The sequence below is a fragment of the Canis lupus genome, chromosome 32, assembly GCF_011100685.1.
Source record: "Canis lupus familiaris isolate Mischka breed German Shepherd chromosome 32, alternate assembly UU_Cfam_GSD_1.0, whole genome shotgun sequence".
NCBI classification, from domain to species: Eukaryota; Metazoa; Chordata; class Mammalia; order Carnivora; family Canidae; genus Canis; species Canis lupus.
Window position 1 is genome coordinate 9,236,131 of NC_049253.1, and position 144,179 is coordinate 9,380,309.

At 37.4% G+C, this 144,179-nt stretch overlaps 1 protein-coding gene, 2 long non-coding RNA genes and 1 pseudogene across 6 annotated transcripts; 3 read left to right on the forward strand and 1 right to left on the reverse strand.

The window, feature by feature from the left end:
* Positions 1 to 20,660: 20,660 nt before the first annotated feature.
* ENPEP (glutamyl aminopeptidase) lies at positions 20,661 to 107,369 on the reverse strand. The gene is made up of 20 exons (XM_038581899.1): positions 106,600 to 107,369; positions 95,485 to 95,626; positions 93,272 to 93,403; positions 77,915 to 78,035; positions 74,827 to 74,981; positions 74,263 to 74,376; positions 71,212 to 71,346; positions 69,354 to 69,419; positions 64,395 to 64,460; positions 64,117 to 64,268; positions 54,208 to 54,287; positions 44,429 to 44,565; positions 44,238 to 44,293; positions 35,347 to 35,497; positions 34,280 to 34,353; positions 34,068 to 34,172; positions 33,809 to 33,979; positions 31,851 to 31,991; positions 23,424 to 23,502; positions 20,661 to 22,442 (listed from the first exon to the last, which is right to left on the reverse strand). The coding sequence occupies exons 1-20, from the start codon at positions 107,232 to 107,234 to the stop codon at positions 22,290 to 22,292; spliced, it is 2,865 nt and encodes a 954-aa protein (XP_038437827.1). The 5' UTR covers positions 107,235 to 107,369; the 3' UTR covers positions 20,661 to 22,289.
* LOC111093578 lies at positions 22,222 to 66,093 on the forward strand. Of its 4 annotated transcripts, none has more exons than XR_005382645.1 (5): positions 22,222 to 23,609; positions 24,502 to 24,671; positions 47,442 to 47,645; positions 64,899 to 64,955; positions 65,940 to 66,093. It is a non-coding gene; the product is annotated as an uncharacterized LOC111093578 (long non-coding RNA). The 4 variants fall into 4 exon arrangements; XR_005382643.1 differs by lacking the exon at positions 22,222 to 23,609 and adding an exon at positions 23,719 to 24,022; XR_005382642.1 differs by lacking the exon at positions 22,222 to 23,609 and having other exon boundaries at positions 23,719 to 24,671.
* Positions 66,364 to 77,368, forward strand: LOC119867204. Its single transcript, XR_005382641.1, has 4 exons — positions 66,364 to 66,459; positions 67,823 to 67,901; positions 71,222 to 71,315; positions 77,067 to 77,368. It is a non-coding gene; the product is annotated as an uncharacterized LOC119867204 (long non-coding RNA).
* On the forward strand, positions 78,098 to 81,162 carry LOC119877794 (annotated as a pseudogene).
* Positions 107,370 to 144,179: the final 36,810 nt, after the last annotated feature.

Sequence of the window (144,179 nt, forward strand, 5' to 3'; positions counted from 1 at the left end):
AGAAATAAAAGGCATCCAAATTGTTGAGGAAGAAATCAAACTTTCATTATTTGCATATGATATGATACTCTGTGTAGAAAAAGTATGTAGCAAAAAATTGCTAGAACTCATCCATAAATTCAGCAAAGTTGCAGGATACAAAATCAATGTGCAGAAATCTGTTGCATTTCTTTTTTTTCTTAAGATTTTATTTTCGGGAGAGGCAGAGTGCATGCACATGAGTGGGGTTGGAGCAGAGGAAGAGAGAGAGGAAATCCTTAAGCCGACTCCCCACTGAACTCTGAGCCCAATGCAGAGCTGAATCCCAAGACCCTGAGATCATGACCTGAGCCAAAAACTGAGAGTAGGCCACCTAGGTGCCTCAAATCTGCTTCATTGGGGCATCAGAAAAAGAAATAAAGGAATTGGTCCCATTTGCAATTGTGCCAAAACCAGTAAGGTATCTGTGAATAAACCGAACCTTTAGAGGTAAAAGATCTGTACTCTGAAAACTATAGACACTCATGAAAGAAATTAAAGAGGACGCAAAGAAATGGAAAAGTATTACATACTTATGGATTGAGGAATAAACATTGTTAAAATGTCTGTACTACCCAAAGCAACCTACACATTTAATGCAATCTCTGTCAATATACCACCAGCACTTTTCACAGAGCTAGAACAAATTGTCCTAAAATTTGTATGACTCCACAAAAGATCCCAAGTAGTCAAATCAATTCTGAAAAATAAAAATAAAACTGGAGGCACCATGGTTCCAGACTTCAAGCTATATTACAAAGCTGTAGTCATCAAGACAGTATGGTACTGCATAAAAACAAACACATAAATCAATGGAACAGAATAGAGAACCGAAAAATGGACCCACAACCATATAGCCAACTAATCTATGAAAAGCAGAAAAGAATATCCAATGGGAAAAAGATAGCCTCTTCAACAAATGGTGTTGGGAAAACTGGACATCAACATGCAAAAGAATGAAGCTGGGCCACTTTCTTACATCCTACACAAAAATAAATTCAAAATAGATGAAAGATCTAAATGTGGGACAGGAAACTATCAAAATCCTAGAGGAAAACAGAGGCAGAAACCTCTGACCTCAGCTATAGCAACTTCTTATTAGACACGTGGCTAGAGGCAAGGGAAACAAAAGCAAAAATGAACTGGTGGGACTTCATCAAGATAAAAAGCTTCTGTACAATGAAGGAAACAATTAACCAAACTAAAAGGAAGCCTACCGAATGAGAGAAGATATTTGCAAATGACATAACTGATAAAGGGCTCGTATCCAGAATCTATAAAGAATTTATAAACTCAACACCCAAAAAACAGATAATCCTGTTAAGAAATTGGAAGAAGACATGAATAGACACTTTTTCCAAAGATGACATCCAGTTGTCTAACAAACACATGAAAAGATGCTCAACATCACTCATCATCAGGGAAATGCAAATCAAAACCATGATGAGATACCACCTCACACCTGTCAGAATGGCTAAAATTAACAACACAGGAGAAAACAGGTGTTGGTGAGGATGTGAAGAAACAGGAATCCTCTTGCACCGTTGGTGGGAATGCAAACTGGTGCAGCCACTCTGGAGAACAGTTTGGAGGTTCTTCAGGATGTTAAAAATAGAACTATCCTATGATCCAACAATTGCACTACTAGATATTTACCCAAAGAATACAAACATACAGATTCAAAGGGATACATACACCCTGACATTTATAGCATCATTATCCTCAATAGCCAAACTATAGAGAGAGTCCAAATGTCCATCCAACTGCTGAATGGATAAAGATGTGGTATATGTATACAACGGAATGCTACTCAGTCATCAAAAAGAATGAAATATTGTCATTTGCAATGACATGGATGGAACTAGAGGTATTATGATAAATGAAATAAGTCAGTCAGAGAAAGATAAATACCATATGATATCACTCATATGTAGAATTTAATAAAACAGACGAACATATGGGAAGGGGGAAAAGGAAAAACGGAGAGAAGGAAACAAGCCATAAGTGACTCTTAATGATAGAGAACAAACTGAGGGCTGATGGAGGGAAGTAGATGGCTAGATGGGTATTATAGAGGGCACTTGTCATGATGAGTACTTGGTGCTGTATGTAAGTGATGAGTCACTGAACTCTACTCTAGAAACCAATATTACACTGTATGTTAACAAAAAAAGTTGAAAGAAAAGTAAGCAAGAGAGAGAGAGGGAGAACTTCATTTCTTTTCAGTAATATTCCACTATGCAGATATACCATATTTATATTTTTTTTGGCTTATTTTTTGAGGTTTTTATTTTAATTACAGTTAGTTAATATATAGTGTTACAGGTATAGTATTAGTTTCAGGTTTATAATATAGTGATTCAGCACTTCCATATCACACTTGGTGCTCCTCACAAGCCCATTCCTTAATCCCCATCAACTACTTAACCCACAGATATACTATGTTTTAAATCCATTCATCATTTGGGTGTTTTCCACTTTTTTAGCATTATGAATAATACTGCTATCAACATTTGTATACAAGTTTTTGTGTGGGCACATGTTTTCTCTTGGATCTATACCTAGGAGTAAAATTGCTGGGTCATATAATAACTCTATGTTTAATATTTTGAAGAACTGCCAAACTGCTTTCCAAAGCAGCTGCAACATTTTACATTCTCACTAGCAATGTATGAAGGTTCCAATTTCCCCGTATACTTGCCAACAGTTGTTATTGTCTGTCTTTTTTATTATTGCCATTCTAGTGGGTGTGAAGTGGCATCTCCTTGTGGTTTTAAATTGCATTTCACTTTATCTTTTCATGTGCTTATTGGATATTTGTATATCTTTAGAGAAACATCTGTTCAAATCTTTTTCCCATTTTTATTGAGTTATTTGTCTTATTATTGAGTTGTAAGAATTCTTTATATATTCTGTATGCCTGTCCACAATCAGATGTATAATTTGCAGATATTTTCTTCTATATTTTAGGTTGTTTTTTTCACTTTCTTGATAGTATCATTTGCAGCAGAAAATTTTTGAATTTTGATATAGTCTATTTATTTTGTTGCTTGTGCTTTTAATGTCACATCTAACAAAACATTGTCTAACCCCAAATCACAATGATTTACTCTTGTGTTCTCTAGCAATTTTGTAGTTTCAGTGCTTAGATCTGTGATGCTTTTTGGGCTCGTTTTTGTGTATGGTGGAAGAAGTCCAACTTCTTTTTTTTTTTTTTACATATGTATATTCAGTTATCCCAATACTATTTATTTAGAAGACTATTTTTCCTCATTGAGGTGTCTTGACACCCTTGTCAAAAATCAAATGACTGTAAATGATTTATTTCTGAACTGTCGATTCTATTCTGTTGATGTATTTCTATCCTTATGGAAGTACCACATTGTATTGATACTGTAGCTGTGTTGTAAGTTTTAAAATTGAGAAATAAGTTCTTCAACTTTGTTCTTATTTTTGAAGATTCTTTTGGTTATTTTGTGTCCTTTGCATTTCCATATGAAATTTATGATCATATTGTCAATTTCTACAATAAAGTAAGCTGGGATTTCATAGAGATCATATTGAATCTGTAGATCGATTAGGAGAGTATTGCCATTTTAACAATTAAGTCTTCCAGTTTATGAGCCTGAGGTATCTTACAATTTATTTAAATCTTTAATTTTTTCAACAATGTTTTATAGTTTTAGGTGTATAAGTCTTAGACTTGTTATTAAATTTATTCCTAAGTATTTTATTCTTTTAGATGATCTTAGATTGAAATTGATTTTAATTTCATTTTCAGACTTTTTTTAAAGATTTAATTTATTTATTCTTGAGAGACACACACACACAGAGACATAAGCAGAGGGAAAAGCAGGCTCCATGCAGAGAACCCAATGTGGGACTGGATCCCGGGACTCCAGGATCACGCCCCAGGCCAAAGGCAGGCGCCAAACTGCTGAGCCACCCAGGGATCCCCATTTTCAGACTTTTAAAAAAATATTTTATTTATTCATGAAAGAGAGACAGGCAGAGAGGTAGACAGAGGGAGAAGCAGGCTCCTCACTGAAGCCCAATGCAGGACTTGATCCCCAGACCAGGATCATGCCCTGAGCTAAAGGCAGATAAATGCTCAACCACTGAGCCACCCAGGGGTCCCTCATTTTCAGATTTTTATTGCTAGTATATAAAAATACAGTTAACTTTTATATATTGACCTTGTATCCTGCAATCTTCCTGAACTCATTTAGTAGCACTTGTATGTTTATGTTCTGTATGTGTGTGTTACAAGTTTCTACATATAAGATCATGTGATGTGCTAATGGACATCATTTTACTTTTTCAATATGGATGCTTTCCTTTTTCTTTCATAATTATCTCTGCTAGAACCTCCACTACAATGTTAAGTGATAAGAGAGAACATTCTGGTCCTTTTAATGACCTTCGGGAAAAACATTCAGTTCTTTTATTATAAGTGTGATGTTAGCTGTTGGTGTTTCATAGATGCCCTTTATCAGGTTGAGGAAGTTCCTTTTAATTCCTAATTTGTTGAATATTTTATCATGAAGCGTGCTGCATTTTGTCAAATGTTTCGTCTGCATTTATGTGGATGATCACGTGTATTTTGTCTCTTCTGTCAACATGGTATATTACATTGATTGGTTTTCATAATTCAGAACAACTTTATTTTCCTGGAAAAACTCCAATTGTCATGGACATGGTCAGGGTCTTTAATTTTTTTTTTATGTTGCTAGATTTGGTTCACTTGTAGTTAGTCAAGGATTTTTTGTGTCTGGATTCAAAAGTGATATTGGTCTGTAGTTTTATTCTTCTGAGTTCTTTGCCTGGTTTTAGTATCAGAGTAATAATGATCTCAAAGAATGAGTTGAGAAGTGTTCCCTCCTGTTCTATATTTTTGCAAGAGTTTGTGAAGGATTGGTACTAATCTTTCTTTAAGTGTTTTGTAGAATTCACTGGGAAGCCATCTTATCCTAGGCTTTTGTATATGTATATGTGGAAAGTGGTTTTTCCCCTTCGATACAGATTCTCAGGCCCCACTCCAGACCCATAGAATCAGAATCTGCATTTCTTTTAATTTATTTATTTGAGAGACAGAGAGAAAAAAAGCATGAGAAAGGGGAGGGGCAGAGGACAAAGGAGAGAGGATCTCAAGCAGATTCTGCACTGAGCAGAGCCCTCATGGTGTTGATCTCACAACTCTGAGATCATGACATCATCTGAAACCTCTGGATTTCAAGGCTCAACCCACTGTGCCACACAGGTGGAAAGTGTTTTCTTATTACTAAATCAATCTCTTTACCTGTTATAGGTCTATTCAGGTTATCTATTTCTTCTTGACTCAGTTTCATAGTTTGTTCTTTTCTGGGAATTTGCTCATTTCACCTAATTTATCTAATATGTTGACAAACAATTGTGTATAGTGTTCTCTTTAATCCTTTTTATCTCTCTAAAGTTGGTAGTGGTGGTCCCTCTTTCATTCCTGATTTTGGTAATATGAATGTTCTTACTTTTTTCTTGGTTGGTCTAGCTAAAGGTTTGTCAATTTTGTTGCTTTTTTCAAATAACCAACTCTTTGTTTCATTGATTCCTTCTATTATTTTCTTTGTTTTGTCACAAGTTCATAAATAGCTGAAGTAAAACAGGTGAATCACCAAAGTACTAATTAATTAAAATTTATTATGCCCCCACCAAAAAACAATTTGCAAACTGGGAGCACTCAAACCAAAGCATGGAATGAGGCTCAGGGGTATATTATCATAAAGCAGCTTATATAGTGAGACAAAAGTAACTGTTTATTATTCACAGTGATTTGGTTATAATATAAGATTTTTTTTCAAATGATAGGGAGTTGTTTAGTTATTACTTCATATCAGCCTTGGGAAACAGTTTATAAACTTTTTTAAAAAAGATTTTATTTATTTTTTCATGAGAGACAGAGACAGAGGCAGAGACACAGGCAGAGGGAGAAGCAGGCTCCATGCAGGGAGCCCAGCGTGGGACTTGATCCTGGATCCCCAGGATCACGCCCTGGGCTGAAGGCGGCACTAAACTGCTGAGCCACCCAGGCTGCCCTATAAACCTTTTTTAAAGATTTTATTTATTTATTTGAGAGAGAGAGACACACACACAGCATGAGCTGGGGGTAGATGCAGACAGAGAAGGAGAAGTAGACTCCCTACCAAACAGGGACCCCAATGTGGGGCTTGATCTCACAACCCAGAGATTATGACCTGAGCTGAAGGCAGACACTCGACCAACCTAGGTGCCCCAGAAAATAGTTTAAATTTTGCTTATGATTTTCAGAGGCATAGGCAAGAAATAGCGCAGGTCAAGGTAGTCTTTTAAAATAAGCTAAATTAATCTTTGTTTGTACAACTTAACTGGTTTTGTCTGCTCAGGGTATATTCTTTTGGTCATTTCTTTTTTTAAGGTTGTATTTATTTATTCATAGAGACACAGAGAGAGAGAGAGGCAGAGACACAGGCAGAGGGAGAAGCAGGCTCCATGCAGGGAGCCCGACGTGGGACTCGATCCTGGGTCTCCAGGATCACGCCCTGGGCTGCAGGTGGCGCTAAACCGCTGCGCCACCGGGGCTGCCCTCTTTTGGTCATTCTATCAGCAAGTTAAGAGTATGACCAAGCAGTATAGTGTTATTCTCAGTTACTACTGTTGATGTCGTCAGGTCGAAGAATCACATATCCACTGTTTCAATTAGTTGAGTCGTTAGACTAGAGGGTCATGTGATGATTTTTTATGTGTTTGCTGTTGATTTCATCCAGTTGTTTGATTCTAATGGATACCATTTGGCAAGTGAGGGGCCACTGACAGACTTTTTAAACCCTCAAAAGTATAGAACACACTACAGAAGTCAATATGATGAGTACACAGAGAACAGTAGCCAAGGATTGAAAATTTTCCTGGAGCATAGATTCCCAGGAGCCAAGATTTAACCAATGAAATAACTGAAATGTGTTATAATTTTTTAAAGTTGGCATTTCTGTGGAAACAAAAGAAAAAGTTAATAGTTTGAGCAAATTATAAATTCATAGTTTCTAAGTTTAGAGAGCAGTCAATTGAGAAAATCTCTAGGTGTCAGTTTCTCCAAGCTTCTTCAGATGGAGTAAGGTGGCAATCTGACAGATTTTCCTGGTTTTCAGCTTGAAACCCTGGTGATCCTTCTGAATGCTATTAGCAACAGGCATGAAGTTTGTCCACACATGAGCTATTGTGATTATTTCTCTGAAGGTTGTATCAAGTTGTCCAGCATTGGCTTGCATGGCTTTGAGAAAGAGCAGTTTCAGTTTCCTGGTGATTCCAAGTGGAAAGAGTGGGAGAAAGTTGGAAATGTTAGTTTGGAGATGGCCAACGTAATATTGGGGGGAACCAGAAGAATTCAGGATCCAGTCCAGCCTTCCATGTAGAAAACAAACCCTCAAAGATAATTAACAGCCCTAGAATCTGATATCAACAAAGGTATATGACTAAAACATAATTTTTCTATAATAATTCCCATTTCTGTCAAAAACAGAATATTTTGTGCTTAAAGTACAGGTCAAACTATAGTAAGATTGATCTGTTTGCAAATTAAGCCTGGTTTCAATAAACTTGCTCTTATTATTTACATAGTTTCAGCAAGAAGAGTGATAGACTATATAGCTCTTTTAAATCTGCATTGCTGGAATTTCAGATTCAACTTTCAAAAGCCTTCTGACGCTAGGAAGTCAAGCCAAGGGCCTGTCCAATTGTGTCCAGTTACAAGGAGAGCAAATTTCTATTGAACTTATACAAATACATGTATTGTCATGAAAAATAAGAATATTTAATAAGAGTTTCTTAATACTGGAGGGATTGGGTAGGGAGAAAAGGATAAATATTTCAACCTTTGTTGCAAAGATCCACTTTACCAAATGGCTGTAAGTTATGTATAGCTTGAAAGAGAGGAGAAAGGGAATCCTTTAAATCAGGAAAACAAAACATTAAAGAATTAGTAATGTTTTAAATATTGTAATAAAAATTAAAATTATCAGTTCATTCAGTCGTATTGTTTTGCTTGATCTTGGGTTAGCAGTTTTATGAATCAATTAATTTTCCATTAAAGTTTTAGAAATTCTTACCCAGTTTCAGTGTTACAATCTTAAAGCTTTTTTTTTTAAGTGTATATATATATATATATATATATATATATATTTTTTTTTTTTTTTTTTTTTTTAAGATTTTATTTATTCTTGAGAGACACAGAGAGAGAAGCAGAGACATAGGCAGAAGGAGAAGCAGGCTCCTGCCAGGGAGCCTGATGGGGGACTGGATCCTCAGACCCTCCCCAGCCCCGGGATCATGCCCTGAGCCGAAAGGAGATGCTCAACCACTGAGCCACCCAGGCGTCCCTACAGTCTTAAAGTTATCAGAAAACTGCTTTAGAGTACCTGTCAGGGTTTTTTCCATGAATCTCTTTGAAGATAAAGCACTTTTTCAGGAACACTTTCGCATAAACAGTGCAAAACAATAGCTACCTGTAAATGACAAAAGACTTAAAAATGGCCACAGTTAAAGATCTGGTAAGAGTTCACATACACATACACACAAAAAAATGATGCAATTGATAAATGTGGTTATTTTTGTGACATACAATGCTTTATTAATTAGAATTATGACTGATAACATTATACCAAGTGGGTAAGGAAGCTACTAGAAATAATAAAGGTGAAAGAAAGTAAGTATATAAGAAAAGTGGGTAGGCAGCTGTGAACTGGCAAATTTATATATACATTTCATAATTTCTAAATGTATAGTCTTCCTCATAGTATAGTTTTCAGTGTGGTACAAAATATATTTATAGACCTGAATATCTTTTGTCTCCCTGAAAAATTTAAAAGCCAGAAGTAGATAAACTTATATTTGACATTTAATGTTTAGCTTATTTGGAGATGATTTGGATATGCAATAAATATCCATTATTTAGTTTACCTTAAAAAACTTTTATCATATTTATATTTATTTAAATTACTTGCTTTTAACAATTATGCTTGGATTAGACATAAAACAGCTAATTATTATCTTAAGTTATTTTTCTTGTTGACAAATTTTGAAGGTATAGAAATAGGATGATTTGATTCATAAACCCAGGCAGAAAAAGTTGTGTGTTTGCATTACATTTTAATATTGACAATGCTGAACACATGCCTTTTTTATTAAACCGACAAACTTAAACTAGCTTTTATTTATCAAAGATTATCCCAGATCATGTGAACTTGAAAAACATTTGGGTTAGTTTCTATGTTTCTGAGAATATATTTGATTTATATAAAGGCTTAATTTTCTTTAAGCCAATTAAATAGAGCTCTTTACAAATTAATTTTGGCTGCCTATGTCTCTGCCTTTCTCTCTCATGAATAAATAAATAAAATCTTTTAAAAAACATTAATTTTGGCAATACTATTCAGAAGTAGAAAAATATCACATATCTGTAACATACATACATAGACATATATAAACATAGAGGTGGACAAAGATACCTTATAGCTTTGGTTTGAAAAATTTTAGCCATGTCTCACATACAAAACTCAATTGGATCCAAATTGTCCATCTGGCAAATGGACTAAATTAAAGTTATGCTCCTATGGCCAAAGAGTTTTTACTAAAGATTTTTTATTTGTATGCTATAAAGATCCTTTTAGAGCTGTTTTTTGGAATCACTTTGTTTTCAACTCTTTGAGGAACCTCCACACAGTTTTCCAGAGTGGCTGTACCAGTTCACATTCCCACCAACAGTGCAAGAGGGTTCCCCTTCTCCACATCCTCTCCAACATTTGTTGTTTCCTGTCTTGTTAATTTTCACCATTCTTATTGGTGTGAGGTGGTATCTCATTGTAGTTTTGATTTGTATTTCTCTGATGGCCAATGATGCAGAGTATTTTCTCATGTGCTTGTTGGCCATGTCTATGTCTTCTTTAGTGAAATTTCTGTTCATGTCTTCTGCCCATTTCATGATTGCATTGTTTGTTTCTTTGCTGTTGAGTTTAGTAAGTTCTTTATAGATCTTGGATATTAGCCCTTTATCTGATAGGTCATTTGCAAATATCTTCTCCCATTCTGTAGGTTGTCTTTTAGTTTTGTTGACTGTTTTGCTGTGCAGAAGCTTTTTATCTTGATTAAGTCCCAGTAGTTCATTTTTGCTTTTGTTTCCCTTGCCTTCATGGATGTATCTTGCAAGAAGTTACTGTGGCCAAGTTCAAAAAGGGTGTTGTCCTCTAGGATTTTGATGGATTCTTGTCTCACATTTAGATCTTTTATCCATTTTGAGTTTATCTTTGAGTTTATCTTACCCTACGACCCAGCAATTGCAGGGGTTTTGCCCCAAAGATACAGATGCAATGAAACGCTGGGACACCTGCACCCCAATATTTATAGCAGCAATGTCCACAATAGCCAAACTGTGGAAGAAGCCTCAGTGTCCAGCAAAAGATGAATGGATAAAGAAGATGTGGTCTATGTGTACAATGGAATATTACTCAGCCATTAGAAATGACAAATACCCACCATTTGCTTCGACATGGATGGAACTGGAGGTTATTATGCTGAGTGAAGTAAGTCAATCGGAGAAGGACAAACATTATATGGTCTCATTCATTTGGGGAATATAAAAAATAGTGAAAGGGATTAAAGGGAAAGGAGAGAAAATGAGTGGGAAATATCAGTGAGGGTGACAGAACATGAGAGACTCCTAACTCTGGGAAATGACAAGGAGTAGTGGAAGGGGAGGCGGGTGGGGGTTTGGGGAGACTGGGTGACAGGCACTGAGGGGGGCACTTGACAAGATGAGCACTGGGTGTTATGCTATACGTTAGCAGATCGAACTCCAATAAAAAAAATATACCAAAAAAATCACTTTGTTTTTGAGAAGTTTTTGCATACCAATCAAAGACAATCATTTCATTGTCTCTGAGAGGTTTGGAATCCTCCCTTTTAAGACTGTCCCTTAAGGTGGACTTACATAAGTTAAAGATTCCCCAAAGTGGCCCCTACAATTCCAAAAGTTCACCCAAAGATCCTGGTCTTTAAACTAGGTGGAACCGAACTTTGCCTTTGAATTCCCTAAGACCTTTTAACTAAGAGTGGCTTTGTTTTCCACAAACTGCTCTAAAACACATGGAATCACATGTTTCAAACACTCTTTTAAACAAAATAGTTGGTCTAAATCAATACTCATGTCAACGACGTTAGATAACCTTTCAAAAGTCATTAATGGCTGAGTGAAGTAAGTCAGTCGGAGAAGGACAAACATTATATGTTCTCATTCATTTGGGGAATATAAATAATAGTGAAAAGGAATATAAGGGAAGGGAGAAGAAATGTGTGGGAAATATCAGAAAGGGAGACAGAACGTAAAGACTGCTAACTCTGGGAAACGAACTAGGGGTGGTAGAAGGGGAGGAGGGCGGGGGGTGGGAGTGAATGGGTGACGGGAACTGGGGGTTATTCTGTATGTTAGTAAATTGAACACCAATAAAAAATAAATTAAAAAAAAAACAAAAGTCATTAATGAAATTGCAGTGGAAACTAACTCAGAATCAATTTATTTAATTACAAAAGAACCCTTTCTACAATAAATAAAATAAATTCTAACTCTGCCACGGGTGGCATACCAAGAAGCTTCAACAAACAAAATAAAGGTATGCACAATAAAGTTAGAAAGCTCAAAATGCAGAGATAACAGAGCTCAGAACCAAGAGAGATCCTCAAATCCCAGGGTTGGTGAGAAAGCATCAAAGCTCAGTGGGCTCTGTGGATACCAGCTTCTGTTTGCTTACTGCCCTTGGAGTCATTTAAGATCTCCTTTGGATCCCACTCCTGATGCCATGAAATGTCCAAAATTCATAAATAGCAGAAATAAAACCAATGAATTACCAAAGTAATCATTAGTAAAAGTTTAGTGTGGACACGTCTAAAAGACAGTTTGCAAACCAGAAACACTCAAACCAAAACATGGGATGAGATTCAGTATAGTGTTATAAAGCAGTGACTGTTGATTGAGTCTTTATTGTCGTTGATTATATTAGAATTTTCTTAAGTGATAGGGAATTGGTCAGTGGTTACCTCATATCAACTTTGAGAAGTAACTGAAATTTTGCTTTTCATGATTTTCAGAGGCATAGGTAAGAAATGACAGGTCAAGTTAGTCTGGCAAAATAAACTAACCTAAGCTTTGCAAAACTGGTTTTGTTTGCTCAGGGAATTTTTTTTTTTAAAAATTTCTGTATGCTTGTGAATTTTCCAAATTTCCTTTTGTTTTTGATTTCCTGTTGGAAAACACACTTTATATGATTTCGGGGTTTTTTTTTTTTTTTAGGGTTTTATTTATTTACGTGACACAGAGAGAAAGTATACAAGCGGAGTAGAGGAGTGGCAGTGAGAAACAGAGGGAGAATCAGGCTCCCCACTGAGCAAGGAGCCCAACAAATGGTTCTTTTTTTTAATTATTTTTTATTTATTTATGATAGTCACACAGAGGAGAGAGAGAGAGGCAGAAGCAGGCTCCATGCACCGGGAGCACAATGTGGGATTCGATCCCGGGTCTCCAGGATCGTGCCCTGGGCCAAAGGCAGACGCTAAACCGCTGTGCCACCCAGGGATCCCCCCAACAAAAAGTTCTATCTCAGAACCCTGAGATCAAGTTGCAAAGGCAGCTGCTCAACTGACTGAGCCACCCAGGTACCCAGGTACCCTTTATTTCAATTCTTTTAAATTTACTGAAGCTTGTTTTCTGTCCTAACACATGGTCAGTCTTGGAGAATGTTGCCTGTGCACTTATGAAAGATGTGTATTAAATAGTTGTTAGGTACAGCGTTCTAAGCATGTCTGTTAGGGGCATTCTCTTTTAATAATTATCATCTTTGATGTAGAAAAATAAGTTTTAGACTGAGAAAAATAAAGACAGCAGCTCTTTGATTGAGAGGAACACTATGTAAGTTTCATGTATAGAAAAATTCAAAAAAGCATTATGAGTTATTCTCTAAAAATATGTTGCCCTCATTTCCACTTCTGGACTTTATCCCTTCTTAGATTATAAGATCACATTCTTCTAATTAGACAAGTATGTATCATTACAGAAAAAGGCAAAGATTCAAAGATACAGAACAAGGTTTGCAACTGACCACACTTTTACTTATTGCTTAGAAAAGTAACACACTATAAAATTTTAAAAAATAAATTGATATCTGTGATAAAAATTAAAATTCTTCCTAGGCATTTTATTTTTTTATTTTTACTTTTTTATTTTTTTAAATATTTTATTTATTTATTCATGAGAGATACAGCAAGAAAGAGGCAGAGACACAGGCAGAGAGAGAGAAACAGGCTCCATGCAGGGAGCCCGATGTGGGACTCGATGCTATGTCTCCAGGATCACACCCTGGGCCAAAGGCAGGCGCTCAACTCCTGAGCCACCCAGGCGTCCCTTCCTAGGCATTTTAAAACACATAATACAATATGACACATGCTTGAATTAACAAACATATCTTATAGGCTATGTGTTTTATCCTGCTTCATTAAATAATTTTTTTTCTTCTTCATATGGTTTAGCTTCTTCCCTCAGTATCTCTTCTTGGTTTATTTGCAGGGAGGGAAGGTGGTTCTTTTACTTGTTTTTCCTATAGCCTTAGAGATTTAATGATTGATTGCTTTTGTTTTCATGATAATGAATATAACATTGGTCTCACTTACTAGGGTTATTATTTAATTTTTCTACTTCTTATTGTTTTTTGTTTTGTTTTGTTTTAAGATTTTATTTATTCATTCATGAGAGACACGGAGAGAGACAGAGAGGCAGAGACACAGGCAGAGGGAAAAGCAGGCTTCATGCAGGGAGCCTGATGTGGGACTCGATCCCGGGTCTCCAGGATCAGGCCCTGGGCTGAAGGCGGCGCTAAACTGCTGAGCCAACCGGGCTGCCCTACTTCATAGTTTTTAAATGGAGAAAAAAATTGCTATGGTAATATTAGAAAACAAATTAGAAGGGTTCTTCCATTTACATGCTGATATGTGATGATAATTATCACAATTTTCTTATTTTTCCTTCCTTTTCAACTAAAGTGCTCCCTTCCTCTCTCTATCCCTCGCTTCTTCTTTTCTCTTTTCTCCCTCCCTTCTTTCTTTTGTCCCTTGCTTTCACCCAGCAACAATTGTTGACCCTTTCTTTAGTTTTAAAAATGTATTTTCCGTAACATTCTCCTCTAGCTATATAATTTTCCTTGGGAGAATGTGAGGGAACAAAGTATTGAGGTTCTTTTCATTGAAAGTGACAGAAACTCAATTTAAACTAGTTTTTTTTTTTTTAAGATTTTATTTATTTATTCATGAGACACACACACACAGAGAGAGAGAGAGAGAGAGAGAGAGAAAGGCAGAGACACAGGCAGAGGGAGAAGCAGGCTCCACGCAGGGAGCCTGATGTGGAACTCAATCTCGGGACTCCAGGATCACGCCCTGGGCTGAAGGCAGCGCTAAACCACTGAGCCACCTGGGCTGCCCTAAACTAGTTTAAATGTAGAGAAAATATATAGATTTATTTTTTTCCCAAAAGATCTAAGGGATGCCTCCATACAGACAGAATCAGCGGCTCAAATAATGTCAGGATTCTGTGTCTCCTAGTAGCTCTGCTATTTCTGCTTGGCTTCTCTTTATGTGGTAGTAAGATGGCCAAGAATGGCCCAGGAATCTTCTATCTCAGCAACCCCAGCAGAAAGAGGACTTCTCTAATATTCATGTATCATAACCCCAGAACGTGTTAATTTGCTCTGCTTGGGTCAAGTGATCACTCCTGAGCATCATGGGGGTGGGACACCATGGTAGGAAGGGTGGGAGGTACAGGAAATGAGGCACTATGATTTTTAGTTCTGTCAAGATCACATGGAATTCTGATGATGAAAAATGCAACTTACGAAACAATCTTTGAATAAAAATATAAGGATCTCGTGGAATTAATAATGCAAATTATTGAATCTGGAAGTAGAAAAAATTTAAGGAGAACAACTTCTTAAGCACTTAGTGCTTATGCCACTAAATTTCCACTCTCTATTGCAGAGAATATAAGGCTTTCTCATGAACCAGTACTATTCTGTGATTTGGTTTAGTGAGACTCCAAAAAGGAAACACAAATTTTTTGTAATAGGTTTATTGAGATATGTCATAGATCATAAAATTCAACTTTTTAAAGTACTATTACAATTCCGTGGTTTTAAAAAAAAAAAATTCCGTGGTTTTCAGTATATTCAGACTTGTGCGACCATAATCATTATTTTGTTTTGTTTTATTTTATTTTTTCATTTTGAGTAGGAACCACACCCGACATGGGGCTTGAACTCATAACCCTGAAAGTAAGTCACATATGCTCTACTGAATGAGCCAGCTAGGTACCTCAGCATTGTCTAATTTTAGAACATTCTCATCATCTCAAAAGAAAGCATTAGCAAGAAGTCCCCATATCCTCTTCCTGAGCCCCTGGCAACCACTTATCTACTCTCTGTCTCTACAGATTTGCCTAATTAGGACATTTCATGAAAATAGAGTTGTACAATGTGAGGCTTTTTGTGACTAGCTTCTCTCAGCACAGTGTTTTCAAGTCTCATCCATGTTAAGGTACATGTCATATTATTTCATTTCCCTTTAAAGTATGGTTTTGGGATCCCTGGATGGCTCAGTGGTTTAGCACCTGCCTTTGGCCCAGGGCATGATCTTGGAGTCCCGGGATCGGGTCCCCACATCAGGCTCCCTGCATGGAGCCCACTTCTCCCTCTACCTGTGGCTCTGCCTCTCTCTCTCTCTGTGTCTCTCATGAATAAATAAATAAAATTAAAAAAAATAAATGAATAAAAAATAAAGTATGGTTATACTACTTTTTGTTTACCCATTCATCAGTTGATGGACATTTAGATTATTTCCACTTTTTGGTTATTATGAATGATTCTTTGAATATTCATGTATCAGTTTTTGTGTGGACTTATATTTTCAATTCTCTTGGGTATATTGTTGATAGTGGAACTGCTATATCATTTGGTAACTCTTGTTTAACATTTGAGGAATTGAGGAAGTCAAGTTTGATGGTTTATCAGTGATGCATTCTAGTGTGCTTATGTATCCCAACACAAAAGGGAAACACACCACTCCAGCTTTTTTTTCTCCTTTATTACAGATACGAATCTGACTCAAATGCTCCCTATCATGATTTCTCCTATACTGTAAAACTCATAAGGCTGAAAGTAGACTCTCTGAGGGTCAATCCAGTCTGTGCCAAGCAAAGGACCCAGCTTGGAGCTTTTTATGTGCTAAGGACAATGGCAGGAAAAGGAGCAGTGAGTACAATGGAAATATAAACCCAAACAAAATCTGTAGTTACACTTTGTATCACTCAAGGGTCAGTTCAGAAAAGACTAGATATTCCAAGCAGAAAAAATATCAAATACATGAAATTAGGCACTTATACATCATTAAAAGGCGAGGAGGAATAAAGTGAGAGGGTTAGTGCCAGTCTTTTTTTTTTTTTTTTAACTTATTCAGAGGCAGAGAGAGAGAGAGAGGCAGAGACACAGGCAGAGGGAGAAGCAGGCTCCATGCAGGGAGCCTGATGTGGGACTCGATCCCAGGTCTCCAGGATCACGCCCCGGGCTGCCGGCATGCTAAACCACTGTGCCACCGGGGCTGCCTGGTTAGTGCCAGTCTTCTGCAGAAGTTTCAGGTTTGCATGTCATCACCTTTCTGATCCAGAGATCAAAGCTGCTAGTATCACCCAGAAGTGAGGAAACAATGACTGTCTCTTCAGAGCTTCCCTGCACTTCAGAGATGGCAAATACACAGGGACATGAGTTCAGAAACTATCAATTCACATCTACCCCAGAAACTGCTTTCCCCTGTGTTCTCCTGGAAAGGAAGAACAGCCTCTCTTCTCTCTTTTCCTTTCAAGTCTCATAGAAGTGCTTATCATTGGCAGAACTTAAATAATCTGGAAGCCAGGGAAGTGCAATTTTTGGCATCCCAGCTTGGCAATACAGGAGGATGGGGACAGAGAAGATGGAAGAAATGGAGGCACGGTGACAATGGACAACGTCTAGCACATTGTCAAATACAATCTAGATCCGACGATCTAAATTACCATTAGGAAATACATGTTTTATTCATGTAAGTGGAAAATAGTATTTAAATGCTTTCCACTGGAGTATCAGGTCAAAGTATTATCATTTGCTGAAGTTAGTCAGTCACTTCCCACATTCTCCTTGCCCCATGTTTTTCACCCTGCTCTATTATTTCTTCCAGTTGTCTTCTTTTTATTTTTTTTTAAAAAGGATTTTATTTATTTATTCATCAAAGACAGAGAGAGAGAGAGAGGCAGAGACAGAGGGGGAAAAGCAGGCTCCATGCGGGGACCACAGGATCACACCCTGAGCTGAAGGCAGATTCTCAACTGCTGAGCCACTAAGGTGTCCCTGTCTTTTTTTTTTTTTTTTTTTTTAAAGTAGATTCCATGCCCAGCAAGGCACCAAACGTGGGGGGCTTGATTTCACAACCCTGAGATCAAGACCTGAAATTGAGATCAAGGGCCAGTTTATCTGACTGAGCTGCCCAGGTGCCCCTCACCTATGTTCTAAATCCATTCCCAAATCTAGGTCAACAGGTTTGTCATATAATAGATTTCTTTCTTTCCTTTTCTTTTCTTCTTTCTTTCTATCTTTCTTTCTCTCTCTTTCTCTCTCTCTCTCTCTTTCTTTCTTTCTTTCTTCTTTCTCCTTTCTTTCTTTCTTTCTTTCTTTCTTTCTTTCTTTCTTTCTTTCTTTCTTTCTTCTTTCTTTCTTTCTTTTTCTTTTTTTCTTCTTTCTTTTCTTTCCTTCCTTCTTTCCTTCATTTCTTCTCCTTTTTTAGAGAGAAAGAGAGGAGGAGAGAGAGAGAGAGGGGAGGGGCAGAGGAAGAGGGAGAGAGAATCTTAAGCATGTTCCACACCCAGCACAGAGCCCCATGAGGGGCAGAGATCATGACCTGAGCCAAAATCAAGAGTTGGACACTTAACTGAGTAAGCCATCCAGGCAGCCATATAATAGATATTTTTTAAATATTAGTTATCTGAACAAATATATGAATGAATGAGTACTTTGTTCAGCCTTCTTTTCATTATCATTCCTTACCTCAAACTTCTTTTTCCTTTCAAGGGTCTTTGGATTTCTATACTCTCCTCACCTGTCACTTACATTGGCTAAATAATGTCCATGGTATCTCTTCACAAGTTTAATAGGCAGTGATCCTCAACTGGGGAGATTTGGCCTCCTCCAGGACACTTGGCCATGTCTAGAGACATCTGGGGTTGGGGGGAGACACTACTGGCAAGATAAAGAGGATAAAGGATAAAAGATAGAGGATAAAGACCAGGGATGCTGCTAAACATTCTACCGTGTGGAGGATTGCCCTCCACAGCAAAGGATTAACAGACTCCAAAAGTCAAAAAGTGCCGATGTTGAGAAACCTTGGGTTGGAGTATGGAAGAAGGGGGAGGAAGGGGAAAGCATTGAATGAAAAGTGAGGTAAGAAGTAAAGATAAGATCTAGCAGGGGTCTGCAAACTTTTTCTGTAAAGGATCCAAGAGGTAACTATTTTAGGCTTTGAGGACCATAAGATCTCTGCTGGCAACCACTCAGCACAGCCATAATTAATATGTAAATGAGTGCCTGTACTCATGTTTCAATAAAACCTTATTTAAGGGCACTGACTTATTTAAATTCCATATAATTTAAGGCAAGAGAACTGGAAAAATAACTCTGCTAGAGTACCACATTAGTTTGGTACAAGACAGATTAGGCTAGAATATGCTGAGGTACAGACAACCTCAAAATCTCAGTGGTTCACTGTAACAGAGGGTGTTTCTCACTCACAGTGCAGGTGCACTGTGTGCAGGCTACATTCTACTCCATGTTGTTTTCATTCTGGAATTCAGACCCACAGAGCCACCTTTATCTGGAACATTGCTGGATCTAGTGGCAGAAGAAAAACAGAAGGCATGGCAAACATGCTGACTTTGGACATTTCTGACTCAAATCAGCATACATCACTTTTACTCATATTTCACCAGCCAAAGTCAGTCACATGCCCCTGCTACACTTCAGTGGGGCGAGATAATGGGACCCTCCCCAGGGAGGGGCAGGAGCTATTTGTGAACAATACCCTAGTCTGACACATCACCTCCCCTTAGTGCCTTCACTTGCTTAGGTTTGGTTTTTCTTGAACCCACGTTTACAGTGTTGTCCAAACTAATGTAATAGTGGGGACTAGGAGAAACCATAATTATGACAATAAAAGCATCTAATGTTTATTCGATGATTATTATTTCCCATCCATTGAGACTTGACCTGCATTCTTGCATTTCATTTTCACAGCAACCCATTGAGGTAGTTATTATTTTTGTCCCCCCTTTATAGATGAGAAAACTGAGCAACAGAGATTAAAGGTACTTGGCTAACAAGTAGTTGAGATTCAATCCAGATCACTCCAGTCTAATTTTTTAATTTTTAATTTTTTAAATTTATTTAAATTCAATTAATTAACATATGGTGTATTATTTGTTTCAGAGGTAGAGTTCAGTGATTCACCAGATGCATATAACTCCAGTACTCATTATATCACGTGCCCTCCTTACTGCCCATCACCCACTTACTCCATCAGATCAATCACTCCAATTTTAAAGCACGTTTCTATTCTAACACTGTGGTTAAGAACACAGATCTAGTGATAAACTGCCTAGGTTCAAAATCCTGGCTGGTGCCAGACACTACTTTATGGCTTGAGCAAGTTTTGTAACCTCTCTGTTTCAGTTTCTCCATCTGTAAAATAGGATATTAACAGTACCTACCTCATAGGGTTTTTGTAAATGTAAATATAGAAATTAACATATGTGGAGTGCTAGTGTTTAGAACAGTGCTTGGTTAAATAAAAAAGTTTGCTATTATTATTGTTATTATTTGCTAATGTTTCAGAAAGCCCCTGCCGTCTGGTCCCTCCTTATTCTCAATTTCCTTTGAGAATTACTATTCTAAATTTTTGTTCCCACATTATATTTATCTTTTTTTGGACTAATTCTTTACTAACATGGAGGGTAAACTATAGGAATACCAGTGCCTTCAACTCAGTTGTATATCTCTGCTTCCCAGACTTTCCCCACCTGTCACTTTTACGTTCATAGTTTATTATTTGAACTGCTACTTTATATTTATGTGGGTGCATAACAATGATCTGGAATACAGGAGTAGACTTCCTAGGTCCAAGGCAATAACACAGACCCTGCTCCTTGCTACATGACCTTGCTGATCATTTCTTCCAGTTAATTTTTTTAAGTTGATGGTTTACTGCGGTTTAATTTTGGAAACAACATACTAATTTTCCTCCCTTGTGAAAATCAGGACAAACCAAGCAAGCAGAGTAGTAAATTGTTCTTGGCATAGATCTGTCTTTCGGTCTTCAGCCTTTTAAAAACCAGATGCTGTTTGAGAAGGGCCTGATGGGCTACTGAAGTTATTATGACAGAGTGGGCATAGCTCCTTTTCACGTGGAGTAAAGAGAACTAAACAATTCATTCTCCATTTTAGGCTTAAAAGGGAATGAAACAGAATGACTTGTAGGCAAGTTGGAATGGATTTATTCCTTAAACTTATATTTTTCTTTAAAAAAATTATTACATAAAGCAGGAGGATCAACCATGAGGATAGTGGGGCTTTCCTGATGATTTATATTGTTAATGTATTTTTTCTTCCGAAGCAATTTAAAATAATATTTTTAAAGTTCTGGTATGGAAATTCCTTTTTTTTTTTTAAATCTTCTCTACCCCACCCCCCACCTTTGAATTTGTCAGTTTAGCTGTGCAGATTGAGAAGCAATAATTAAGAAATAGCAGTAGTTTAATTAAGGCCCATTATTATGTAAATAAAGTCAAAGCTAAGATTTTGATTGTTTTCGTGTGCTTTAATTATCATTAAATCAATCTTATTTTATACTTCTGAAGATTCTAGATAAATTTAGATTTTCTAGATATAGCAGACTCAAATACAGTCATTTACCTTCTTTTCAATTGGACTTACATTGTGGATCTACTAGGCATCAAGTGCCATAGTAAACATATTCTTGCCGCTGGCTGTTACAAAATTGATACCTTTAATCAAGTCACGAATATGAATTTGATCAGTGCTATTTTGTATGGATTAGGATCTAAGGGTTTGTACATAAAAGTTATCTATGAGAAGATATAGCCTCAGATATGCAGAGTCATGCTGGAGATATACATGGGTTTCCTCATTTTCACACTTAGATTGCTAGGTTAGATCAAAGCTAAATTCTAATTCCATTTAGTTTTATGGAATAATCAGCCTTCTCTCTTTCCTGACCAGTTTCCAATTATTTAGCTTTTTTTCTCTAAAATCCATGGAGCAAAGTTAAGCACCGTCTTCCCTCTAATTTCATAGCATGTTTGAAGGAGCTTTGTAGGGAATGGAGCAGGACGACAGAGTCCCAAGCATGAAAAAAGCTAGGTTCTTGAATTGTATTTGCCTCATGCTAAATTATTTAGGGAATGCTGCAGTCATTATTATTCGAGAGTCAAGTGACACTGGAACACAACATTTTTTTTTTCAAGTTAATCATTCAGATTTATTTTAAAAAGGAGAGGAGAGTTCTCTTGTTGATTTTATAGTGAAGGCAATAGCCATTTCTTTGGCTAATTTATTTGAGTAAAATTTAAACCTGGGTTACTGTGGTAGGATTTAAAGGAATAGGACACATGTGAATACAATGATATTAGGTATGTGTAATTCTGAATAATAAAATAAAGATTAAGATGGTAATTTAGGTCCCTCAAGTACTGGTATTTAAACTTTAAAAATCAATCAAGAGAGAAGATTAAGTAGTGTTTCTTTGGTACTAAAAATGTAAAGCTAAGACCAAATTGTTCTATTTTCACAGATTTAAGATATAAAGAATGATATTTAAAGACATTAAAATGGCTATTAAATTCTCTTCAGTTTGCGAAGAATCTCCAATGAAGTACACTTAGAAAAAAATCCCTGAGTACATTAACTACTCTATTAGTATCTTCCTTCATAAACAAAGAACAATTTAAAAGCTTTGCAAACCATATAAACACACTACTTAGCAAAAGCAGTATCTGTGTATAAGACTCCCTCCATAGTACTTGTAAATTTGGCCACCAAATATAACAGATTCACAAAACCAAAATATGACATTTGGACACATTAGCCATTCTTAGGTAAATCCAAAAACCACTGTCTTATCGTGTTCCTATTTTGTCTTAACCACTCGATATTGTTCTTCACTGTTTCCAGCACTTGTTCCCTGGGTTTTTCTCCTGCTCCAGCATCTGGATATCTTTTGAAAAAGCTCTCCATCTAGAAAAGAGAGGGAAATAATTAAGAAAGTCATTTTAAGCCCCATTAGTTTTCAAGGCTTTTATTTACAGGCTGGATTTGTTTCCTTCTTCCCTGGAAATTCACTATCATTGCACATGTCTTGGTGCATCATTTGGACTGAGCCTGTCTCTTCGATTGGCAATCATTACCCATGGCTTTTGGACTGTTGGCAGCACGTCAGGTCAAAAGAGGCTCTCCCATCCTGGGGAAGGAGAGCAGCACATCGGTGGCTGGTGTGCCCCTCTGTGATTCTGCTGCTTCTCTACTTTGTGCGTTCCCCGGGGTGTTCCCTGGAAAACCCAGTCTGTCAAATGCTGGCTTGGCTTATCTTTCACTTCAGGAGTCCAGAACATTTTAATATACTTTCAGTTCCCTTATTAAGGACTCACAATAACCTCTCTGTTACCTTGGTTCTATCATTTGTCTTCCTTCCAAAATCCTCCCCCAATCATAGTATTGTTTGCTACTTACACAAATAAAAGTTTTTTTTGGTTCTTAACACACAGAATGTTAACATTCCAATATATAATATACAGATATTGAAAATTCATACAATCTCAATTTTCCAACATCCATAAACATTTTCCCCTCTGGGAACTGAGATATTTGAAACTGAAAAGTCTTTAAATTCCAAAACAGTGAATTTTGGAAGGAATCAAATCTTGACCATCCTATTTCAGGTCACATTTACTATCCATGCTTTGGTAAAGTCAAAAGGTCTCATGTAGCCTTCTAAGCCTCTCAAGGCCTCAGCTTTCTCAACTTTTACACTTTGTTTCTTAGTTAATTGAATTTTTTCAGTTTAGAAAAAAATAGGTATACATTTAATTTGATATAAGAATTATTTCTTTCTCCTTGTCTGAGAACTAAATAGAGAAAATGCCATTTCTATTTAAAAAAAGAAAAAAAAATTGTAATCCTGTTCTTCCTAGATGAGTATAGAGGAATTTAACTTCATACCTGCCACAGCTGTAGTTCAGTGTTGAATGGTTCTGCTATTGTGACAATCCTGCCAAGATTTCTGTCATTGATTGTGTATCTGAAGAAAAATTTAAGGAAGTAAAAGGGAATATAAGTGCCTAGAACTTTAAATCTTGGATTTTGTGGATTTTTAATAAAAGTCATTTTCAAAGTAAGCAAAACACAGTAAGTAAACACATTTCATTTAAAATTTCTTTTTTTAGTTTTAAAGATTTTATTTATTTATTCATAAGAGACACAGAGAGAAAGAGAGAGGCAGAGACACAGGCAGAGGGAGAAGCAGGCTCCATGCAGGGAGCCGGATGTGGGCCTCTATGGGCCTCGATCCCAGGACCCCCGGGATCAGGACCTGAGCCAAAGGCTGACGCTCAACCACTGAATCACCCAGATGTCCCCTCATTTAAAATTCCTATTCAAGAACATTTCTTAGCACATCTTTCAGTCTTTTTGTAGACAGGGCCACAACATCATCCCAGATGTGGTCAACTGCTGGTTGGATTCCCATCCAATGATCTGTTCTTTTATCCTGCACATGTGAGAACCCAGACAGAGATAACATCTCTCAGCCTCCCTCACAGGTAAGTGCAGACCGGCAGCTCAGTTCTTATCAGTGGAACAGGAGCAGAAGCTCCACCACGTTCAACCTCTGGCTCCTTGCTTAAGTCAAGGAAAATTGTTTGCCTTGGACTTCTTGGGTTTTTTCCCCCTTCTTCCAAGCTTCAATCACACCGACAAGATAAGGTAGGCCTCCTGGGGCAGAACCTTTTAACAACTTAGAGTGCTCACTTCAGGAGCCTAACATGAGTGAGAAATAATTATGTATGTCCTTTAAGCTGCTGCATTTCTGTGTTTCCCATACAGCTGAGAAGCTCAGTCATATAGGCTGATACAGACTAATAGAATAGGCAAGTAGCTAATAAAGCTTTTTGAAAAAAGAATAAATAGCTTATATGATCTGTATTACTCAGGCTACGCAGACACTTGAAGCTAAGTGCAAATATAGGATTTTAGAGATGATACTCTATTCCTGTCTCTGTTGTACTTTTTTTTCTTAAAGAGCAAGAATCAGAAATTTCCTTACAGACCGTAATACAAAAAATTGTGATACAGATAAACATCTCATCGCAATCAATCACTGTGTGAGAAAAACCACAAGAATTATGTATTAACTTTGAATCAGTGGAATACTGGTGAAGAATAAAAGAAAATGTATCGCTATACAGACAGGTAAGCAAACAATAGAAGAAATTCTACATTTAGTAATTATCACATAACAGGGGGGCCTGGGTGGCTCAGTCCATTAAGCATCTGCCTCTGGTCATGATCTCGGAGTTCCCGGATGGAGCCCCATATTGGGCTGCCTGCTTAGCAGGGAGCCTGTTCCTCCTTCTGCCCCTCACCCTCTCCTGCTCTCTCTCTCAGAGAAATAAAATCTTTAAAAAAAATTATCACGTAACAATCACAGACGCCATGGAGATAAAAGCTAATAAAGTTTGTTGTACATATCTTTACATTTTTTATACTAAAAACTCATAAAATTAAGGCAAAATTTTTTTTTGTTGTGAAAAGAGGAAATATTTTCACTATACAAAGAACACTTACAAATTGGTAAAAGGGAAAAATATGCCAATGTGAAATTATGAAAGAAATGAATCAGCAGTTTGCAGAAGAAACATAAAGAGAAAATATACCAATGGGAACAAAACATGACATGTATCTAATAATTAACACTGATTTTCAGTGGACTAGGTCCAGTGTTCACTCTTATCACAGATACCACTGAATTTTATTCCACTATATCTTTCATCTTTCATGTCACAGAAGTCTAAGGTAAGCAATTTCCCTTAATGTTATCAGTCATCCCAAAATAAGACTGAGCCATCTATTCTCAACATTGTCCCGATAATGTATATGCTGTACTTCCTTGCTCCTGACAGACTCTGAGATTTCCCAATCTCTTGATCCCTTCCACCTAGCCTTCTGGAACTATCCTTTTCCAGGAAATATTACTTCTCATTTGGAGAACGTTTATTTTCCCACATCCTTCATAGAACCAGATCAGAAAAGAAGTTGTATGCTCACGCTCCCCACTGTGGATTCCAGACCTTTATTTCTCCACTTTTTAAAAAGATGTCTGTTCTTTCTAGTTACTCCTTCCCCTCACCTAATTTATGATACACTTTGACACCTGACTTCTAGTCTTCCTCTCTACTCAAGCTGTGATTTCAAGGTCCACATCGATGATAAATATAACATCATAGCTCCTTAGTTTCTTGACATTCTCATTCCCAATGATTTTTCTTTACCTTGGCCAACAATTTTCTATGATCATATCTTGTGGTCATCCATAGGTACACTATTCATTTATGCATCCTCCATGATAAAATTTACCTTTAGTTTTCACTATGACTATTCTCTGACTGGATTACTGGACCATTGACCATGCCTATCTCTACTTTCTCCTGGACCATCAGCTCTTCCTTTTCTTGCACTTATTTCCTTCTGTAATTTATAGTCCATGGTTTACCACTTTCAATAACATTTTTTTCTAGGTCCTAAACTCCCTGATAGTTTAATAGTTTGTTTCTAGCAAAACTCCAGCTTGTGATGAAATCAACTGCCCATTTCCACTATATCTGCCAAGGGAGGTCTCTCAACTTTTTCTAAAATGTTTCACTATAAATTCATGAACATCCGTCTTAAACGTTGACAGTCCTCTTACATTACCCTAGTCTCATTACCCTTCTCTCATTCTTTGAATTACTTTTTTCAAGTGTTTTCACTCTCTTCCAACCTCCAGACATTCTTCTACTTCCCTCCCTCTGCAACAAAGATGACCTTATCTTCTAATTCACAGAGAAAACACATAGTAACTCCTACATCTTTTAGTTTACAAACATACAAAGATGCCTGTTTTTCTTCTATCATCTGTGCATTGCTCCAGTTTCTCCCATTCTTAAAAATTCTACTTTTAAAAGAACCTTTTATGTCTTACGTATTAAATTTCTGGGTCTTTCTCTTCAGCTGTAAAACATATTAAACATATATAAACTATCTTCCACATAAAAGAAGAAAAAAATCTTCCTTGATCTGGCATCTCGATATCCTTTCTTTCACCTTCACAATCATAGTCAAACTTTTCAAGAGATTTCTGTATATTTCATATCTTCTTCATTGATTGATTTATTAATTTGCTTCAATTTAGGTTCGGCCACTTTCACTCCACTGAAAAGCTCTTTCTAGAGTTACCAATAGCTTTTGTGCCGATAAATCTAATGGGCATTTTTCGGTCTTGGATTTACTCAAATCTTAAGTAGCATTTGACAAGGGATAATAACTTCCTTGAAACAATCTCCACTTCAATATCTCAAAAAGAGACTCAAAGGCATCATAAATAGCAAACTAAACCCATTGTTCTTCTTCTCCTTATCTTTTCAGAAATCTAGGCATTATCCTTATTACCTCACCTCTGTCCTATTTCTAATTCACCAAGCTCTAAATGTTGTCCTTATCTCTCTAACATCATTATTCTATCCAGAGTCCAATCTACCACTATCTTCTGCTCAGACTGCTCCAATAGTTCTCTAACTGCTTTTCTCAAATTCACTTTGGCCCCCATCTACATCTATGCTTTACCACCACAGCTTTCTTTTCAAAGTAAAATCAATCATTTTACTTTCTTAATTAAAACCCTTTAGTGACTTAGCATTGCTCTTAATACAATAGCCCAAATCTTAACCTGACCCTGCAGATGTTGGCCCTTACTTTTCTCTTTTCTGATAGAAGGTATCAGGAATGCTTCACCTCCTGTTCACCTAATTCTCTCCTGCTCTTCCTTTAGAATTCAGCTCAACAAGCCCTTAATGTCCAAATTCTCTTGACTTGGTCAGTTTCCCTTTTACACTCTTTCAGTGTGACCAGAACCTCTTCTATTTATAGTTATTACAGTTTTAAGTGTACATGTATTTGTGTGATTCTTTTATTAATATCAGTCTCCATTACCAGACCCTAAGCTCCAAGAGGACAGAGAGCCAGGTCTATTTCTACTATCATATCTTCAATGCCAAGCACAGTGTTTAGCTCATAGTAGATGTTACACAATATTTACTGGATGAAAGGATTATAATTTAAAATGAGATATCAGTTTTTATATACTCAATTACCAAGGAATTTTCTATTTTTCCATAATTTAAATTCTAGTCAATTGACAAAGTTCAGTATTACTTCAGGAAAAGAGTTCAGTGGTTCATCATTTATATATAATATCCAGTGCTCATCATAACAAGTGCTCTCCTTAATACCCATCAACCGTCTATTCCATCCGCCTCCCACCTCCATCAGCCCTTGATTGCTTCTCTATAATTAAGAGTCTCTCATGATTTGTTTCCCTCTCTCTCTTTTTCCCCTCTTGAATGTTCATCCGTCCATCCGTATATACACACACCACCTCTTCTTTATCCATTCATCAGTTGATAGACATTTGGGCTCTCTCCATAGTTTGGTTTTTATTGATAATGCTTCTATACATTGGGGTGCATGTACTCCTTCGAATGTGTATTTTTGTATCCTTTGGGTAAATACCTAGTGATAGAATTCCTGGGTCATAGGGTAGTTCTATTTTTAGCTTTCTGAGGAACTGCCATACTATTCTCCAGATTGGCTGCACCAGTTTGCATTCCTGCCAACAGTGCAAGAGGGTTCCCCTTTCACCGCATCCTCACCAACACCTGTTTTCTCCTGTGTTGTTAATTTTTGCCATTCTGACAGGTGTGAGGTGGTATCTCATCATGGTTTTGATTTGTATTTCCCTGATGTTGAGTAATGCTGATCACCTTTTCATGTGTCTGTTGGCTGTTTGTATGTCTTCTTTGGAAAAATGTCTATTCATGTCTTTTGGCCATTTCTTAACTGGATTATTTGTTTTTTTGGGTGTTGAGTTTGATAAGTTCTTTATAGAATTTGGATACTAGCTCTTTATCAGATATTATTTGAAAATATCCTCTCTCATTCAGTAGGCTGCCTTTTAGTTTTGTTGATTGTTTCCTTCATTGTGCAGAAAAGCTTTTTATCTTGATAAAGTCCCAATAGTTCATTTTTGCTTTTGTTTCCCTTGCCCCTGACGATGTGTCTAGTAAGAAATTGCTGCGACCAAGGTCAAAGAGCTTGCTGCTTGTGTCCTTCCCTAGAATTTTGATAGTTTCCTGTCTCACACACATATAGGTCTTTTGTCAGCAAGAATATTTCTAAGGACAGCCCTAAATATTAGCAAGGATTGGAAAAATGGGCAAAGTTAACAGTAAATCTTTTTCTGGGTGACCATTCTACAACATTCATCAGAAGATCTGGAACAGTTTTATTATCCAACAGATAGAGATTGGCTAAATAAACTAATGTATCTCCACACTGAAATATGATTGAACATTAAAGATAAATTGAAGAAGCATACTTAAAGACTTGAAAAGACATCCACAATAGAGGATGATATAGGGAGAAAATCAGGTTATAAAACCATGTGTATTATATGATTCCATTTCTATAAATAAACAGCCATAGAAAAATGTCTCAAGAAAACAGTAGTATGACAAGGGTTATTTCTAGGTGGTAGAATTACAGGTGATTTTTGTGTCCTTATTTTTGCTTATCTGTATTTTGTGCAAGAAATACTTACCTATTTTATAATATGAAAATAGGGATTTAAAAAAGGAAATCACATTAAGTTGCTATATTGATATTCTGTAGATTCAAAGAAAGTCTGTTAATTAGAGGTAAGAAAACAATTTTTCTCAGTGACCTTCTATAATTATAATATTCCTCTTCTGTTTTGTTCTTAGTGATTACAAATTAAAGGATATTTTGGGGAACTAGCAATGAACAGATTGAATTAAGACTGAAACTACTTGTATAAATACTAAAAATGTAAGAACAAAATATGTTTATCCCAATAAACCAGTATCATATGAAGTATAGCATTTAGAGGGAAACATGCTGTAAATTTATCATATTAATTACTTTTAAAATAAGAATTTATCTTAAGGGATCTCTGGGTGGCTCAGAGGTTTAGTGCTTTCCTTTGGCCCAGGGTGTGATCCTGAAGTCCCTGGATCAAGTCCCACATCAGGCTCCAAAACATGGAACCTGCTTCTCCCTCTGCTTGTGTCTCTGCCTGTCTCTCTCTGTCTCTCTTATGAATAAATAAAATTAAAAAAAATTTATCTTAAATATTTAAAAAATAGCACACAACACAACTGACTTGAGTTCATTTACCTTCACAGTTTCATCTAAGACTTTAGCGGAATAAACAAAAGCAAAGACTAATTGCAGAAGTATCTTTGGAATTTTTTGAGTAAATCTCGAACTAGAAAGGGCAATAGTAGTGTGGCCATCAGTTGTCATAAAAATGACATGACAAAACCCTTTATAAAAAAGCAGCTTACTTATTTTAGGATGACAATAAATTGTTCAGGAACATAGGCAGGAAAATCACTCATTCTGAGTTCTGGGAAATATTCAAGAGTTTGGAAATTTTTGTACAAAGCTTGCTCATTTTTGTTTAATTCATCCTATCCAATTTTAGTGGGGAAATTCTAGTTATTCAAACTAACCATAATTAATATTGAGCATTATTTTTGTGTGCCACATGTGGTTGTAATATAATTTTATGTTTGAGGCTATGTAAAATAATACCTCAAGAGAATTAGGTCATTAGACTATGAAGAAATATTAAAAGCCTTGGGCAAGGGTTTTAGAACTAGCACTGGAAATGGTTTATCAATTTATTATTTTTTTGAAAAAAATTCAGGATTAGGTCTAATAAATTTATTTTAAGGCCAGGTGTTTATGACTTTTATTACAAAGTAACACCTGTTTTTTCGAATTCTTAATTTTTAACAGGTATGATAAATGAACTAATTTTTTAAAATGAAAAATGTATTATTTGAAATAAATCATACCAGAACTATTAAAAAAAGGCCTTGAAAAGTACTTTATTTAATAAACAATAAGGGAATGGCCATTTTATTCTACAAAATGGAACATTATTTACTTATCTTTTTTCAATAATTCAAAAGTAAGCATTCTTCTTCATCTGCATAGGTTCCCTGTAGCATGTACCAAAAAAAAATGAAAGACTTATAGTCTTTTTGATTAAAACAAAATACTCAGTACATGTCACTAGGCATATATTAAGCAAATGAAAGGTACTAGCTTTCATAACATGAAGTGTTACCTCCAGATAACGTGTTTTCAATAAGTAGATTTATAATTCTAATTCTAATAAGTAGATTTATAATTCTAAGTCATGAATTTCACTGAAACAGTTAAAAAGAGATGGACAAAGTATCACATGTGCACACACACACTCACATACACACGTGCCAGTCAATTTTCATAGAGATGGATAAGCAGTTACATTCAATCACTGCAAGAACAGAAAAGGCAAAAATTTATCACAAATAAGCAAAATGTTGGGTATTTTAGTTGAAAGCTACAGATATAATCTGGATATCAGAAGGATGAGAAATGTGAAAGAACCTAATGGCAGCCTGGTGAATTGTGGGGTAGAAAAGAAAACAGAAATAAAAGTTATCTTCATGGTTAGTACTTCTGATAAGGCAGCCATTATCAATGAGGCAGTGCTGATGGGAAAACAGGAGAGATTAGGAAGGGATGACAGGGGCTATTACCCATTGTGGGGATTACAGACAGTAAAGGTCTTTTGGTCAATATTTACACATCTATTTGGGATATATAATCTATATTCTATTTGATATTCTGTCAAAAAATTTTTAATGAGACTAAGCACTAAATTTGGAGGATTGGGACCAAGAATAGCAACATTTCTTCTAAATGAGGGTGAAGAAATAAGGAATTTGGGAAACCATCTGTTTAGTTTGATTTGCTCCTCTCTTGTCTCTATTGCCTGGGAAATATAGGTCCCTATAATACCTAAAGTATAATTATCTGGTCAAGGGAAATAAAAGTTATCATCCATATAAACTCAGTAAGATATAAGGCTCTAGTTTGAACCCAAGTCCAGAAACTTACTTAGTTTTCATTAAATATTGAAATTAAATAAGTGCCTGGCATTATACCAGGTGCTAACACAACAGGAAGAATCATATTAACTTGTTTTAACCAAACTAAAAATAATGCAATTTAGGCATCTTTCCAGATTTCAAGACTCTGTAGATCAGATGGAAACAATAATTTCCAGAGAAGGAATTAGGCCTAAAATTAACTAGTAAATTGCTTCCTGAGCAGTAAAATACCATGATCCTTTACTTCTAATAATATGCCATTCCAGATATTGTATAGATGGCAGAGAAAGTACAGCAGAGAGAAAAAAGAAAGAACCTGTAGATGATATCAAACAAAGAGAACAAAAAAACCATTGTCTAATTATCCTACCTGTTAACTAGATATTCCCAGTTGAGCTGAATCCAATTCCAGGCCATAGTCTTTCCATAGCTGTTATATGAGATATATCGGATGACTGTAAACACATCCTGACTTTTAATAAGGTTTGGGTCCTTGAGCAAATCTAAATATCTAAGAAAAGACAAATAGAAAAACAATTCAAAACGTTAACTATTAACTTTAAAAAATTAATTGAATTTATTGAATAGAAGCACTTCACTCACCTTTATCCCACTTAACTAAAAAAAAAAGATTAAATTAAGGGAAAGTACTTATACTTTTATTTTCTAAAAGATAACAATTACATCTTATTTGTTCTTCCCCCAGATTATAAGAAATAAACTTCTAATGTAAACTATATGGTTAGATTAGTTAGCTATAATTATAGTCTAATACAAAGAAGTCAAAGATAAATTAAGTGACCAAGTCAATAGATTTTTATTAACTCTATGCTGTGTCTGTACCTACAGAAATATCTCAACGTACTCTAGACCATTGAACTTCCAGAAACTGCACTTTAGTGATAGTCCTGAATTTTTGTGTAACTTATCATTCATTCTCTAATTCCCAAGAGTCTTAGTAAGACAAGTAAGCATTTGCTAATTTTCTCATCCGATAATCAGCACGCTGCCATCAAAATAATAGATCAATACGATGTTTTATGGAATGGCAAAATGATCAAGTTCTTGGTAGACTATTTTAAGGCAGAGAGCAGGAGAACTGACATCTACCTTGACGCAAGATGATAAAGGAGTATTGTTGGCTTTGCCGGGTGAATACAAACTGCTTCCAGTAGTCCTTACAAACTGGCTATTGCATTGTAATTTCCTAATTTAAATTCTGCCTCTCATGAGCTCTACATTTCTCAAGGATAGATATCATGACTTATTCAGTTTTATTCTCACAATTTATATACCTACACATAGACAGGACATCATAAGTGTTAGTTAAGGGAATGCAGTAAGTAACTCAGAAACCAGAACTGAATTAAGGCAGATGCTAGTTGATTTGGAGCATCGGTGAAGTGGTTGAGGATTCATAGCTGCACTTCAAGCGACTTTCCAAGTGGAATATAAATGTATTTTGTGTTTTCTGTGCATATTGTGGCACAGACTCTTTCTCCGCTGACAGAAACCAACTTTGTTCTGGGCTTGGATCAATGTATCCCTGATCCTAGGAAAGTAGGTAGGCGCCTACCCTAGCCTCAGACTATGATGATGGCCCAAATCAGTCAAAAGAATTCAAGTTCCTCCTAGCTGGCAAATGATCAAGTGGTAGATCTAGAGTTTAACTCAGAATGATCGGGATCCCTGGGTGGCGCAGCGGTTTGGCGCCTGCCTTTGGCCCAGGGTGCGATCCTGGAGACCCGGGATCGAATCCCACGTCGGGCTCCCGGTGCATGGAGCCTGCTTCTCCCTCTGCCTATGTCTCTGCCTCTCTCTCTCTCTCTCTCTGTGACTATCATAAATTTAAAAAAATAAAAAAAGATTTAACTCAGAATGATCAAGTATGATCCAGTTCTGGTTATGAGGGGAAGCAAAGATAACTCACCTTTAGCATAAAAGACAAAGCCTTGTGAGGAGGAACTCTTTTGCTCTTGTTCTTCTTTCACTGAATGTATTTGTGTGAAGACAAAATATTTGGAGCTCTAGAGGTTATGAGACATCCAGTATGTTGAGGATGGAAGAACAGAAAGAGAAACACCCCAGGCCCTGGATGAAAATGTTGAACCACTGCTCACCACTAGAACCTGCCTACTCCCAGAATGTTTTCATAGGAGATTACATTTCCTTATTACACTCGTACACGGATATTTTGTTTCTTGTCGGGAAAATACATTTTAATAGATTTTCTTGGAAATGTATCATACTTTAATTAGCATCTTAAAGTGACCGTGATGCATAAATCATCAAATGCCATTCATATGAGTGAAAAAAAAAAAAACTTACCTTGACAAGAGAGTAACGTTCTTCACTGATGCTAATCCATACAGCAGTTTTTCTTTTTCCTGAGCTAATGAAGTTTTCTGGTATTGATCAAGAGTGTAGTTCCATGAAGTCTCATTGCCAGAGTTCTGCATTCCATACCGATATACCAGAAGCCTCAGATTTACAGGAAGCCTAGAAGAAGAAATTGTGCTTCAGAGATTTTATTTCTTCATTTCTAAGTTTGAAGTCCTCTAGAAATGAACACACAGTGAACAGTCACCTTACAGTCCCACTTAGCCACTGCTGAAATAATTGTGTAGCATTGTTCAAGGCTTCTTGATCTCCCATTTTGCATGCAAGCCCTAATACGGAGGCACGGAGCAACCTTAAAAAAACAAACACACACAAAGCTGGGCCAATGAGCACTTAACTTTTTTAACATACACAAACAAATATTAAATGAAATTTAATTTTAAAAATGTAAGAAATAACTTTGTAAGGTGGTCTCCGACGTCATTCCATCCTAGAAGATCTGCAATGGGCTTCACTCGACTTTGGAAGTATTCCTGAAATAAAAGAACCATGTACAATGAGTAATAATTTACTATTCAGCAGTTACTCATTTGTTATAATTTACAGTTTCCCCCCATTGTACTCTTCTCTCCTACTAGTTCAGAGAACTTTGGGCCTCTCCTTAGGGAAGGAACATTTTCAGTTCTTATCCCATTGCAAATTTGCTTTAATCCTGAAGAACAGAACATCCTGGATCATTCTATAATGTTTTATAAAACTTTGGGTAAGTCCCTTTTAACCTCTACTTTTTAGTTAACATTTGTAAGAAATAGAGTAACACTGGACATACTGCACTGAAAAGATTAATCAAATATTGATGAAATAAAAATAGTGATAACCAATATACATATATTGCCTTTGGATTTACAAAGGATGTTTATTTTATATGATCTATACCTATCCCATTGCCACAGGCAGGGAGGTGCTGACATTCCTATTGTACAAAGGAAATGAAGACTCATAAATAAAATCATCAGTCCAAGTTAGTAAGTAGAAGAGCTAGAGATTTGAATCCAGAATTTCCTTAAAATTGCAAGTGTCCTACCAATGTGCTGCAGAAAACACAGAGCAAAGTATTTAGAATAACTATCCTATAATAAAATCTCAATGTGGAAATAACAGCAGTAGGGATAAGGAAATATAATGGTATATTTTAGCAAGAATAAATTCATTTTAACATAGATAAATCCATTAAAAATAGGATCTAGTTAGTATCCTGTCTATTGCAACTAAAATATTAATTCTTGTATTCTAACACTAAAATACATTAAGTGGTACGCCAAACCAAAAACACTGATACATCTCAAGTTGAAAAAAAATAGAGATAGCATCTCTTTGGTTTGACTAGTCATGTCATTATACTTTCCTTTAATTTCACTTGGCCGGCGGATGTGCTTTTGTGTCTTTCAGAAGCTCCTTCCCTCAGAAACCTCCCTATTCTGCTCATGCTGCACATTTACTTGCATAAGATATATCATTAACATCACCTCAATCACAGGGTAGAGTTCTGTATCATCTTCGAACATGCTAATGATATAGGTTACAGCTGAAATTACTCTCTGCCATGGTAAAAACTCTTCTTCCATTTTGAGATACTTGGTCAAGTTTAGAGCCATTTTATAATCTAGAAGTTGAGCTCTAAAGAAGAGAAAAAAAAAATGCCCCTTAATTAAAAACCATAGACTACAAACAAAACAAAACAAAAAACCCCAACCATAGACTAGTACACATTTGACTGAAAGTACTCATATGGAAATCACAGAATTTAGTGTTAATGAGAATCCTTCTATTAAGCAATTAAGAAAATGCATTTATTTTGGGGGGTTCAATCAAAGAGGTTTATTCACAATGATGTGTTAACGCTTTCATATATTCGATAGGAAAGAGGAAAATAGAACATTAAAAAGTACATTTGAAAAATCACTGAGGCCAAATTCTGAATACAACAAAAGCCCTTTAGCTATAGTTAATATTGATGAATAGACACAAGCTGATTATAATTTACAGATGCAGGGCACCTGGGTGGCTCAATTAGTTAGGCATCTCTTGATTTCTACTCCGGTTGTGATCTCAGGGTTGAGGTATCAAGCCCCGTGTGTCAGGCTCCATGCTGAGCAAGGAGTCTGCTTGAGATTCTCTCTCTCCCTCTGCTTCTCCTTCTACCCTCTCCTCCTGCACTCTCTCTAAATATATAAATAAATACCTCTTTAAAAATCATCTATAAGAAAATAATATACAAATGACACATATATCTTATTATAATATAATAATAATATAATAATATACCCTGATAAATATATCTTATTGAAATTACATTTGATATGAAGAGGAAACATAACAATACTCATGAATTATGAATGCTTAAAAATTCTAATTGAACTTATTTTTCCCATTAAAATAACTCCTTTTTAAGGGAGACAGAACATGGAAGACTCCTAACTCTGGGAAACGAACTAGGGGTGGTGGAAGGGGAGGAGGGTGGAGGGTGGGGGTGGCTGGGTGGCAGGCACTGAGGTGGGCACTTGACGGGATGAGCACTGGGTGTTACACTGTATGTTGGGAAATTGAACACCAATAAAAAATAAATTTATTATTTAAAAAATCTCCTTTTTTATACATTTTCAACAATATTGATAAATAAAAATGGATTTTGTTTCTCCACTAAATTTGAAGTTTCTATCAACATTTCAAAGTTTAAAGAATCCAATTTCTTCCTCCTTAAAAGGGATTCTAGAACTTTGTGAAATACTTTTCTCAAAAATCTGTTATGCCTCAAATTTTACCCTAGATTTTTAAAACAGCCTTAGATGGGAATTCTGTCTTTTCAAATTATATTTTGAAAGTTTAAACTGAATAATAAATCTTGAATTATTGAATTAGTAGTACTGATGCATTGAATGCTATTAGGTTTGATAGTATTTTGTGAATGAAGAATGTAATTATATCTTGATTTCTCCCCAAGAGTTTGATTAGAGGATGAACTAGTAGTTTTGGACATAAATAAGAATGGAAATCTTGGGCAGCCTGGGTGGCTCAGCAGTTTAGTGCTGCCTTTAGCCCAGGGCGTGATCCTTGAGACGCAGGATCGAGTCCCACGTCGGGCTCCCTGCATGGAGCCTGCTTCTCCCTCTGCCTGTCTCTCTGCCTCTCTCTCTCTCTGTGTCTCTCATGAATAAATAAATAAAATCTTTTAAAAAAAAAGAACGGAAATCTTTGGCATCATTTGATTTGTACTAGTGAGATATGATAGAGTTTTTTTTCAGTTCAGAGTGCTAATTTCCCCTATTTTCTCAGGTCCTGATCTTAGTTAGAAAGAATTACATTTTGGAGCATGCAACCTCCCTTAATAAAAGTTCAAATAATATGAAGAAATGGAGGGACGCCTGGGTGGCCAGCAGTGGGGCATCTGCCTTCCGCTCGGGTCGTGATTCTGGGATCCAGGATCGAGTTCTGCATCGGGCTCCCTGTGGGGAGCTTGCTTCTCCCTCTGCCTGTGTCTCTACCTCTCTTTCTCTCTGTGTCTCTTAGGAATAAATAAATAAATCTTTAAAAAATATTGAGAAATGGAGTGTTTTACTGAGAATATTTTTTTAAGTAAGAAAAATTTTAGAATTTTGTGTTGATATTTGAAACTTGAGAATTTTCTAATTTTGACGATTCTCTATTTTTCCTAGGGGTTACAGCAACAACTATGTTCAGTTGGTAATTTTTAAAGGTGTTCATAAAGAATAGTTGTTGCTCTGAGGATCAATTTAGTGAAGAGAATAATGAAAGGTTAGGAAGAACGACAGTTTGGTCAGAAACCAAGTGGTCACCTACATTTTAGGTAGGTGAAAAAATTAGAAGGAGTGGATTTCAGTTACCAGAGCCAGAAAAATTGGCTAATTAGGTAGCATAAGTAGAAGTAAGAAGGGAATCCAATTATCCAAAGGTTAGAGGTTCTGAGGAAATACTATGTATTCAAATGTTGAAAATCGATATCTTATCCTATTGCCTTATTTTTCCAACATGCTTGATAACTATGCAATAAGTCCATTTTGGTATCACTTGTTTTCTTTTTTTTTTTTTTTTTTAATTTTATTTATTTATGATAGTCACATAGAGAGAGAGAGAGAGAGGCAGAGACATAGGCAGAGGGAGAAGCAGGCTCCATGCACCAGGAGCCTGACGTGGGATTCGATCCGGGGTCTCCAGGATCGCACCCTGGGCCAAAGGCAGGCGCCAAACCGCTGCGCCACCCAGGGATCCCTCACTTGTTTTCTTTAAGTCTTGAGTCATATGGTCAGAACATTGGACTGGGAGTGAATTTTTGCTGGTTATTATAGGCATAACATTTTGAGAATTTAGTTGATGGAATTTTCATTTCCCACAAATTATGTTACTCTGTAGCTTCAAATACAAGTGTATTTGATACTCCTGATGAAGAGCAGTATCATTTAGAACTATGATTCTCAAATTTGAGCATCTATCAGCAACACCTGGAAAGTTCATTATATCACATACTCTTCACTCCCACCGCCCCAGAGTTTCTGATTTAGCAGGTTTGGAGTGGAGCATAAGAATCTGCATTTCTCACAGGCTTCTAGCCAGAGTTGATACTGGTGGGACCACATGAGAAGACCTGGTTCTGAGAACAAAGGCATCTATATGCCCTTCTCAGATCCCCTTACAGTGCTCTGTTGGCTCACAGCTGCCACCTTCTTCAAAGAATAGCGCTTGGCCAAATATATCCATCTTGCCTAAGAGGTTAGGCAATCTCCATCCCTTGCCATTAATTCTCTGATTCAGGAATGCAACAAGCCAGCCTGCTTCCCTCAAGTTGGACCCACTCTACAGCACAATTTATAGCTTCCTAGTAGAATCTGGCAAAGCTAGACTCCATCTGAGACCATATCAGGGCTGAGCTTTTAATCCCTGCCCTAACCTGGTTTTCATACTCCTTATCTCATTAGAGTACTCTCTTAATAAACTAAATGTACATGAACCTGCGTTTCATACTCTGCTTCTAGGGATCTCAACCTAAGGCAGCATTCTTATGCAACTTTGAGTCTCAAACTCCATTTGTAAAATCCATAGGCACATAGTAGTTCTGAAAGTCAGATATGGTTAAGCATTTTATTTAATTTTTTAAAAGATTTTATTTATTTATTTGAGAAAAAGAGCAAAGCAGGGGAGAGGGACAGAAGGAGAGGGAGAAGCAAACTCCCTACTGACTAGGGAACCAGACAGGGGCCTCAATCCCGGGACCCCATGATCATGACCTGAGGCAAAGTCAGATGCTTAACTGACTGAGCCACCCAGGTGTCTCACAAATATTTTTTAAAGATTTTATTTATTTATTCATGAGACACACACACACACACACAGAGAGAGAGAGAGAGAGAGAGAGAGAGAGACACAAGCAGAGGGAGAAGCAGGCTCCATGCAGGGAGCCTGATGTGAGACTTGATCCTGAGTCTCCAGGATCAGGCCCTGGGCTGAAGGTGGCGCTAAACCACTGAGCCACCAGGTCTGCCCTCCCACAATTTTTTTTTTTAATAATAAATTTATTTTTAATGGTGTTCAATTTACCTACATACAGAATAACACCCAGTGCTCATCCCGTCAAGTGCCCCCCTCAGTGCCCGTCACCCATTCCCCCCCACCCCCCGCCCTCCTCCCCTTCCACCACCCCTAGTTCGTTTCCCAGAGTTAGGAGTCTTTATGTTCTGTCTCCCTTTCTGATATTTCCCACACATTTCTTCTCCCTTCCCTTATATTCCCTTTCACTATTATTTATATTCCCCAAATGAATGAGAACATATAATGTTTGTCCTTCTCTGATTGACTTACTTCACCCAGCATAATACCCTCCAGTTCCATCTACGTTGAAGCAAATGGCCTCCCACAAATTTTTAAAAAATCTTCCATCATCTAGAAAAAGCCCAGCCTGATGGACTTAAACTATATAACTATCCTATCACCTGGAGAAGATGGAGGCTATAACTTAAAGTTCCCACCAAATTTGATGGAAAAGAGGACAAATGGGTCCGATGAGAGAAATCTTGCCCTCCTATTTTGGGCTGAGGTACCCAGGAAGTTCGGGGAATCCTATAAAAAAAGGTTTGTTTCTGGGAAACAAACTAGGAGTGTTGGAAGGGGAGGTGGGCAGGGGGTGGAGGTGACTGGGTGATGGGCACTGAGGGGGGCACTTGATGGGATGAGCACTGGGTGTTATTCTATATGTTGGCAAACTGAACACCAATAAAAAATAAATTTATTAAAAAAACAAACAAACAGACAAAAGGGTTTGTTTTTGCTTCACTAGATATGACCTGGAAATACAGTATAGTCCTCAGAGAAGCTGAGTTAAGCAGTGTTTTGTCCAACATCTCTCTTCACTGAGACATTAGAAATGGTCCCGAAAGGTGCCTAGGTAGATGCAACTAATCCCATGTGCTCATGTCCCCCAGCAAAGCCTTTGGTGATGTGGAGAATTTCAACAAATCCCCGTTTGTGTCTGCTCTCCCAGTGTTTACTTGCCAATTAAATTCAGATTTCTGGCTTAACACAGTCTCTTTGCAAACAATTAGGTCTTTTTTGGTATCTTCCTGATTACCCTATTTCTCCTATGTTTAAAAGGCAGCATGAAAGTGTGTGTGTATGGGGGGGCAGGGAGTAGGAGGGTGAAGTTGCTTATCCAGTCCTGCGTTGTGCTCTGGTTACCTCTGCAAACACCTGTAAAATGGTAAGACCCAGTGACCCTAGAGGTCTATAACTTGGTGTGGCTTATGCTCATTTGGTGGTCTTTATTTGGTAATTTGCTCCTCACCTTGGATATCATGAGAGCCACTGCTGTGTGAAGCATGTGTGGCTAAAATTCTGTTTGGATGATTAGCTTAGATGGCCTTTTAAACCATCCTTTGCCATTGTTTCCTCACCTAGAGACTCCTGCTTCCACTCACAGGCTTGTTAGGCAGTGCTCTCTGCTTTCCCTTGTTATTCCTCATCCCTTTCCTGGCTTTAGCAAACAGTGGTTACATAGCACAATAAGCTATTGAAAAAGAAAACCCTAATGTAACAGGTGGACAAAAAAGGATTCTTTCTGCCTCTGTTCTGGCAAGACCCCTTGCCTAACCCCCAAACCAGGCCCTTTGGCCTAAACCCCAAAATAAGATACAGGCCCACCAAGTTGGAACTAACGTGGTGACCCTTTTTGTGACCTTAGCTGATAACCTATCACCAGCTATTAAAAGCACTGGAGAGGCTAGGGGCAGAATGAGACATGTTAAAAGAGGGCTTTGGGGGAGCACTGTCAGGGTATTGTGAATATTCTCCTCCCACAGAGAAGAGGAGGATGCAGGAGGCTTTTCCTCTCACATGAAGCCTAGGAAAAGGGGCTTCAATGAAACCACTTGAAGAGTTGTACCTGCGTATCCTAAAGTTTGAGGGCACAGTGGCCTAGTGTTTGATACTCTGAGAAATCTAATAGATAAGAGACTACGGTTGACTACTGCTCTAATCTCAGAGTGAAGGAGTTAAGACTGTATGAAGTCGCCCATTCTTCCAGACTTTGTTGGGGGAAAAATATATTCATACTTCCTTTGGACCAGATATGGTTCAGAGGTTTTCACTTACCCATCTCAAGGAACTACAAGAGAAAGACTCTTAGCAGTAAAAATGGGTGCAGATGGCAAATACCCCATGAACACAGTACACAAGAAAATGAGCTAGTATTAAACATCTACGAAGTTCACAGAGGACCAAACGTAGATAGCATATGAGGATCTTTCTTCCCTTCACCTGCTCTCCCTCCCTGCTCTCCTCACCTTAGTTCTGGAGGAATCAGAGGCAGTCTAGTGAGTAAGGAGAAGTAGAAGTTCCATGCAGCAAAATGGAGAAGACATTAAGCACCTTGTTCCCACTGTAGGTGGCTGGCCTGAAACCAGCCTGAGTTGGGGGCAGGGAAGAACTTTAAACGAAGTTGGTAACTTTGGTGGTTTTACTGGACTTGACTCAAATTCAAAGACGGGGGGACTTGAAGTAGCTGGGAGAATTTTTATTCCTTGTCTTGAACAAATGTGCCCATCTGGATATTCATCCAGGACAGTAACAGTACTAGCTCCTCTATTTTGGGGATAGGAGAATCAAGAATACATTTATATTTAGATGTGCTCTTTTACCCCTGCTTATGAAACACGATAGTTAACATTTCTTTTTAAACACCCAAGTAGAACTGTATAAATTCTTATCTTATCACAGGTACTAACCTGTTTAACTACATGTTTCTCCTTTTTTTCTCCCTAAAGTTTCAGAGTGAACCACACCTGGCTATAGCCAATATTGATGGACTCTACTTCCCTGAGTCCTGTTTTCCTCATGCATTACAGAAGGAAATTGGATGATAACTAAATAGCTCAGGTTATAGCTCAGGTGATTGCTCAACTATTTTCCAGATCAGTTGCTGTGTGATTTTACGTATTTTTTGGTTTTCAAATTTCTTTTACTTTCTTCCTTTCCGTATCTCTCCAAAATTTTACTGGGCTGTGGCCAAGGAACTGGGCAAATGCAAGAAAGTCTTTCAATTGTGTGAATTAATTGCTTTATACACAGTTCCCCAGAGTGACCTGTTCAAGAAGCTTTTACTTCTTAAAGCAAAAAAGAACTGTCTGCATTGTATTATGATGGGAATTTAACCATAAAGATATTGCAGTTCTGTGTAATCTCTAACAGCCAAGATGCCAAGCTTTGGAAAAGGTCATGATGCATTCCTAGGAGAGTTTCCCCCCAAAAGAATTCTTAATAGTTCTATTGTGTTTTCATATACTGATTATCTTCCTTTACCATTTAATTTCCAAGGCCTATGCAGTGTCTGGTACAGTCAAGTGATACACTTTATTAAGCACTTGCTATGGGCCAGACATTGTTTGGGGTGCTTTATGAGCATTATTTCATTTATTTCTCAAATGAGTCTTATAAGATCATCTCCATTTTACTCATAAGGAAATGAAGTCAGTGAGAAGTTAAGAAATTTACTCAAGGTAGGACGCACAGTTAAGTGTCTGCGTTCATGCTCAGGGTGTGATCCTGGAGACCCGGGATCGATTCCCCCATCGGGCTCCCTGCATGGAGCCTGCTTCTCTCTCTTCCTATGTCTCTGCCTCTCTCTCTCTGTCTTTCTCTCTCTCTCTCTCTGTGTCTCTAATAAATAATAAAATAAAATAAAATCTTAAAAAAAATTTACTCAAGGTAATACAGAATCAAGATTTTAATTGTCCCAGAACCTGTTTTATAACCCTATCCATTTCCTCCTTAAAAGATGTCAAGAAGGTTTTCTGACTTCCAGTGTATCATCTAGGAAGTCTGTGTAAAATAGTTCTCCCATGCCTTTGGTGATGGTATACTATCCTTCAGACATGTGGGGGTCATATTTAATGAGCTTCTGCCATGGGCCAGTCACAGTTAAGAGCCAGGAATAAAATAAACAGGAACATAATCTGGGTGCCTCCCCTCACGTAACTTACAATTTGGTAAGTGAGATGGACAGTTAATAAGAAATGATAGTATAGTATTGTGGTGACACACAGGGCCCATGAAAGGGACACCTAACCCAGACAAAGGGGCTAGTGAAGACTTTTTGAGAAAGTAGCATCTCCTTCTCAGTACACTGCTTGTATCTAGGATGAAGCCACTACAAAGCCAGCAAAACCAGTTGGTTGTGTCCCTGGCTCCTACAGTAATCCCAGAAATTCAACAAACACCTGTTGAAATAGTGGTGTCAGACTACTTGAAAACAAAACAAAACAAAAAATCCCAAAGATACTGTAGTTACTACTCCTGCATTTTCCCAATCTATGCTGATTTTTTTTTTCTAAGTGTAGGTTACCTTCAGGTCATGAAAACAAAAAAAGTCGAATTTCTTAAGCGGTACCTTAATTCTGATCAATCCTAGAGCACCCGGTCTCATTCTTCTTACCCTCATGACCTGAACAAGAGTTGACAACTCTAGCCATAAACTCATACAGTGGGCTTAGGCTCATAGAAGTAAGTTAATGAAACACATTATCATTTTATTAAATCAAATTATGAAGGTGCACTTCTGAGCATTTGCAAATGTCACTCAAATTAGCTCAAAGGCTCTGATATAAATGAACCTTACTCAAAGTCAGTAGGGTAGGTGAGTTTTTCTGTGTCTGTTAAGAGTGAATATGAGTATTTCAGCTATGAGGCTTATATGAGTTTTAAAAAAGAGTTAAGGAAAACAATAATGTTATAAATAGTGACTTTGGATATTTTAAACTACCACTAATACTTAAACTTGGCTGCAATTCATCAAAAAAAGAGATTCATGACAAAATCCACTGTTCTTTAAATAGTCCACTCTCCTTCCAAAACTCACCTTGCCAAGGCAAAAGCATCATCTATAAGACTTGCACGGTCAGCAGAAGAAAAGTTCTGAAAACAAAAAGAAAAAGAGGTAAGTAGCACAATTACTAAAGCAAAGCATGTTGAAAAAATTAATATCATCAAGATGCTGTTCTTAGAGCAATAGTAAAACAATTCACAACCACAACCAATTTTTACTCTTACCTTGTGGTTTAAGAAAAGATTGGTAGCTATCCATTCCCAAGTTGGTATTTCATAATTTACACGATAAAACCCAATATGATCTGGGTTTATTTTGAGAAAAAAATTTCCAGCAGGATTAGAAGAATTCAAAGTGATTCCTGTGGTAGTAAATAAACACTAATGAGAAACATGTTTGCATATGCTGTAAACACAGAGAAATTAGGCCCAGAGGGTCAGAAGAAAAGAAAAGAAAAGAAATATCAGCTCAAGGAGTCAAGTTTGATTGGATTCAAAACCCCAAAGCCTAATTCTTCTTTAGTTGCCTAAGTTTAGAATGTCACTGTAGTGCGTGAGCTGAAAAAGAATAACCAATGTAAATAAGTGTCCTATGGTTTGTGACTTATACTTTTTACTGGTAGAAGCTTGCCAAATGAGTGAAATAATGCTGTGCTTGTCAATCCTCCAATAAAAGAAAACAATGCCAAAAGACAGAAAGGTCCATGCTGTTGGGGGTAGTCCATATATTTTTAATCATGATGGATTAATTACACAAAGAATATTCATTGGGCAGCCTAGGGAGAGGATAAAAATGTAAACATTTAAAAGAATGCTTCATTTTTTAAAATCAACATTTAAATGGATGGAAATGGCTATTGCCTATCAAAATAATGATTTAAGAATCAGTAATGCTTTTAAAATGTCAAGAAGGTTTGCAATAGAACTGAAATCCAAATACAACATTCTTGATTTTGTAATTCATGTCATACTTGCTCTTCTAATTTTATTTATCTTTGTAAAGTCTTCTGTTTCCTTATTTCAATTGATTACATCAATGCTTTTCATCAATGTATTTGCCAAATTAAATCTCTTTCTAAAGTAGCATCCAGTATTTACATAGGGCTCTAGTATATAGATTTTTAGAAATTCAATTAAAGAAACAGAGACTTATGTTTGAGGTAAAAAAATATTCACTTAAAATAATAGCTGTGCTCTGACATGACCAGTATTCATTTGTTGGCATTGCTTTTATATTTTTAATTCATACAGTCTTTTGTCTGCAAGGACAACATACAATTTAAATAATAAGTGAGCAGCAGCATCACTGCAAGAGTGATGGTGGTGGTGCAGGAGGGTGATAATAAAATCCTTTTTTTTTTTTTTTTTTTTTACAAATACAGGCTATATTGGAGGATGCTGGGGGGAGGGGCACAAGGGCCATCAGGGGCCATGTCAGTCCTCTTTCAGGCTCCCGAACAGGGCGGCCAGCACACTCTGCTGCTTCAGCCGCACCTCGTTGGGCTCCAGGTCCATCTCGTCCTCATCCTCATCCTTGCCCAGCTCAATCTCCTCGGGGTTGTCTTGCTGCACCAGCTCAGCCAGCCCCTCCCAGGAGCTGTGGGAATGCTTTGTATTGTTTAGAAATTTCAAATAGTTTAATGTAGTGCAACATAGGATGTGATACTGGAAGATGGAAGATGAGGCTGTAAAGAAAGTCCAGGGCTTTGGAGTGCAAGAGCCACGTGCCATGTAAAGGAATCCATCTTCTGATACATGGTTAAATAGAGAGGATTTTTAAGCAGGGCAATAGCATGCTCAGATCTGCTGTCTAGAAAGACAATTTTGATGGTGGTATGAGAGAGATATTGGAAAGAGGTTTTAGAGTCTCTTATAATAACCTATGGCAAGAGGGAATGAGACCCTACTCTAATGTGGAGGTAATGAAAAAGAAAGAAGGTGATGTTTTCATGACACATCTCAGGTCAAATCAGCAGTCAGTTTTCTTACTAGATGTGGACGGTCAGAGGAGGGGAAATGGCTTGCATGATGGGATGAATAATGATGTTGCCATTGCAGAATAGAGGAAGGTGAGTTAGTTTGGGAGGAAAGAAGATTTAAATTTTGAAAGTGTTCACATGGTTTGGAAGATATCCAGGACACAGTAGTTTTTCATAATATGAGTAAGCTCTTCAACAAGACAATACATTTTTTTTAGGAATGTTCAGAGTAGGTACTTGACAAATTATAAACTTTTACCTCACTCATGTAGTATTTATCTTTCTTTGTCATTTTCCCATGGACAAGTTGTTGAAAGGAAGCTAATCTTTTGGCAACCGTACACTTTGAATGTTTGTATCTGGAGGAGAGCCTCTTGCTAAGCGCAGAGCCATATGTTTTAGGAAAAAGACCATGAACTTTTGAGTCTGACAGATCTAGGATAAAACCGTTGCTCTGTGACTAACAAGCTGTGTGATCTTGGCCAAATCACTTGACCTCTCTGTGTCCCCATTCACCATAGGGAAATCGGGATAAAAATCCCTCACAGGGCTGTTGTGAAGATTAAATAAGATAACATTGGTAAAGTGTTGGTCACACAGTTATTTGTTCAACAGATGGTAGCTATCCTCATTATTATGAAAGGGGATATGCCGCAGTTCTATAAATAGCAAGGCGAATATAAATAACATTGAGAAGTTCCTGGCAATCCATCTAAATACTGCAGTATTTCAGTGTGCTTTATATATACCTAGTTAAGCCTGTCTAGAGTTACTGTGATTTTTCTCACTTTATAGATGAGGAAGCTGAGATCCAGGAAGTCAGTAGTTATGGACTTTCCAAGTTCATGCTACTTTCAAAACAGTTGTCAACAGCAAAATACTGTTGGATTGTTTAGTTACATAGTGAAGTAAGATAGGACTAAAATACTGGTGCCCATTCCTGGCATCACATGGCAGTCGGGGCGTATGTTTCCTCTTGTTTCTCCACTTACTTTTAACTGTTTTTCTGATTGTCACGGTCCTGTGTGTTCCTTACAGTTCCAAATATGTATTTGGAAAATACAAAAAATGTTTAATGAATATAAAAATTACCCACCACTAGTTAACATAATGTTTTTGTCTTCTGCATGTGTTCCCTCCATATATGTGCATAGATGTGCACACAATACACATAATGGGACTTTCCTGTTTTTAAGATTCATAATCCTTTTCATTTGAAAGTACATTGTAAATATCTTGCAACTTTGTCTTCTATACAGAGCGCCCCCCATCTGAAAGTGGAGCATTCCTGTGAAACCTTTCATAACCTGAAATGGCATAAAGAGAGGACTCTCATTTTCTAAAAGTCTGTAATAATTCCACTGTGTTTTCACAAAAGACCTACATTAGTACCTGCTTTTGCTAATGGAAAGAAATCCAAAGAGCATCTTCATTTTTATGGAAAAACCCATTACCATACTAAGGTAGGTCTTTTGTAAAAATGAATGGTAGAACATGAATATTCAGAAAGTGGGGGATATCTGTGTGTGAAAATGTGAATCTAATGGCCACATAACACCCTATCATTCAATTAATAGGTCATCTTGTTCTGTTTCTTGCTATTTTTATGCATAAAAGGGTTGAGTGAATTTTTTGGGGGGTAGGAGTTCTTTCTAGAAAACTTCTTTTTTTCTTTTATTTGTCTAGATGGTGAGGATGGATAATTACCTTTTCAAAATTTCATCCAGGGGCTATTTAAGGTCCACACAGATAGATTTCTGCCATAGAGTTCTCATAACAGTTCTTTAATCCATGCATACCTCACTCTATTATACTTTGCTTATTGCACTTTGTAGATACTGCATTTTTTTACAGATTGAAGGTCTGTGGCAACCCCGTATGGAGCAAGTCCATTAGCATTGTTTTTCCCAACAGCATTTCCTCACTTTGTGTCTCTGTGTCACAATTTGGTAATTCTTACATTTCAAACTTTTTCATTATTATTATATTTGTTATGGTGATCTGTGCTCAGTGATTATGACTCACTGAAAGCTCAGGTGATGGTTAGCATTTTTAGCAATAAAGCATTTTTGAATTAAGTATGTCCATTGTTCTTTAGATATAATGCTATTGCACATTTAACAGATTACAGTATAATGTAAATATAACTTTTATGTTATGCACTAGGAAGCCAAAAAATTCATTTGACATGCTTTATTGCAATATTCGTTCTGTTGTGGTAGTCTAGAACCCAACCTGCAATGTCTCTGAGGTATGCCTGTATACTATTTTATATAAATAATTATAACAAAGTTTAGACAACTAGATAGTTTGTGATAGCTTGATAATTACAAAGAAAGAAACATTTTTCTTTAGTGATGTAAATGCTTTCTTGCATTGATCCTTTAAGCAAATTATTTTTTGGTATAAAATGACAGTTGATATTACATTTTCTGTATCACATATTAGTAAGACAGCTGAAAGATACATGAGTAGTACTTTTTGACTAATGACACACTATTTATACTTAAAATTTTCTACTAGGATGCACTATCAGAATTTAGGGTCAAGGAGGAAAATTTTAATCTCTGAAGCTAAAATTAACATCATCTGTTGTAAAATGGATAGGGTATACATTTGTGGTAATATTTTAACAAATCATTTATTTAAGAAAGTATTAGTGATTATGTTATTAGTAATAATTATAGGGTCCCTCTTAAATTAAATGCAAGTGGCCTAGAAAATCTCCCTAAAAAGAAAAGTATAATATAATTAGCAGGAATCTGGAAAAAATGCATCCTGGCTACTATGATGAAGAATGATCACTGGTGATGTTTTGGTGACTACAAAGAAAAGTTGGATAATGGGAAGAAATAATTACAAAGAAGAGTTGGATAATGAAGATCTCTCAGGGTGTGTCAGTCTACCCAGGGAAGTAGGTGCACAGTTGAGCTGGTACATGGACTCCAGATCTTTCAACAGATTTCCTCTTATTGAGAACAGTATATGTGACAGAGATATGTTAGTTATTTACCACACTATTCTTTTTTCTCCTGACTTTATTTATTAGTCTCTCTTGCAGTTAGGTAGCAAAATGGGATTGACAACTAGACACAAACTGTGGGGAGAAGTAATAAATGCACTTCTAGACCTGGTCCCTTCATTATCTTCCTCTGTCTCCTGGTCAGATGCAAAGATCCAGCAGAGGAATCAGAGGTCCAAGGGGCAGTGGAGCCATAAGAGGAAGGACAAGAGGATTTCTAAGTTATTATTTGAGAGTGGGCCACCTAGGAGAAATAACATTTCAGGAATATCTCCATTGGACTGATGCATGAATAAGAAACTTTCATTGCATCAAAATAGCCTCTAAATGCAATAATTAGACTCCCCTGGTTAATGCAATATATGAGGCTATCACAGCGTGATGAAATCTCTAAAATAATTGATCTACCTTAACTCTCTCTTTACTCTTATTAAGTAAACTTTCTTCCTGGAAAGAGATACCTAATTAGCTGACAAGAGTATTCTGGTTCACCTTGGCCAGTGTATTTTTATTTGTATAAATTAACAAATTAGCATTCTTATGTGTTTGCTTTGTGTGAATAAATCTACCAAGACTTGGTTGACCAGGGCTGAATTGATGAAACTGAGCTCTTGAATCTGCAAAACTGAATTCATAATGATCCAATCAAAATTCAAACATTCCATGAAGCTCAGCTTGAAAGAATGAAGAAAGTCTCTCTTTCTCATTGTTATTAAATTTAAAAATATACGCCCATAATTATTTTGACATGAAATATTTAAATATAACTACCATCAACTTCTAGTAATATTCTATTTATATGTAGTCAGGGTTTGGTTATCTAAACCATTCAGAATGTATCCTCAAATCTACAAGAATTATGAAAATGGTCATCACAAAGTCTATACAATTTCCTATTGCCTAGACCCTCTTTTGGACCCTATGTACTTAGAAATACCTATTTTAAAATATTATGTTTCAGTAAGATTAATTTTCTGACATCATGTGATAATCTTCAAGTCTTCTAAATATTAGAAAGCAGAAGATAAAAAGCAAAAAGGTGATATACTACTAAATGTAGTAGTAACTAACTACTAAATGTATACTACTAAATGTAGGTACACTGACAAAATAGTAGCTGGTACTAAAGATAGAGGCATGACTAAAGTATATACAGATATCCTCTAAAATCACAGCAGTCTGAGAGCAAACAAGCATCTATTCAGCAAGGACTCACTAAACTCTTAGTAAGTCTTAAAATGTGCAGAGAACCTTGCTGAGAATAGGGTATTCCTGACCTGCTATCAAGGAGTGTGATGTAGAGGTTGCATCTCCAAGGACTTTATCATTTACTTAAAAAAGGAAATACAAAGCATACGGAGATTAAATTACAATGATGATATTTAAAATATAAAGTAGTAATACTAGTTATAAGGAAGGATTGATTAAACTGATAGATAAAACATACTATAAACAATGAGAAGAGAGATTACACAGGGCAGGTTGGAACAGCCTGAGAAGGTCCTATTCTTTTGTTATAAATTACATGTTTCATTTTTCTAATGTTTAAAATATCATGTACAACACAAATGTAAATAAAAGACCTTGGGGGAAGTCCCAACATTGCCTGGGAAATTTCTAACTGATGAATCATCAAAGAAGCCAAGAGGAGGGAGGTAGGGCTGGTAACCTGAGCTGACTGCCCATCCAGTGCACTTGGGACATGTTTGTCATCTGGGCTCTAAGCTGAGAGCTGAAGATGTCCCCAAACAGGAAACAGGAACTTATTGCATAGCCTAAAAATGGAGCAGACACTTTGAAGTAGGAAGAGATTTCTAGTTTGCTTCTAGCTAAGTAAGCAGTCATGATTCTGAAATTTCAGATAAAGGCAGGTTTGTCATCAAAGCTCTGTGAACATTAGAGCCTCTTCATTCATTCTTGTACTCATTCATTCAATAAACAATTACTGGGTAGCTGATAAGGATATAGAACAACCACAAGCAAAATAAATAAGCTCCATTTCTTCAAGAAATATTGTATGGGGAGGAGAAAGACCACTAAGTCAATAGTTATAGTTGTGTTCAATGTAAAAAGAGGGTTACAGTTGCTGGCAGAGCCTTCTGCCCTAACTTTCCTACTAGCATTCTCTGCCCAGAGCATAGTTCGTATCTACACTTGGTCAATTCTATCCCCCTAGCTCTCAGCCTAGAAGTTCTTTTCTTTAGTAACTTCTCCCAAACCCCCAAATCTGGGCTGGTATTTCTTCAGTGAGTCCCATTGGCTATTACCACATCAGCCACTCACGACACATCTTTGCCTGCTGACTTGTGTGCACCCTCCCTAGACAGTAAGTGCCAAGAGGCGAAGAGTTTTTTCCCCTCAGCATTATCTCCATGCCTACCTCTGTGTCTGGCACACAGTTAGTTCTCAGTAAAAACTTCCTTGAAGAACGAATTGATTGATCGATTGATGATTGATTAACATGGAATAAATTTATTATTCAAATATTCTAATAAGTATATAATCCATATAAGAAAAAATGTTTATTGTTAACTCTTCAACTTTATTTTACAAAACACTTGAGTAAGCTTTAGATATCTGGAAAATTCACTTTTTTAGAAACTTCATTCCATGAAAATGCTGTTAGCAAAGACAAATTATTCATGCTCTGAAATTTGTTAGCAGCAAATCAAGCAACTGCCAAAATTCCTCTAACCCTCAGTTAACCAATAGTAACCAATGTGTGTGCAACACATATACTTGTACATATTCTAATTTTAAACCAAATTCACTGAAAACTTTCCAATGGAATGGTAGCTTATTATGCCTTTTATCAGTGGTATTTGACATTTTTTAAGGAGGTGGTGAGACAGAGGCAGAGGGAGAGCAAGAGAGAGAGAGAATCTTAAGCAGGCTCCAAGCTGGTCGTGGAGCTTTACTTGGAGCTCAATCTCACAATCCTGAGATCATCACCTGAGCCAAACTCATAAATTGGACACTTAACTGACTGAGCCACCCAAACACCCAAGTGGTATTGCACATTTTAAAAAGTCTTTTTTTTTTTTTTTTTTTGGTCTTCTCCACTTTCCATTGGCAAGCATTCTTATGAGTAAGAGAATGGTCAGAAGGCAGATCTTGAAAGATAGAGCTCAGTATTCAAAACAACATAATCATATGTAAAAGAGTTAGATGAAATGGCATTGATCTGGGAACTCTAGAAGAATTTGGGAGAAATGTTGACCATAACAATCAAAGTAATTGTTAGTATAAATGGTCAAGAGAAAGTTTTGCAATAAAGCAACAGAAAGCATTCTTGTCTCAACAGTAGCAAAGCTGGTAGAGTTTATAGTAAAAATAAATACACACACACACAAAAGAATTTATAATAAAAGTAAAAAAAAATCCAACAGGAAAAAAAAAACCTGGATTTGCAGAAAAATTTGTACACAAATGTCTATAGCAGTATTAACAGCCAAAAAGTAGAAATAATGCAAATGCCCATTAACTGATAAATAAATGGGAAGTGGTATAATGATATGATATGAATATAATTTGTCAATAAAAAGGAATGAAGTATTGATATATGCTTACAACATGGATGAACCTTGAAAACATTATTCTAAGTGAAAGAAGGCAGTCATGAAATACTGCACATATCATTCTATTTATATGAAATGTTCCAAATAGGCAAAACTATGCAGACCAGAGGTAGATTAGCAGTTGCTTAGGGCTGGGGGTCTGTGAGGGGAGAGGGATGGGCAGCTAAAGGGTACAGAATGTCATTTTTGAGGTGATTAAAATGCTCTAAATTTGACTTTGATGATGATAACACATATCTGCAAATATAATAAAAAAAGCCACTGGATTATATACTTTAAATGGGAGGAACTGTATAATATGTGAATTTTATCTCAATAAAGCTGTTTAAAAAATCAACCTCCTTGAAATGGGGTAAAAATTTTCTTGCTAGGGGAACTCAGACCTCATTAATATTTTATAATATTTTGCCGGAGCAAATAGGCATATGTAAATAAAGGATAAATGATTTACTTTACTTTTATTTCTAAGAGGCTACAGGTGAAAGCCCATGCCAAATGCTTTTCTGAAACCAACTCTGCATGGGAGGAGGTGAAGAAGAGTATCATTCGTCTTAGGAAAGAAACAATTTGGAAACATAAAACAAGTACAATGGTAAAAGTATAAAAATCAGGAATCTCTGGGATGGTTGTTAAAACTGGCTCTGTTATTTTTTTTCAACAATTTGGAGGAGAGAACCTGTGTGATAAAAGGCCTCCTTGTTTTTATATAACTAAATTTTTTCAACAAAGGAAGAGATAAACCAAGAGAGATAGAATACACAAATATATTTCTAGTTGATTTAAGTGAGCAGAGTAGTCACATCTGAATTTTAACACAGGCACATGCCAAGTAATTCATTTAGGGAGATGGATGGATAGATGGGAGAATGGAAGGAAGGAAATAGATATAGGTAGTGCCTTGAGCTACTGGTGACAATATATAACTTAGAAAAGATAATTTTGAGTTATTAAAGATTCTAAAGTCATACTGAATTGGAAAAATGGTAAATCCAATTTAATGATAGCATTTTAAGAAACCAGGCTTGTCACATAACCTTTTAAGAAATTTTATGACTTACTTCTCTGATATAAAGGGAAAAGAGTAAAGGAAGAAGGAAGGAAGGAAAGGAGGGAAGAAATGAGCAAAGGAGAAAGAAAGAAAACTTACACATTGACCATCCAATGGTTGGTGTGTGACCCTTACTTGGATATGAGTATTTGTTACGGTTTCAGTCATCGTAAATCTTAAAAAGAATATCTCCTCGGTAGGAAATTTCTCATTATTGTAGATAAGGGCTTGAATTCATTGGTAAGTTACTTAAGAGGTCTCTTTTAGCTGAAATTTACATCATAAATTCCAAATTTATTGTGGTTTCTTTACACTTACATTAGTTTAATGGGGCACATTAATTCGAAAGAAGAAACAAATCAATTGATGATATTTACCTCCTGTTTCTGACCTGTTGTAGAATGTAATACTTGATACATTATCTTCAGTCCATTTAACTGGAATATTCCATGTGTAACTAAAGTTTTTTAAAAAGAAAAATGTAACTTTTATTACTAAAAAATAAAAACATTCCCCAAATTAAAAAAAATTAAAAAGCCAATAGACAAGCATGTTTTCCTCATAAATCATCATCCAATGAATAGGATATGGTTAATGCCGTTAATATAACACTCTTTAGTGATGAAGATAGGCATATAACTGCTTTAAATTTCTATAAATCTCTAAAATTTGGAACTTTGTATCAACAAATTAGCTAAGCATGAAGATTATTTCAATAAAATGCTTTGAGGGTTTGAAATAAAGATACTGTGTAAATATAATACAGTATATGATAACATTGAGCTTTTACACACATACTTGCACATATTCTAATATGCTTAGTTTCTGTCAAGGAACACAAAGCATTTTTCAAATTCAGAAGACAATCTTAAAACACCATGCAGGAAATAACACATTTTAGAGATTATGTTGAAATTTAAATTATACCACTACCATCCGTCCCTTAAAGAGTCTCATGTTCTTTCAATATCTCCTATTTTGCATCATGTGAATCAGGTGTACTGCAAAGGAAATATCATCAGACAAGCATGTTTGGGAGGTTTTTAGTGTTCTCAGTATTTTCTTGTGGAGCAGGGGGTGGAGGTTAGCTTCATACTTAGGTATGATATATACTTAATATTTTAGTCTTGAAATCTCACAAAAGAGGTCTTAACTTTTTTTTATTGTTCTCATATCATGTATTATCAATCAGAAAATTCAAGAGACCTAGAAAGAAGACAAATCTGTGTTTGTCTTGGGTTTGGGTTTTGGGTTCTGACTCAAAGTTCGCCTTGTTTTTCTTCATCTGTGATCATGTAAGTCCCGGCCAGAGAATGGAGAATGATATTTCTCCTTCAAGATATAATAAAATTTATGTAATTCAGGGAGAATACATTTTTAACTATTTTATTATTTATTTATTTATTTATTTATTTATTTATTTATTTATTTAATTTCAGAAAGATAGTGTGTGTGACAGGGGAGAGGGGCAGAGGGAGAGGAAGACAAGCAGACTCCCCACTGAGCAGGGAGCCTGCTACCCTGCTCAATCCCAGGACCCTGAGATCAGGACCTGAACCAAAATCAAGAATTGGAGGCTCAACTGACTAAGCCACACAGGCACCCCATGGGGAGAATACATTTTGCCATCTACATGGAAGAAGTAATCCTTTGTTTCATAACTGTTGAAATATTTTATGGGATTGAGTTAAGTAGTGTTCTTTGAGGATTTTGTTGCTGTGGAATGTTTTTGGCTATAAGCTCCACAGGACCAATACATAAATTGTTTCTTAGGTCATGTTGCAAGCATTGCCAGTGCTCCACCTTTATCCCCTTGAATCTCTTTGTCATTTTTGTACACCCCAGATCCCAATGTGCATGCTCTCCTTGCCAATAGCCAAGCACCTGGGTGTCTCTGTCAGAGGACTGCCCTCTAGCTGCCTGAGCAAGGAAAGCCAAAAGTTCATTGGAATTTACATTCTTAGACACAGCCCTTAGCCAATGATGAATGGGTATGAGAACCTTCCTTGCCCCATCTGTAAGGACCATGCTAAAGCACTATCTCCAGAGTTTCCCTGCTGCGTAGGTACCCTCTATAGCACCCGCTTGATAATTGCACTTTGCTGCTTGACATCCCACTTCCCACTACCCTTTCAGCCTTTCTTAGAATCATTTCTAGGTGAGTAGCTTTCACTTGAATCATCAACTCAGGATCTGCTTTTAGGGAAGCCAACCAAAGAGTGATCCTTTGCAGTTTCTCAAGAGATAGACAAACAAGCATTTTTATGTTATTTATTTATTTTAAGATTTTATTTATTTATTTATTCATGAGAGACACAGAGAGAGAGCGAGAGAGGCAGAGAGAGAAGCAGGCTCCATGCAGGGAGCCTGACATGGGACCCAATCCTGGGACTCCAGGATCATGGCCCGGGCCGAAGGCAGGTGCTAAACCCACTGAGCCACTCAGGGATCCCACAAACAAGCATTTTTAAAGGTCACATCCTATCTACGTATTTCACTCTTTTACTACTCTTCTGTTTTGGTGTTGCCACATAAACTAACATTTCTTTCCTTTACTATATTTCCCCAATGCCAACCTGACTGAAAGGATGAAGCATGCAAGTATCTGGATGCCCTGTGTGCACAATCAAGATCTCATATTTTGACTATCCCCTATAAAATGTGGTCTCTGGGACCACACTGTGCCTAAACATGGACATATGATACACTATGAAGTTATGTAAAAAATATTGCTTTTAAGTCTGAGGGGATCATAAGACTAAAAGGATAGAGGGTTGAGGCTATAGAATTTTACAGTTTTAAAATCCTTTATAGGATCAAATCTAACCTGAGTAAAGTAATAGATTTGAGTACAAAGTGTCAAGAAATGGAAATTACATAAATGGAATGAGAAAGTCTTCTGTATGTTACCCAAAATCCAGGAGGATCAAATTTCATTTTTAAAGATATGATTCACTTTTTTGTATCTAACACTATAACAAATTCTGGTAGTATTAAACATGACCAACCTAATTTTCACTAAAGAAATTCACTTTGATTGCCCCAAAATAATACACCTACTCCCCTTTTCCCCTGTTTACATTGAGGTGGACTGCCAAAGACATGTCCCTGATAGAGAATTTCCCCTGATGGAGACATAAAACTAGTTTGTTTCTAAGAGAAAGTTGAGGCCATAGTGTTAAAACAATAACTTACACATGTGTGGGTCATTTGGGTTGTAAAAAGTTTCTGGTAAGAATTCCCTAATCTTGAAATATTTAAACAATGAGAAAAGGGAGGGGCCCATAGAGTTTATAGTACAGTTTAATCAACCACATTTCCCACCAGACAGGAATATATCTGGACACTAACATTGGAGAAAAGACTGATTCCTTTCTGAGGGCATGAGGGCACATATTATGATCTAGCTTCTCAATCAGGTAAAAAATAATGAGGGGTCACTTTTGATATTATGTCACTTTCTCTCTTACTTGTTCAGGTGCTACTATAGATTTTTAACAAATGTTCTCAACAGGATAGCACATGTTTTCTGGGTTTATTTTCCTGTATACATATAACTTTTTTTTTTTTTTACAAAAATGGAGCAAGTAGATTGACTTAATAAGTGATCACTAAAAGTCATGTATCTATGAATCTAAATAAAATAAAAACTGTATCTGAAGGTAAAAACTAAAGAAAATATTAGAGAAACGTATAAATGTTAATATAGTTCTAAATCTAGATGAATTCAATTTAAAGATTTGATATAACTTAAAAAGTGAAAACCTGATAATATATGTCATTTGCTGAGTAATAATTTTTTTTATTTGTGTGGAGTGGAATGCATAACTAAAGAGTAATTTAAAAAATGCAATCCCACAGTTTAAAAACAGTGCTGGGTATGTCTTTGGCTTAACAAATCAGGGGATACATATTATAGAAAGCAACAATTACTATGAAGCTTTTCTAGTGGAAGTTTGTTTCTCCAGAGAGAAATATTTTTAATTTTAATATCCAAAGGCTATTAGATAGCAGTATTAAATATAGCCAATCTAATTTGCTAGAACATAAAACAGTAACTATAAAATAAACAGTTTATAGTTAACAGAATGATTACACTTATATTGATTTTTGTAATTGAATTATCACTTAGTCAGATCTAGGTTTCAATTCATTCATATATTATGAAGAGGAAAGAGTGAAAACAAAACTCTTCTATAATGATCTTTCCTTTCCAAAATAGAAAAAAAGATAAAGAAGTATATACAGACACTCCCTGATTGATCTCATTTGATCGAGGAATTCAGACTTCCTTTGTTTTGGCATGAACTATTAGTTTTCAAAATTCCTATCCAGCAAGATACCCATTTCCTCTGAATTTCATTCATTGTGATAGAGCCAAGTGTCTGATGCTTCCAGGAGAAGAGGCTGATCACAGGCCTTAACAAAGTGAGCACCCTTGGCTTTCTTGATGTTGTTCCTGTTCAGGAGCCAACCAGTATCTTGAAAGTAGCTAATTTAATAATTCTGAGTTCTCATCATTCTCTGATGCCTGGATGGAAAGTCTAATTTGAAATTTGGCAATTTGGATGTTCGGAAACCCCCAAGTGTGCTCTTACTGTGATTTAATTTTTGAAGCCCTGAATCAGAAACCGGAGAACAGGTTCTGTTACTCACTGTATAGAATATGTATAAGTGGGTCTCTAAAGATCTTTCGGCTATGACCACTATAGAACAAGATGAGAACAATATTCTAAAATGAGACTGTTATCTCCAAATTCATCCAGTCCAATTCCCTGCATCTCATTTATTTAATGATAAATTTTAGCTCAACCCAATCTTTGTCAACATCTGCCACCCCCTCTGGCCCATGGCCACTCTCCTAGGGCAGACCCCATCTTCTGCATCATCTCTCACATGAGTCACTCACTGCAATTATCATACTAACTGGTCCTCCTGCTTCCACACTGCCCTCTGTTCTGACTTATTCTACATTCTTATAATGTAGCCAGAGGGAAACTTTGAAAAATGTAAAGGTGACCTGCCAATTCTCTCTCCTTGAAGTCCTCAAATTTTATACTGTTGTTCAAAATCTTTAACACAGTGTTCATGCCTGGCACCTGCCTCCTCTCTCACCACTGTGCCTGGTGCCTCTCTCTGCTGTTCAGTTTCTCTGAGCCAGACTTCCTGTGTTCAAATCAAAGTTCCATCACATATACTCTGTGTAACCTTGAATAAGTTATTTAATCATCTTCAGTTATTTCTGTTTTCCCACCTGTTATAAAAAATGCTCTAAAGTGCTAAAAGTAGCACCAGCTACTTAGTAAATGCTCAATAAGTGTTGCATATGATATGAGTAATGCTACTTTTTAAACACTGGGGCCTTCATATATGTTGTAGTTTCTGTTTTAAACATCCCCCCGTATCAATCTACTCAGGTTAAATATCACTTCCTTAGGAAAATCTTCCGTGGCCCTCCCTACTCAAGCACACCTGCTGACTCACCTGTTAATCCAGACTCAGTGTACCAATGGGCATATATGACAGGAGAGAGTAATTACTGTGAAACTCCACAGTGAAAGCTTGTTTTACAAGAGAGAAATACTTTTAAAGTTTTAATATCTATTAAATAGCAGTATTAAATTTGGCCAATCTTAATTTGCCAAAACATAAAACAATAACTATAAAAGATCCATGTTATAGTTATTCTGGGACACCTTTGTCACACCCTATAATTCTCCTTCCTCATGTTACCTTAATTGCTATCGAATAATTGATCTTGTAATGATGTATACATAAGAAACTATAAAATAAGATCATTGAGATCTTATTTTAATAAAGGAGATAAAAAGGAGATAAAAGGAGATAAAAAGGTCAAAGGACCTTTTCAGTGAAAATTGGGCAGTGGAGATTAGAGATCATTAGAGTAGAGATTAGAGATCAAGTGGCAGTGGGTGCAAATGTCTCTCTACCAAACCAACTATTCAGAAGTTGAAAGAAGAGACAATACAAATGGGCATGGGTGATGGGTGTTAGTTGAATCTATTGTGGTGGCCATTTCACGATAGACATAAATCAAAACATCATGTTGTATGCCTTAAACTTATATATGACATTTGTCAATTATTTTTCAATGAAACTGGAAAAAAATTGGCAAGGGTGAAAATGAAAGGAAATCTAGACAACCAGTTCTGTACACACTATGTTGTTTGCATTTACCCAGGATCCTGTCTAGGAGGGGACACATCTGGGTAATCGGGACTGAGACGATATCCCCAAAGTGGTATGTGGCCAGCCCTATACCAGAGGTCCTGAGATCCTGATTTCTTTCTCTTCTCTTGGCAGCCATTGGCACCCCAGAAATGTATAGAAAAATAACTAGTCATACAGAAATGGATATAATATTAAGAATTTTTCCCATCACTCAACACATGTTTGTGGGGAGCCTGGTGCTAAACCATTCGTAGATGACCTGCTTCTGGGTTAGGGTTTTGTACGTAGCAGAGCAGCTCCCTCACTACGATCTATTGAAAGCCCTCGACACAAGGGTTTGTAAAAATAATAATAATAATAAAAAAACAGAAAAATAAAAATAAAGATTTTTTTGTATAAGTGGTATTCATACAATTGTGATAAGTGTGACATTTCATCAGCTTTTATAATATTTCAAATGTTTTAAAAAATCTGGCACATTAGAGGGAAGTGACATATTTATAATTTTAACTGAAATTCTAAGGATATCATAACCCAGTAGTCATGTTTAAATTGCCTAGAAAAGTATGAGTTTGTTAAGTTAAAGGTTTGATTCTCAGTATGCTGAAAATGCCCAAGAATTCTGATATGCTCTATGAATTTTAATTTGTTAAATTCATAAAAACATATAGGAAGTTTTTTAAAATTCAATTTATAAATCTATTTCTTTAGCTGTTTGTAAAGCTAAAATTATAAATGGGGTTTAATAAAATTTTAAATAGTGATGTCCAGAAGTTTCTTATAAAAGATACTAGGGATAGAATTTTATTGATCAAATTTATAATTGCTGTTTAAATATTCAGGAGATTTTTATTTGTGTAATTTATACAAAGACACCTCTTCATCAAAAACCAGAAGGACTGCCATTGAAAAGCCAGTCTCCTTTTCCACCCTTTCCGCCCCTCTTTTGGAAGCATCCCCTTTTAAAAAATGCTTCTGGGTTTAATACTTCTGATGGCTAATTCTGTAGCTCTAAATAGTTCCTTTTTTTTTTTTTCAGATAGTATTTGTTAACTCATAAATGAGAGAGGGTGATTGAGTTTATTTATACTACTTTCTCTTCCATTTCCCCAGTAACAGTCAAAATTTAAGAAAGTAAAATTATTATTGGATTTCTATAGGTTATAATTGTTCTTTTCAATCTATACTCATGCTGCCATTTCCTGTTTCATAAATTTTAGTATTGCTACTCTCTCCTAACTGTAAAATAGGAGATTTTATCCCTATTTTACAGTGAGGAGAAACTGTAGGATATCCTAGGGAGTGCTGGTAAATAACTGCTCTTGGGGGTGGTGGAACAGAATACAGTATTTGCTGGTTTCCATTAACTCACAATATAATCAATTTCAAGCTACCAGCATGATGGCACTGAGCTGGGATTAGGGTCAGCACCAGCACATCACTGAATTAGTAGCCCAGCGCTCTTCTAGCTCTCCTCCCTCTCCCACCTCCTTTCTTTTGCCAGCTTTTTTATTTTCCTGTTACAATGTTAAGACCACTTATAGTTGCAACCTTCTCTGCTACTGTAACAAAATTTTTATGCTATTATTTATCCTTGGTTATAAAAGTTAAAAGTCAATATAAGTAACATTTATGAAATCATACTGTTGTATACATATTGTTGGCTAAGAAGTGTGTTAGAGTTACATTTCCTTCTCTATAGGCCGATTTCATGGCCCCCGAGTCACTTAAATAAAAATTTACCCTAACACTCTAACATAAGGGTCAAATGCATTCCTTTTTCTTGTGTTTATCAATGGCATAAAATTATACTACCTGTTTATATTTTTGGATCACAATTTTTACATACAGCCTTGATTTTGTCTAATTTTCCTCTTTAGAGTTGACCTAACTGATGTGCCTTCATCAGCTCCTCAAGTTTCTCCATTCTCTAAATCATACTTGCTTTTTCCTGGCCATCACCTAGCCGAGGCAGTTTTCCTGCCCTTAGGCATGGGATCATGAGCCCCCTGGGTCCCGAATGGCCAGCCTTTCCTTTGATGGCTTTCCTTGTTGGATGCACTGTTTCCAAGATCCACATCTTTTTTTTTATTATTATTATTCATATTTTTTCTCCCTAGTAACTTTCTTTTTTTTTTTTTTAAGATTTTATTTATTTATTCATGAGAGACACAGGGAGGCAGAGACATAGGCAGAAGGAGAAGCAGGCTCCCTGCGGGGAGCCCAATGCAAGACTTGCTCCCAGGACTCCGGGATCACGCCCTGAGCCAAAGGCAGCTGCTCAACCACTGAGCCACCCAGGCTCCCCGCCCCTAGTAACTTTCTAAGAAGTACATGTGGAAAGCATTTTCTAGGCTGCATATCTGAAAATGTCTCTGTTCTTTTGCATTTGGTTCAGTTCAGGTAGAGAACTGGAGGTTGAAAATATTTTTTTGCTTCAACCATTTTTAGATGACTGTTTCATTCATGAGGATATAGCTAGGTATATATCTTTTTTCCTTTTTGGTACTGTGTACTCAGTGGGGCTTTTATTTATTTTTTTTTTAATTTTTTTTAAAGATTTTATTTATTTATTCGTGATAGTTACACAGAGAGAGACAGAGAGGCAGATACACAGGCAGAGGGAGAAGCAGGCTCCATGCAGGGAGCCCGACGTGGGATTCGATCCCAGGCCTCCAGGATCGTGCCCCGAGCCAAAGGCAGGCGCCAAACCGCTGCGCCACCCAGGGATCCCGTCAGTGGGGCTTTTAAATCAGAATCCTTGTGTCCTTTATTATTTCTTTGACATAACTTACCCCTCAAGTTTCTGTTTTCTTTTTTGAGAGACATCTATTAGTTGGGTGCTGGATGTTCCGTATTTGTCTTCCCTTTCATATTTGTCATCTCTGTGTGTTTGCCTTATAACTTGAGATAATGCCCCAAATTTATTTCTACTTGGTCTAATAATTCTTTGACAACCAAAAATTTAATGCTATATCCTAAGTTTGTCTTTTCAAAGACATTCTGCTTTTAGTTAACGGGTGTTAAAAGCTTCTTTGATCTCTGAATGTATTTCATAAATTTATTTTCTATTTCCTCAACTATGTTTCTTATAGAGACAGCCTTTTTGTTTGTTCAAGTGGGATTTTATCTTCTATGCCTTTAGACTTTTTTATATGTCTGGTGATCTTAATGGTCCACCCATATTTCAGAAAGAAGGACTATATTATTTTTGGTATCTTGTATGTAATCCCTCTGCTGTTGAGAGGGAGGCATATTTTTGAAACAGGCTTTTCCTCTGACCAGGAAGTCTGACTGGGAGCTCTGTGTATGTATACGGGGAGCTGGCACCTCTAGCCCATCCATCCCGCAAATGCCATAAGGAGGAAAGCTTTACTCTGGGCATCCTAACCAAATGGAAATCCTTAGCTCTCCTCTACCGTTTCAGTCAATTTATTTGGTGGGGGGAGGGGAGGGAGAGGCTTGGATTCTTGCCTTGGGTCATTGCCAGACTTCTGGCAGATTCTGAGAGCTCTGAACAGAGGAAAGGATGGCAGCAGATGAAGGGAAAATGGAATGGAGGTGTGGCTGACTGGCACAATTGTCCTGAGTCCGGACTTCAAATTAATTGCCCAATTTTCAGCCTCACTTCTCATTCCTGCACTCCATTCTTCATGCTGACAGTAAGCCCAGAGCTTGCCTAGGGATAGGGAAGATGTTTCCACCTCTACAGCAAGTCCCTTTTTTATCTGGCTGCATCTTTCTCAGTTTCTTTGTTTTCTACCAATATTTCTCCTCTGGCTTTTATCCTAGAATTCTATGATGCATATAGCCCTCCTCTTTGTTTTCTTTCCTTTATGAGTTTATTCCTTTTAGCACTTTTATTCTTTTATTCAGTGATTTCTGGGAAGAACAGGACTTGGATGCATGTGGTCAGTCCACCATTTTGAACCTGGAGACCATGGAGCTATCTTTGAATGCTTTTGTTTCCCTAAAGATACTGTGTTTTTATATTTTCACCCATCAGTCATGTACTGAAGAGCAAGATCCAAGCAAATGGCCAATATTTCCAACAAATTTCTGCCTTTCTCTTGAAATGCATTATAGATGCTTACCCAAGAGGTGAATGTGGCTCAGAAAGATTAGCTCTTGAGTCCAATAGAAAACGTTTCTGTGTGATATTCTTTCTATCTTTCACATTAAGTACAGGATAACCCATCTGTTTGGTCCACGTATCCATTACTTCTTTCACTGGAAACTTACTTGCCTGATATTTAAAAAACATTAACAGTAATTAATAAATTAGGGGAATAAAAGGGTAGAACAGTCAGATAAAGAAATGACAAATCATTTGTTAATCAGACAAAGAAATACTTCAGGATATACTCATTACCTCTTCAAGTGCTCTCCAAAAATCTTCAGTTTTTGCATTCCCAAATTTGTATCTTTCCAAGTAAATCTGTATGTGAAAGATAACAATCATTTTAGAAGTCAACATTTGCTTTTCTCATACTTCCACAACATCATTCTAATGTATAATATGGCAAATGTACCTATAATAAAATAAAATTATATACATGTAAAACATTCTGTAACCTATAAAAACATTGTACAAATTATTTATAAAGCACAAAAATATTTTCCTTATTAGTGATATAACTTGTTCTTTTTAATAGTCTAATGGAATTGTGGACAGGAGAGGAAAAGTTCAATTTTTTCAGGACTAGAAATATAAGATATTTAAGGGCAGTCAGGTGTTCAGCCGTCAATAGTCCGTAACATTTGTGATCCAATATAAGGAGAGATCCATAATTCTCTGATCTTTACTTAGTGGTGTTAATTTATCACTATTGCTACATCCCCTACTTTCATTTATAGTGCTATTTTCTCATTTCAGACACTAGATGACCCCATCACACATGAGTGATAGAGACAATATCCAAAGATAGAACAGGTGAGTTTGGCTCTAAGACAGGGCTCAGCAAACTTTTTCTATAAAAGGCTATATTGTAGAGATTTTAAGTTTTGTGGGTTATGTATTGCCTGTAGCATCTACTGAACTCTGCCTCTGTAGCACAAAAGTATCCATAGATAACATGTAAATGAATGACCATGGCGGTTTTCTAATAAAACATTATTTATGCACTCTGATATTTGAATTTCACGTAACTCTCATTGTCATGAAATATTCTTTAGATTTTAAACCATTCAAAATTGTAAAAAGTGATTTTGTTTGGGGACCTTACAAAAATGGGCAGTGGTCCAGATTTAGCCTGCAGGTAGCAGTTAGTAGACACCTGTTTTAAAGCAATGGGTATATGATGTTTTTTGAATAATAAGAATGATGATAATGGTCATGATCATGGATAAATTGGGTAGATTATTCACTTTATATTTTTTAAGATTTTATTTATTCATGAGAGACACACAGAGAGAGGCAGAGGCATAGACAGACAGAGGGAGAAGCAGACTTCTCACAGGGGGATCAATGCGGGGCTTGATCTCCAGACCTGGGAACATGCCCTGAGCCGAAGGCAGACACTCAACCACTGAGCCACCCAGGTGTCCCAAATTATTCACTTTAAAGAGTGTCTTCACTCTTCAGTTATTTTTAAGATATGAATTTTTTAACTAGAAGCCTCTCTCTTTTGGCAATTCTGTTCACAAAATTCCGAGTTTTCTCCTACTCTCATAATTGTGATTCTCCAGGAAACCATCCGAAGTTCCTGCTGTATCATGCCTCTGCTGCTGTCAAGAGTTGTCCCATTCAAAATATGGACATCTTTAATAGAAACAGAACCTTCTTCAGTGTTCCTTGAATTTCAAAGAAAATAACCAGTAGTTGACTTTGCACTTGACATTTTTGCTCTAAGTTGCTATAATTTTCAGGAGGCACTGTGCCTAAGTCACGTTATCTTCTAAATTACTTTCTTCTCAGGCATAGAGAGATAAAACAATATTATCACTACTGTCCCAAGAAGTCTGAATGAGGATTGAGACCAGTTTGGAATGCTGCCTTCATTTTTGTTCTTTTGATGAGTTCACTGCTCAGCACTACCACTGGAGGGCAGGCAGAGGAAGGGAGAAGAAATGAAAGGCAAGTATTTGATCATCAATTTTAGGTATTTGTTCCAGAGCTTTGCACAAATCATTCATTCTAAATAAAATAATGAGATATTTGGAATAGTAATAATTAATTGTAACTATAGCTACCTGTTAATGACAATTTCTAGTGAGTCATAGCTTCTTAAAATTAATTTAGAGGAGTTTATTTGTATACTCACAATGCCTTGAGTTTAGAATGTGCAATCTCAGAACTAGAAGTGATTTTAAACACTATCTAACACAACTCTCACACTTTTAGGGGTATAGGAAACCGGTGCCTAGAGAGGTGAAGATAGGTGAAGAGAGTTTCCTGCAGTGACCTTGAAAGAATTCTGACTCCTGGACCAGTTTGTGTGGGTTTCAGTGGTGTTGGTATTATTGTTTCTTAAACTGCAGTTTCTTGCTTCTCCTGAACTGCAGGCTATATCGTCATTTATATAAACAGTATATTAAACGACATAAATTTTATTTTGTCTAGATTAGTGCACTTCTGAATAGTCTATATGAAGAAATTTCTTTCTTCACCTTGAATAATCACAATGCAGTCATTCCACTCAAAATTTTATGATGAGCTAGGTGCCCCAATAATAGTTCATTAGCTGGTATTGGTGTGGTAAGAATAAAAGGAAAAGAGCACTGTTTCTGTGACTAGTATCCCAAGAAGGGAAAGGCCATGTTCCAGCTGAGCCGTTCCTGTCCTATTAGTGATACTGCTGATACTAGGAGAAAAAGAAAGGATGGATATGTTGCTCAGCTTGATTTCATGACCATATACTGTTACAAACGCCCCATTATCTATAATGATTTTTTCTTATGCACAAGCATATCCTTAAAGATTTTCCAGGTGATGACTTTGCTCTTATTTTCCCACACTGTGCACCTACTTTGTTATCTGGGATGGGGTTTGGAGGAGTGTGATGAGCATGAAAGAGAACAGACAGCTGACCACCCCCAGATTTCATGCCACACCAGGTTAGCTAATGAAGAGTAACTTTGGACAGAAAATTATTATTTGCAAGGAAAAATTCTGAACAGTATCAGATTGTGGGATTTAGGGGCAGCAATCATAGCGTGATAACTCAAGAAGAGATACTATTTGGATACTTGAGTGAAATAAAGGAATGTTCCAATTTGTTGGAGAGCTATTGAGTGTCGCCTATACTGATCATATACTATTTTCAGATATTAGCTAGTGTTTGAAGATTGTAGGGAAAAGTGAATGTTTTAGTAGGGTTTTTTTTTGTAAATTTATTCTATAGCACTATGATGAGGCATGAAAAAATTAATACCTATTCATTCTAGTTCAGTTTCTAGCTCCATCTATAGTCACAGGGTGGATGAAGACAGTTTTCACCTGAGAAATATTAGTTTTAGACAAGACAGGCTTTTTAATTAATTATACCATAGATATTTGGGTTAAAGGAAATATGAAGAGTATTACTGAATTATTAGATTAGCTATTTACTTTTAAAGATTCTTTTGGTACAGCTCTAGTAGTTTCAAAAATCACTTAATCTGAAGTCAGCTTTGAAGATTCCAAGAATGCATTACTGATCAGTTTAATTTAGATAAAAACTATGCAAATGGAATTTTAACTTAATTTTTAAAAAGGAATTGTCTTTGCTTTTTTCTATATTTCATACTACTTATTATAGACTGTTGATTCACTCAAGAAGCATTTTTTGGATTGCCTAACATGTGGATGCATTCTACTAGGTACCAGAGGAGACACAAAGATATAGAAGACAGCATTCCTCCCTAGAGGTGCTCACAGTGAGAGAAGACAGGATGAAATGTGAGTTTGAAGCTGACGGGAAAGTTACAAGATGTTCTCATGTACACATAAGAACATGCACATAGCTTTTCCCGTTCTATTAAGTGTCCACACAGAATATTTTTTTTAATGGGCCAAAGGAGTAAAATGTACTGATGTACTACCTGAATATTCCCCAAGTTCTGGTCCTATTTCTTTAGTAGTCACTTAGGAGTTTTAGCACTGTGTATAAGCGGACGATCTCCTTTTGGGAAAGCATAGAAAGCACTACATGGCACATAAGAAGACCTGGTGGTAGTGATAGCTGAAGGCATGGTGAGCAGGCATTGTCCTGGGGAATTACATCCAGAAGAAGTACTGGCACTCTTTGGGAAAGCTAGCAGGGTGCAGCTCTGATCTGCTGTCTGCTTTCTGGACTGGCCACCAGCACCGCCACTCTGCCGAACTACCTGGGCATTGCAGTAGGGAGGATGGAAATGAACGGGAAAAAGTAGGAAGACAACTCCATCTCTAGGCTGGAATAGGGGCAACCTGCACACAGGACAGTTGCAGGGACAGATTGTAGCAAAACTGATAATATAAAATCTTAAGAGGATTGGCTTAGGTTTTGCTAGAAAAATACAAATGAAACTGAAATATCTACTGGCGTAAAAAGCTTAAGTGGGATGTGTGAAATGCTTTCGAAAATTTATTGTCATTTCTGTTTCCAAAAGGAAGCAGGCCCTCTTTATTCAGTGACTCCATCATAATAGGAATGTGTATTTATGCCATTTTTAAAAACAAGGAAAAAGTCCTTTTTTAACTGTAAGGGAAGACTTAGAGATACATATACATTTTTATATCATGTTGCTATGGACTGAATTGCATTCCCTGAAATTCATACATTGAAGCTCTAATCTCTGATGTGATGGTGTTTGCAGATGAGGCCTCTGGGAGGTATTTAGGTTTAGATGAAGTCAGGAGGGTCAGACCCTCATGACAGGACCAATGTCCATCTGATAAGAGGCACCAGAGAGCTCTTTCTCTTGCTCTGCCACGCGAGGATACAGCAAAGAGACAACCATCTACAAGCCAGGGAGACAGCCCTCTTTAAGACACAAATCTGTGGCTCCTTGGTCATAAACTTCTCAGTTCCCAGAACTGTGAGAAAATAAATTTCCATTGTTTAAATGACCTGGTTGATTGTATTTATTATAGCAGAGTGAGCTAATTCACATATAAATGGTATCCAAAATAATTAAGGATGCCATTCAACTTCTTCATGAGATTTCTGTTAAATGGTAATTACAGATACAGTATAGGCACTTAGTTGGACGTGAAGTCACCTCTTTCTGTTTTGGTATTTAATCTATTCCTGAGTAAGGAGAGAAAAAGTAAAAAGGGAGCCGTCCTTAATCAATCACATATTGACATTCATCAGCCGCATATCAGTGTAGCTTATGTTTAATACTATTAAAAAGTAATAAATCATACCTGGCATCCTTTCCGAAATTTGTCTGGTGTTATCCAGTCTTCAAGCATCCTCAGAATGGAAACTCCCTGTGGTGGGAAAGAATGACAAATTGAACTAGTAAAGGACAGGCAGGAAACACACACCAGTGATCACTATTGTGAAGAGTATTTCATGATCATATTTGTGAGATTATGTCTTCTAGATGACTCCACTAAATTACCTGGCTTTAGCTTTACAGTCTTAGGATAAAAATGCCATTTGGCACAGCCCCTGTATCTGCTTCTAAAGGAATTAAAGAGTAAAGAGAAAAAATTGATAAAGTGGCCATCATTTTATTGATTTGGGGTTTAAATAATTATTGCACTTCACCAAATGAACCAGCAGATGGGGCTTTTCTAATGAAAGAAGAAGGTTAGAAATACTTTTAAAAAACTATTTTTGGGAGATATAAGGAAAGTAATTCCATGATAAAATTCTGCTTACTTCTAAAATATATTTCAATACTCTAAAAAGATTATATTTAGTGGAAATAGATAGTTGAGGAGTTATCTGGTCAAATAGTTTAATATAGTTAGATGTATCACTTAGGCATACAATCATCTTCGAAAGTAGTTTATCTCATTTGGTTTTATTTTGTCTGAAGGATCTGATGAATACCTCTGCTCTCTACTTTCTCTGCACATGTTATAAGATTAATACTAAAATTCACTATTTATGTATTTTTAAATCAATTTTCAGGTGACTTTCCAGAAAACATGTATCTTCTCATTTAAGTTAGCAATTTTTACTGTCATTTAAATACAAATTATTTTTGTACTTAGTAGAAGACTTAAGGCTTAGAACATTCATTTATTTCTGACATAATGTCTTAAATCCATAGAATATTCAGGACTCAGAAACTGGTTTAATAAAATATAAATATCTCCACATGAGATATTAGAACATACTATAAGTAGATTAGAAATGTTAAGATGTCCATTTAAAAAAAAAAAAAAGGATCATTGGTGATGTGAAAGAAAAATGAATAAAGGAAGCCTAAAAAGATGCCATGGATAATGACAGGGAAAGCCAAAACTATGACACTATAACTTTGAAATAGTAATATATAGAAGGCTTTTTTCACTCAAGCCATTTTATCTAGTATTCATTTTAATAGTTATAATATATTGTTTTATCAGAATAAAAAAATGCATTTGTTTGCAGTGGCTTTTGAGCAATTTAGCATAGTGGGTAAACCATGAGCAGCAAAAAGGAAATGACTAAATTATACTGCATGCAGTCATGAATATGTTTGGAGGAGGATCTATAGGAAACACTGTAGGAGAAATGGGTCACTGTAGATTTATAGTAGCTTTGCAAAACATGTTAATGGACAAAAATCCCCCATCTACTACATGTTAATAAAGTCATCTTTATATCTTGTATAAAAATGCATAAAAGTCATTCCTTCAAACTGAGTTGGGTTTAAATTCTTCCTGGCTTCTCTAAAAGATTCCATTAGGAAAGATATCCACATATATGGCATTTCTCAAACACCACATAGCAGGAAAAAAAAAGATATGCTGTCTTTTAAAAAAAATCAAATAAAATAATTTTGAATTTGAAGCTTAAAGTATAAATGTTCCAGTAGAATGATAGAGGCTATAAACAAAAGCGAAAGGAGAAATTTTTTAAAATCTGATTCAAAATCCTGTGACAATGACCAGCATTGATCAGTTTGACTAAAAAGTACAAACTATTGAATATTCAGCACCCAGAATAAGCTCTACACTGTTTCCTAAAGTCCATTAGCATAGTCTCACCAGTCTTCCCATTTTTAGTATTTACTGAAACTCATTAAGCAGGAAGATGTTCACAACAATGTCATATTTTCCCTACCTTGCTATAGGATATTCCATCAAAAACAGATGTTATTTCAGCAGGAGTTGCCACAGTGACAACAATTGGGTGTGAAGATATCAAAGAATCATCTTCTTGTACAGGTAATACATCTTCAAGTAACATCTGGTCTCTCTGAAATGACAGGAGGAACCAAAAAAAGACAGCACTTCCTTTATACCAGTTCATATTTCAGAATATCATTTATATAACCCTGGAGGGGGGAAATAAATATAAATGACTCAAATTACTTAAGACAAGGACTAGGTATTCAAATTAATCATATTTTGCATTGATTGATCTATACAGGTTCCATGCCCTTCTTCTGTTATAATTCCTTTGATTTTACCCCTATATGACAGGCCATGAAGACACAAGCATCTGTAAATTCTGTTTATGCTACTTCATGTGTGACTTTCAGACATGTGTCAAACTCTTCAAGCCCTATTTCCATATCTGTGCAATGGGAATAATATCACCTTACAGATTTGTTCACAGAATTAAGTGAGACTGCATGTTGATCAAAAATTGATGTTTAGGATTTTTTTTTGGTCGGTGAATCATTAGAATTTGGATGATTCATAATTAAAGAAAATATTTGTTTTTGCTTTAACTCTAATGATCATCTTCTCATTCCAATCCTATGTTTTTTCAGCAAAATAGAGTGGTTGAGAGGTCTAGACCTATAGTCAGACATTCATGGCTCATAGCTCAATTATTCCACTTTCTAGATTTGTAAATTTAAGCTCCCTAATCCATCAAATTTCATATTTATAGTTTAATTTCAAATAAGGATAATAATGGCATATGCTTTTTGGAATTAGAGAATTCAATGATAATGCATGATATGCATTTGGCATAGTACCTGGCAGAGTGAAACCTAACACTTTAACTGCTATTATTATTTTGATTCTTTATCAATTAGATTCTGAAATCTCATTCTGTTAAATCACTACTAAAAAAAATCAAGTCTTATTAGTCTTACTTAATTAAAAATATTCCTCAAAGAAGAGCATACTACTTTCAGATTTTCCAATTTTGTGATTTCCATTATAATAGGCAAGGTACTATTGTCAAGTGATGACTGCCAATTAAGGTAATTTTGACTTGGATTTTAAATTCTGTATACCTGAAAGGCTTAAGTAAGTAGAAAGAATTCAGTTCTCAGTGTCAGGAAATTTGACTCTAGTTTTGGTTGTATTACACAATTGTCTGCATGAGATTGGAGAGTTATATTTCTGGCCATCAGCTTTTTCACCTGTGAAATAAGGCTCCACTGTTGTGTTACTTACCAGGCTCTCTTACAATTTACCTTTATTTATATCTGTTCCCCTCCATCCACCAACTCTTAGTTGGGAACTCCTTGAGGGCAAGAAATATGTTTTATTCTATTTTGTATCCTCTGTAGTATTCACTGAGCACAGAAGACTGAATGAATGGATAAAGAATGGATGGATGGATGGATGGATGGATGGATGGATGGATGGATGGATGGGTTGGACCATGTAATTACATTTCATTTAAGAACTACATACTAGGGGCACCTGGATAGGTCATTTAGTTAAGCACCCAACTCTGGATTTCAGTTCAGGTCATGATCTCAGGGTCATGGAATTGAGCCCCACATTGGGCTCTGCACTCAGCAGGGAGTTGCTTGGGATTCTCTTTCTCCTTTTTGCTCTGCTCCACCCCACCACTCATTCTCTCTCACTCTCTCTCTCTCTCTCTCTAATAAATAAATAAATCTTAAAAAACTAAAGAACCTGCATACCAAATTCTTCTGAAATTTATTTGGTGTTTTGAAGTACCAAATTGGAATATTAAAATGTTAAATGTATTATACATAATACAACAATATTAAAATGTTATAATTTCTTACAATATCTTGCAATAAGAAAGGCCTCAGTTTACTTTATAGAAAATAAAGGAAAATATAATTTTTCATATTTATAGTTTAATTTCAACAATACAAAATCAAATTTTCAACATATACGAGTGATTCTCAACTAGGGAAAATTTTGTCCCCCAGGGGACACTTGGAAATATGGGGACACATTTTTGGTTTTACAACTTGGGGGGAGGTGACCTGCATCTAGTAATATAAGCCAAGGGTGCTCCTAAGTATCCTAAAATACACAGAACAACCCCCACAAATGTCAACCACTTTCAAATTATCTGGTCCAAAATGTCAATAGTTTCATGGTTGAAAACCTTAAAGCAGGAATTGTTGGAAATTAACTTTCTCACTCTTTAAAGTAGGTTATGGAAACTACCAAGGGCTTCAGGCCTTTAAGGTTGTCTTTTTATTTTTTCCAGTAGAGGGCAGTAGTCTCTATAGTACACAACATGTAATTCTCTATTTTTATACATCTACACACTGACTCTTTCATAAATCCAGGCAAGAGTACTTATACCACTTAAGTATCGATAAAAACAGATTTAGCTTTTCAGAAAAAATATCTTTAGGGTTCATAGGTTCCTCTTTTCAGGCCCCTCACGGACAGGAGGTAGGATAATGGTAATTAAATGTATTGTTTAGGAGCTTTTAAGCTTACAAGGAGAGAACAACTCTCTCTCTTCTTTCATAGAGCAGAGAACTCACTCAGGATATGTCACTTGCTCAAGGTCACATCCCCTGTAACACCCAGTTTATGCCCTTCTCTCTTTACACACTATTTCAGCAACCTGCATTAGGTAAGTCATTTGCAAAATTAGACTTAGATTTTTCAAAGGATTAACACTATAGACACTTCAGTACAGAGCCTCGTTGTCTAAGCTCACTATTTGTTTTCCTGCCTTGACATGTGTTATTGAGTGACTCTATCGAGGACATCCTCAGATTGGGGTGGTCAGTTGCCCTCCAAGGCCTGGGCATTGGCCTAAGCAAGGTATAAGTCAGTAGAATGAATTGACTCTGCTCCATACTGACAACAAAATTCCGAATTCACCATCGGACCAGGCCCCTGATTCAGGGACACTGTCATGGTATAAAGGTTTCTGTGCTTTGCAGGAGACAAATAGACATTTAGAGCTATGTGTTTTGTGGCTCACCATTTGCCAGTCTTTTTCTGCTTGGTTTACTCCCAGGAACTCAAAGAAGGAAGCAAATCCTTCATTTAGCCACAAGTCTTCCCACCATTCCATGGTCACGGTATTTCCAAACCACTGAAATGATAAGCAATAAAGAGAGTTAAATTCTTATGCTTGTGGTACAGAAACCTAGAAATTTTCAATACATTTATTTGTCCATATAAATATTGCCACTTGACACAGAAGTGGCAGACATTGTACTTAAATAACATTTATTTCTTGTTTTTTTTTTCAATTTCTCCTGATTTTTAAATGATCTTAAATTCTCTTTAGTTTATTGCCTTTATTTAGGTATTATTGGGCCTATTTAAAGTCAGAGTGAGGTCTCCTGTGCATTTACTAAAGGCAAAACAATGTGTCTTAACAGGTTTGTATGGTAACATGTTTATTATCACTAAGAAAGACTTTGAGCAGGATTTTCTGATTGGCTGTTTTTTATTTGCTACGTTATTGTTAATTTTCATAATTCCTATGGGTCTTAAGCCACTTTTAAAAACAAGCTAATTTGATACTAAGATTCTATACCTGATGCACAAGTTCATGGGCAACCACACTGGCCACCCTCTGCTGGTTTGAAGAGGCTGATTCCTGAGGGTCATAAAGCAAGTTTGTTTCTCTGTAAGTGATGAGTCCCCAGTTCTCCATAGCCCCAGTGCCAAAGTCTGGAATAGCGATTTCATCTAAGGAAAAAGAAATGGTCCCATGAGAAATACTTCTTTGCATTTGTTTATAACATTTCTTACTAAATTAAGTTCTTTGGATGAATGTTTTTTAAAAGGACTAAAAATAATTTCTTGGAGTAGAAGACAATCATTTATTTGTGCAAACTTTTCAGCCTTCATGCATTCAAACTTTCCATGGAACTTTTCCTGTTGACTCCAGATATCAATGTGTCTTTTAGTTTTCAAGGATACTAATGGCATTGCTCTTTTCAGTCCTCTATAATTTTATGGCTTTTGTTTCTCTCTATACTTCATTTTTGTTAGCTTTTTTTTTTTTTTTTTTTTAAGATTTTCACTTAGGTAACAGAAAGTCTATTTTCAAGGATAAGCTGTGAGGAATAAGGAGTGAAGTTTTCAAATGAAGACTTAGAAGTACACAGCTTCCAAGTACACAGGAATATATGTCTATATAAGGATGCAGAATATTAGAGAATATGAAATTCTGCTTTTTCCCTACTTCTGTACAACTTAAGATTGTACCCAATTCCCTAATAACTGAATAGGTTTCCATCCATTTCCATGTGTTAAATAAGTTGGATCAACATAAAATAGAATATATTCTTTCTAAATTATCTTCCAGACCTAAAATGTTGGATTCTACCAGGAATTTCTATTCTTTTCTTTTAAAATATTTTATTTATTTATTTATTTGAGAGAAAGATCATGAGCAGGGGGGAGGGGGAGAGGGATAGGGAGAAGCAGACTTCCTGCAGAGCAGGGAGCCCGATGCAGAACTTGATTCTAGGACCCTGGGATCATGACCTGAGCCAAAGGGAGATGCTTAATCAACTGAGTCACCCAAGCACCTCAGGAATTTCTATTCCTTATTTTTGTTTGGGCCTATAATCTTCGATACAACATCTGACAGGAAGAAGCAGTATCTATCAGTTCTATGTTAAATCCCAAACAGAAAATGTTGAGCTTGATTAGTGGACAGAATACAGATTCTTCAGCTAATGAACTATAATAAAATAGTAATTACTTTGTTATTACATACAATTTTTTTACAGTAGGCTTTATGCCCAGCATGGAGCCCAACGTGAGGTTAGAACTCACAACCCTGATATCAAGACCCGAATAAGATCATGAGTTGAATGCTTAACCAACTGAGCCATGCAGGGACCCCATGTTATTATATATAATTTAAATGAGGCACATAAATAAAAATAAATTTTTATCTGACGTATAAGCAAAGGTCCTTTCTGGTTAACATAAAGATTCTTAAAGCTTTTTATAGGGGCACCTGGATGGCTCAGTTGGTTAATCGTCTGCCTTTGGTTCAGATCATGATCCCAGGGTCCTGGGGTCAAGCCCCTGGTGTGTGTATTGGGGGAGTTGTCCCTGCTCAGCAAGGGGCCTGTTTCTCCCTCTCTCCCTTCTGCTCCCTCTGCTTGTACTCACTCTCTCTCTCTGTCAAATAGTTAAATAAAATCTTTTTTTATTTTTATCATTATTTTTTAAAATTTTTTAAAAAAGCTTTTTATAAGAGAATGAAAAATGGATATATTTTAAATAAAAGTCAAGATTACAACAGTAGTTTCCTTTTTATGTCATCTTCATTCATAGGCTTGGTTGTTTTGTCACAAGAATACCATTTAAAGGGTGGAGAAGTATTCCCCCCAAGAGCCATTATTTTCTATAATACTATGGAGTGTAATTTGTACCTAATCCTTGAATGAGAGGACTTTTTTGTAACCTCACTTCTCTAGCGAGTATTGACATTATAATTAATTAACTCCAGTGTATTTAATGAATGGGGAGTGAAATAAATGCAGATTTCAATTGTACAGAAAGTCTAAGAGTGAGTCAACTCGGAAAGGACTGAAAATACATTTAAAAGTATAAAGAAGGCATATAGGAGAAAGAGGAAGAGAAAAGAAGAGCGATATAAATTTGTAAGAGCTCCACTGCCCACTTTTTCCCAGGTGTTTCAAGTGAAATAAAGAGAAAAGAGACTTTTAAAACAATGTGCTTAACATTTTATTAAATATTATTCTGATGTTGATTAAAAGTTGTTTCTGTTCCTGTCTCTTTCTCTAATAGTTGGGAGCTGATGCCCTTGAAGAGAAAATGGAGCATCTACAAAGTTGCCCAGAGCCACAGCCATTCCCATGTAGAGAATTTGGTGCCTCAGTCACTTTGCACTAATAGTTTATTAAAGGAGAAGCATAAAAAGAAATAGAGAAATCAGTTTTGGGTTGGTCGGTTTCCTTATTGTCATCATTTTATCCCTGCAGACATCTATATGATTGTTTCATTTACAGTTTTTGTTAACACCACTTAAGCTTATTAATAAAGCACCTCTGCTATTGGTAGAAGTATCATATCTGCACCATCTTGATTATAGCCCTATTTTTATTTTAAAAAGAAAACATGCCCCCCCCATTAGAAAAAAAATATTTATGGAAGGAGCATCAGTATTTCATTTTAACTGCTGGGGAATCTAGAGTTAATCCTGTACAATGGAAAGACTACACATAGGACTCTGATAGCATCACTTATCCCTATGAATTATCACTTCCTTGATGGTAGGGAGGCAATGTAAACTATTGGAATGGTAATGATTTTGAAATCAACTAATATAGGTTGCTATTTCTGGCTTGATTATTATCAATACCTGCAGTTTTGCACTTTAAATACTTTAATCTTTATTTGGAAATAAAAGTCTATGCATTTATCAGGTAAGAACAGAGTAACTATGGACATTATTCTTGGAGGAATCTAAAGTGCATCTTTCAGCATCTAATAAATATGAGACACATATTTTAGGCATATAATAAAAAGCCTAAGGGGAGACTATTAACTAAGAATACTAAGATTTGAGGAAATGATTTAACTTAAATAAAAGCAAAGGCACTATTAAAAATAAGAAAATAAAAAATGAATCTCACCTAATTTAGGAAGAGCATAATCCATAGCAAAGTATTCTTCAAAATAGTCAAATGCGATCTTAGTTATGTTTGCAGCATATTCAGCTGTGTGCTTTTGCTGTGGCTGGACATATATAGTGAGCTATTAAACAAAACACAAAAATTTAGTGAAAATTATTCTTTATTTGAAAGAACACAAAATCTATGACATATAACATAGTGGAAAGAAGGTGAGCTTTGGAGTCAGGTAAAGACTTATTTGGATCCTGGTTTTGGACAAATCACTTCACATCTCTGAGACTTAAGTGTAAAGGAAAACAATACTGATAACTCTCTGAGTGATTTCAGTAACTAAAAATAATGTAAGACACAATGGTTGGCATATTGTCCAATGTATTTTTAAACATTACTTTTTTCTATTTATAATATATATTCTTAAAATCTATGTGTCTACCTATCTTTCTATCAATATCTATCTATCTATCTATCTACCTATCTATCTATCTATCTACCTACATACCTACTTGCTTACTTCTGAGTAGTTTGTTTCTGAGGAAATGAATCATATGATTTTTCTCATCTAAAGAGCCCCTGGATACATTTTTTCCACTTGTACTCTTCTATCCATTACTGTCCAAATTACCCTTTTAATATTGTAACTATTTTGCTCTGAGAGTCTAAAATACAGTGATTCAAAGTATTCTGAGAGGGAAGCATCAATTCTCTAATTCTCTAAGATGTTATTTCATGTCCCTATGACATGATTTATAAATCAAATCCAAGCATAGACTTTTTATCCCCCAATTTCAACACATATGACCCAGAATAGCTAACCTGATATTGAAGGATAAAAACAAAGTTGGAGGACTAATACTACCTGACTTAAAGACTTACTATAAAGCTACACTAATCAAGACAGTGCAGTATTAGCAAAAGAATATACAAATAGATCAATACAACACAATGGAGGGTCTAGAAATAGACCAACACATACAGTCAATTGTTCTTTGATAAAGAAGCAAAAGCAATACAATGAAACAAAGATAGTCTTTTTAACAAATGGTGCTAGAACAATTGAATATCCATCCACATGCAAAAAAAAATGAATTTAGATACAGACTCAAAACACTTCACAAAAATGAACTCAAGATGGATCAGACCTAAATGTAAAATGCAAAGCTATAAAACTCCTAGAAAATAACATAGGAGAAAACCTGGATGTCCTTTGATATGAAGATGACTTCTTAAATGTAACCCAAGGCTTGATCTATGAAAGAAATAACTGATAATTGACTTCATTTAAAACTTCTACTTTGTGGAAGACAATGTCAAGAGAAGGAGAAGACAAGCCAAAGACTGGGGTAAAAAATTTGCAAGAGACACACCTGATAAAGGACTATTAGCCAAAATACACAAAGAACTCTTACAACTCCACAAGAAGAAAACAACCTGATTAAAATATGGGCCAAAGACCTTAACAAACACTTCATCAATGAAGATACAGAGATTGTAAATCCATATACAAAAGGATGCTCCACATCAGATGTCATCAAGAAGATAGAAATTAAAACAACAATAAGATGCCACTACACACCTACTTGAATGCCAAAATCAGGAACACAGACAACACCAAATGCTAGTGAGGACACGAGTGATAGGAACTCCCGTATGCTGCTGGTGGGAATGCAAAATGGTATAGCCTCTTTGGAAAACAATTTGGCAGTTTCTTACAAAACTGAATATGCTCTTACTATGTGATCCAGAATTGTGCTCCTTTGTATTTAACTAAAAGACTTTACAACACGTACAACAAATACCTGCACATAGATATTTATAGCAGCTTTACTCGCAATTCCCAATGCTTGAGAGAAGCCAAGATGTCCTGAAGCAGGTAATGGATAAATTGTGGTCCATCCAGACAATGGAATATTATACACTGCTAAAAAGAAATGAGCTACAAAGCCATGAAAAGACAGGGAGAAACCTTAAATACATATTACTAACTGAAAGAGCCATTATGAAAAGGCTTCATACTGTTTCATTCCAACTATATTAATTTTGGAAGAGGAAAACCTATGGAGACAATAAAGAGATCAGTAATTGCTAGGGGCTGGGAGGCAGAGGAAGAAGGAAATATGAATAAATGGAGCACAGAAGACTTTTAGGTCAGTGAAAATACTCTGTATGATATAATAATGATAGTTATATGTCATCAAACATTTGATGATATAGAACATACAACACCAAGAGTGATCCCAAAGGTAAGTTATGGACTTTGAACACTATGATGTGTCAATGTAGGTTCATTTTTGGTTAAAAAAAAGGAAAAAGGAAAAAGAGGAGTCACGTGGTTGCTGGGCCGGGGAAACGGCGGCTCCAGGAGAGAGCGGGGCTTCGGCTGGCGGAGGGAGCACCGAGGAAGCATTTATGACCTGTTACAGTGAGGTGAAACAGAGAAGAGAGATTCGTTCTAACATCCAAAAATCAGATTGAAAGATTGACCCGTCCTGGTTCTTCCTACTTCAATTTGAACCCATTTGAGGTTCTTCAGATAGATCCTGAAGTGACAGATGAAGAAATAAAAAAGGGGTTTCGACAGTTACCCATATTGGCACACCCCGACAAAAATCAAGATGATGCTGACAGAGCACAAAAGGCTTTTGAAGCTGTGGACAAAGCTTACAAGTTGCTACTGGATCAGGAACAAAAGAAGAGGGCCCTGGATGTCATTCAGGCAGGAAAAGAATACGTGGAACACACTGTGAAAGAGAGAGAAAAGCAATTAAAGAAGGAAGGAAAACCTACAAATGTGGAGGAGGATGACCCTGAGCTGTTCAAACAAGCAGTATATAAACAGACCATGAAACTCTTTGCTGAGCTGGAAATTAAAAGGAAAGAGAGAGAAGCCAAAGAGATGCACGAAAGGAAGCGACAAAGGGAAGAAGAAATTGAAGCTCAAGAAAAAGCCAAACGGGAAAGGGAGAGGCAGAAAAACTCCGAGGAAAGTCGAGATGGCCGTGTGGACAGCTGGTGACACTTCCAAGCAAATACAAAGGGGAAGAAAGAGAAGAAAAATTGGACCTTCCTGAGACCACCCAAAGTAAAAATGGAGCAGCGTGAGTGACCACCTGGGGTCACAGCCACAGAACCTTTTTCCAACTGTCTCCCCTCCTGCTTTGAAGGACTCATTCTTTCCTCCCATTTCCACCCCAACATAGAGTAGTAGTTGCTTTTTAGTCCATTTTGTTTTCAATACAATTTAATATCGATCAGAGTAATTCTTTTGTACATTGAAATGAGGGGCTCAGTTTAAAACGATACCTTCCCCACCCCCTACTCTTAGACCAACCAGGATTGGAAGGTGCCACCACTGGTGTTGCCTTCTCTTCCCACAGCCTGTAACTTAATGTTTTGTACTTCACTGAATTGTGATGGTTAGAAACTTCGTGTATAGTTTGTGGAAATCATCCAATTAAACATATTGCTTAAAATGGTGCTGCCGTGACTTCAGAGACAAGCCTGGGCCACCTTAGGAATCCTCTCTGCTTCAGTTGCTTGCTTCTGGGTGTGGCATCCTTTGAAGCCCCAGATCAGATGGGGAAGGCATTGGACACACAGAGCAGTCACTCGGTGCCCTGACCTCCTGCAGTGTCTGACATGCGCTCTCCCTTCTGACTGACCATTCCATGTGGCATGAGGCTCCGAGCCACCCAAACCTGTTCACTTTCCAAAGAGCTAGCCATCTTCCATCCAGTATCATTGTGTCCTAGCCTGTCTGCATTCGTTAATGGTCATATTCTGTACCTGTAATAAATTTTTATACCCTAAAAAAAAAAGAAGAGAAAAAGAAAAAAGAAAAAATGTACTATTTGAGGGAGTGATCGTGATAATGGGGGAGACTCTGCATATGTGGGGGAAAAGGGTATATGTAAAATCTTTGTACCTTTCCTTCAATTTAATTGTAAACCTAAAACTTCTCTAAAAAATAAAACTTTTTTAAAAAAAGTTTGTGAGGAATTCAAATGAAGCATATTTGCTAAAATTAAGACCTGATTCAAAACCCTCAAGTAAAGCAAAATATGCAGTTATTTGGTAAATTCAAGCCCATCTACCCAAATGGAACAGGTGACTCATCATTTTAAAAACAGAAAACAGAAAGAGAAATTATGTCTACTTTCTTCCTTTATTATTCCAAAAGTATTGCCAGTTTTGGTGTTCTCTTAGGCACACATTTCAGGCCATCTTTTCTTAGATGTGAAAAACAGAAAAAAGATCCAAGAATTTAAAGGACAAGTACTGAAAGAGCATCCCTGAAATTACCAGAGCTGGCTCACTCTTCGCACATCCCCTGGGTAGTTGACATTCTTGCTTTATTTGCAAAAGTAAAGATGTGTTCATCTTCATCTCCAAAGGCAACACAACTTACTCAACAACCATCCCAGCATTCTTTGAGATTTGTCTTGGGCTTGGTTTTGTTTTTGTTTTTTTTTTTCAGTAACCAGGAGAATTGATACATTTTCTTACTGTTCTCATTCTCTTTATGAACAGTGACCATGCATTTTCCAAGAAGTTAAGTGAAACTAAGGATCCAGCTGGTGGCCACTGTACAGAGCAAAGGTAATTGCCCCCTATGAAATCAAAACCATCATGTTCAGACAGGATTGCCATATTGTACTGAGATTCTCAGAACTTTTCAGCTGTGAATTAGACTGTCAAAGCTCCCTCAGAATCTCTACCATATCTGTTCTCTACCATTAAAAACTTCAGAAAGGGTAGTTCCTCTTGACTTACTCCACTGTTGTCCACACACTACTTTTGTTCCACACATGATGTTTGAAGAATGAAAGAGGGTTTAGAAAAAGGGAGAAAGAGGAAGAACAGATAACAGTGGGAGCCCCAGGTGGAACAACGAGGAGGAGAAAGACTCTGCTCTTTGTACCCAATCTTCCCTCTCATACTTGTAGGTTGACTCCCTTCACACAGAATGCTTCTGAGACAACATAATCTGGTTTTCCTCACTCTCCATATTTCTCTTGTTGGATTGATGTTAATCTAAATTGAATCAGAATGAAAGTAGCCCCTTCCTCTTTTGTTTCTGAGAAAACCAACACCACGGCATAATGTTCTGTCTTCACAGTCTGGCCAGTCTGAAGATCACCTGTGATCTGTCATCAGTCATATTTTATGACTATTGCTCTGATCGCCTAAGCAAACCAATCACAGAATATGTAGATTTAGCCATTAATCTTGTAACATAATCATCCAAAGTTTATCTAGAGTGTGTCCTATCTATGATATGTAACAAATACATTCTGACTTTAAAGACTCTACCATCATGCCAATATTGTGTGCTATTGGAAGCTTCAAGATCCTTTATGTGGCATCCATTTAATAGATCATCTGCAATGTTCGGATTTGGTGACTTAAACATCCTTCTCTCTGCTGCTGCCTGCACTTGTCCTCTGCTCAGCCTTTCCTGCTCTCCAACGTCATCTTCAGCTTACATTCCATCTGCACCTCCCTCTCCTTTCTGTGGGCTTTAGCAAAGATGGCTAGCCTTCCTCCATCGTCAGCTAAGCCACAGTGCTTCTGTCTGTGACAAAGTTAGGAAATTACCCCTGAATTGTCATCACTTTGTAATAATTGTCATCTTTCTAGTTCATAAGCTTGCTTCACTGAGATGACTTTTTTAAGCATCTGACTGGCAATACTGAAACAGCACAGAGCTAGGAGGGGGATATGCATGTATATTCTTTCTTCTTTCTTGCCTTCTAGAAGAGTCATATATCCTTTATTATGCCAGGACTCTGTTAAAGGTCAAATATCAAGTTTATATTTAAACTTTATAATCTTATATAAAATATAAAGTGTGTAAGCCTTCAAGAACCTAATTTGCATTCATATATTTAGTTTTTAGAGGTAATAAGTGCCTTAAGTAATTAAATTACCTAGATATACCACTGTTGGATACCATTAGTCATACCTGAAAGTACTGAATCTATGGAGCTGGTATCAGATCTAAAGTCTGTGCTTTCCAATGTGTATATTCAGCTGATTACTCTTTGAGGAGGTGTGATATATCTATTTTATCGTTGTTGTTGTTACTTTTCTCATCATATGGGAAGGCTTTCATAGTTCTTACTATTGTCCCTTTCATTTAAGTGTCTCCAGGAAATTGAGAGATGGAACTTATGTCAACAAGAATTAAGAACCTGCCTGGTTACTGCTGCTTCCTTTATATGTCATCATTATGATTAATCATTAGACCTACTGAGTGCTTAAAATTTCCAGGTAATGTGATAAGCCCTTTCCATGCACTGTCTCATTCTACACATTAATTCTATGAATCTGGCACTACTGACAATACTAGAATATAATATGTCGCCTCACTGATAAGTTCCACTATTCCAGTTTGCACAATTATAGAATCCAAAGAGTCCTGAAAATAAAAAAGCTTTTTATTGTTCAGAGCAAACTAATTGGGAAGTCTTGTTCAACCTGAACAAACAGTAGTTTTTTTATAATCTTTATCTCACCACAAAAACATTGCTGCAGAAATATGACTGATTGTAAGGCACTGCCCCAGATCCTGCTGCAGTTACTCAAACATATGCAGTAGTGGTACCATATTACCTGTACGAGTGTGAACATTTCTGAATATTAACTTACAACTAGCCCCCCGGTTTTAGATAAGAACTGTAGATCCCTATTTCATATTTTAGAATTTGAAGGGTTTTTAAAATAAACTTCCTCATTGTGTACATGAGAAAAATGATGACATAGTCTTCAGTCCAATGTTGGGGTTTTACTGTATCATGCTGCCTCTTCTCTCTACTCTAAGAGTGGAACCTGATTTTTCCCAGCTGCAAATTTGAGATAACAAGAGCCCTTAGCTCATAGAGTAATTGGGAGCATTAAATAAACTAGTCATAAAGCAGTGCTTGACGTGTAAGAGTTTTATGTGTCCCATCGAGAACACTGGTGTCGTTATAGATAATACATTGAATTATTAATCTCTGTGATTTTCTTTGTCTACATTTTCTTATATGTGAGTGATCGCTACATAACCCTCAGGGACAGTAGGACAACACAGAGGGGAAAAAAAGTAAAACATTTTTGACTGCCAAAATAGGCTTTTCATGCCCACACAATACATCTGAAAGCCAAAACCTTTCAATTTGCAAAAGGGTAGCTAGAAGGCTTTTGGAAATAAAAGCAGAAAGCCAAGAAAAAAACAAACAGCAGAATTTATACTACATCAATAGATTGGAAAGAGAACAGAGGAAGATCCAGCTCTCCCTCAAAAAACTACATGAGACTTGCCTGCACCAGGAGAGGGATAGTGAAGTGGACGGGTTGGGGTTCTTGAAGAGCACGTTAGGGTCTGAGGTGAAGGCACTGAACATAGAATGACCCTATGAACAGAGAGGCATCAGCCTGAACAGAAGGCCAGCCACAACTGTCACCACCGCCCTGGTCAGAAGCCAAGCCAGTGCCTGCAAGTTTCCCACTGCCACCTGAGAGCACTGCAGATCAGCTGTGCCCTGGATCCATGTCCTATTGTCCTTGTCTGTTAAGTGTTTTCTATCGATAAAGGTAACCACATCAGCCAGGTTTGCCCAGGAATGTCCCAAGAATGTAAGTCTATTGCTTATCTGTGTACTCCTCTTGTCCCAGCATTAATAACACTTTCCCTAATATTTACATTTTATAAATATGTAACACCCTGCCTTTCCATTGTTGATTGTTTAGCAGATTTAGCACCTGTTCATCTCTTGAGATTTTGTAGTTTTATCTGAACTGTTCCAAGTAGGCACTCCCCTGTATAGAGCCCAGGACCTTTGCAAGGCCCCTGTAACAGAGGGTGCTATGTTTGGCATTGAAAGAGATGGTATGACCAGCCAAGACCTGAAAACACACTTGGGTGATGCTGGACGGTGGTGACCACCTGTTTCACGTCTCAACTGAAGTTTTCTTAGCATCTTTCATTCCCTTCGGGGTTTAGCCTCCTCCTTGTGCACACTGAGCAATGTGACAATGAATGGTCAAAGCTTTAAGGAGAAATCGAATAGGTACATAAGCTTTTTTTTTTTAAGATTATTTATTTATTTATTATTTATACAGAGAGAGAGAGAGAGAGAGAGCTCACAAGCAGAGGGAGCAGCAGAGGGAGAGGAAGAAGCAGACTTTCTGCTGAGCAGGGAGCTCACTGTGGGGGTCGATCCCAGGACCCCAGGATCATGACCTGAGCCAAAGGCAGACTCTTTTTTTTAAATTATTTTTTTATTTTTTTATTTATGATAGTCAGAGAGAGAGAGAGAGAGAGAGAGAGGCAGAGACACAGGCAGAGGGAGAAGCAGGCTCCATGCACCCGGAGCCCGATGTGGGATTCGATCCTGGGTCTCCAGGATCGCTCCCTGGGCCAAAGGCAGGCGCCAAAGCGCTGCGCCACCCAGGGATCCCCCAAAGGCAGACTCTTAACTGACTGAGCCAGGCAGGTGCCCCAGTACATAACATTTATTTTTTTTAAGATTTTATTTATTTATTCAGAGAGAGAGAGAGAGAGAGAGAGAGAGAGGCAGAGACGCAGGCAGAGGGAGAAGCAGGCTCCATGCAGGGAGCCCGATGTGGGACTCGATCCTGGGTCTCCAGGATCACACCCCAGGCTGCAGGCGGCGCCAAACCGCTGTGCCACCGGGGCCGCCCCCCAGTACATAACCTTTAGTTATCTCTTCCTATAAGTATTTATTCATCACTGAGGTAGGTAAAATATATCTCCATAAATTCTCTGATAGTCCTCCCTCCAGGAAGTGGGGATTAATTCCTTTCCTTTTGGGAATGGGTTGTAGTAATTTATACTATGGAAACCTAACAGACATCACCTTAACCAAGTGATCAACGTTAGCCTCACCAGTAATAAGTTGTGTTGATAGCATATACCCTGAAATGATCTAATGAGAGGGGTACCTTATCTCTATGGTATTTTTCTTCCAAATCCAAAACGCCACTCTAATCATGAGAAAGCATCAGACAAACTCAAATTGAAGGATATGGTACAAAATATCTGACCAGTACTCTTCAAAAGTATCCATATCATTAAAAACAAGGAAAGACTGAGAAAATGACACAGACTGGACAAAATTGAGGAGATATCATGACTAAATACAATGTGGTATTATCTATTGGGTCCTGGAACAGAAAAAGTACAGTAGTGAAAAAACTGGTGAAATTCAAATAAAGTCTGTAACATAGTTAATAGTTTTGTACAAATACTAATTTCTTAGTTTTGATGATAACCAATTTTGTAAGATGTTAACTTTGGCAGAAGCTGAGCGAATGTCACATAGGTACTTTGTTGTATCTTTGTAATCCCTGTAAATCTAAAATTATTTCAAAATAAGAAGTTTAAGAACATATCTGAGTATTAAAACAATGAAACTTATTTCTAATAAGACTATTTCTTTTTTTTAAGACTATTTCTATGTAGGGGAATGCATAAATTAAAATCCATGGCATAAAATCTAAAACTGCTCTAAAAAATAAAGTTTATTTTTAAAAACCCCAACAATACATGTATTTGTTGCCCTCAACCAATCTTTCCACTACAGACAAATAATGGGCTAAAGCCAAAAGTAAGAAGACATGGGCAAGTAGGAAGGATTCATTCAAAGATATAAATCCAGTGCACCTATTCAGGAATCATCCTGTAACTTTTTGGAAGCAGGCACAATATAATCTCTTTTACTGAATTAATCAATTAGTATGGTTATAGCATAAACCTAATTCCATGGGTAATACCAGCACTCTCTTAGTCCCCCTCAACTTCTTCCCTCTGATCACGAAAGCCAAGGAGAATTTAACTAGAGTTGAAATAATCTCCGCAAGGTAACTCCTCCTTTCTGCATATCCTCCTTTACAAAAGACAGAGGTCAAATGCCCAAAGAAACTCAAGTCCTAATTAGAATTTACTGTTTCTCAGGAATAGGATTATCCTTTCCACTTAACTTGTCCTGAATTTGGTTTCTGGAAAACTGGGCAAAGCTAAAAATTCTGGCAAAGTTACTGAGGTCATAGGTCAAATATACTTCACAAAGCTATTAGATATGGGTGATTTTCCTTTTTTTACCTGCTTTTTTCCATCCAAACTTCTAGTAATGTATGTGTATTAAACCTCTAAATTTTATTTTATTTTATTTTATTTTATTTTATTTTATTTTATTTTATTTTATTTTATTTTTATTTTTTTTATTTATGATAGTCACACAGAGAGAGAGAGAGGCAGGGACACAGGCAGAGGGAGAAGCAGGCTCCATGCACTGGGAGCCCGACGTGGGATTCGATCCCGGGTCTCCAGGATCGCGCCCTGGGTCAAAGGCAGGCGCCAAACCGCTGCGCCACCCAGGGATCCCTAAACCTCTAAATTTTAAAACTTAGAAATATATTCATAATCCATGTCCTGGATTTGAAAATGGAATACAATATAGCCCAATGGAAAACTTTGAACTAACCTATCAGGTTAATGACATATTTATCAAGGACATTGTATCCCATAACTTGACTCCTATTTTTAAAAAGTGCATTTTATTGATAATTTAGGAGTTAATTCACTTAACTGGAAAGTCATAGAGTCTCCACATTTTGTACTTGTCAGATCTTTTTAATTTTTGTTTTTCTAAAGTAGAATTCAGTGATTTTGTTTATTTTTTTACTCCCACAACTTGTTTATTTTATAACTGGAAGTTTGTATCTTCTGACCCCATTCACCTATTATACTCACCCTCCACTCCCTGCTTCTGGCAACCTCCAGTATGTACTGAATCTATGAGCCTGTTTTTTTGGTTTATTTTTATTTTTGTTTTGTTTGTTTTTAAGTTTCCACATGTAAGTGAAATCTTACAGTATTTGTCTGTCTTATTTCACTTAGCACAATGCTCTTAAGATCACCTATGTTGTTACAAATGTCAAGATTTTATTCTTTAATGGATGGATAATATTCCTCTGTGTGTATATAGGTGTGTGTATTTATCCACCTATCCATCAATGGACACTTAAGTTGTTTTCACATCTTGGCTATTGTAAATAATGCTGCAATGAACATAGGGGTGCATATATCTTTCCAAGTTAGTGTTTTCATTTTCTTTGGATAAATACCTAAAGATTTGATTTACTTTAAAACACTTAAACAATCAACTAAACCTGAAAAAGGCCTCAGGTGATTTCTTACCAACAGAGTTTAAAAAGTCTTTCCACCAATGGCTGGTCCTAATTGTTGCTAAATTACTTGGAGTAACTCTTCAAGTTATTCTGTTTTTTCAGGACCGAATCAAAATGTAATGCAAATAGTATTTGAAAAAGAAAATATACAGAATTAAACTTAAAAGTCTCTTCAACTACCTTCCAAACTTGGTTACCTTTCTTCCTAATAATTTTTGGGATGAGTCCTTGAATCTAATTTTTTCTCAAGAGCAACAAGGACATTTTAAGCATAATGAATGGTTCAACTACTAATATCTGCTATGTAATCTCCAGTAAACAAGAAGAACATAGGTCTGGATTCCATGTTTACTTATATAAAGAATCTATTGCCAGAATGGCAAACATACCCAAGAGAGCTTAATCAGGGTGCTATTGATTCTTGATTGTACAATATAATCTGACTATGAATAGCAAATGATTAATGTACCAGAATAATACTGTCAGAAGCAAAGTGGCAAAGAATGGTCTTTTGGGGGTATGAGGGTGGCTCCGTCAGTTAAGCGTCTGCCTTGGGCTCAGGTGATGATCTCAGGGTTCTGGGATGGAGCCCTGAGGTGGATCTCCCACTAGGCAGGGAGCCTACTTCTCCCTCTCTCTCTCCTTCTGCCCCTCCCCTTACTCATGCTCTCTCTCTCATTCTCTCTCACAAATAAATAAATAAAATATATTTTTCTAAGGTTTTATTTATTTATTTATGAGAGACACAGAGAGAGAGGCAGAGACATAGACAGAGGGAGAGGTCACAGGGAGCCCAATATGGTACTCGATCCTCGGACCCTGGGATCATGCCCTGAGCCGAAGGCAGATGCTCAATCACTGAGCCACTCAGGTGTCCCATAAATAAAATATTTTTAAAAAGAGAATGGTCTTTTGGTTCATGAAATTTCTACTAGAAGTATGATATAGCACTAAAACTACTTAGTTCTATTTTTTTAAAACTGAAATAGAAATATGGGGACTTTGGGTTAAGATGGCCTAATAACTTGAAGATTTGATGCATTTCCACATACAGAAATGACAGATGCAATGTAAAAATGGAAAACCCACAAAACATATTAGGACTTTAAACAATATCTCCAGGACTTGATAAAAATACAAATCAGTGGGCAGGACTGAAGCCATAAGCTTATTGGTAATTGGTAGCAGGTTCCTGGAGGTCAGAGCCAAGTTATGCTTTGGAAATCATGTTTTTAAACTCTGACTGCTGATTTCTTATTGTTTTCTCATTGCTTTCTGTTCTAGTTTATGGTGATCATATTCTTGAATCTATGAGAGCAATAATTAAAGGTTGTATGTGTGAGGAAGTTTAATTTGTTATGGATTTTTTGGATTTCTCTTTACTTTCCCCAATTATTATTATTTGCCCCCACTATGTTTTTTGTTTCTTTGCCTTGGATTTTCTCTTTTATGTTGTTATTTTCCTCACATGCCTGTTTATTGTAAGTTGTCTGTTCAGCTCTAAAAATGTAGTACTGAGGCTGGTTTGCATTCTCGTTGATGTCTCATCTAAGCAGATCTAACTAGGTTGGTTTCCCTGTAATTTTTTCTGGAATGGCAAATTGTACTGGGGAATTTGTGCTTGAGTGTTAACTGCTAGATGTCAATTTAGAGGGAGTGGGTAGGAAAAGCCAGGCAGGGAGACTCTCAAATGCCAATGAGGTGGAATTTACCATAAACTGACATTCACATTAGATGGCTTAAAAGTTTTCTTATAATGTTCTGTTCACATTTTGCAGAAAACAGCCCTACCAGGTTTTGCAGGAGGGAAAAATGTGGTTGCCTGTCTCCTGTAGACGGGGTGGAGGGAAGGGTACCTACTTTGCTTAGCTCCATGCTTCACTTTCACTGAATTCTCCTGACCCAGATCTCCAGTAAGTATCCAAAGAGATTATGGCTTTCTGTTCCTCTCTTATCAAATAGATGGTCAGAAAGTAAATACATTATGACAATATTCATTTCCTACTCAAATGGTGAAAACTTCACCAAATTTACAACAGAATGTTATGAGCTCAGCTCTGATACTTAAGAAATATTTACCACTTAAAAGGCATTGGGATCTTTTGCCAAATTATATTTTTCATATGTCACCCAAATCCTTGATATAAAATCCATCAATAGAATGCAGCTAACTAACCGGGACAGGCTTTAATGACTCAACCAGCCAGTGTCACCACCTTACAAATAAGTGTCCTTGGTCAGAGGACCAGGTGATAGAGTCCCATTGGAAATGCAAACTCCTTGTCACTCTGGAAAATGGCTCCAAGTACACTGTCGTTTTGCTGATTGGTTGGTTGCGTTGTCCTTATTTAGGGAATTACATCATCATTAGTGAATTGTTTAAGCTTTCTGCTTTGCCTTGGCATTTCTTTTTTTTTTTAAGTTTTTTTTTTCATTTATTCATGAGAGACACAGAGAGAGAGAGAGAGAGAGAGAGAGAGAGAGCCAGAGACACAGACAGAGGGAGAAGCAGGCTCCATGCAGGGAGCCTGATGTGGGATTCGATCCCGGGACTCTGGGATCATGCCCTGAGCAAAAGGCAGGTGCTCAACCACTGAGCCACCCCGGCGTCCCATGCCTTGGCATTTCTACTCAAAATTTAAAAACTTGCCCCAAATCTAATCATCATGTTTAAAATGTGGTGTAGAAAACACCTGCACATGATGAGACATTCATGCAACTGAACCGCAGAGGAAGAAGAAAGCATCCTTGGATGAAAATCCTATGACTGCTATGATATAGGAAGAGAAAAGCAGCTGGATGAATGCTTTTCCCTCCATATGACGAAGGAGGAGCCCCAGCGATGACATTTGGCACAGCACAGAAAAAAAAATTTCCTCTTTCCAATGGCATTTCCTTTTTACACTGAATATTATCTATTAGCCCCTGGCAGTGCTCTTCACCATGACTGAAGGTCACATCAAAGCAACACATGCGATAAGGGATGACAGAAGTCATCACGATGTACAGCCTCTTTGAAAAGGTCTCAGGACATTCCCCTATCCCCTCTAACCTGGATACAGTACAGGCAGCATGCTGATAACCACGCTCGACTCCTACTATCCGACACAAAGGTAAATTCCCTTGGCAGGTAGTTGCATGGGAAATAGAAGAATTCATCCCTTCCTTCCAGTGATTGGTGAAGAGGTAAAGATATTTTTAGAATATTATATTTCAGAAGGTGCAGCAGAGTACAGTATTTGGAAAGAATTTGAGTCCCCTGACGGGATGAGCAATGGGTGATATGCTATATGTTGGCAAATTGAACGCCAATAAAAATAATAATAATAAAAAATTCAAAAAAATTTTAAAAATTTAAAAAAAGAATTTGAGTCTCCACCATTTGCCAGGCAGGTGATCTCGAGCAAATGACCTGAACACATTAAGTGTCAATTCTCTCATCTGTAAAATAGAAGTGATGATTTTTTTTTCCCTAGAAAGTTATACTGCAAAGATTATGAAGTTTTATATATATGATATGTAGCAGAGAGGCAGACTAACCAAAAGGCAGATTAAGCAAGTGTTTAGGACATAAACAAAATGGGGGCCTCAAAATGAGAAGACTGATTAGGTCAAAGTATTTGTGTTTTCAAAAGGAAATTACTGAATTAGTTGTCTTGATTTTTAAAAGCTTATTCATCTCTTACACTTTTTAAAAATGCTTTTTGACACTTTTTTGTTGTCTTATTTTGAATTACGTGAAGGAACTGCATCCCAAACTTTAAAGAATACTCATCTTCCTGTGGTCTCCTCTCACCCTGGTCTTCATCCAGGACTCCACCCAAATACATATACTCAACCACTTTGCTAAACTGGGCATGCTCAACTCTTTTAATATATGTGTGCTGATATAATTAGGAGTGTGCTTTGTTTTTAGAGTGAATTTTCCTTTTAAAATAATTCAAAACTAGTTATTCCTATGTCAATTATATTTGCTTATTCTTCATGTGTCCTTTCTGCTTATGATCTTCTATATTGCTCAGAGTATCTATCATCAAGTGCACAGCCCCTGGGAACTAATGGGCTCTCCTTGTCTGCATGTGAGGAGAAAAACTATTCAAAAAACATGGAAAATTAATCACAGATGCATAGGTAGGAAATTTTTAAAAATATAATGAGACTCACAGGTATTCCCTTTTTTGATGTTCTCTGAACATAGTCAAATTGATGTACAGCAAAGCACACCAGGTAGGTGCTCATAGGGACAGACTTCTGGAAAGTTGTTCTATTCCATTTATCATCCATCGATTCTTCTTTCTATTGAAAACAAAAGATAATCTTTTATTTACCAAAAGATCAATCATGTACAAGACAAATGATTTCTCTAAACCTGCCTTTTCAGTCAGAGCTCCTTTGTCAAAGCTTAGGGATAAAATTTGTTTTTCCTGCTCAATGGTGATATTGAAGAAGACTGAGGGAAAGGCATTTAGTTTTAGTTCTGTGAAAGCGTGATTGAACTATGCACTGTATGAGGTTTCCCAGGGAAAAATACAACTTTGACTATGATATAGGAGTTTGTCTTTCTACATTAAATACACAATCCTGACCATAATATTTGAGGGGATACCGGATCCATCAATGAAGAAAATGCTTGTGCTTGGTGCCTTGTACACAGGAAGAATGGAGCAGATATTTACACAGAAGGGCAATGGCTGTACCAGGCATAGCAGGATGTTGGGTTCTCTTTTCTATCTCCAGTGTCTACATCAGAGATCCAAGGTATCATCACTAAAGTTACTGCCTTGGTTACCACGGACAGAAAGAAGGATTTCATTACTTGATGTCACTGATGACTCCACCTGTCTGGTTGCCTGTCCATGTCAGCTTTGCCTTCCTCACTGCCAATCACCAGCCCTAATACTTCATCCATGAATACTTGCCTGGCTCCCACTATCATTGTTTAAATACTTCCATGTGCCTTGCAGCCATGCAGTAAGTCACTACTGTGGAAAGCTTTCAAAGGTGATTCAGCGAGGAAGGCTGGACTAGAATCGATGCCTCATTGACAAGCAAGCCTGCTTGTGCAAGTGCTTGTAGAGAAGTGTCCGAGTGCCAGCAAAGTTACTCTACAATAAGAACAGTATCAGTTTTGTACTCCTAAGGATCCAGGATATTCTCTTTCTTCTGGTACTATTGTCTGGAACAAGTAACAAGTGAGGAAATATATGCCACAAAATGAAAAGGTCATCTGAGAGGTCTACAGCAGAGGTTGGGAAGGTTTGCATCCTCTCTTCTCCCGTCGGCACTCCTCCTTCCAGATGGAAAATTCAAAGGGCCTTTTACCCTGACCCACTCTTCTAGATTAGTGTGTCAGACTTGTTTATCTTCTCCAGTCGAAGCTCAATTGGCCAAGTGACCAACATCAGAAGAAAACAAATTGATAAACTAATTCACATCACAAGGTGCAAATGACTAACAATTTACTTTTTAACCCTCTTAAAGCTTTTGTTTGCTTTATTTTGTTCTTGCTTTTTTGAGGAATATTTATCATTAAAAGGGATGAATTTCAATGATGACATTTCAGATAGTGGATCAGAAAGATGGGAGATAAAAAAAAAAAGAAAGATGGGAGATATAATTTAGGCAGGGTGTTTTTCTAGTGTTAAGGAGAATGACAATTATATCTAAGGATGAGTCTGACCTTTTAACATGTCAATATATGTGTATTTATTATATGTATAAGGTATAATAACCCTCAACTTTAGCTAATGACACTTTAGTTAGCTGCATTACCCACTCTGTGGTTGAGGAGCAGTAACAGAGGAAACAATCTTATGCCAATCATTACAAAGAACTTACTGGAGCCTATTCTTTGTTAGCATTTCATAAGTACTACTTGTTTACTAGAAAAATCTATGGGCACAGGTTTTTCTGAAGTTGGCTTCTATACTCCAATAGTGGAGTGATGGTTTTTTACTCTATCTTTTTACTCTATCTAGCTCTATCTTAAATACTATGCTTATATTCAACTGAAAACCAAGAACAGTGACCGGGCCCAGGAATATTTTTGAGTCTCTAATTCCATGAGTTTGCCATTACTCTGTCATGACTAGGAGGTTCTTTAGTTAAGTAGAGCCCAGCTGATGAGTGTCTACTATATTCACTCATGTTTGGAACCCAACCATGGCTTTCTGACTAGACCATGATATGTTGGGTTAAAGACTATCACGACTCAAAGAAAAGAGATTGCCAAAATGCATTTTCAAGCCTCTAAATGAACTATGAGAGCATAGTTTAGAATTTTAGAATTCAGTGGCTTTTCTCACTGCAAAGAAGATAACTTACCTGATATTATAAATAGACAATCTGCATAAATAAAAAAATTTTAAAGTACTTACCTCCACTGGCATATTTGAAACTGCTTTGTATTCTTTGGGGTGGATGATGGATATATTATAAGTTGCCTTTTTGTTGGGCTCATCAAAACAAGGGAAGGATTTCCTGGCATCTGTTGGTTCGTGATCAGTGGCTGCTATGCTCCTTAAAAACAAACACACAAACAAAATACATGTCACTTCTTCTGACAGCCCGTGTTTCTATTCATATAGAAAAAGTCAATTGTGTGATTACAACGGCATATAATTATAACTACTATGTAATTATATTACATTCTTAAGATGATTTTCAGTCCAGAAAACTATCAAATAGTTCTGTTTCCTGGAATTTTCAGGTTAACAAATAAATGAAAATCTGGAAACTACTTCAGATACTTTATATGAATAGTTTGATAGTTTGGTGCCATAATGAAAAATCTGTGAATCATAGATAAGCAAAAATAAATCCAATTATGAGCTATCACTCTTTCCACCCGAAAACTATCGAGCAGCAAGTAGATAAACACAAAGCCAAACTCAAGGACTTGTTTCTAATTGTCCTTGTGAGAGGGAACAGCTGTGTCCTGTCATGGAGTGGAGAAGTATCTTCCAGAATCCCCAGATCCTATCCCTCATAGCACATTCTTTCTTATTTATGTTGCACCAGGGACAAACTCCAATTTCATTTCCATGCAAAGGCAGTGAATGCTCTGAGTAATTTCCCAGGTGAAACAACCTTTGGCCAGGCTGAAAGCCTGCTTCTGAAAAGAGACAGCACTTTTTTTTTTTTTTTATGGCTCTAACTAGGCAAATGCCTGTGTTAATTTTTAGTGTTTCCATCATTTAAAGTGGAAATAATATTTTTTCTGAGTAACTGCTCAAAAACCCAAAATATATATTTTTACACATAGTTATATCATGGTAAGATATCGTATATTTGCTCATTAGAAGAGTAAGCAAAATAAAAAGGTTTAAAAGAAAGGAGGAGTAAAGCAATGTTGACCTATCTGTTAACAACTTGGGTAAGGAAAATATTTTGTCCCTTAGGTATAACATAAAGAATACCAAGTTAAATTATTAGATATTTCCCTCATCCAATATTTATTGAACCCTTACCTTCTATACCCTTCCCCCTCCCCCACACCACACACACACACACACTTGCCAGTCATTATTCTAGGGGCTAAGGGAATAACAAAGCCTAAGTAAAACATCAGGAGATTGATAAGAGGCATATGGAAAATAAAATAGAGGAAGTGACAGAGAATAACCTAGAAAAATTGTGAGTACCGTTAGGTAAAATAGTCAGGGACAATCTCTTGGAATAAGTAATGGTTTGCTGAGATCTAAATGATGAGAAAAAAACCAGACAGGGTAAGCATAAGAAAAATATATTCTAGCAGAGGGAACAGCAAGTATACAGTCACTAGGGTGGAAAAGAACTTAATGTGGCTGAGGACCTAAAAGGTGTCCAGTGTAGCTGAAGTCTACTGAACCAGAGGGACTGTGCCAAGAAAAAGAGTTTGGCTAGTCAGTAAGGACCATGGTAAGAGTCTGCATTTCATTTTGGTTCAAGAATGTATTATATACATTGACATCTAAGAAATAATATGCCATAGGTCAACATCCGTCTATAAGAAATTAAAATATTTTTGAATTAAAAAAACTCCACATATAAAACTTACTTGTTAAAGCTCAACCAAAAAAACTAATCTGTAAAAATTAAAACCTGAAAGGTGGCTGTCTTCTGGCAGATGATTGACTGAGGGACAGAACTTTCTGGGATGATATATCTGTATCTTATAAGGGATGTGAGTAACAAAGATGTATGCACTTGTCAAAATTCATTGAATTGTGTCCAATAGATTTGTGTGTTTACCATATATAAATTTTACAAAAAAATACTTGTAAATGAATATTAATTTCTAGTAAGTTGTATTTTGCGGTGGTATAGGTTAGCAATTCAGAAATAACCTTCTCTGTATTCTAGGCTTGAGCAAATAAAAAATAAAAATGAGGATAATGGAAGGCAGGCTTCTCATTGTTGGGGAAGAGAGTTACAAATCTGTAAAAGGGAAAGACTAGAATGTATCCTTGATATTGAATTGTAATTGAGGATTTGGTGTAAATTCAACTTTTATTTGTATAGGTAGATGGAAAAAAATTCCAAACTGAGACATATATTTCTTAATTCTGTCTGCTGAGCCAGAACTAGAAGCATTGACAAGGTTGCAGCAAATGAGCACAGCTAGTTCCTAGATGATGATTTCTAAATACCACTCTCCACATAGAGGAACCAGACTCCTTAGAGAAATGGTCAATTCCAGAAATGGGTCAGGAAAAGTCCGAGATGATCCTGGAACAACATCTTGCTTTGCCCAAAAGTAAGGAAGTTCTCAAAGAACCATGGGAACAAGTCAAAGGACACAGAAGCTCACTTGAATGGAGTATCACCGGTCAAATCTGGTCCCCCAGATTAGAATGTCAAAATAAATAGTGAAATTATAACCCACTGATTAAAATAAGAATCCTTGAATCCTTACTCTGATATATATATGGAGGGGAAGAGAAGGGAAGCTGTTTTGTTGTTGTTGTTGTTGTTGTTAGTTTGTTAACAGATTGCCTATTAGTGATTTTAGGAGGAATGATGGCTTTAGAAAATCATCAGTGGATACCAAAACAAGTGAGTGAGAGTTTGATGAAAGGGTATCTGAGGTTTCAAAGAATCTCTCAAAAGTTACTTACAAGGAGAGGGTACTACTTTAAGCGAAGTGATTAATGACAACATCACTAATCATTGGACAAATCAACGTAATCTGTCTCCTGACATGACTTCCTGAGAGGGGCACAGCACCACTTCGGTGAAATTCCTGACAAAAACTGCTTAGTTTGCATTTTTAAATATAAGGAAAGTCAGATAAACTAAAATTGAGGGACATTCTCAAAATAACTGGCCTGTGCTCTTCAAAACTATCAAGGTTGTGAAAGGCAAAGAAAGGCTAAGGGACTGTTCCAGTTTGAAGGAATCTAAAAAGGCATAACCTTAAATGCAATGCGTGAATCCAGACTGGATACGGGAGTGAGAAAAAATAGCTCAGAAAGACATTTTGGGGTTAATAATTATGACTGGATTAGATCATTGTTCGGTATCAATATTAAATTTTCTGATTTTGATAACTGCACTGGGCTTATGTGGGAGAATGTCCCTACGCTTAAGAAATATATACTGAATGTTAAGATGTAAAGGGAAATGATATGTCAAATACTGTAAAGCGAGAGAGAGACAAAGAGACAGAGGCATGGGATGGGAGGGGGAACAGGACAAAATGTTGATAATTGGTGAGTCTGAGTAAAATGTTTCTAGGAGTTTTTTTGTACTATTCTTGTAATTTTTCTGCAAGTTTGAAATTCTTTCAAGATAACCTATCCCCAAAAAAGCCTCAAGAATTTATTCTTCAGTAGAATAATTACTGATTAGCTTTTGTAATGATAACAGCTTAATCAACTGAAGTTTCTAACATTGGGCAGACAGTAGAGAATTGCAAACACATCAGGATATAATGAAACCTGCACACTTTCCCAGGGTACTAAGGTTTTGCAATAAACTCCACCAAGCTCTAGCCCCATGTTTAGTCAGCTGCCTTTTCTTCTGAATTCTTCTGGCTTCTGATTTCTTCCAGAGGCAGAAGAAAAGGAAAAATCACTCTCTGCAAGAATGTTTCAGCTTAGTCACACTTCGGAAATAAGCCAGCTAACTAATTTGGGAATAGGAGAGAGAGAGAGAGAGAGAAGAGAAGAGAATGTGTGTGTGTGTGTGTGTGTGTGTGTGTGTGTGTATACACACGTGCACCAGAGAGGGAGAGAGAGAGAAGGTGGGGTGAGGGTCAGGGTGAGAAGGGAATGAGATTCCACTTTCCTAAGCAATAGCCATTGGTAGGTTTTCAAATCTGTTTCAGTCTGTCCTCCATGCTAAAGTCCATACCCCCAAGTGCCCAATAGAGAGAACTTTTGGTCATTCTCACCTTCTCTCTTTAAAAGAGATCACACTCGGTTGTACACAAAAAGTTGCCTCCCTGACTTAGAGGATCTCAGAACCTGCCTTTGGAAATGGAACAGAACAGTGTTGGTGGTGTTTCTGCATCATGTGTTTGGTCTACCTCGGTGGTCCTGTCAGTGAATGTTAATCATACCAAGTCCAGTTCAATTACAGTGATTGATGTAGGTAAAGCGATGTAAAGTGGCATTCATCTACCGGAAGGGCTACCAAATATCAAATATGTACTATTTTCTTTTTTAGAGTACAGAGCTGACATGATTTCATGGGGAAAACCTTTTTTTTTTTTTTTAAGATTTTATTCATTTATCTGAAAGAGAGAGAGAAAGAGAGAACACAAGTGGAAGGGAGGGGCAGAGGGAGAAGCAGACTCCTCACTGAGCAGGGAGCCCACCTCCGAGATATGGGGTGCCATCCCAGGACCCTGAGATCACGGCTTGAGCTGAATGCAAATGCCCAACTGACTGAACCACTGAGGCGCCCCAGGGGAAAACCTCTTCTAAGAGTAAAAATTCCTAGATTCCAATCCTGCTTCAGCCCCCTAAAGTGTGATCTTGTGCTAGTCACAAAGCATACTGATTCTTAGTGTCCTGAGCTATCAAACCTGGTTACCAAAGCACATCTGGCCTCTTCACAGGGTTATGTGGGGGTGACAAGGGATAACTCACATGCAGTAATGTATTTGAAATTCCCTTCACATTTACATGATAGTATTAGGATACACCTCATCTATTTTCTTTATCTCTAGAAGGCTGACTATGCTTTCCACTAATGCACTTTTCACAATGAACAGACTTCAAAGTTCATCCATTAAACAGGAATATCTGTACTGGAATAAAAGTACTTAGTGTGTAAATGCTATGGGCAATATAATGAAGACTTTCAATGGTAACTTGTTATTTTTTCTCATCAACTCCTGTATAACTCAAAAGCCCCTATTTATATATGCTAAATTCCATCCAAAGTTATTGAAGTTTTCTAAATATTTGCAAATTTTAAAACAAGGTGTATAAGATGCAAAGCAATTTTAGATCATAACTTCTTTGGGGAGATTTTATTCGGTGATTAAAACTTTTTTTTTATAATCAAATGTGTTGTACTGCAAATTAATGGACACAGCCTAAGGCTAAGAGCACAGTATGTTCAGGAGTGATTCCTGAGAATGTCCTGAATAATTATAATGCCAAGCAAATGTGCTGAGTTAAACCATTTTTCCATAGGGGCCTCTCTGTGTCATGTTAATAAGTCACTTACTAGACCCAGCACATTAAAAATACAATTCTGTGTAGCTTATTAATTCACAAAAGGGAAAAAATCCCTCTGACTTCTCTGAGTACCTCAGATCAAGGTGATTTTAGAGAAAGAGGAGGTGAGGATGCAAGTCACATACCAGTTCACTCCCAATCAACTTAAAAAAAAATTCTTCATTACCTCATAAATCATCCGGCACACTGTTTCCAACAAAGACTCTCGGGTATGTTCAGCAATTTAGTCACTCAAACCAGCAAAATAAAGGGCAAGGTCTGGGTGAAAACCTTAAACAAAGGCCATCTGATGCAGGGGAGGGAGCCACAATTGCTAAGAGTCTGTGCAGACTAAGTGAAGGGTTCCAGAATTAAGTACGGGAGCTGATTAGTACAAGACAACCCATCTAGATTATTCAGAGTCCAACATATTTTTTTTAAGGATTTATTTATTTGAGAGAGAAAGAAAGCATGTGCTTGTGAGTGAGGGGAGGGGGAGAGGAAGAGGGAGAAGCAGACCCCCCACTGAGCAGGGAGCCCTACAAGGGCCTGGATCTTAGGACGCTGGGATCATGACATGAGCTGATGTTGGACGCTAAACTTACTGAACCACCTAGGCGCCCCCAGACTCCAACATATTTCTATGGTGGTTTGAATAAACCAGTTGATTATTTAAATTCATTGTCCAATTGCTTTTTTTCTATGTAGAAGACATTCAAGGTCACTTAACGTTGCTTTTTGCTTCCTTGCTTCCAAAATAAAACAAATTACCCTGCCTCCTGTAACAAGTAATAAGACCAAAAAGAATCTATTCTTTATTGATCATGGGTACATTGATAGCTCAACATATCCATCTAATGAATGATCAATAAACTGACACACAACTAAAATTTCAAGATCAAATCCACAAAAGAACATATATATCCATTCATGTGAGAGTGTACCACCATAGACTTAACTGAGACCATCACACTGGTGTCTCTCCTGCCGTGTTTCCATCTAACTCTTAATCTTTCTCCTAAGCCCTAAGCTTGTGCTTCAGATTTATTTATCCAAATGCCTACTGGACCTGTCTTCCTAGATGCTTGACAGGCATCTGACAACAAACCCATGACCTTCTCTCCCAAACCTGGTTCTTCTCTTCTATTTCCAGTGTCTATTTCCTGTCCTACTGATCCTCATCTTCTCTTTCTAGGATCCCTCCAATATCTCCCATATACCCACACATGAATTTAGCTCTTTCCTTCACCATCCACCTAAATAGTCACCAGTTAATTTTTCCTACATGCCTGCCATTAGCTGTCCTTCCTTTCTTTTCTCTGACAGGCTTCCCAGAGTTGTCTCTAGCTGGCCTCTTCATATAAACCTCTCCTACAAACTAATTCCTCCCCCTCACTCTGCTTTTCTGACCTAGCACCTTTCCCTTTTTACCTGCTTTTTTTTTTTTAACCTGCTTTTATGTTCTCACTTGCCTCTTGCAATCCCACCATTATATCAGAATTCACCTTCAATCCTAGCAATCCTGTAGACATCCAGAAAACACAAACTAGAAACCATCTGTCCCTCTTGTAAATTTTTGATGTGATTCTTGTTAAGCAATGATTCTCAGTCCTTAAAATATGAAGACTGCATTCCCAAGTTAAAAAAAAAAGATTTTATCAATTTCTCATCTTTTCAGTGAGATGGGGAGAAAGGGAACCAAAGAAACATGTCCATCCTGAGTGAGTGGAAAAATAGAGAAGTTGTTAGTGGACTAATATTAGACTCCTTAATGGGAAAGGGCTGTGGCTCTGCAGTACATCCCAGCATGTACCATAGGACATTAATCATGTGAGAGTCTATGTGAAAATGTTTCTATATATTTATTTAGTAATATTAAGTACTCCTTGTGCTAGCTAGTGAAAAAGAGAGGGACAGACCAACTCCCAACTATGGAAGATTCCACAGTCTTGTACAGTTGGGAAACTCCATACTCCAGAGATTCATGGTAGTCTCTAGAGGTTCATAATGGATGTTCTTATATAAAAGTCTCTCAGAAGACGCATCATTTAAACACACACACACACACATCACTTTTGTATTTAGTGTTATTGTCCAAGCTAACTTGGCCACAGAATCCCTCCCCTGCTTTTTTTTCAGGCAATAGCTATTAATATCCTATGCAACTAGAACTCTGTGGAACAGCAAGTTGGAAAATGCTGTGTAAGAGTAGTTCAAATGCTGAGAAGGAAATGCTGACCCTCAGAGAGAAGAAAATAGTATATACTTTGGAGATGTTGAATGGAGGGGAACTCTGGGAAGAGAGCAACTGGAAATGCTACATAACACAGTGAGAGTGTGGAGGGTATTGGTGGTAAGGGCAGAAAAACACTCTAAAGATTCCAATTATTTTAAAAGTGGTTTCTTCAGATCATAAGGAACAGACCACTGTAGTAAAAGTGACTTAAGTTTCTCAAACTTTCTTCTCCTAAGCCTCATTACAACTCTTAAAAAAAATAAAAATAAATTGTAAGGATCAAGTATTACGCAGCTTACTCTATAATATGAAAGAAGAGTGTTGCTCCCAGTGAACCCACTCCTGCGTCCTTATGTCGATGCTGTGGATGAGCACCCCCATAGGCCCGCATGTCAAAATGTCACAGGCTTGAAAAAAAAAAAAACCCCAAAACAACAGACTTTCCTCATATGCTTGAAATATTTCATAACAAGAAAAACAAAAAGTGTTCCATTTAGACTAACTGAGGTTACTGAGTATGTGCCAGAACTGTTCCAAAACCACATGTGGATGCAGAACTGGAAGCATCCTGGGTAATATGAGAGCCTCAACTGCCACCAAGGAGAGCAGACAAGCTCCGGGTTACCAGTCGTCCCTGAGAGCCCGCCTCTCTCACCAGTCTTGCTGTAATGTGGTATTTGTTGTCCAATAATTACGACAGCCGAGTTTCAGGATATCAGCTCTCAAGTATATATCTTATGGTAAAATTTATTGGTACGATAAAATAATCCAGAGTCAAATGACTAATATATATTTCAGTATATAATGCTTTCTTAAATTTATAAAGTACGTAAGAGAAATTTATTAATGGAATTTTGTTCCATATCTTTTGGCCTTCCTGTAGTATATGGAATTTTTAATAATTTGGTGGCTTTACTCAGATGACGTTTCTACTGTTTTCTCAACCCAAGAAACAATTTTAAAGTCTTAGCAATAAACCACTTACAAGTTTTGATTTGTTTTCACTTCAATTAATGAATTTTTAGAATCTCTTGGAGGTGGATATTCTTCCAAATATCTTGCCTTTCCCCCACAAATTGAGAACATTTTAAAAACTCACTTAATCCTTAGTGAATCTCAGAGAAATAGGCATTTTTATTCCTTATTTGTGGAAACATAATTTGAGATATATTTTTGGAAGTCAGTTTGGAGACACACACACACATGCATGCATATCACATATTTATGTGTATGTGTGTATACATACACACAGATTCATGCATCCATACATAGGTAGTTTGAGCCAATTTCCTAAGAATTTTCCTATAGAATTATTAGAAAATGTTATACATATTTTGATAAGGATGTTATTATATTTTTATAGGTGTTTATTAAAAAGGTAAAAAAAGAAGAAACGTAAACGCCCAAATTTAATGGAAAAAGTGGGGAAAAGAAGTGGAATAAGGTACATTATATTCATATAATAGACTATCATGTATCCATTAAATAAATCCTCTACCAAGCCATGTTAAAGTGTTGATATATTCTAAAAACATGTTACACAATACTATGTACAACATAATGTCATCTTTACCTGCATTCAGAAAAAATATTGGAAGGGTATCTGCCTAAATATTAACAATGACTATACTTCGGTGGTAGAATTTTCTCTGTTTTCCAAGTTTTCTAGAGTGACTGTGTGTTATGAAATCAACAAAATAACTGTCACAAGTTTCTCGATACTCTTTGACCCAGCAATTCTATTTTATTGAATATATCCTAACATAAGGAAATAAACAGATATATACTTAAAGATTTACTTACAATTATGTTCTTTTCTGACTCTTTTATTGTAATAAATACTGAAAGCAATTTAAATATCCAGTATTAGGAAACAGGTCTTAAAAAATAAGAGTGCATTCATGCACGGTCTTTAAAGTCAGATTCTTGAAAATATGGAAGACTGAGAGGAAATGCTTATATGAAGGCAAAAAGGTATATATACATAAACATTATGTAATTACAATCTGATTGTCTAAAAAAATATTAACATGTAACCAAAGTTACCATTCGATGTGAAGTTTCTCTTTATAGTTTCTTTTGATTTTCCTTCTTTATAATTTTACATGCTTACACTATTTTTAATTTTTATAAGCAGAAAAAAAACAAGTCAGCAATAAAGAAGCCTGTTTTATCACTAGTGATATTAAGATACAGTATATGAGCATGTTCCCTTCAAATGTTTTTTTCAAACTATCATTCCTACTCAATTTATTAGTGTATCCCACAGTAATATAGGGATACTTAAACATTTCATTTAGTCCTTGGGTCTCTCTGACAAACAATAGGAAGAATTTTGACCAAAAGCTTTACTTTGCTCTGTAAGATGCTTAAAACAACATAGGGAAGGGATATTCAGTGGGCTGGCCCTGGACTCATCACATTTCTGAACTATGACACTAAGGTTTCTTAATCATTTACCTGTCAAGAATCGACATAAGCAAAGGTCAAAGCAGTTTCAAGTTCAGTGATACCTCAAGATAGCCTTCCTTCCTGATGCAAAGGTCACACCCACAGAGTGAAGGTTTTTTTTTTTTTTTAATTTATTGAGAGAGTGTATGCCCTTCATGTGGTTCTAGGAATAGCATCTGATTGTCAAGGCAAGTAACCATCTTTGCTAGACGCAGAAATGAAAAAATGCATATATTCATCACCTGACATATCTTTATATCCTTAATTACTTAATATATCTTTTATACTGCAAAAGGCTTAGCATTACCATTGCATGTTGCATGATGGACAATGAGCCCAAAGAGTTATCCATGTGCTGCCACGAACGTGTGAACTCTGTTTGGTGAAAGCTTATGTGTGAAACATGGTTCTGGCCACACAAGATAAAGACGGAATCGCGCCTCCCTTCCTAGTGACACCAAGACAATTTCGCGGACTTTCCATACTCTTTCAGCATCTCTTCTCCAATAAAATACTCAAAATTATAACTGTCACTTGCTGAATTCCACTTAAACTTAGTATAAAAGTTCACTTTGAAATCATTGTCATGTAGCCCAAGACTATGGCAGCGAAATACGTGTATTTTTAGAATCTGAGGTAGTTTCTCTGGGCAGTTTCTGCCTTCTGACAGGATGCAGTACCTTATGACTTTTCCTGATGAAGTAAAAGACTTACATTGATTCTTTGGACTCCATGCAGCTCACTCTGTACTTTTAGGTTTTTTGATAGGCTTTGAAAATACTACGGGTCTGGGGGGATGCCTGGGTGGCTCAGTGGTTTAGCGCCTGCCTTGGGCCCAGGGCATGATCCTGGAGTCCGAGGATCGAGTCCCGCATCAGGCTCTCTGGCTGGAGCCTGCTTCTGTCTCTGCCTCTCTCTCTCTCTCTCTCTCTCTCTCTCTGTGTGTCTCTCATAAATAAATAAATTAAAAAAAAAAGAAAATACGACGGGGCAAGAATTGGGTTTCGCAGGTGAAGGAGCAGAACGGAAACCAAGTGTGGGTAACAATCAGAGCAACATAGACGATTGAAAAGGTGGAAAGCGAGAAGGAAAGGGAAAGAAATGGAGAACAAATATGCGAGCTGAGGGCAAACAAAGCAAAAATTAGTAGTTACTTGATCTGTCCGTTCTCCTCGTAGGTCGTCCTGTAAAATCCCACGAGCGAGCCGTTCAGCCAGCCGGCGAACCTGAGGGTCAGGAGGTAGGTCCCCGGGCCAGTGCTGGGGGCGAGCTCTTGCTCCGCCTCCACCACCACGTACTCCTGCTTCTTGTACTCGAAGCACCGGCGGACCTGCACCTGCGCCCCCGAGGGCGCCTTCAGCTCGGGCAGCTGCGTGAGCCTGGTCTCCCGCAGGTGCAGCCACAGGTGCCGGGTGGGCGCGCTCACGTTGACCGCGATGGCCACGCTGCCCGTGTACGTGTCCTCCTGCAGCAGGGGCTTCACCTCCAGGTCGTAGTGCACCGGGCTGATGAAGTCCGGCAGCCGGAAGTTCTTCCAGTCCCCGCTGTCATCTTCGCTGGCGGGACAGACCCCCTGGTCCCCGGGCGGCGGGGTCTCGGGCGAAGGGCCCTGCGAGGGGGGGCCGGGCGCGGGGCCCTGGCCGCCGCCCCCCGGGGAGCTGCCGGCCCGGGTCAAGCCCACCGACAGGCCCACTATCAGTCCCACCGCCGCCACCACCGCGCAGATCACCGCCACGTGTCTCGTCCTGATGCAGTACCTCTTGGCGTCCTCTCCCTCCGCAAAGTTCATTTTTGCTTCCCGAGGCAACTAATTACACGTGGGAGAATGTTAGATTGAGCTCACTAACGTCCGCCGACTTCCTTTTCAAGTTGGGAGGAATTCCCGGGCTTGGCAGCCCGTCTGCGTTGTTTCCCACCCCCCCCCCACGCCCCCAAGTCCCCCGGCCCCCGGCCCCCGGCCCCCGGCGCCTGCGGCCGTCCCCGCCGCTCCCGCTCACGTCCCGCTCCAGCCTCTCACGGTGGACGCGGGGCCCCGGGGGTGGGCGGAGGGCCCGGGAGCGGCCCGGCCGAGCTGGCGGAGGAGGACTGGCGGGGACGCGGCCACAGCCCCTTAAGAACACGCGTCCCCACCCCGCCCCTCCGGCGCAGGAGGGAGTTCAATATGAAACAGGGCTGCGCTGGTCGGGGGGCGGGAGGAGGAGCCTCTGCCAAAGTCCGGTCTGCAGCTCCCAGGGAGACAGCGTTCCGGGAGAGAAGTGTGCTTGCAATTAAAAAAAAAAAAAAAAAAAAAAAAAAACCAACCTCAACCTTTGCCACTGAGTCTATGGCTTCTTCCTGTTGTGCTCACAATCTCTCTCCCTTAACGAAAGGGGCTTCTTGGATTTCAGCTTGTTTCATCAGGTAGCTTGCCAAAGATAAGTGTTTTCTTTTCGGTATTTCCACACACGCACACACACACACACACACACACACACACCCCTCTCCTATTACATAAACATGCAGACTCTGCCTTTACCGAAGTCATTCCCTGGGCTTGGATGCGCAAAGGGATACATAAATTCAAGGAGCACTTAGTAAATATTTGTTGGATTGCTGGATTAGCAAAGCATGGCCAAGTTACTCTGAATCAGTTCAGTAAATGCTGGATGGGAGAGGGGGGAAACAGGAAAGTAGCCAAAGCAGTCCTGGAGCTGAATGAAGAGAAAGAAGAAAGGAGAAAAAGAAGAAAGAGGAAGAGGAAGAGGAAGAGGAAGAAGAAGAAGAAGAAGAAGAAGAAGAAGAAGAAGAAGAAGAAGAAGAAGAAGAAAGAAGAAGAAAGAAAAGAAAAGAAGAAGAAGAAGAAGAAGAAGAAAGAAGAAGAAGAAGAAGAAGAAGAAGAAGAAGAAGAAGAAGAAAGAGGCAGAAAGGGAAAGGATTGAAAGGATAGATAAACTTGTTAGGTTAGATAACTAAACTGGGGCAGATAAACATATCTCTGCAGTTGGCCTCTGAGTGAGATTGACTTGTGTAGACGTGTATGTGTAGATCATGTTTGCAGCAGATTCCAGATGTGAAAGCTGGCCTGTCGGGAGATCCATTTTCTGTGTAAATCTATTGCCTCTGAATGACAAGGGCAAAATGGCAATCACAGCAGTGACCTGAATGTTTGTGAGTAGCTAAGGTGTAGACCCCAAGCCACCTCTCATACTAACAATTCAATAAGAATTATCAAAAATTTGAGAGCTCTCTATGAGCCCGGCACTATGCTAAGTACATTATAGAAGTATTAGTTAAGTCTTCCCAATAACTCTAGAAGATTGGTACTATTTTGATGCCCATTGTAGAGGTGGGAAGACTGACTTTTGCAGAGGTTAAGGCACTTGGACAAGGTCACACAATCTGCAAATAGAAGAATTGGAGTTTGGGGCAGCCAGGGTGGCTTAGCGGCTTAGCGCCACCTTCAGTCCAGGGCGTGATCCTGGAGACCCAGTATCGAGTCCCATGTTGGGCTCCCTGCATGGAGCCTGCTTCTCCCTCTGCCTGTGTCTCTGCCTCTCTCTCTCTCTCTCTCTGTCTCTCATGGATAAATAAATAAATAAAATCTTAAAAAAAATTGGAGTTTGTACCCATATTGTCTGAGTCCAAAGTGCCTCCATTGTCTGAAGAGGACAAATATTTAAGGGTTAATAGCTCTAAAAAACTTCATCAATGTTTCCTACAGTACAATTCATGGGTATTAGTTGATACACTTGTGGAGCAGGCTATGCTGGATTAGATGAAATTAAGAATGTTCTTTTACTACCCTCCATTCTCTCAGAGCCTCCAGATGGTAACGTACGTTGTAAATCTCCAGACAGGATAGACTATTGAGTAATTTCTACATTGAGTCGATGAGAGAACATTTTTGGTGAGGTAACTTTTGTGGGACTTGTGTTCCATGGAACACTCAGAATGCTACTTTAAACTGTTCCAAATTACCAACTAAACTTTAAAGGCAGAAGGGAGACTTTAAAGGCAGAAGAATCCATTTTACTCTGTACATTTCTATTGTTCTCTCATAAAACAGTACTATGAAAAATGGAATTAAAGGGAGGAGGAATATACTATTCTCGGTTATAGGTTCATCTTGCATTTATTAATTTCCCATTCTGAAGCAGTCTTAGACTTTTTAAATCATAGTATGCTTAGTTTTGACAAATCAAATTCTTGAGTTTGAGCTCTCAAGAAAGCCTCTTTTTTATTGGAAAGATCACTTGACATTTCACTAAATGAAAGGGAAAATGTGGATCACATTTATCTCAACATAATGACTAAAACGAAAAGTATTTGGAAGAATGTACATGAAATTGTGTGAAACCGGAAGCATTTCTAAAAAATCTCAGTTGAGACAAATACACCTGAAACTCTAAGATTCAACTTTATCTAGAAAGACAGCAATGTTACCACCAGACCCTATGCTGTGGCTAGACTGAACAAAATAGATAAAAGACCCTTGGAATAGAGTGTACTTACAAGGCATTAAGAATGGTCAATCGCTATAAAATACCTCCTCTCTTCTGCCAAAAATTCCACCAAAAGGGATTCATTATTTAAACATGATACTTTTGATAGTAGAAATAAAACACCTTAAATCCATGTATGTAGTGTGTGTATATACATACATGCACACGTCTGTGTTAATTTTGAATCTAAGTCCCAGTTCTAACCACAGCATCTTAGTACCAATCCATGAGGGCTGCCTACACCCAGTGAGGGGCACTACATCTTATCAGTATCAGGGTGTTAGAAGTCCCCTAATGTTACAGAGCTAAATCATTCAGCCAGATAAGTGGGTGTAGCAGAGCCAGCATGTGCATTAAACATGTTTAGGATCAACATATTAGGATTTACTAAATATAAAGCCCCTAGCTTTCATAATTTGATAACACTGCACTCCATTGCAGCAGTACTTGCTGTCCTTCCTCTCATTGACACTGAAATATTGAGTCTATGAAAGGAGGCTCTTGATCTTGAAAGCCAAATCTAATCCACAGCAAAGGTCAAGGTAGTCACTGATGCAGGACAGAGAGAGACAGAGAGAGAGAGAGAGAGTCTATTCCTAACAGGAGACCAATGAACCATCATAGGTGCTCACCTAGATTAAACAGTTTACACTGGCTAATCCTACATTAGATACAAGTAACATGAAAAGGCTACCTCTGGTCAGTTTCCACTTGGTAGGTTCAAGCCAGTGGAGTGAATGCAAAGCCATTCATTATAGATACTAGACCACGCTCTGCTTGCCCACAGCTTTTGACAATGTGTGTTATCACTTTTGTACCCAAGAAACAAAGTTCAATATCTGTTCCATATGTGGCATAAATGTTCATTGATTGCTGACTGAAAAAACAAGTGAATAGATAAATAGAAAGGAGGGAAAAGAACACCAAGAATCCAGAATGAGAAGGGTTCATGGGTATAATATACCAGAAATGTCGAGATAAAACAAAGTCAGTTCAAATTTTAAGAATGACTGGAAAGAAATTCCATGGAGATTAGGACCTGGAAATCATACCTGATCTTGAAAAAGTAAGGGATTTCTTGGCTAATTCCTTCCCACAGCAGGTAGATTGATGCAAGAGACCCACCATAATACTGAATACACAGTGTGCACCTCTCTTTTTCTCTAGGAGCTTCAGTTTAAAGCTTTTCTGTTAGGTCCCAGGAATGACATGTACCCAAGAGGCAACTGGGCCTTCTGTAGACATGGGGAGCTGCCAACTCACGCGAGAACTAGGAACATCTCCAAGACTGTTGTCAGTAATTAATACAAAAGTGTGACTATTTGACTGGCTCTTTACTCCTATTAGTTGGTCAGAGCCAAACTCCATGGTTCAGCAAAATAACAAACCATAATGACAAGCTGCAGTCGTAATAGGGGAAGCAGAATAATCTGCAACTCAGGCTGTATAATATAGGGAGCAGGGAGGTTGGGAACCTGCTTGTCTTCCCCTTGTGGCTGGGTCACTATTATCAAGCATATCAACTCTATAGACCCCATGGTCAATCCAGGTATTTCCAAATTTAAAGATTTAGTTAGAATTGAAAAGGCATTGCATTTGGCTTGGTGGACCAGGAAGTCTAAATCCATACTGACAATGTTCAGTGTGATCTTGGTCAATTACACGTTATTTCCTAGCCTTCATCTTGTTTTGGACTCAGCAAATCTTTTAAAGGGTTCAGTTGGTTTTAAGATTAAGTGATCTCAACTAACTTTTTCCAAGAGCTGAAAATAGCTGCAGATATTAGGACAGAAAATGTTGAGCGCTCCACATCTAATTTTTATTGATAGGTAATAATGAATTTGTCCAAAGACTGCCACAATGTGGAGAACTACACAGCAGGCAAGATGAGAAAGCATAGAATGAGAATGAAGGTCAAGAGGCAAGGAAGAAAAGAGGGAGAAGAAGGATTTTCAAAAAATATGTTGAGAAGAAATCTCCAAAACACATCTAAACATAATTAAATAAAAAATAAAAATCAGTGAAAATAAAAATCATAGATGTACATCTTCTCTATCTATTATTTGCAGACTGATTTGAGAGTCCTTCTGCAGGCTTTTTTGGGATACACAGATTGTATTCATGATGTCTCACACCCACATGATGAACAGGTACCAGGGATTCATAAGTCACAAGCAACAATCATGTTTCTTTTTTTTTTTAAGATTTATTTATTTATTTGAGAGACAGAGACAGAGAGAAGCAGAAGGAGGGACAGAGCGACAGGAAGAGAATCCCCAATCAGACTCCCCACTGAGCACAGAGCCCAACAGAAGGCTCAATCAATCCCAGCACCCTGCGATCATGACCTGAGCTGAAATCAAGAGTCAGACATTCAACTGATTGAGTCACCCAGGCACCCCAGCAATCATATTTGTTACTCATTTGGATCACCTCGGAAAAAATCAGTTCACTTTACTTGCCTTTCAAAAAGTGTCTGTGGGCCACTATTCAGTTATTCTTTTTTTTTTTTCAGTTATTCTTTTTTTTTCAATCATTCGACAGATATATATTGACTCAATAAATACTTAATTCTTAACAAAAACCTACTGGACAAGGAATTCTAGGATAAACTTTAAAATGTAGACTTTTTAAAAAATGTTAGTAAATTCTCTTAAAAGCATGTATATAAACACCTGCTTTGTTCTTAGAATGCAGAGGTTTTGAAAATACTCAGAAAAGCAAAGAAAATAAAACAGAAGGATTTATTATTTCTATAATTTTAAACTGCTTTTATATTGGGTTCTCTAATGTCAGTAATACACTTAGGAGACTGTGGCAGGATATAGAAACAATAGGAGAAAAATAATAGTGATAATATAGTCTAGATTTCTGTTGCTCTCAGAATTTCAAAATAATCTTTATAAATTTTCTCAGTACACTAAACAATAGCTCTAGATTCTGAGTTTTAAAACTTCCTAACATGCTGAATTCACTCAGCGTTTTCTTTCAGTCTTTGTAGTGTCAAAATTCTTGGCAATATTTTCTCGTATTTTCTCTCTCTCTCTCTCTCTCTCTCTCTCCCTCCCTCCCTCTCGTCTTTCCCATCTGCAGAAGTCTGCAAAAATAACGTTAGTGTAAGCAAAATATCTCACCCGATGTTCTTTTATTCTATAAAAAGTCTAAGTGAATTACACTAGCAGTGATGAATTCAGGTTATATCTCCCACAAAAATTCTAATAGATCTATTCTTCATCTTCTTTCAGAAGAAAGAACTGTAACATCTCAAATTTTATTTATTAACACTGGCTGTTGGTTTGAAATTTTTTTATTACCACATTAATTTTAACAAATACAGTTGTCTTTGGCTGCTGTTTTCATTGTGAGTAAGGACTTTAACTGCATTAATAGGATCAAAGTCATCCATATGAGTAACAGGAATGTTGTTTCTACTGTTTGTGTTCTATTTTTCTGGCACCTCTTCTAGTTTTTGTTTATCACATTTTTAGTATGCTTTTGTCTCAAGCATTGCTTTCACTCACAATCATTGGCCAGAACTAGTCACGTTATTCCTCTTAAAAGCAAAGAGGCTGGGTTAGGCAAGCAGCAGCAACTCTACCCTTCGGAAGAGGGGGACACGTCTTTGGTGGTCAGCTGGCCATGTCAGCCTCATGCTGGCCTCCCCTCATTGTAGGGCTTATCTTGCTTGGGACACCCCAGTGACTCAGAAGAAGAAAAAGTCCATACATGGAAGAAAAATGCTGTGCCAATTGCTGTTAACATTTTTATTAAGACCTAAACCATATCCAAGTCAAAGTACCTTCTAGCTTCCCATACCTGTAAAGATCATTCAGCTACGTGCTGATAGTTTATGCCTATTTCTTACCACTGCTGCTCTGAATATTTATTTTTAACTTGATTTTTTTTTCTGAACAGACTTGTATTGTGAGGGGGATACCTTTTTATTTTATTTGCCAGAGGTCATTTTATCTGCCTTTCAGAATACTGCAGAAACAAATGCAAGTAAAAGTAATTGCATGTAGGTGAAAGGAAAGAAGAAGAAAATGGAATGACACAGAACTAACCTTCATGGTATAGATTTACTGCCAGATGTCTTTTATTTGCTATCTTTTTCATACATCCAGCAATTCTATAAGTTATTTATTATGAGCCCCAGCTGCTACTTACCACACCATGCTGCCTCCAAATCTAACAAAAGGAATTTCATACTATTTACGGGTTTATCCAAACTCCTTCATGAATAGTTTTATATTTTGGTTACATTACAGATTGTATAGATCTTACAACTAGCCTAGGCAACAAATCACAATATTGTTTCTAAGAAAAAATGTACTACAAGATCCAACATATAAGACATACCTATTTATCATCAAGCCTATGAGGTCGTTGGGAGAGTCCCCTCCTCAGCATGCACTGAGCTGAGGTGGCTCTCGCATTACTTTTTCCCCTTCAATGCCCCCAGGGTGCTTCTCTCACCCTGGGATGCTGAGAAATTAGATTCGTAGTTATACTACTACCTAGCTTAGTAGTTAAATGAAATGGCAAATATTAGAATAGTGAGAGAACCAAAAACTAACCATGAGAAGTGTCCTGCACTAATGTTGTTTAATGCAAACTGATTGTTATTCTATTTTTCAAATAAGTTGTAGTAGATTTGAGGAGCTGAGCAAGTTATCATTGCAGATTATTTTAATGAAGGCTACTTCAGGTTCTTGGCGATAGATGGTTCGAGTGTCTCAGCTTCATCATTACAGACATGAAGTAAGTATACAAACCCCCATATCCGGAGAGTCACCGTGTCACTTTCCTGAGGTCACCTTGGCTATGAGTTCAAGTTCCCATCCAATCTGTCATTTCAGTCCTAGCACCTAACATTCTATCCTGCATCCCCTTGAAGGCCAGCATTGGTCATTTGCCCCAAATGCTTATAAAATTACTTGCATAATGAGTGTGGGTCATTCCACAGAGAAACCTTTATTCGTTTTGTTGCTTTTCTTTATCAACCAAAAATACTGTCAACTCTAAAGCAACAGAGACTGCATATGGCAATAAGACACATGGAAACTTAACCAACAATTTTATCAATTTGACTCATGTAGATATTCAAATCTGATAATTAAGGACAAAATGACATTAGAGGTCCAGGGTAATTGTGGCTTATTGGCAGTGACTGGCTAACTGTTCATGAAGCACATTTCCTTTTCCTTCTGGGTTCACAATGGGGCTTTAACTGTGGAAATGTAATTCTATTTTAGCTAATAGAATGTGGAGAGAAGTGATCTATTCTCTTCAGATCTGGTCCATAAATACCACCTGTGTGATCCCACATCGTCTCTTCCTTGGCCTGCCGGCTAAATGTTGACATCCACAGAAATCTGGAAAGTCATATACTGAAAATGGAAGAGTCACAAGCTGCAGGGATTTTTAGCTTCCCCACGACGACACATCCCTTCTCATCTCCACACCACCCATGGACCCTTATCTGAATAAGAAATTAAATTCTATTCATTAAGCTATAAAAAGTTGAAGAACTTATCTTCCAGTGTAATTTTAACTAGTTTTCCTTACCATACGTCTTAGTATTTAATTGTTAAATTTTTACTTCAGACAGGTAGTTGTCAAAACTTTAAACCTCAACATTTGCCTTTTCACCACTACAGCCTCCTTACCATGTTTACTACCACCATAGTTTATTGCTATGTCTCCAGCAAGTCCCACAATACCTGGCACACATTTATTAAATGTGTGGTGAATTAAGACTGAACAAATACAAACAAAAGCACAGAGAAAAAAAGAATGAAACATTCCTTGCTCTCAACCATCCTCTCCCTCAGCTTCAATGACATGCCATTGTTTTAGTTCTTTTCACCCCTGTCTTCTTAATGTCTTCTCCTCTTTTCTCCTAAACGTAGTTCTTCGACAAGTCATATATTTTCCCTTCTTTCTCTTTCTTCCTTGGATAACTCAACTATTACATCTACTTGGAAACCCCCAAATTTCATCACTTATCCAAATTTTCTCCTTAGATTCAAAGTCAAAATAATGCCAGTCTATGTCACTAGCATATCCCACCCTCACCTGTAATTCAAGTTTGTCTAAAGCTGAGTATCATCATTCCTCATGAAAACATTGTATCTACTTATTCCTTTCCATGTTTGATTTTTAAATATGAATTACCATTCTTTATTGGCATCAGCCAAGACTCTTCCCTCTCTCTCCCTCACAAACTGCTAGATGGATCGTTAAGTGCTTGACCATCTCAGCCTCTCTTTCCTGTCTCCCTGCACATTGTAGAGGCTGTCTTGTGTGGCTTTATTTTGTCATTTTCTTGCTCAGATTTTAAAAATCCATAGCAGTACTGATTAACAGAAGTATAATGTGACCCATAATTGTGACTTATAATTTTCTAGTAGCCACAGTAAGAAATGAAAAATAAACAGGTAAGACTAATTTTAGTAATATATTTTATTAACATAATAGGCCTCCAACATTTTCGTTTAATGTACTTAATTTTTTTAAATGTACTAATATAAAATTTAATAATATATTTTACATTTTGTTCATACTATCAAAATCTAGTGTATTTTGTGCTTACAACACATCTCAATTTGGACTGGACACATTTCAGCTGCCCTGTACCTAGCTAGTGGTTACTCTAGTGGACAGCATAGCTCTAGAGCTTCAAGATTTTATCTCTTGCTTGTTTGTGTTCATAGTATTTGGTGCAATCTCTGGCACACAAATGTGCTTGACCAAAGAAGCTAACTTTACTTTCACGGAATTGGCTTTTCTTTGTTCTAAAGTGCTGCAGAATGTGTGCTGCACACTGTCTTAAATTTATTTTTTTGCTGGCTTGAGTTGTTTTTACTTGCTTGACATATTTATGAATTTTTCCCCATACAATATATTGAGGTTAGGGTCATTCACTATGTTTTCTAATCTCTTTGTATTCCCCAAACTACACTGCATGGTGCCAAATTCATAGAAGATACTACACACGTAGAATGAGTGGATAAAATGATGATCAGGTAAAATTTAAGCTGAAGGAAAAACTAATTATAAATTTAGGGGCACGTGGATGGCTCAGTCAGTTAAGCGTCTGATTCTTGATTTTGGCTCAGGTCATGATCTCAGGGTTTTGAAACTGAGCCCAGTGTCAGGCTCTGTGCTGAACATGGAGCTTGCTTAAGATTCTCTCTCTCTCCTTCTCCCTTTACTCCTTTCCCCTAAAAAAAGAAATTATAAATTTAATTGCACTAATTTAAATTATAAATTATAAATTTAACTTGCACTAATTATATGCAACAGCATTTTACCAGTATTTCTCTTTAAAATACTAACCAGTTTTATTGTAATGTTATGTTTAAGTGTTTTAATAACAAATATAGACATTGTAAAAAAAAGAAAATGCACAAAATGTAATCTCTGTGTATATACATTAAGTGATAAAGGCAGACAACAGAACAATATGTATAATATGAAGTTCCTGTTGTAAAAATATACACATAGAAAAAAGCCTGGATTGCATAAATCAAAGTGTTAAAAACAGTCATTTTCTTTGGTTTTCCCATATAAAATTACAGGAAAATTATCTTGCAGTTTTTTTGTGTGTTATTCTTATTTTGTTTTGTGCATTTTCCTAAAAATATGTTATTTAGTATTTAGTGAAAAATAAACACATGCGTATTAGTACAGTGGGTCTAGTCCTTCATGAAAAACCTAGATGTTTATTAGCATCTCTTACTTCCCTGGACTGTAATAACTGGCCCTTCCAAATCTTGATCCATTAAGTTAAACAAACTCAGAAAAGACATTATCCTGTCTCTAGAAAATACAAATCCATTTCCTGTTATCATTCCATATTTACAGTTTATTAGGATAAGATTATTTATCTGAGTTCCTTCTTTTTGCATCTAGCCATAAATCATATTTTTGAGTGCTGACCTTTAATTTGTGCTGAGATTCCTATTCCATGTGCTATCCATTCCCTCCCAAACTTCTCTCCTACATGCCCCCACCCTGTCCATCCTGGGCCTTCTTTTGGTCATTACTCTGTCACTCCTTCCCTTGGAGTTTGTTCTTACAACATGGATTACAGGAGAGTCAGATAACAAATAAACACTAGTAAGCCTTTATTGAAGACATGCGACATGCAGACATACGTGCAGATAGAGCAAATGTTGCACATTTGAAATCTGATTTTATTTTTTATTAAAGAAAAGCTTTATGAAAAGTTTCTATATAAAGTTTGCTTTTTTCCCTTCTCAATCCCACACAATATAATATACACAGGAGTCAGTAATCTTTTCAAATCTTTTCAAAGTCAGTAATCTTGTTATACTGACAGGAATCAGTAATCTTTTCAAAGTCATAGTATTACTTCTTGCTTAAAACTCTCAATGGGGACACCTGGGTGGCTCAGTGGCTGAGTGTCTGCCTTTGGCTCAGGGCGTGATCCTGGTCAGGGGATTCCTGATCCTGGCCAGGGGATGGAGTCCCACATCAGGTTCTCTGCGAGGATCCTGCTTCTCCATCTGTCTATCTCTCTGCCTCTCTCTCTGTGTCTCCCATGAATAAATAAATAAATAAAATCTTAAAATAAAAAAAAAAACCTCTCAATGGCCTCCCTGTGCAATTGAAACAGCATTGAAAGTCTTTCCTATGGTCTGCACGTACTTCAAGTTATCTATTCTTTTTATCCCCCGGGGTCCAATCTCTCAAGCTTTCTGTTCCTTTAACACCCCAGAGTCCCCTTTCAGGGCTATTTCCTTAAAACACATTTTTCCAACACCCTCACAAGGTTGCCTTCTTCTTGCCTCTCATGCCTAATCTCAAATGTCGCTTCCTCAGGTTCCCTTAGCTTCATTATCACTGCCCTGCTCCCTCCTCCCATTACACAACTGCATAGTTTTCATACATAGCCTTCTGTACACCCGACTTCACTCCCCTCAGTTACTCATTAATGTGCATTGCCTGTCTTACTAGACTGTAAGCTCCACCAAGCAGGAACTTGCTCTTGTATCCCCATTGCTAGAAGGCCCGAAATAAAGATCTCTTGTTTGGGAATCTAAACAAAAACTGGCTTTGAATAATACACAGTAGCTGTGCCTTGTTTTCTCCCTCAAATGGCTACAGAATCTGCTACTTAGGATAAAGGAGCACACCTTCCATTTTTAAGTACAAAATCCTTTCTCCCAGTTTCTTCAGCTTCTCAAAGTCACCATCCTCAAACTGTCAGTGCCTTTTCAGGCAGCCACCAAAAGGGCAATTGTCCTGGCTCCACTTGCACTTTCTGCCTTTCACCGAGTTCCTGGAGAAATTTCTTATTAGTTTCTATCATGGAAAATCAACTGGAATCAATGAATCTCAGTGTTGTCCTTTGGTTTGTAGAGGTGATATTATGGTGCTATCCTCATAGAGTTTGGGATTGCAGTTGAATTGCCACTTATCTATCACACCCATTCCCTAACCTTGAATCAGGTTTCTGCAAAACTGGTCAATAGGGCATGGTATGAGTCTGTTTTAGAACTTAGGTCAAAATGGAAATTGTGAGAATGGTTTCATTAGCATCAAAGCCTAACCAATTCTTGTAATTTGTCCTAAAATTTTATTCAATCATATCTTATTTTAAAATAAACACATATTTGTTTTTCATAAGAACATGGCAATTTCGAGCTGCAAGCAATTTTAGATATAATATAACTTGCAGATAAGGAAACTAAAACCAAGGGTGAGATTAACCTTCCAAAGGTCACTAAGCCAGACAAGGGAAGAGCCACATTTAGACATCCAGACCAAGGCTCTTCCCACTACATTTCATGAAATCCAGTGTTTATTAGTTATAAGATGGACTATTTTGTGATATTTAATCATTTCTTTCCTGTCACAGTGCCTTGCACATAGAAGGAAATCAATAAGTTTGGTGATACATGAATACACAGTTAACATGAAGTTTTTAAAAACATTTTTGAGTTTAGGAATTGGCTTCAATCTGGAATAGTGGTTATCATGTATTGGTGCTTCTCATTTATCTCTGTCTTTTGAGGATATAAACTGTAGATGGACTGTTACACACAATCATTTATTTTTTTATCTATTTATTATTTTTAATTGAAATTTTAGGTAGTTAATATGCAAGTGCAATATTAGTTTCTGGAGTACAATTCAGTGATTCATCACATACATATAATACCCAGTGCTCATCACAAGTGCCCTCTTTCATGCTCATCACCCATCCAGCCCATCCTAAACCCACCCCTCCATCAACCCTCAGTTTGTTATCTGTTGTTAAGAGTTTTTAAGGTCTTGTTTCTCTCTCTCTCACCTTTTTTTCTTTTCATACTTCCTATATGTTCATCTGTTTTCTTTTTTAAATTCCACATGTGAGTGAGATCATATGGTATTTGTCTTTCTCTGATTGACTTATTTCTTTTTTTTAAAAATATTTATTTATTTATTCATGAGAGACACACACACAGACACAGAGACACAGAGAAAGAGAGAGGCAGAGACACAGGCAGAAGGAGAAGCAGGCTCCATGCAGGGAGCCCAATGAGGGACTCAATCCCAGATCCCAGGATCTCACCCTGAGCCAAAGGCAGACGCTCAACCACTGAGCCACCTAGGTGTCCCTTGACTTATTTCACTTAGCATAATACACTCTAGCTCCATCCATGTCATTATAAATGGCAAGATTTCATTCTTTTTGATGCCTGAGTAATATCTTCTTTATCCATCCATCATTTGATGGACATTTGGGCTCTCTCCCCATAGTTTGGCTATTTTTGATAATGCTGCTATAAATGTTGGGGAGCATGTACTCTTCAAATCTGTGTTTTTGTATCCTTTGGTTAAATACGTAGTTGCACAATTGTATCAAAGGATAGTTCTATTTTTAACTTTTTGGAGAACCTCCATACTATTCTCCAAAGTGGCTGGGTGAGTTTGCATTCCCACCAGCAGTGCAAGAGAGTACCCTTTTATCTACATCCTTGCCAATACCTGTTGTTTCTTATGTTCTTAATTCCAGCCATCCTGACAGGTGTAAGAAGGTATTGCATTGTGGCTTTGATTTGTATTTCCCTGATGAGTGATATTGAGCATCTTTTCATGTGACTGTTAGCCACCTGGATGTTTTCTTTGGAAAAATGTCTGTTCATGTCTTCATGTCTTCTGGGTTTCTTAACTGGTTTATTTGTTTTCTGGGCGACTCTGATAAGTTCTTTGTAGATTTTGGATACTAACCCTTTATCGGGTATGTCCATTGTAAATATCTTTGCCCATTCCATAGGCTGTTTTTTAGTTTTGTTGATTGTTTCTTTGCTGTGCAGAAGCTTTTTATCTTGATGAAGTCCCAATAGTTCATTTATGCCTTTGTTTCCTTTGCCTGTGGTGACATGTCTAGTAAGAAGTTTTTACAGCTGAAGTTAAAGAAATTTCTGCCTGTGTTCTCCTCTAGGATTTTGATGATTTCCTGCCACACATTAAGATCTTTCATCCATTCTGAATTAATTTTTGTGCATGGTGTAAGAAAGTGGTCCAGTTCCATTCTTATGAATGTGGCTATTTAGTTTTCCCAACACCATTTGTATACACAATAATTTAAACAATATTAATTTATATGATTATCTAACTCTCACATGCTTACATGATGAACATACCCAGAATGTGTATACATCTTGGTATTCATAATGCAATTTATGTAATTCCATTTCTGATGTGAATAATGTTCTGATATATAGTAATGCTATTTCATGTACTTACTGGTAGTTATTTCTAAAAGGAAAATAAGGAACGCCTGGGTGGCTCAGTGGTTGAGCGCCTGCCTTCAGCGCAGGGCGTGATCCTGGAGTCCTGGGATCAAGTCCCACATCAGGCTCCCTGCATGGAGCCTGCTTCTCCCTCTGCCTGTGTCTCTGCCTCTCTCTTTCTCTGTGTCTCTCATGAATAAATAAATAAAATCTTTAAAAGAAAATAAAAGGAAAATAAATTATGGTGGAAATGCTGGATTTAATTGTCAGTACTCTTCATGTAGAAATTATTTTAAAATATTTGGCACTGGAATAATAAAAACAAAAATTTGGCATTACATCTTTGGATGCTCTCTTCACGCACTCAAAATATTTGAAAAGTTACATGACAAATTCTTAGCATGATGAAAAAAAGTTCAATTTGACATTAAATGTCGTAAGTTGTAGGAAGTAGGAAATTAAATAAAGAAGAGTTCTTGAAATTTCAATCTGAAGAGAAATTATAATGGTGATAATTTTATGAAATAAAATGCCAACCTTTATTTAAGATGTTTTGAAATTATGCTTTATATCTTGAGTGACACAATGGAGCCAAGTCCAGACACAGTCTCATAATCCTATCACTCAGAAGCCATCCAGTGGGAAGCAACTCTATCCTGCTCCATTTAGAATGCAACCCCTGCCCCACCACAGACTCCTCATTGGCTGCGTGCACCCTTCTCTAACTTGCCCCACTTCACCTTTGCACACAACATTGCCCTTTCCTTCTTCAGTTTGTCTTTATTTGTCCAATTCCATGAAATCTTCTCTCGCGCTAGTTCTATTTAGCATTCCTCTTGGTATATGTGGAACATGTTTGCTTGTCCTATCCAGTGGGGAGACAGGAGTGAGCAGCATACTCTCTCCCGCTTCATTGGCCAGAGTTCTGACTGCAGCAGTTTTCTTGGCATCCCATCTATGAGATATTTCTACAGACAGCAGAAAAATGATGCTACCAATCTTGCATGAACATACACAGCAGTATTGAAACAGTCTTGTCTCTTGTCCATCAGTCATGTTCACTGACTCAGGTAATGATCAGAGTGATGAGTGATTCCTTGCACTATTTTATACTGAATGAAATGGTACCTGCCTTATGGAAGATGTCTCTCCCTCCTGGCCGTGGTGAGGTAAGAGTCTGCAAGCAGTTTTGTGGGACTGCCACAGCTTCAGTACCAGGAGCAGTCAGGTTCAGTTGTCTCTGGGACATAATGCTTTAGAGTTTCAACTGTGAGAAACGCAGAATTTCATAAGTGTTGCCACTTTCCCTTTCTTGAAAGTTTCCCTTACCCCTAAAGGTGATCCTGAAAAATGTAAGTTCTGTGGAAATGAGTAAGAATGCGTCTGGCAGGGGAAAAAAAAGCTTCAAAATCTGTTCATTGACATCCTCTAAAGCTCAGCATTTAAGCCCCATTTTTTTCCCATGAGGCCGTTGTAAGCCATCCCAGGTAGTGATTGCTCATCCTTCTAAACTGAAAAATACTATTTTCTCTATCATTTATTTGTAACCTTCAACATTGACCTCTTATGCTACTTTTAATAAACAGATGACTTATTTCCTTACTAGGTTACGCGAGTACTTCCATACCAGACACTTCTGTATTTCCTACAGCATCTAAAACAGCCATTTTTTTGTGAAGTTCTTTAAAAAATTTAAAGATGACTTTATTTCCATGTGGTTAAGTGTAGGTTCTTGCAAAATATGATGTCTGCTTTAGAGGTGCCAGGAACCATAGTCTCCGTAAGAACTCAGGTAGAGGGCAGGCATTTCTTAGATCAGTATATCCCTGTGCATGCACGGGGGAATAAACTCTTTTTCTCCCATAGTCCCTACAACTAGACTCTGGAGAATCACCCAGGCTTCATGAAGGAATGCATGGGGCTGCTTTATATCCACATGAAATATGGATAGTAAATCTTGCAAATGTGACCACATAATTTCAGCAGGGTTGTGCTTGTTAGCTTCATTCCACTCCTGCAGTACCTCATGCTATGGCATCCCAGATCCACAACTAAGAAGCCAGACGAGGCAAAGTTCCAGAGCAGAAAGATCTGCTAGGTTCTTTATATTCTACTAGGCATTCCCCTTTCCGTAGATTAAGTTGTTGAGAGGAGGTGGGTACAATTTTAATTTTGTGTGGGTAAAAATATGATGTCCGAATCCGCTGTTGAGATTTAGAATAGATTTGTATAAGAATCCCATGAGCTTATTCGTAGAACAGAGATTGAGACCCCCAACCCTATGGCAGCCCCAAGAGCAGGTTTAACTCCCTCCACATAATCTCCCTCATTCTCTGATATAATGTATTTTTTCAATATTATGTAAAATATATGCCAACACAGCTGTAAGTCTTTTCTTTGAATAAGATTACCATCTCTAAACCTCTCTTATTTAGACATTCTTAAAACACTGCCTCTTCAGATCTTCCCTTCCAAGATGGAAAATTATTGAAATCTGCCTAGTGTTCAAAATTTGGGTGGAACTGCTATTCAACATAGTACTAGAAGTCCTAGCCTCAGCAATCAGGCAACAAAAAGAAATAAAAGGCATTCAAATTGGCAAAGAAGAAGTCAAACTCTCCCTCTTCACAGATGACATGATACTGTACATAGAAAGCCCAAAAGTCTCCACCCCAAGATTGCTAGAACTCATACAGCAATTTGGCAGTGTGGCAGGACACAAAATCAATGCCCAGAAATCAGTGGCACGTCTATACACTAACAATGAGACTAAAGAAAGAGAAATTAAAGAGTCAATGCCATTTACAAATGCACCGAAAAGCATAAGATACCTAGGAATAAACCTAACCAAAGAGGTAAAGGATATATACCCTAAAAACTACAGAACACTTCTGAAAGAAATTGAGGAAGACACAAAGATATGGAAAAATATCCCATGCTCATGGATTGGCAGAATTAATATTGTGAAAATGTCAATGTTACCCAGGGCAATTTACATATTTAAAGCAATCCTTATCAAAATACCATGGACTTTCTTCAGAGAGTTGGAACAAATAATCTTAAGATTTGTGTGGAATCAGAAAAGACCCCGAATAGCCAGGGGAATTTTAAAAAAGAAAACCAGAGCCGGAGGCATCACAATGCCAGATTTCAGGTTGTACTACAAAGCTGTGTCCTCAAGACAGCATGGTACTGGCACAAAAACAGACACATAGATCAATGGAACAGAATAGAGAATCCAGAAGTGGATTTTCTACGGTCAACTAATGTTTGACAAAGCAGGAAAGACTATCCACTGGAAAAAAAAAAACAGTCTCTTCAATAAATGGTGCTGGGAAAATTGGACATCCACATGCAGAAGAATGAAATTAGACCATTCTCTTACACAACACACAAAGATAAACTCAAAATGGATGAAAGATCTAAATGTGAGACAAGAATCTATCAAAATCCTAGAGGAGAACACAGGCAACACCCTTTTTGAACTTGGCCACAGCACCTTCTTGCAAGATACATCCATGAAGGCAAGGGAAACAAAAGCAAAAATGAACTACTGGGACTTAATCAAGATAAAAAGCTTTTGTACAGCAAAAGAAACAGTCAACAAAACTAAAAGACAACCTACAGAATGGGAGAAGATATTTGCAAATGACGTATCAGATAAAGGGCTAGTATCTAAGATCTATAAAGAACTTATTAAACTCAACACCAAAGAAACAAACAATCCAATCATGAAATGGGCAAAAGACATGAACAGAAATCTCACCGAGGAAGACATAGGCATGGCCAACACGCACATGAGAAAATGCTCTGCATCACTTGCCATCAGGGAAATACAAATCAAAACCACAATGAGATACCACCTCACACCAATGAGAATGGTGAAAATTAACAAGACAGGAAACAACAAATGTTGGAGAGGATGTGGAGAAAGGGGAACCCTCTTGCACTCTTGGTAGGAATGGGAACTGGTGCAGCCACTCTGGAAAACTGTGTGGAAGTTCCTCAAGCAGTTAAAAATAGAACTACCCTAAGACCCTGCAATTGCACTGCTGGGGATTTACCCCAAAGATGCAGATGCAGTGAAAGACCGAGACACCAGCACCTCAATGTTTATAGCAGCAATGTCCACAATAACCAAGCTGTGGAAGGAGCCTTGGTGTCCATCGAAAGATGAATGGATAAAGAAGATGTGGTTTATGTATACAATGGAATATTACTCAGCCATTAGAAATGACAAATACCCACCATTTGCTTCGAGGTGGTTGGAACTGGAGGGTATTATGCTGAGTGAAATAAGTCAGTCAGAGAAGGACAACATTATATGGTCTCATTCATTTGGGGAATATAAAAATTAGTGAAAGGGAATATAGGGAAAGGAGAGAAAATGAGTGAAAATATCAGTGAGGGTGACAAAGCATGAGAGACAACTAATTCTGGGAAAAGAACAAGGGGTAGTAGAAAGGGAGGTGGGTGGGGGGTTGGGGTGTCTGGGTGATGGGCACTGAGATTGGCACTTGACGGGATGAGCACTGGGTGTTATGCTATATGTTGGCAAATTGAACTCCAATAAAATATATATATAAATTTGGGTGGACTTACACATTCAGCCAGTACTGATCAACAGGCACCAGATTTATTGGGGGGAATTAAAAACATGGTTTTCAGGACAGCAGATATCGGGCAACATAGGACAGTTCCCCTCAAAGGACAGGATACAAATTAGATGAGCTCTATTTTTGCCCTAGGAAAAGTGAGTTTCCAGATGGTGGCACAGAAAAGGGAAATACAGGAGGAGCCTAGAAGACTCCTTAAGTTGCAAAGATGGAGCTAAGAATCCAGGGAGGCAAAGGCCACAAGACATGGGTAGAGGACCGAGGAGGGGAAAGAAACCCAGAGATCTACAGTGAGTGTGTCCACAAGATTATGTCACACAATACTCATTAGTGCATGCTTAGGTAATGAAACTATTAAAGACAAGGGAAAGAATCATCAAAAGAATTAGAGGGCACAGTAGGAGTACCCACATAGACCAGGTATAGTTCCTAGATAACAGCCACATGGGAGATTTCTACATGCACTCAGCATTGGATAAATTGTTCAGAAGAGTTTAGCTATAGCTGTGGGAAATAATTAGCCGAAGACTAAACATGGCTCTGTTCTCACCTAATAAATCTTAAAAAACAAGACTCAAAGGATCAAAGTATTTTCCTACACTCTTAACTGTATCTCAGAACAAAGCTCAAGAATATTGATAGGAATACAGAAATATCCAGCACTCAACATGATAAATTTACGTCTAGCATCCAATCAAAGATTACCAGGGATGCAAAGAAGTGGGAAAATAGAAACCTTAAATAGATGAAAAGTCACTCAATTAAAACCAGAACTGACACACATACTGGAATCAGCAGACAAAAATCCTAAAACAATTATTATAACTATATTTTGTTTGTTCAAAAAGTTAAGAAGATGTAGAAGTAGTAAAAATAGCCAATTGAACTTCTGGAGATGAAACTACAATGTTTGGGTTGAGAAATACACTGAGTGGGATTAATGATAACTTACACGTTGCAAAAAAAAAAAAAAGATTAGTGAATTTGAAGGCATGGCAATAGAAACTACCCAAAATTAATGGATGCATGGACCCTGACTAGATCAGGAAAGGGCATGAAAGGTCCTAGAGAAAAAAGTTTCCATGAAGGTAGAAAGAAATAGAATTGGTGAGCTGATCTTCGCTATGAGTGTGTAGTCAGGGGGGAATGGTTTGGGTTTATGGGTGGCAGACACTACTACCATTCCCAAATTAGTCATCCACCTCTGTGGTATGGGAGTATCACACTTCTGTACTTAAAGAATGGTCCATGTAACATTAAGAACTGTTATATTAGAAGCTCAGACCAATCTAAGGGTGCCTGGGTGGCTCAGTCTGCTAAGCATCAACTCTTGATTTTAGCTCAGGTCATGGTCTCAGGGTTGTAGGATGGAGCCCCACTTAAGGATCCCTGCTCAGCGAAGAATCTGCTTAAGATCCTTCCCCCCTTCTCTCTCTCTCTCTAAAATAAAATATATTAAAAAGAAGGAGGAGGAGGAGAAGGAGAAGGAGGAGGAGGAAGAAGAGAAGAAGAAGGAGGAGGAGAAAGAGAAGAAGAAGGAGGAGGAGGAGAAGGAGAAGGAGGAGGAGGAGGAAGAGGAGAAGAAGAAGGAGGAGAAAGAGAAGAAGAAGGAGGAGGAGGAGGAGGAGGAGAAGGAGAAGGAGAAGGAGAAGGAGAAGGAGAAGGAGAAAGGGGCACCTGGGTGGCTCAGTGGTTGAGCATCTGCCTTTGGCTCAGGGCATGATCCGGGGTCCTGGGATCAAGTCCTGCATCAGGTTCCCCACAGAGAGCCTGCTTCTCCCTCTGCCTATGTCTCTGCCTCTCTCTGTGTGTCTCTCATCTTTTTAAAAAAGAAGAAGACACTCAGACCAATCTAAATGCTAACTAACTAACACTTGTGGCTTGGTGATAACTGTCCTTTTTTGTACCTTAAAGAACTACTCTGGTGATTGCAGCAATCCTCATCATGAAGGCACCAGCAACATGATCCAATGCTGGCTATGATTAATGCAGAATTTCCTTGGACAATGCAGGTTTTAACTATATTAACATGTAGAAGTGACATAGCATGTTCTGGACACCCAGCCTGTCTTAGCATTTGTGGAGTTTGTCACTCTCAGAGGAGAAACAATCTGAGTTCTGGTTCCAGCAGCAAGCCACAAGCAAACATGGCTGGTCTCTCAGAACAAGTAAACATCCCGAGACATTCTGGGACATATCAAGGAGGAGCCACCCAGGCATCCCCTTTGTGGTATATTTTAAAGAGCAGAAGTTTTTAATAAAGTCCAATTGATCAACTCTTTCTTTAATACTCTTAACTTAATATTTTTTGTGTCCTAAGAAATCTTTGTGTGTCCTGAATATTTTCTTCTAGGAGTTGTATAGCTTTTACTTTTCATTAGTTTTCTGATCCATTTTTGAAACACAGTTATGCTGATTAGGACTGGGACTAGTGTGAGGAAAGTGAGGCACTCACCTTAGGCACAAAATTTAGGGGAAACCAAAAATCTTGGATAATCAAGAAAAATATTTTAATGCAATATTTTAGGATTAAAATTAATGCAATAAAGTCCATGATGCAATTGTAAATGGGATTGACTCCTTAATTTCTCTTTCTTCAGTCTCATTATTAGTGTACAGAAATGTCACTGACTACTGGGCATTGATTTTGTATCCTGCCACGCTACCAAATTGCTGTATGAGTTCTAGCAATCTTGGGGTGGAGGCTTTTGGGTTTTCTATGTAGAGTATCATGTCATCGGCAAAGAGGGAGAGTTTGACTTCTTCTTTGCCAATTTGAATGCCTTTAATGTCTTTTTGTTGTCTGATTGCCGAGGCTAGGGCTTCTAGTACTATGTTGAATAGCAGTGGTGAGAGTGGACATCCCTGTCTTGTTCCTGATCTTAGGGGAAATGCTCCCAGTGCTTCCCCATTGAGAATTATATTTGCTGTGGGTTTTTCATAGATGTTTTTAAGATGTTGAGGAATGTTCCCTCTATCCCTGCACTCTGAAGAGTTTTGATCAGGAATGGATGCTGTATTTTGTCAAATGTTTTCTCTGCATCTAATGAGAGGATCATATGGTTCTTGGTTTTTCTCTTGCTGATATGATGAATCACATTGATTTTTTTACGAGTGTTGAACCAGCCTTGTGTCCCGGGAATAAATCCTACTTGGTCATGGATCTATACCTTAAAAACTATAGAACACTTCTGAAAGAAATTGAGGAAGACACAAAGAGATGGAAAAATATTCCATGCTCATGGATTGGCAGAATTAATATTGTGAAAATGTCAATGTTACCCAGGGCAATTTACTCATTTAATGCAATCCCTATCAAAATACCATGGACTTTCTTCAGAGAGTTAGAACAAATTATTTTAAGGTTTGTTTGGAATCAGAAAAGACCCCAAATAGCCAGGGGAATTTTAAAAAAGAAAACCAGAGCTGGGGGCATCACAATGCCAGATTTCAGGTTGCACTACAAAGCTGTGGTCATCAAGACAGCATGGTACTGGCACAAAAACAGACACATAGATCAATGGAACAGAATAGAGAATCCAGAAGTGGACCCTCAACTTTATGGTCAACTAATATTTGACAAAGCAGGAAAGACTATCCACTGGAAAAAAAAAACAGTCTCTTCAATAAATGGTGCTGGGAAAATTGGACATCCACATGCAGAAGAATGAAACTAGACCACTCTCTTGCACCAGACACAAAGATAAACTCAAAATGGATGAAAGATCTAAATGTGAGACAAGATTCCATCAAAATCCTAGAGAAGAACACAGGCAACACCCTTTTTGAACTCGGCCACAGTAACTTCTTGCAAGATACATCCACGAAGGCAAAAGAAACAAAAGCAAAAATGCACTATTGGGACTTCATCAAGATAAGAAGCTTTTGCCCAACAGAGGATACAGTCAACAAAACTAAAAGACAACCTACAGAATGGGAGAAGATATATGCAAATGACATATCAGATAAAGGGCTAGTTTCCAAGATCTATAAAGAACTTATTAAACTCAACAGCAAAGAAACAATCCAATCATGAAATGGGCAAAAGACATGAAGAGAAATCTCACAGAGGAAGACATAGACATGGCCAACATGCACATGAGAAAATGCTCTGCATCACTGGCCATCAGGAAAATATAAATCAAAACCACAATGAGATACCACTTCACACCAGTGAGAATGGGGAACATTAACAAGGCAGGAAACCACAAATGTTGGAGAGGATGTGGAGAAAAGGGAACCCTCTTGCACTGTTGGTGGGAATGTGAACTGGTGCAGCCACCCTGGAAAACTGTGTGGAAGTTCCTCAAAGAGTTAAAAATAGACCTGCCCTACGACCCAGCGATTGCACTGCTGGGGATTTACCCCAAAGATACAGATGCAATGAAACGCCGGGACACCTGCACCCCGATGTTTCTAGCAGCAATGTCCACAATAGCCAAACTGTGGAAGGAGCCTCGGTGTCCACTGAAAGATGAATGGATAAAGAAGATGTGGTCTATGTATACAATGGAATATTACTCAGCCATTAGAAATGACAAATACCCACCATTTGCTTCGACGTGGATGGAACTGGAGGGTATTATGCTGAGTGAAATAAGTCAATCGGAGAAGGACAAACATTATATGGTCTCATTCATTTGGGGAATATAAATAATAGTGAAAGGGAATAGAAGGGAAGGGAGAAGAAATGGGTAGGAAATATCAGAAAGGGAGACAGAACATGAAGACTCCTAACTCTGGGAAACGAACTAGGGGTGGTGGAAGGGGAGGAGGGTGAAAGTGGGGTGAATGGGTGACGGGCACTGAAGGGGGCACTTGACGGGATGAGCACTGGGTGTTATTCTGTATGTTGGCAAATTGAACACCAATAAAAAATAAATTTATTATTAAAAAAAATAAAGTCCATGATGAGCTAAATGTCAAAATTTCAGATAAGTTCAGTATTACCGAGTTTTCATTTTGCTTCAGGATCCCATATAGCTTGTCACAGTACTTCTGTATAAGATTCTTCACTGACAGATTTTTACTTTATTTTTTTTAATTTATTTATGATAGTCACAGAGAGAGAGAGAGAGGCAGAGACACAGGCAGAGGGAGAAGCAGGCTCCATGCACCGGGAGCCCGACGTGGGATTCGATCCCGGGTCTCCAGGATCGCACCCTGGGCCAAAGGCAGGCGCCAAACCGCTGCGCCACCCAGGGATCCCCAGATTTTTACTTTAAATATGTTATGTTACTGCCTTTTGGTCATTATTGTTTCTAATGACAAATCAGCTGTTAATATTAACATTTCCTTGTACATAATTAGTTGTTTTTCTCTTGCCACTTTCAAGATTTTCTCCTTGCCTTTGGCTTTAACAATTTGATTATGCTATGTCTAGATGTGGATGTCTTTCTGTTTATCCCATTTGGAGTTCTTTAGGCTTCTTGGATGTGTAATGATTTGCATCAAATTTGAGAAATTTTTGGCTTTTATTTCCTTCAAAATTTTGGATTTTTTCTCTCTTCTTCTGGGACATATGTGGATATGTTTAATATGTCCATAGGTCCCAGAGGCTCTGCCATTTTTCTTTATTCTTTTTCTATCTTTTCTTTAGATTAGATCACTTCTATTGACCTATCTTCAAATCCTGATTCTTTTTCTCTACTGGCTCAAATTTGCTTTTGGACCCCTCTAGTGAATTGATTTCTCTGTCTAGTTGTTGTTGTTTTTAATTCTTTTTGCTTTTAAACCTGGCTTCCTAGAATTTCCCCTGGATCAGCATACCTCAGTAGTCAGTCAATGATTGGTCAGAAGTTTGCTTAGATCCAAGAAAGCTTCTACTCTTTGCCATTGGCTCTGTGTGTGGCTTGGGGAATGCTTTGAAACTTCAGGCAGTTCAGAAGTCTGCCCCAGATTTTACTTTCTGCATATACAAGGCCCCATACTCAGGCAATGACAATTAGATAGCCTTCTCCAGTCTTCCCAGTGTGTAAGCATGTCCTTGTGCATTAATGCAATCTTCCTGAATCCTAGAAATACATGGGAGCTTACCAAGACCCATTATGGTTAGCTCATTTCCCAGATCTTCTTGTTAAATTTCTTGCTGATCTGCTCATCTGCTATTTGTTCCAACTAGTGTAATCTCAGGCTAACTGCAATGTTGGCCTCCCTGCATATTTGCCAGGTATCATTATTACTTCATCAATACCACTAGGCATGTGTTTTTCTGCATTGTTTTAAATCAATCAGCCTGTTCAGCCTGCTCAGTTCAGGTACTGAGGCTGCCCATCTTCACAGCCCACTCTGCCCTGTGTCATGGAGCTGGCTGGTGGGGCGTGAGATGCAGGATGGATACAGCCCTAGCCTAAAACTTCACAAACTCCCATTGCTGGTACAGTGGATCAGTAGTTTCCCTTAAATCAATACTTCTCAAATAGTTATATGTCTGTGTCTTGAAAGTAGTATGTTTGAAAAATTGTATCCAGTGTTATCATTACTCTTTGAGGCTAAGCTTGTCTCTGAAGAAGAGAGAGTCTTATTTCTGGCCATTCTTGAAGTTCTGCCTCCTGCAAGGCCTTTGAATAGCACTTAAAGCCACACAGCATCATTTCTGCCTATTCTATTGGTCAATGCAAGTCACAAGACCAGTTACGTTAAGAGAATGGAAAAATAGGTTTTACCTCTTAATGGGAAACATGCCTCAAAGTTGCAATGCTAAATGGCAAGCATACAGGGGCAGTAGAATTGTTGCAATCATCTTGCCAGCAATCTTTCACAGTGGGAAAAGATAGAGATAGAGATAGAGATAGAGATAGAGATAGAGATGGACAGAGATGTGGATATGGATGCAGATATGGATATGGATATAGACATAGGATACCTTTACATTATTCATTGTAACTTCCTTATCCTCACCTAAATACATAGTGAGAAGTGAAAGGCATGCTAAAGAAGAGACAGAAATAAAAGAAATCATTGAAAACAAAACCTCTATTTTAGATCTAGTTTACAAAGTCTTTGCAATGTCCAAATTAAAGCATATTTAAGTAAAATAGCTTGAGAAAAAAAATAATGCATCTTTGTGGGACATTAGTCACTAAAATTTCATAGCCTGATTCACCAGTCCAGTTGAGAATAGCACAGTCCTAATAAGGCAAAATTGTGAACCTGCACAGAAAGAATCTATTTCATCCTCCCCCATAATAATCTGATAAGGTAGGTAAATGCTACTAATGAGTAAACTGAGATATTAAGTTGCTGACAGAGCTGACAAGCAATGGAGGCAAGATTTAAACCCAGACAGTCTGTGCCACATTTCAAACAGGATCCTCCCACTACCCACTGCTTGGGTTCCTTCAGGCCCATTCAAAATCCCCTAGTTATATCTAGGAATTCACAAGGGTGTGACCTGTGCACATAGCACTTTTTGCTGATACATCATATCTCTCATTTTCTCTAACATTCCTGCTCTGTTCTGGTTCCCCATGGTTATGGCCCCTCAATGGGCCAAACCTCAGGAAGCCTCTGGCTGTTGCTGTTGCTCTCTTCTACCAATGGTCCTCCATGCTGAGTTACAGCCACCAGTCCAGATACACTTAGTAGGGGCAGTGATGCCAGTGCTGGCAAAATCTTCTGTTGCTAGCACGTCACACCCTGTTGGTGGGAGTGCTGGACTGAGCAGAGCCTCTCGGTCTCTCTCACCACTCCAGTTTCAGGCAAGTCAAGGTGGGCAAACTAAGCCAAGCAACAGACACTGCTATCTTCAGTAGTCACCCTTCTCTTGATGTTGAGCACTGGTCTAGAATATACTTGAGGGCTCTCTCTTCCCTTAAGATGACTTTTGCTTCAAGAAGTGTAAGTAGGCAAGGGGTGGTGCATCTCTGCCCAGGCAGACACCTGAGAATCAGCACAGCCGGCCCCTCCCCCAGAAGACTAGCTGAAGCACAGACAAGAGTTGTAAGTAGACTGTTGGTAGGTCTGTACCATTAGTCCTCAGTCTCTTGACTCATTATGGTAAGTTTAAAGAGCTTTCTTAAGTTCTATTAAATTTAAGCTGAGATCCTCACAAAAATGATATCTTCAGAACGTATCAGTGTCTGGCAATGGTCAGTAGATATGGTTTTATAGACTGGGCCAATACTCTGGCATCAAACCCCCATGTAACTAGTCCTCCTAATCATATTATATGAATAACAATGGATTTAAAAATATTTTTCTGGTGATTCTCATTCTGATAAATGATATTTTCATGTACAGGGGAAAGAATAACTTTCATGAGAAACCCTGGGCTGACTTTTACCTTGGTATTCTAAAGAATTTCTCTTGGTATTGAAATTTGAAATACTTGATTAGAGGGAAATGTCTGTTTAGTACAATTTTCTGCTTCAGTATGATTTTCAATATGCTATTTTTCGAGAGCATTAAGGCATAATATCTTGGAATAGGTTGTATTAACATTTTAAAGTAACAAGGATTAACACGTATAATTATGATTTTGGTTTTGGTTTCTTGATAATATTCCCATGAGTGAATCAAAACAATATCTCTTAGCTTTATATTTTTATTTTCCCTAATATTACATACACTTCCTAGGCAAAGAAAGCTTCTCTTAGCACAATAGGGTTGAATCTTAGTAAGTGGCCGAAAGGCATAATCATACCTCACATCATGATTTATTTTTACCCATTAAATTCACCTAGCAAGTAGGTTCTCATTCTATTGAGAATGATAAGAAAAGCATGGAGAATTGAATACATAGTTTTCCCTTAAAGCTGAAATACTCATTGTCTGACTTTTAAAACAATCTGTGTACATCTGGAAATACTAGCAATAGGTAAAGTATATCATTACCTGAGAATTTTATTTTTTGAATCAAGATATTTTAAAAAGTTACCTCCAATTCTGCACTGTTTTATAATAAAACTCACTTGATTTGAAACTGTAATAATTCAAAATCATCCACTGAAGAAGTCTTTCTTTCTTTCTTTCTTTCTTTCTTTCTTTCTTTCTTTCTTTCTTTCTTTCTTTCTTTCTTTCTTTCTTTTCTTTCTTTTTAGGGAGAACAAGAGAGTGTAGGGGGAGGGGGAATGGAAGGAGGGACAAAGGGAGAAGGAGAGAATCTTAAGCAGACTACATACTGAGCATGGAGCTCCACGTGGGGCTCAATCTCAACCTCACAACCCTGAAATGGATGGTGACCTGAACTGAAATCAAAAGTCGGAATCTTAACCAACTGAGCCACCCAGGTGCCTCTGAAGAGGTATTTCTTTTCAAAATACAATCCACAAAGAACCAAGATCCATGAATTCTCAAACATTAATATATTTGTTAAGTTATTGTCTTTTTAGTTCTCATGCTGTTAAAATTACTCCCATAGAAAGCTGCTCTTTGAAGACAAAAGAAATATGGAGGATGGTATTTTTTAAAACAGATAAAAGGAGAGTACAGTTGACATCTTTGCTTTGGACTATAGGACTACATACAGTAATATAAATCGTAATTAGGGAAAATGGCAGAAGAGACTGCATATAAGGAAAGAGATTTACCTGAAGATAACAAACTGTCGGAATTCTTGAGATTTGCATGCATGGGCAGTTCCTTTCAAATTAAGGCAATCTTTTCCTACCACTCCCTCTTAGTCTCATTTATTTTATGTACATTTTAAGGGAAAGTATTTTTATTGATCTAATGCTTTACGTAGGCTTTAAATAGTTACAACTACCTTTGTGTAATAGGTCCCAATCATTACATTCTAGTGTAAGCATGTCTGTGTGTCTGAATGATAAGGTTTTGCAAAAGACAGTACAAATACAGTTTCATCACATGAAATCTGCAAGTAAGTAATTTTAATTCCACATAAGTGAAGTCTTGTGCAGACAGAATTTATTTTTACTATACCTTATTTTTTTTCTCACGGGAGGTGCTTCACATTCTTATGGTGTTTTTTCTGAACAGAGAAGGCTAGATCTAAGACTTCTTAAGTGAGCTATATGTAATGAGTTAAATCGATGTGTAAAACAGTACCTGGCACGTAATAAATTTATTACGTATATTAGCCATAACCATTCAGAGTAGGGGTGATAGATAAAGAAGGAGTATAGAATTGGGTAAGAGTTACATATTGACCTCAAAAACTTCCTCCTTTGTCACTCACAACAAAGCAAAATAATACATGAAGTCTCATGGAATCTGAGGGTGAAGTTTAAATTGGGCAGGATTCCTCAAAACCTCTATTCCAGGACTATTTGCTCTTGTTTAATTTTGGTACTTATCTTATTAATGCTTTAGCAAACAAGCAGATAAACTCTGGTCACAAGAAACACACCTTTGACTTCTCTGTAATTGGAGTGTCTAAGTTTGAATTTCACAAATAATCACTATCCCCCAGGAGTAATCAAAAGTATAATGGTCATGCCCACAAGCATCTGCCTTTGGCTCAGGGTGTGACCCTGGGATTTGGGATCCAGTCCCACACCGAGCTCCTTGCAGGGAGCCTGCTTCTCCCTCTGCCTATGACTGCCTCTATCTCTGTGTCTCTCATGACTAAGTAAATAAAATCTTAAAAAAATAAAATAAAATAAACCACAAATAATATGGTGAGGAACACTACAGACTAGGAGAAACAAAATTAGAAACAACCTGATTTTGTTTAGTAAATTTGAGGATTTGGATGTCCTATGATCTAGCAGTTCCATTCCTAAGGATTATACCCTAGAGAAACTCTTATATGCTCCAGGCATGTAAATGTCCATGTGGGGCTGAGGGGAGGGAGAAATAGGTTTATTTCCATCTTAAAATCTCACTGTATCCCCATCCCCACTCTCTACTTTTCTGCCACACACACACACAAAACACAAAACTTTGTTAATAGGATCTTCCATGTATTTCTAGTCCTTTTTTCAGGACCATTGGCTCACCACACCTCCTCATGCTCATGCATTCTAACCTCCAGGGGTCTTTTTTTTTAAGATTTTATTTATTTATTCATGAGAATACACAGAGAGGAGAGAGAGAAGCAGAGACACAGGCAGAGGCAGAAGCAGGCTCCATGCAGGGAGCCCGATGTGGGACTCGATCCCGGGTCTCCAGGATCACATCCTGGGCTGAAGGCAGCGCTAAACCGCCGAGCCACCGGGGCTGCCCCCTCCAGGGGTCTTGAACTATGTTCTAGACAAAATCCTATAGGCAAGTATGTGTGTGTGTGTGTGTGTGTGTGTGTTCGTGTGTGTGTTTGTGTGTGTGTGTGTGTGTGTGTGTGTTTTCTCAACTGAAACTCAAAGCCTCCTTCCAGGACATTTTCCTCCTCTCTCTCTAATAGTCCAATTCATAATATTCATGACTGAACTAAGCTTTGAATTTGAAAGGAAAAGAAGTGAAATAAGCTAATGGCCTAACAATGCCTTAATTTCCAAGCATGCCACCTTTGCTGTGCACAACTAGCTAATGTGGGAGACACTGGGGGCCCTAACAATGATTCATTCTGTCCATGACAACTCCTGCCTTGGGCTCCAGGCCAATGTGGATTTTTGTGACTGCCATTGCAGGGCACCTTGTACTATCCCTGCTGCTAGATCGTGCTATCCAAAAAAGAAACTTTGCTTGAAGAGCAAGTTCACCCTATCTAAAGCAATGGAACCATTTGCCTGTGTCAATCCTTCTGAAGGCAAGATAATCCGGGTTTTCCTGTTGTATAACCTTATCCTTGTTTAACTTAGGAAGTATTTGAGGCCACTATAGACCATGGGAACGTTGCTGGGAATGCAACCCTTCTCCTTACTGAAAAGGAAACTCCCTCTAGTTTAGTTTTGCTATGGAATATAATTTCCCCCGTCATCAACTCTCTCGAAGCAGAGCAGTTCATTAGGAATAAGTTTACAAGAAGTTAACTGAGGAGCCCAGTAAAACCAAATTTAAGAACATGTCACCATATAATACACTGAACATGTTGCAAATACTGATTCTTCTTTGCCATACATCCCCATTTCTGTTGTGAATAGTATATAAATATCTAATTGAAATATTATATAATTAAATGAAAATATGTTAAATAAATTTAATATTAAATTAATGCACTTTATTTTCTTAAGCAGTCTTGGGTTTCCAAAGAATGAGGAGAAAGTACATAGAATTCTCCATATGTCCCTTTATTCTCTCCTATTTTCCCCTATTACTAACATTTTATACTAGTGTGGCACATTTGCTATAATGAAGGAGCCAATATTGATATATCATTATTAACTAAAGTCCATAGTTTATGTTAGAGTTCATTCGTTGTGTCATAAATTCTGTGGATTTTGGTAAATGTATAATGAAAAATATCCACCATTATAGTATAATACAGAAGACTCCACTGCCCTAAAAATCCTCTGTGCTTCATCTGTTCATTCCTCCCTCTCACTTCCTCGCAACTTTCTCTAAATTGCTCTCTCTATAAAACAAATAAGGGACATATGTCCTACTTACCTCTCAGGAGTTTTGTTAGATGATATGGATTATGTGTGTGGCTTCAGTGTGAATTCAATGTGCATTCAGTATTGTCCTGGGTGCTATAGGTAAGAAGGTCAATAAAATGAAGTCCTTATCCTCCCTGAGGTTATCCAGAGGAGGAAATAAACATAATGATAATAATATGCAATGAAGTGTCAGAGATGCTCTCTGATGAATGTTAGTACGGGGCACAGCTTGGGCACAAATGAGAGCGTCTCTTCCCTGTTGGATTAATGAGGAAGGCTCCCTGAAGCTAGTAATGCTCAGCCTGATGTGTGTACATGATCAGCTTACCTCAGGGTGAGTCTATCTGGAAATACACTGAAGTCCTGAGGATCCCGGGAACTTTGGCTGCCATCATCTATCTTTGAACTGGGAGAAACTAGTTGAGCAGCTGAGATTAGGTTTCAGGGGTATTAAGGCTTGGCAATAATATTTTTATCATTTTGTTTAGTTGATGAAATGTTACCATTTTATTCAGTGCTTATTTAAAGCGTACCTCATCCACTAGTAAATACAGAGGACTGATAGAATATGAAAAATCATCATTTTGTAATCCCAAATGTAAAACTGATTTCAGATCATCAAGGATAGATATTTAACCAATAGTTGAAAAGTTCTTGGGGAACAAGATAGTGTCAGTTTAAAAGTATCCACCCACCGGTGACTCATTAATTGCAAAATACAAACTTTACTTTTATAATGAAAAGATCACCACATGAATCAAATGATCAAGCTAGGCACTGCCACTAGTGGGGTGGCCTGATGTCCTGCCTCCTGACGTGGCAGGAGGCACATAGCATCACCTACAGTGTGTTCATGCCAGAAATGTTCAACTTGGGCCTAGACACAAGGAAACAGACAAATGCAGAATACAGGGTGTTCTTCAGAACTCTTCAAAGGATTTGAAGGGGGAGGAAGCAATGTTCCAGATCAAAATTAGGGGAGCCTAAGCAGACATAAAAACCAAATCAATATATCAACCCTGACTGGATCCTGGATTGAAAAAAAAATCTAGAATAAAAGGACATGATGGAACAACTGAGAATATTTAGGCATTAATTGCATGTTGCTGTGGTTATCAAACTAATAATGGTTTTCTTAGGTGTGGCACTGGAGGTTTAGCTGTATAGCCAAATCTCCTGTTCTTGAGAACTGGAGTTAAGGAGGAAGAGTCCTCATATATGCAGCCTAATTTTTGGATGGTTGAGAAAAGGGGGGGTGTGCATGTGTGTGTCTATGGAAACAGAGAGAGAGGAAGATCAGGTATGGCAAAATATTACCACTGGATGAATCTAGGTGAGGTTATGTGGGTGTTTATTACACTGTTCTTTGACATTGTTCAATACAAAATAAAACCTGCTTCCTATTTGGTTTTAAGGGTTTTATTTTAAAGATCTATTTATCTACTTGAGAGGGAGGGAGAGCAAGCATGTGAATGGGGGGAGGAGCAGAGGGAGAGACTGAGTGTGGAGCCTGATGTGGGGCTCAATCTCACAACCTGTGAGATCATGACCCGTGATCATGACCTTAGCTGAAACCAAGTTGAACGCTTAGCCAACTGAGCCACCCAGGTGCTGCAGATTTGAAAGGTTTTAAACTTGTTTTGATGTTATGTTCTGCTTATTATTGTTTATCAGTATATATATAGACATACATACTTTAACAATACAAATCATTTGCTTTGTATGTTTTTAATCCAATGGAAAATTTACCTTCTAGGCTTAATAATAACATCTAACAATAGCATAGCACATCACTTGGTACAAAATTTAAAAACTATATGAATGTAAACAATCAAATGAAAGTATGATCCTGAAAGTTACTTAAAGTAGTAATCATGCATTAGTATGAATGTACAGCTATATTCAATTTTATGTAAATTATGTAGTAAAACTGAAAATGTATGACTATTACCAAGGAGACTTAAGCTTGCATGTGTATGTGTGTATACCTAAATGCAAACACAATCACAATATGTAAGTTTTTTTCTTTTTTTTAAAGATTTTGTTTATTTATTCATGAGAGACACAGAGAGAGAGAGAGAAAGAGAAGCAGAGACACAGGCAGAGGGAGAAGCAGGCTCCATGCAGGGAGCCTAAGGTGGGACTCTATCCCGGGTCTCCAGGATTACGCCCTGGGCTAAAGGCAGCGCTAAACTGCCAAGCCACCTGGGCCGCCCCACGATATGTAAGTTTTGATGTCTCTGCTACTTCATTATTTCTGTGATTCTCCCCCTTTTCATGCATTACATAGAACTAGTGATAGCAAAATTTCCGAAACATTTAAACATAAACAATTGGTTGAATTCAGATATCACGTACCATACACAAATAACAGGGACATGGAAATACTGACCATTCCTATTACTATCACAATGCTGAACCTTATCTCAACTTACTAATTTAATTAAAAGTTATTGCTTCAAAATGTGTACAGGCAGCCTAGATAAATCCTCTATTCTTATCTCAAACTGACAGAAGGAGACCCTGCTTTTCATATCTCTCTTTATCCCTAGATCACACTGTATAATGCTCTGCATAATATGGGCACAACATACTATAGTGGTGGTGGTAGTAGTAGTAATGATAGTAAATATAGGACGATATTATTCATACTGAAAAAGTGTGACACTGTCTCAATAAATTGTTTTAACTTCCAATTTAACAGATGATGATTTGCATATGGCAGGCACTGGAAATGATCTATCTTATGACTCAAATTTGAGTTGATTTGGTCAATCAGAAACACTTGTTGAACACATTCAGGGTGCCAGGTGCCATATCTGGCACTAAAGAGAAAAGTAAATAAAAGGTCCTTATCCTTGAGTAGATCACAATACAGAATAGAGCACAAGTATATAAGTATATATCATGCTGTACAATGTGGCAAGTGTTGTGAATTTTTAGTGTTTTAATGTAAATGCCAAAAGCAAACTCTGGTATGTAGATAGTATTCACCTTCATTTTTGAGATTCTCCATTGGATGAACAGTTTTTATCTTTCAGCACTATTATTAAGATGATACTCTACTGTCTTTTGATTACACAATTTCTGCTGTCATTCTTCGCTGTGTTGTTCTCTAAGTGATAAAATATCCCCCCTCTGGTTGCCTTAAAAATTTTTTTTCTCTTCATTTTTAGTTTTAAGCAGTTTGACTATGATGTGCCTCTCTGTGTGAGTGTGTGTGTGCGCACGCATGGATTTATCCTGCTCAGAGTTCAGGGTGCTCTATGGTTTTTTCAGTGTTATAGTTTGCTGTCTCTCAACTTCAGAATATTTGAGCCATTATCTCTTTAAATGAGTCTTCCTCGATATCCCTCTCTCTCTTCCTTTGTCTCTTCCTCCCTCCCTCACCCTCTCCCTCTCTTCTTCCCTGGAAATGTAGTTACACCTATGGTAAACTGTTTATTGTAGTTTTACAGTCCTTGAATGCTCTCTTCTCTCTTATCACTCTCTTTGTCTATGTTTAATTTTGGATGATTCCCATTTTCCTGTCTTAAGGTTATTGATGCTTTCCTCAGCTGTGCTTATCAGCTCTATCCTCTCCCTTGGGTATGTGAGAAATCTTGGAAGGAAGACCATAAAGCAGACAGCTACCTGATTTAGGCTACAGTACAGTCAGGGTCTCCTTATGGTAAAAACTGACTTTTTCTGTCATGTGCCCCACACTCTATCCCAAGTCTCAGGGTAGGGTGATGAACATGAATTTCAGAAAAATCTAAATTAACTCCTAAGCAGGAAAGGCTGGGAGACCCCCAGACAGACTGATCAATACATCTTACCAAAGTCAGAGAAAAGGTATGTTATTTTAAACCAAGCTTCCAGGCAGCCCGTGAGAGAAAGAGGCAGAGCTGGAAACAGTGAGAGATCCTGCCAAGAATGACAAAGCAAGGAGCAAATCATGAGGAACCTACTGTGAGTCATGAGGCAGATTGCATATCCCTGCTTGTGCACCTGCACGGTAGGGTCAGTAGGAACTTTTGAATATGGAAGATAATGATACCAAGTATGTGGAGGGGACAGGGTTCTCAAAGATACAAAATCCTCCGCCAACAGATACATGTACTCCATCTTGATAGAATTACCGTCTACCTCTTAACCAATCCGAGTCTCGCATCACAGAACTGTTTTAATAAGTGGCTATACGAGTGTGTGCTAGAGATACCTGGAATAGGATAACAGAGCATATGATAACAGAGCAATGGAAATTTGTCCATATTTATTTTGTTCTGTTCTGTATACTTCTATTGAATCTTCCGATGAAAATTTCAGGTAGTACTAATGTAATTGGGAAGAAATGTTTCTATATTTGTACAAACACTACACAGAATGCAGTGGTTCTTAATTCTGGTTGTGCATCTGACTCGCCTGTTGTTATGGATAAATATTTTCATTCCCCCCAAATTCCTGTGTTTGAACCCTACTTCCCCAATATGATCAGAAAAGCTGATTCTGAAACTGAACTGCCTGTCTTCAAGTCCTGATTCGAAGTTAGTATTAGCTGTGTTATGTTAAGCCAGTTATTTAACCTCTCTGGGCCTCAGTTTCTCATCTGTGAAAAAGAATAATAACAGTATCTACCTTATCAGGTTGTTGTATTAAAAGCATCGTTTAAAAAAAAAAAAAAGCATCATTAGGTCAAGCGCTCAGACCAGAGACTAGCTCATAATACAGTGCTATATTAAGTATTTACTATTTTGTCATTTATTCATTTCAATTACAGCCGAGCCCAGCATGACAGAGTGAGTTTGAGTTACAGACTGGAATGAAAGAAGCAAGCATAATGTTATTCTTTACAAGAACTCATGGCATACTGCTGATAAAAGAAGTAGGGGATGGGGAGCCTGGGTGGTTCAGTTGGTTAAATGTCTGGCTCCAATTTGGGTGTGATCCCAGGGTCCACGGGGCTCCCTGCTCAATGGGGAGCCTGTTTCTCCCTCTCCCCGACACTTGTGCAATCTCTCTCAAATAAATAAAAAGCATTTTTTATAGAGAGTGAGTGAGTGAGAGAGAGCACAACCCAGGGGGAGAGGCAGAGAGAGAGAAGGAGAAGCAGACATCCCAGTGAGCAGGGAGCCTGATGCAGGGCTCGATCCTAGGACTCTGGGATCATGACCTGAGTTGAAGGGAGACACTTAACTGACTGAGCCACCCAGGCAACCCAAATAAATAAAAAGCCTTAAAAAAAAAAAAGAAATAGGAGACATTTTAATCATGGTCTCAGATAGCAAATTTAAGACAGATATGCTAACTCCCTAGTGAGTTTGGCTTTGGTTCTGATAAACTAGTAGCCATGTTCAATTTCTATTCTACAGAACTCTGGTTCAAACTCTTATTCTTACACACCTAAGGCTTTCATTTCTTACTACTAACTCCTTTATTTCTACTGGTGCCCCAGCTCTTAACAAGTGTAG

What these genes read in the sequence shown, in the direction of transcription:
- ENPEP (XM_038581899.1), bottom strand. Translation starts at nt 107,234, where the DNA reads ATGAACTTTGCGGAGGGAGAGGACGCCAAGAGGTACTGCATCAGGACG. An exon ending in CATCAAAAAAGGGAATACCT is followed by an intron (nt 78,036 to 93,271) that starts GTGAGTCTCATT and finishes TTTGTTTAATAG; the next exon opens with CTCACTATATATGTCCAGCC. An exon ending in TTTGGAGAGCACTTGAAGAG is followed by an intron (nt 64,269 to 64,394) that starts GTAATGAGTATA and finishes TTTAAATATCAG; the next exon opens with GCAAGTAAGTTTCCAGTGAA.